Genomic DNA, 144179 nt, shown 5'->3' with positions numbered 1-144179 from the left:
AGAGGAGCTTGTTATCCCTCATTGCACTGAGCTGAAGAGCGGGGCTAAACATTAACTTTCTACATTAACATTCTTACATTCTAATGCTCAATAAATGACACTCTTCTGTGGCAGTGGAGTTCAGCTTCATTATTGGATTCACTGATCACTGACCAACGACTGGAGCTTCTAAAGGTGAAGGCAGATCCCTGTCTTTAGCTTTTTTTGGAAACTAGTGAAACACAGGGCTGTTGAAAACATTATTATTCTTTGCAGTACCTTAGGAATGCTCAGATGGTATCAGATATCGCTCCTTCTAAAAGGTGGATCCTAAGGAATTTTCAGCGCTCTGCAGGGAACCAGAGAAAAGCTCAGAGGTCACAGTAGAACATTCCACAGCAAGGCAGAGGCAGGAGAGTTTCTGAAGCGGATGGAGGTTCTGAGACAGCACAGAGAGTGCATTATAGGAAAATAACTGTCAATGAGTATAGGGGTCCTACATTGCAGAGGCCACTAAACTGAAAAGAAATCCTGTTTATAGGTAGTGTTGAATTCAATTCATTTTCCTGGGAGTAAATTATCAAAAGTGTTGACTAAACTTTTCTCCTTCGCTCACATGCAGATAGATTTGTATGTGTTAAACCTACTATCTTTATTACAACACAACATTTCCTCTTTCTAATCCCAAAAAGGAGTTACAATTGTATCTGTATATTTAAAGGAGAACTAAAAACTAACTAAAGAAGTATGAAAAGTTTTACATTATATTTTTGGTCCCAGTACCAGCCCAAGGCAACCACAGCCCTTTAGCAGTAAAGATCTGTTGGGCTCATATATCATGGGCAGTTACCCATAGCAACCAATCAGTGAATAGCTTTTTAAAGCCAGCTGCAAGCAGAACAATGAATGCAGCAATTTGATTGGTTGCCATGAGTTACTGTCCATGGGCAAATTTGCCCAGTGTTGATAAATGACGTCTCCAAAGATGCCCCAGTAGCTCCTCATCTTCTTTTCTGCTGATTCACTGCACATGCTCTGTGCTGCTGTCACTTACTGAGCTTAGGGACCCACTCACAATATACAGTACACATAGAATAGAAATGTCACAATATAAGGCTGATTAGTAATTAATACAGATAATTACTACATGGCAGCACAGAAACCAGTGCAATTAGCATCAGAATTTAATAATCAGCCCTGTAGCATCAGCTTATATTACAGGGGAAGCTCATTTTCTGCTGGATAATTAGTGACGAGCCCTAAGCTTAGCTTCTCAACAGCCAATCAGAGCCCACTGAGCATGTGAGTGTCACAGACACTTTCCAAGATGGTGACCCCCTGTGACAAGTTTGAAGTCCTGGATCATTGCTGCTATTGACAAGCTGAAACTTTAGGCTGGTGCAATAAATTCAGTATATAAAATATGGCATTTTCAGCTCGTAACAGAAGATTACAATAATTTCTTTAAAGTGTTCCTATATTTCTCTGTTATTATTATTATTATTATTATTATTATTATTATTATTATTAACATGTATTTATATAGCGCCAACATATTGCGTAGCACTGTAAAGTAAATGTGATTATACAACTACATCACATGAATTACATATATAGAATATATGGAGTAACAAACATCACAATCAATACAGGTACAAAAAGGTGAGGAAGGCCCTATGCATAGGCATACAGTCTAAAGGGAAGGGAGCAATACACAAGGTGTGGGAGTGGGCAAGATCGAATTAAGTGGGTGAGAAATGTGGTACTGTATGTGGTGTTGCGTTTGGTAGTTAAGCAGAGTGAGGGTAGACTTCTCGAAAGAAGTGCGTTTTCAGAGATTTTTTGAAAGCAGAAAGGTTGGGAGAAAGTCGGACAGACCGTGGGAGAGAGTTCCAGAGGAGGGGTGCAGCCCTTGCAAAGTCTTGAATACGAGCATGTGAGGAGGTAATGAGAGAAGAGTTGAGTAGCAGGTCAGTAGAGGAGCGTAGTAAGCGATTGGGTGAGTATAAAGAGATGAGTTCAGAGATGTAGGGTGGGGCAGAGTTATGAAGTGCTTTGAAAGTCAGTGTCATTAATTTGAATTTGATTCTGAAAGGTAACGGAAGCCAGTGCAGGGATTGACAGAATGGCGACTGGCGAGGCAGAGGAGGAGCGGTTGCTGAGGTGTATGAGCCTCGCAGCAGTGTTCATTATGGACTGGAGAGGTGACAGTCTCTGGAGGGGGAGGCCAATTAAAAGAGAGTTACAGTAGTCTAGATGCGATATGATGAGAGAGTGAATAAGAATTTTGGCAGCGTCTTGGGTGATAAATGATAAAACTATGATGGATACTTCCGGGATGTTACTGGTGTTGGAGGAAAGAGAACTATTTCAGTTTTAGGGAGGTTTAATTTAAGGTAGCGTTGCGTCATCCAGGTAGAGATAGCGGACAGGCAGGAGGAGACGCGAGTTAGGAGTTCTGGGTTGAGATCAGGAGATGAGAGATAGATCTGAGTATCGTCAGCATAGAGGTGGTAGTGGAAACCATACGAATTTATTAATTTGCCAAGGGAGGAAGTATAGAGGGAGAATAGTAATGGTCCCAGGACAGAGCCTTGAGGAACTCCAACAGAAAGAGGTAGGGGAGAAGATGATACTCCATTGTAGGAGACACTGAAGGAACGATTGGTGATGTAAGAAGAGAACCAGGACAGGGCTGTGTCACGAAGGCCAAGCGACTGGAGGGACTGGAGGAGGAGAGGGTGATCTACAGTGTCAAATGCGGCTGAGAGATCAAGCAGTATTAGTAGTGAGAAATGATTGTTGGCTTTAGCAGTTAAAAGGTCATTAGTTAGTCGAGTCAGGGCAGTTTCCATGGAGTGTTGTGGCTTAAAACCAGATTGTAGGGGGTCCAGCAGGTTATTGTCAGAGAGGAATGAGGTTAGTCAGTTGTAGATTGTTCTTTATTTTTTCATATATATGATCTTTTACTGTGTCCACATAAGGTGACTACACTCTCAAAGATCTACTCATTTGATGAGGATGCCAAACAACTCTCTCCCTGGTATGCTGATTGGATAGGGCCCAGTGATCGAATCACAATGCTGGGAATGCAGACGGTGGGTGCGAGGGCTGAACAAACCAATGCAGTTCTCAATCCAGGCCCAAGGGTGAAATTTATAGAGATATCACCTTCTATTGCAAGCTAGACTAAATCTGACAGGTAGATATTTTTTAACAAATAATGGCCACTTACTGGCCTGTTTATGGGCCTAAGCAATCACCTTCATGATCATGAACTGACTCGGGCTTGCTCAGGTGTCAATTAGGCCTAACAAAAATCACTGTCCATGCATAGAATCAGCAATAAAAAGACCAGTCAACCAATCAATGTTCCCTCTAAGGCAGTGATCCCCAACCAGTAGCTCGCGAGCAACATGTTGCTCTCCAACCCCTTGGATGTTGCTCTCAGTGTCCTCAAAGCAGGTGATTATTTTTGAATTCCAAGCTTGAAAGCAAGTTTTAATTGCATAAAAACTAAGTATACTGCCAAGTTGAGCCTTTTGTAGGCTGCCAGTCCACAAAGGGGCTACCAAATAGCCAATCATAGACTTTATTTAACACCCCAAGGGACTTTTTCATGCTTGCGTTGCTCCCCAACTCTTTTTACATTTGAATGTGGCTCACAAGTAAAAAAGGTTGGGGACCCCTGCTCTAAGGGTACAACTACACGGAAGATTTCTGTGCGTTTGTGCTGGATCCGACGTGCTGCACCAAAATGCAGGCGTCAAGTCGGATGCGATGGAAAACAAGGTAAGAAATACTAATGTCGAATGGTGTCGCAGAGTTTATCTGACGCAACACGACTGTCGGATGCAGACGCAGCATGCAATGTCGGATGAACGCTGCAACACCATCTGACGTTCCAGTTGCTTACCTTGTTTTCCATCGCATCTGACTTGATGCCTGAGTTTTGGCGCAGCGCGTCAGATCCAGCACAAACGCAGAGAAATCGCCTGTGTGGTTGTACCCTTAGGTGTGCGATCGTGCTCACACACACATGTATTGAGGCCAGAGCACACAACAGATTGCGGTGTGCACAAAGAATTTTGTGTTAAAACACAAAATTTTGAACCAGTTCTGACCTGAGCACACCGTTTTTAAAAACTGCACACGCAAGTTAAAATTGTGTGCACAAAATCATTTTTTTGCGCACATGGCCGAGAAGGAATTAGAGGGAACATTGCAGTCAAAGCTCCCCAGGGTGATCCAATAATTGACCTTAGAGCTGATCATTTGAATTGACCCACCAAATGACATGGCAAAACAATGGATCCAGTTCAGTTAAATAGGAGAAATGACCTCATCCATGATCAAAGCCTTATTTCCTATCTATCTCTCTATATATCTACTTACTATATATTTCTATCCATGTATCCAATATTTGCAATTATTGCCTAAAGTAGCAAATTGCAATTTTTTCATCTTAGACGTTCTTTATACTGTGGAATATATATTTAAGGCTTAGTGTTCTTAATGATATTGATTTGTCATCTAATAGAGCACTATCCTGAGCAGATTGTATGTATTTCCAATAGACCAGTCTCTGGAGCGATAGGAATTGTTTAATGACTTTGGACCAAAAGCAAGACATGACTGGACTGCCCAGTACACTTAAGTGCCAATTGGAGCTTACTTTCCCCATTTATACAATCATTAAGTAGTACAGTGTGTTTTGTAGAGACATTTTATCTGCACTAATGTATCAATAGAAAAAGAATATTTTTTGTCTTTTCTAAATAAAACTGGATAAGTTGGAGAGGACCCTGTTTCATTTTGGTCCATTTACAGTATATTGCTCAATTAGAGTTGTACTAGAAAGCATATCTCTGCTTATGTAGTTGACATTGGCTTCTTGTATTGGGTAAGAGGTTAGTCACAGTGATATTGTAAGTTCTTTTGGCAGGGCCCAAAGGGCTGCGGAATGTGTTGGTGTTTTATGTATAAATGTTAATAATAATATTAATAATAGTAATATGCACTCACATTAACTGACGTATATTCACTTCTTGGCACTGATGTGCACGTCATATTGGGAATGGCAATATTGAAATGCACCCTGCTAAACAAGTGCTCCAGCAGTGCTCCAACCTTATGTATTATAAATATAGTATATATATATATTAGACCTTAGATCAAGGGTCCCCAACCTTTTTTACCCATGAGCCACATTTAAATATAAAAAGAGTTGGGGAGCAACACAAGCATGAAAATAGTTCCAGGTGCCAAATAAGGGCTGTGATTGGCTAATTGGTAGCCCCTATGTAGACTGGCAGCCTACGGGAGGCTCTGTTTGGCAAGACGCATGGGTTTTATGCAACCAAAACTTGCCTCCAAGCCTGGAATTCAAAAATAAGCACCTGCTTTGAGGCCACTGGGAGCAACATCCAAGGGGTTGGTGAGCAACATGTTAGTCATGAGCCACTGGTTGGGGATCACTGCCCTAGATAGATGTGCACAGGGCTGGGCCAAGCCAACCGGGCACTCTAGGCAACCCGGCCAGCCCGCTCCCCCAAACTGTGCGCGCGCCTGCGCATACGCACTTACGGCCGAAAGTGAGGGGTGGAGGATTGGAAGGGAGACTGAAAGAGGGGAGGGGTGAGCGAGAGGAGAGGGAGACTGAAAGAGAAAAAATGGCATTTTTAGCCACATTCATTTTTATGGTTTAGTTCTCCTTTAAGAACACTCTTGAGTAATTGAAAACTGAGCAGTTCTCCATTTGATCTAATCCAGCTTCTTTTCAACATGGCTATGACTCATCTGACCTGAAAAAGAGGTTCCACAGTGGCCCCTTCAGCTCCGGCCAGATTTCTCACTGTGTACTTGATGTGGCCTTCAGTGCATCCCTAAGTCCTACACGGCCATGGAACAAGCCATCGTGGTATGTAACAGGGGTGATCCTGCTAAGCTCCACAAGGCAGCTGATGTCTGTAATCCTGATTTTTTACGTGACGTTTGGGCTTTCTTAATATTCTGCTGTTTCCTGCCATTTTTTAAGAGCACATTTCACTTTTGGTTTTTTTGTAGGTAAGTGGAGCTGCTGGCGTTTCTGCTGTGTGCTGGGCTCGATGAGGAACTGTTTGCACAGCGTCTGGAAATCTTATTAGTGTTATAAATGGAAACAGCAGACAGAGAGAGGGCTGTAACTAAATGTTTTATGACTTTAAATGTACCCCCTCCCTTAGCCGGTCAGAAAAAGCTTTTTTTATTTCTTCTTTACATGCATTGCATTTCCAACTGACCTTTTGAAGTAATGACTAAAAGAGCATTGTCCTGCCCTAATGTATCTAACAGCTACTGGCTCATCCAGAAGAGCATCCTTGGGCTTTATACCTGGGGAAGGGGGCAGTAAGAATATTACACCACTACTATTATTATTATTATTATTCTTTATTTATTCACATAGTCCCAACATACCCTTTTGGTTAATCCAGAGGAATAGGCTATCTTTCAGGCAAATTATAATGATGAGTTCTCATGAGAGAGGTCAGAGAGCAGGGAGAGTTTCTGCCAGGGAGCGGGTCTGGTTCAGTAGGCCTCACGAGGGCCCCACAGCAAATCCAATTTAGGGTCCCAAATTATTGGTAAATTGACCTATTCTATCAAGATATATTAAAACTGCTCATTAATAGGGACCTAATATGGACCCTCTACACTTCTGGGCCCCCCTGCAACTGCAGAGTCTGCTTCCTCTGTAGTTACTACTCTGTATCCAGCCCATGGTCCACCAGTTGGGCACCGATGTATTAGGGTGAGCAGTCAGTTAGTAGGAGTCACTCATGAAGGATAAAACTAGACTTTTGTAGGATCCATTATCTAAGGGTGGGCCTCCCCTTTCCTTTATATTTCAAGCCCAGTGGACCACAATCAGGCCTGGACTGGCAATCTGCGGGTTCTGGCAAATGCCAATTCCATTGACAGGCACTAATTTTTGGGTGCCAGTTAGGGTTGCCACCCAGCCGGTATTTTACTGGCCTAGCCAGTAAAACACCTGACAAGGCCGTGGCGGTATTACAAATTTACTGGCGATGTAGTTGCCAGTAAATTTGTAATACCATTACCAAAAGCCCTCGACCCTCCGCTGGAAATTTACCTTTTCTCTGTCTTCTGGCCATCACGTGACATGGCTCTGCCCCTTTTGTATCATGGTCCCGCCCCTTTTGCATAATGGTCCGCCCTTTTCTGAAAAGGTGGCAACCCTAGTGCCGGTGGGGGGGGGCTGTTTGGGCCTCTGTTTACTTGGAATTCCAGGGTCGATTTTGAATCCCAGTCCAGACCTGACCGCAATGCATTTGTATCAATTGCTCTGTGGATAGTTGATCTCCAATCCTGGATACAAAGGAATCAATTTGAAGTTTATTGGTTCCTAAACAACAAACGCTTTGCAATGTTCGCAGCTCCACTTTTGGAGGGGTTGAATAGTTTGTTCATGGATTCAGAACAGGGGACTTAATGGGGCATTTGATTAAGGCGTGCAATAGCGAAAACAGTGCTGGTCATCAAGCTACGCAATATTCCTTCCCAGAATTCATTCATCTGTGCCTAATGCAAACCTTCAAGACAAATGCTTCCATGGCATCTATAGGTGCTGAAACAGGGAAGCTTATGGGACTTCTTATATATATTGTGAAGGCATTGTGACCAAAACAATTCAAGGCAAAAGTCACACTCCATATACCCCTGTAAGAATCTGATGAAACAGTGCCCTCTAGTGTTCAACTAAAAGCTAGAATTAAACTAGAATGGCCAATCTGCTGACTGTGTCCACCCCTGTCTGGCATGTGGTTGTGCATGTTTTTCCTCAACCAGTAATGAGTGGGTATAATGACCCTGCAGTATTTTTTTTTTTGTGTCGGTTACTTCTCCCAAAGAGACGAAACACCCCCAGAGCTTTTAGCCTTAAGGGAAAGAGAGGGAACTGGGAGCTTTCATACCTGATGATTGCTACTGACGCACCATTGCGTCTCTTTCTACCAGTACAAACACTGTTTATTTAAATACATTCTTGTATTTCCCTGAAACCAATGAACACATCAAAGGTCTGACTAGGGCGCCAGAGATTCATAATTTCCCAAATAAAGAGGTAATTGGGTCATTAAGGGCGTTCTGTACGAGGGATGTCAGTGGAACAGCTGCAGTATAATAATAATTCCTTTTTAGGCTTCAGTGCAGCTTGGCAACCGCCTCCGTCTATGTTATAAGTGCTGCGAGATTTATGAATGTTTGTACTTTGACCACTGCACCCATTCGGGATGGTTGCGTTCCAGCAGCTCCTGTTTCGGACACTCATTATCACCTGATTCGGGTTTAGTTTAGGGCCGGACTGAGACAACAGCACAACCCAACAATAAAAAATGGTTATGACTGGATTTCTACCACTGGGACTGAAGGTTTTGTTCAAACACAATGAAGAACCAGTTTAATGTACAAGCTGGAAGTAAATGGATGTGAAAACAGGTCCCAAGGGATGGGAATGCTGAAATACAAGCACTTCTATATAGTAACATAATAACAGAGTAAAGTTGACTGAAGAGAAGTATAAGCTCATCAAGTTCAACCTATTTTTTTAAGGTTGGCCTGCTGTACTAGAGAAAGAGCAACTGATTCTAAGTCTTGCTCCTTTCTGCATCACTCAAGTAAAAAATAATATCTGCTCCTTGCCTATAATAAAGCCCCACCTTCCCAGTTGTGATAGACATTCTAAAGTGCAGAGGAAAGGCTCCATTTAATTCAGAAAGGTGAGGTCCAAGTTCTCACCATGGAACCGGGGTTTGCTGGGGAACTCCTGGAGAAGAACAAACATTTGTTGTGTTGTGCACCTGGACTCTGGATTGAAGCCATTGTTTAGAATACAAGTGGTGCGAATAAGCAGGAATTTAGAGGAAAGGGGTGGATGGAGAACAGGCCCAGTAAGGGGAGTAACAGGGACTCATGGTGAATTGGAGAGGTAGATTCTGTAATGGGTACTATAGTAACATGAGATAGTTACTAGCCATGCAGCCAAAATACCCAATCAGGAGTGGGATAGTAGCAGCAGAGCATGGACAGGAATAGATGTTAATGAGTTATTCTGAAAGCTAAGGCATTCCTAGACTTTTCTGAGTATTAACATATTGATTATCAGTTGATGAAGACCCTGCCTGCCTCACAATTAGATCATTTAGTAACCACTGGCTCCCTACCTTTTTTGTGCGTCATGAGTTAACATAGCCTACTACACCTCTTCCATATGTATAGCGAGGGCCCACCCTAAGTGTAAGTATGTGATTAACCAGTGAGTACCCATCAAAGGATATATTTGGCAACATTTCAAATAGCAAATCAAGTCTCCCAAATCAAAGCTAGTATGAAACAGAACTACTGGCTGGATCTTTTTTTTTATAGTTTTTGAATTATTTGCCTTCTTCTACTGACCCCTTCCAACTTTCAAATAGGGGTCAGTGACCCAATCTAAAAAACAAATGCTCTGTAAGGCTACAAATTTATTGTTACTTTTTATTACTAATCTTTCTATTCAGGCCCTCTCCGATTAATATTCCAGTCTCTTATTCAAATCAATGCATGGTTGCTAGGGCAATATGGACCCTAGCAACCACATTACTGGACCTGCAAACTGGAGAGCTGCTGAATAAAAAACTAAATAACTCAAAAACCACATTAAGCAAAATCCCCAAAATGATTGCAGTAAAGTAGTCCGGAACGGAGTACCCATAAGAAGGTCACTAATTACAAAAAAAAGTATTTTCTCTTACATAATAAACTATGAAGGGCTGATTATTAAATTCTGATGCTAATTGCACTGGTTTCTGTGCTGACATGTAGTAATTATCTGTATTAATTACTAATCAGCCTTATATTGTGACATTTCTATTCTATGTGTACTGTATATTGTGAGTGGGTCCCTAAGCTCAGTAAGTGACAGCAGCACAGACCATGTGCAGTGAATCAGCAGAAAAGAAGATGGAGAGCTACTGGGGCATCTTTTGGAGACACAGATCTTTACTGCTAAAGGGCTGTGGTTGCCTTGGGCTGGTACAGATGCACAAAATATAATGTACAACATTTCTAGCTACTTCTTTAGTGAGGCTTTAGATCTCCTTTAAAGGAACAGTTCAGTATAAAAATAAAAACAGGGTAAATAGATAGGCTGTGCAAAATAAAAAATGTTTCTAATATATATAGCCAAAAATGTAATGTATAAAGGCTGGAGTGTCTGGATGTGGAACAGAACAGAACAGAACACTACTTCCTGCTTTTCAGCTCTCTAACTCTGAGTTCGTCAGTGACTTTAAGGGGGCCACATGGGACAGAACTGTTCAGTGAGTTTGTAATTGATGCTCAGCATTCAGCTCAGATTCAAAAGCAACAGGTATGAGCCATGTGCCCCTCCCCTCAAGTCACTGATTGGTTACTGCCTGGTAACCAATCAGTGGAAACCAAGAGAGCTGAAAAGCAAGAAGTAGTGTTCTGGCTATTATGTTACACATCCAGTCACTCCAGCCTTTATACATTACATTTTTGCCTAACGAACTATATTAGAAACATTTTTTATTTTGCACAGCCTATTTATTTACCTAGTTTTTATTTTTACACTGAACTGTTCCTTTAAGGCCACTGGGAGCAACATCCAAGGGGTTGGTGAGCGACATGTTGCTCACAGGGCCGGATTTGTATTGCGGGCATCCCTAGGCCGCGCAGTCCTAGCGCCAGTCGCCGCACCTCCTTCAAGTGCAAACGCCAGAGCACTGGTGCTCCTCAGCAAGCAGCCTCGCCACAAATCCGGGCCTGGTTGCTCATGATCCACTGGTTGGGGATCACTGCTCTAAAGGCTTCTTATGCCTGTATGTACAGTAGGTTAGTAGGTGAGTATCTCAGTAAGGAGATTAGGGGACTCTTCAATCAATATATGCTAAAGGGTCACTATTCCAATACAGTGTATATGCCCAGGTCTGGACTGAGATTCAAAATAGGCCCTGGCATTTCAAGTGCAGAGAGGCCCAAACAGCCCCCAACAGCCTAATAACTAGAAATTGTCTATGACATCTTACAGCAGCCCCTCTGCCAGAACCCACAGATTGCCAGTCTGGGTCTGTATATGCGAATCAGTCACTATAATGGTATTTACTGGGTCATATGCCAATATGTTCTGAATGTTCACTGTACCAGTAAGTGCAGAAGGGTCATGACACCACTATGTGCTACTGGGCCAATGTATTCTAAAGGGTCAGTATATATATATAGTATATTCGGTGCCAATATGCAGTTTACAGAAGGTTAACTATACTATTAGGTACTGGGTGACTGTGTATGTATGTTAAAGGGACCATGTACCAGTATGTATTGCATATGTGTGCAAAGGGACCCCTGAGCTAATGTTAACTTAGCTTACTGTGTTGTACTTGTGTCTGGGATGACTGCTCCTAAATGGGGGTACTGTGCTGATATACAATGCTGATATGTATTTGGGGGTTTCACTGTGCCAATATGTTCTGCAGGTAATGGTGCAAATACAGAGTGAGGGGTTGCTGTGTAAGTGGGTCTGTGGGTTGTACCATGTCACATAGTGTCAGGAGGATGCTGGGAATGGTGTTTACCAACAGATTGATTGCTGTAGCTTAGACATGAAGCTGAGGGCACCAGCTTTGCTTCATTTCCCTGGGCCCCTCTCTTCTTTCTCTTGGCCCTGATCTCGCTATTTGCCTGGGCACCAAGCCAGGCAATATTTAAGCGTTAATAACTCAGCCCTACAGCCTACAGAAGTACAGTGATATTGTGCAGAGACTGCAGGATATTGTTGCCAAATGATTATTGACAGTGCATTTAGATTTGCTATTAAAATATCTATTAATCCAATGTTCTTCCCTGGCCCTTCCGATTTCCTCTCAATTTGATTTTCATGTTTAATGTTCTAGTGATGTATGGTGCAGATTTGCATAGAGGGGCAGATAAACACTGCAGAAAGGACACATAGTGCTGCATGTTTATATGTTAGCTGGCTATGTACTGGGGCCGAGACCTTAGGGCTCATTTACGAAGAAAGTACAAATGTTGATTAACCACAATGCAGTGTTTTGCAGAATTTCTGTGTAAATGCAGGTACCCACTAAGTGGCGTCTGATGCAAATTGCACTGGTTGGAACTAGGGTTGCCACCTTTTCTCAAAGTTTTACCGACCGGTGGGGGGAACAAAAGGGGCATTCTGTGATGCTAAAGGGTGGAGCCACGTCACGTGAAGTCCAGAAGGCTGAAAAAAATGGTAAGTTCTGAGCGAATTGGGGGCAGGCCAAGGGCTCTTTTTAAGGGTATTACAAATATACCGGCAACTACATTGCTGGTAAATTTATAATACCGTCCCCGGCCTTGACAGGTGTTATACCAGCTAGGCTGGTAAAATACTGGCCAGGTGGCAACCCTGGATGGAGTCTAAATTTGGGCCCACTTTTCATAAGCTATTAGAGTCAACTTGGTGCAACTACATCCATGGACACAACCACTATGGTTCCCTAGCTTCCAAATTTGGGAAATGTATTGGTATTGGTACAATTAGCTTTATAAATACAATCTATAAATACAATCAATGAACACTTAGATTCTCATACGTTTTGGCACCTTTATTGCATCTACTATGGTTGGATTCTTGTTTGGCGCTCCACCTGAGCACACTCACATCCCATTCACATCCCATGCTCCTCTACTCCCACTATTACCACTTATAGAAAGAAGGCAGCCGCACTGGGATCTGGGCAACTAAGGATGCAGTCCATGGGAGCCATGAAACCCTACAAACTTTCTGCACTAGGCTCACCAGCCTACATAGGCCTACATTTTTGGGCTGGTGGGAGTTATATCATTAAGCTCAAGACAAAAAGCTCTTTTTTAAGATTAAGGGTCAATTAATAGGGAACAGAGAAACACATATTTGTCTTCCTGTCGGCCCCCCAGTACTCCAACCTCCAGCCAAATGCATGCTCTGTGCAGATTCGTTTCTGCCATATCAAGCACTGGTGGTGCCCCTCAGCTTTGACTGACTTACAAAATCCAGCTATGAAGAGGAATCTTGCATTTCCTATTTTAACCACTTTAATTTAAATATTTGCCTATATAGCCCACTTCTCCACATCCTAGAGTGTAATGTGCCTTGGGGCTCATTTGCTGTAGTCAGGTGTGCAAGGGCTAGGATGCTAAGAGTACTTCAACTGCATTCTTGTGCTTTGTGTTGCTAGAAAATCTGGAGATGACAGTCTCAAAGGAGCCTTGTTGTGCAGTGACACATCAGGGTATCCCCACATTCTGTCCACCTGTCCCCCATCTAAAGCAAGAACTGACAAAGGGAACACATGAACCCAAAATGTCTAAAAACCTCTCCATGGCTAGACCATGACAGTACCCAGAAAACACCTCCTGCATAGAAACAACCTGTACCCCTCTGGGTAAATGACAGTCTAAGAGATTACACCTTACTTACTTACTATGCAGCCCACTGGCACTCATCACTAAACAGCTTGTGCACAGATGCACTAATACACAGCATCCTGGGGAGAAACTATGGGAAATAAGCATGGTGGGTTGCAAAAAAAAAATGGCTTTGTGTGGATGCCATCTGCTTTCTTATACTATAAAATAGACAAAAATTCTAAGTAATTTGCATAATGTTTAGTGTCTGGAAGTGTCCCAGGTGTGGTTCTGTGCTTAATGGGGGAAGACATTAAACTATAGTTTATGAGCATATTGGCAGCATGCAGTATATAAATATAATGTTTCAGTGCAATAAGTGACATACTGCATACTGACATACATAAATCCAATAAGTCTGGCAGGCTCTGATTCAACTATGTGAATGAGGATATATTTAAGGAATGATTGCAAACTGCTCCATGTCTATCTGAGTTTCTGTGTGTGTCTATAAAGTGACAGTGCCTTCTCCAGCTGTGAGCCACCCCTACGGCTCATTCCAGTCTCCTGCCCTCGCTGTTGGGTCCTCTCCAAACCTCCTGATGGACGTGCTTGTCGGAGCCAACGCTTTAGCTAAACAGAGCTGGCTCTGTGAGGAGGCTTAGTGTCTGCCAGCTGTGCCAGCCGGAATAAGAGAACCATAAAGAAAACAAACAGGTCCCTCAGCCTCAAGAACATTCCACTTCATGCAAAGCTTACAACCGGCTGCTCTCAGCAGATGGTGGTGATGACAAGTGGGGTGAAATAAAAAAGATGGAGACTATTGTGTCATGAACAAGATGGACATGCTGATGCAGTACTCATCTGATGGATTTTCAAACCTGTCTAATAGATATCTGGCTGATTTTCAGCCACTTATTATATGGGAGGTCCCCATATATAGGCCAATAAGCTGCCAAGTTGGAAAAGGCAGGCTCATCAAATTTTATTGGTCCATGCATTGCCAGTAGTGACGCAACCCTTATCTCAGGGTTGGGACTGGGGTAGGCAGAAGAGGCATCTGCTTAGGGCGCAACAAAAGTGGGAGCACCAATCCCTCCGTGCATGATACTGCATGCGCGGTCCCCCCCTGCGCGTGCAATCTCTTCATCGGGTATTCATGCTCATTCAAATTGAGTTTCAAACAACTGAGGGTTGCCTTCAAGCTGTGCTATCTTGGAGAATAAATGGTCATTGTCCCCAATTCTCACCCTAACCAACCTTCAAGCTGGGCTATCTTGGAGAGCAAATGGTAATTTTCCCCACTTCTCATCCTAACCAACCTTCAAGCTGGGCCATTTCGAAGAACAATTTGCCATTCTCCCCAATTCTAACCCTAACTAACCTTCAAGCTGGACTATTAGAAAGGAAATGGTCATTATCCCTACTTTTCACCCTAACCCGCCTTTAAGTTGGGCTATCTAGGAGAGCAAATGACCATTCTCCCCAATACTTGCCATAACCATGATTCAAGCGGGAATATCTAGGAGAGCAAATGGCCATTCTCCCCAATTCTCACCCTAACTGGTCTTCAAACTAAGCCTCCCTGCCACTGCTCTAAGCCCCTCCAGGCAGGTAAGCCAAAGTGCTAAAATTGACCTTAGCCTGAAGTGCTAAAATTGAAACCTGGGGCTAGCTCAAACATAATTGTGGAGGCCATATTAAAATATTGAAAATATGCAGATTCAGTGTCATTTTAAATTTAAACAAGATTTAGTTTAGGCCCCCATTATGGTGACCCCAGACCAGGAACCTGGTGTATTTTGCTGTCTCTGGGTAACAACACGATGAAGGATACAGCAAAGCAGATTCAGCATGAGCAAGATGGAGGGAATAAGAACAAAACCAGAGTATGTAACATGTTGACTTTTTTTAATTTCCTCACAAGTCAGTACGATCAACAATGGATTTCCCATTAGGCAATCTAGGCAAGAGCTCTGGCCCCCGTACACACCAGCTGCACCGTATGTTAGAGGAAAAAGGAATATGGAGGCAGTTATATTCGGAGCAAGAAGAGGTCACTTGGCCTAAGTCGGTGAACAAAATAAAATCTGTCATTTCTGGAAATGGAGTAAAAGTCATGGAACTGTAACATCATTTAAAGAAAAATATACTCGATTCTTATAGTCGTTGGCTTCCAAGAGTCCCATCCAACCTACAGAGGGGACGTGTTTATTCCTGATTTCACCGGACAAGCAACACAAGAAGGGGGAGAAAAACTGGATGACTCTTCATTCTGAGCAGAATTTAGGCACAGGCCTGGCCGAGACAGATTTTTACAGAGAGAGGCAAGAACAAGGGAAATGTTTAAGCAGGAACATTTCTGTCCGGTTCCATTTTCTTTCCCCGCTGCCACAAACTCTATCTCAGTTCTTCTGAGGTTTTTCGTTTCCTTGTGAAAACACTACAAATGGAAGCTTAATCTGCCCTTGGCACAGACCTGTGTTTTTCCTTGCACAGGCTCAGGCTAATTCAAAACATATGAAATGCAGAAAACTGAGACAGATCATCGGAATTAACCCCTCAGATGCCTGGCTTGAGTTCCCAGCAGGGACTCGAGAGCTGTTTTATTATTTTTTTGCAGCCAGTACAGGTATGGGACCTGTTATCCAGAATGCTTGGGACCTGGGGCTTTTCAGATAACGGATCTTTCCATAATTTGGATCTTCATACCATAAGTCTACTAGAAAATCATGTAAACATTAAATAAACAATGTATTATAGTGGGCATTTGAACACCAACTGACATTATTGAACTTCAACTCCCACACCCCCATGTTGGCTTTTGAAGGGATCCTGGGAGCCCCTAGGTGCCTAACAATACAATATAAACTCAAACTTAACTATTTCCAGAGGAGCAACACAACATAGCTTGTGCTTCATATACACATCACTGCAGCTCAGACGATACCTAAATGGGCAGACATTACTCACAATACAGATGATAAATAATGCAATCGTCATTTTAAAGTTCTTATTCACTTTCATACCTAATTGTAAAAAATACACAAACCAACCCCATTTCACCTATAACTGGAGTTCTACTGTTGTAGAAGCCAATCAGAATTTTGCTTTTTGTCTTGTTCCAGCACAGAGAATTGCTGATTCCTTTTATTATTTTATTATTTATTCATGGCACGCAGTGATGGCCAGAATTCCAGAATTCTAAGAACAATGGTGTCTTAAACAAGAATGAAACAAAGTTAAGGAGACAAGACAAGAGGGAAATACTTCTATTTTGCCTAAAAAAAATAGAAAATAAATATATGGTGTAGGTTCCAAATATCTTGTGGCCAACATCACAATGTTAGGAGTGGATGTTTTTTTTCCAGGCTCTGTAACAGTACTAATTCATGATCTGGACAGTGAAAGTAGGGTTAGATACTCATAAGAGTAGGCACTAGGGCACAGTCCCCAGCAGTGGTCCCAGCAGTGGTCCCAATGAACTGCAGAAGAAAACCTGTCCTGTACCGTTATAGATTTCCCACTGTTAAATATTATTTCTTGCTGTGGGATAACACATGCATGCCCCTCTGTCTACCTCAATCCTCCAGGGTGTGCAAGTGTCCTACCTAAGCACACTTTGATGGAACAGGAGCTCCATCTACTGGGCAAAGAAAGAAACAAGTATAACCCTAATTTGGTTACTGTCTCTTTAAATAGCAATTGACCCTTGGCAATCCAGGGGCCCTGGGTCCCGTTTGCATATGAAAAGTACTGGGAACTGGGATTTACAGCGCAGTGCCTCCACCTAGGGAACACTTAGGAGCACACCTCCACTAGGAAAAATAAAACACACAGTTTGCAAATGAAATAGATTTAAACTTTATATAAAACAGTAGTGAAACAACTTGGGCAATCTAATATACAATGCACTCCTGCACTGTGGCCCTACCTACAGTAAATCACTATTAGGTACCTGACTTTTTTCTCTAACACAGTCCTTTTTATTATCGAAGTGCCAATCCTCTGGAAGGGGTTAGTGACCACTAAGTTCAGGTCAAATGAAATTACCCTTCCGAAGAGCTCTTATACCCCAGGTAGCGCTACCTTTCCCAAAAGTACCTCTCCCTTTGGAACTTAGCAGCCACTCCCACATAGGAGGTAAATGCACAAGACCTGTCCTCAAACCGGGGCCCCACATTTGTATTCTTGTCAGTATCCCCCCTTGGGTGGCTCACTCACCAGGGTGCTCTTAGATGCAGTCACACTGAGATTACAGGCAGCTCTGCAGCAGGATCAATCTCACCAGTGGCACCTTTCTCCTCCTTAGTCTCTAGCAGCTTGGCAGGGAACAGGATGGCCTCTCTCTGTACTTCTAGAGATGCAGCTGCTTCTCTGCACTCTTGGACAGTCTCCCAAAAAATGGTTCTGGCTGGATGATGCAGCATAGAACCCCTGTTAAGCTCTGTTGGAGACCCTGTACATTTGGCTCCAAAGTCAGGCACACCCTCTCTCCCAAGAATGCACTGGGGCGCCCAGCCAATCGGATGGCTCTCTAGCCTGTAACCGGGCTGGATGATATCACAAACAGAAAAACAGGAAGGATTTGTCTGATCCCATACATTAGTACACATGCAAAGAACAAACATGGCAGCTTCAGTCTCCTGTCCTGTACCCTCTCTTCAATATGGCTTCTGTGCTGTAGAAAACTAGTCCCATCCCAGTGTTCAGAGGTGTAACCATAGAGGAAGCAGACCTGTGACTGCTGAGGGGGGGCAGGAGGTATAAGGGGCCCAGTGAGACAATGCATTTAATGGCCCTGCTTTAATACTGCAAATAACCCAAACAGTCTTCTAACTTATGTTGCATTTCATCTGCTTTCATCGTTTCACTGTGCTCACATGTGTACAGGTCCCGCAGAGAAGAATGGGGTCAGTTTACTCCTGCGTTCCTGTTTCATGGAACAAACCAAATTGTCACAGCACAGGAACGCACTTAAAAACACACAGGTGTAAGATCTCATAGGTGAGGTCTATGATTGACTGTAGCTAAGACTGCCAGATCATCATCAGCCATTCTGATAGTAATAATATAGTAATAGAAGTATATTATTATTGTTGTTATTGTTCAGGGTATATTTGCCGGCACAGAAAAATCCACATGTGACAAGGGGGTGCCCTACTGCTGTCCTCCAGCTGTTGTGGAACTGCCTAGCCCCACTCTTATGAATAAATACAAACAGGCAGAGTGGGAGATAAGAACTTGTTTATTTCCAGAGGAACGCCTGCAGGTTTTTTTTCTCTTTTTCACAGAAATGGAAATTGTAACCAACAAGCATTCCAAAAATGTGGGCATGGGACCAAGCAGGAATGAACCCAAAGAGAAATGCCACAGAGAAGAGCATAACCCATGAGATAACTGTGCTTAGGATGTTTAGAGTTAAATTGGCTCCACCTAACCTCCTGGCTTTCAGGTTATAGTTTTCTCTCTCTCCGGCCCATACCTTCGCGGTCATTTTTGGGTTGGGTAGAGAGGGCATTTTCATTTGGCCACAGGGATCAGATGGTAAGAAATGGTAGAAAAAAAAGAGAGCTGTTTAAGAATTCTTAGGTATCTTCAGTACAGACATTAGGAATGTGTGACGTGTGGACATCCAGTAATTCAGTGATGAGTTATCCCTCATATACACCTTGTAAGCTGCAACTAATCCTGCCAAAAACAGAAGGACTGGCTCACCAAGGCATTGCCCAGGAGGCCCCAATACTGGTGGGCAGTGCCATGGAACCAGTTCCAGCATCTAGAGTTGCTGTAGCACGTTCATTTAAAGAGATTTCTGCTCTTCCCATGAAGTATCCTGTGCTGATCTCCGTGAATCCCTTAATAAGAAGCAAAAATGTAGGAAAAGGCCATGGCAGTAGACTAGACTGCAACGTTTTTATTTAGGAGATAGAAAACACACTACATGCTTCAGGCTAGGGCCTTTATCTAGTCTACTGCCATGGCCTTTTCCTTCATGGAACCTGTTGCCCACCCTGGGTGTGCGGTGGATCCTTTCAGGAGTGGACTTGGGTGGGGAAGTTGCAGCCTCCATGGTGGGCCCTTGAGCTAATGTTTTTGGTGAGCCACAGGTAACCCATTCTGACACTGCATGTACATGCTGGGTTACTTCCTATTTCACCCATTTGATGATTGCCTGTATATTAGAGCAAAGTCGCCACACATGTGGATGACAAAATGAGGCAAACAGAATAATAATTTATTACAAAAGATGGACCTTCATGAGGAGACAATTACACAAATGTTCCACCAGTGCATCATGTCAAGAGAAAGAAAGCCATTATATCGGCTTGTAAAATTAATTTTACACCCTCATTTCACTTCTCTATGCTACACTCCAGCACAAACACATCACGGCTCCGTGGAGGAGTCTATACTTAACTCCAGCTAAAGGTTTGTATAAACAGCTAAGCTCAGCACCCCATCCTCTGCCTCGTAGCCAACGACAGAACTGGGGTGCTTCCATTCTTCATTCCACTGTCTCGCTTTGGAAGACATTCATAGATGAAGAATTTTATGGATCCGTTAATTTTTGATTTTCCCTCATTTGGTTTGTCTAATTTAAAAACGTTAAAGCTAAATATATAAAGTAATCCCCCATCATTTCTCTGAATCTTTTACTGGCTCATTTTGCAATTTTAGTCTTCCTCACTCCTGGACTCTTCCTTATCATCTATCAGAGCTCTCCAATTGGCTCTAAATTCCCTACTGAAAGCAAAAAGTACCATGGCAGGAGGTGGGATATAACATCACAGCCAATCAGGGCAGTAAATGTAATGCTAAGTTACATGGACAACTCTTTAGGCTATCTCATAACCTATACAGAGAAATGCCCAGCATGCACAGCACAATACTGCAGAAAATATGCAGATACATAGTAAAGATTAGCCACAATATTTCCAGTGACAACTGTCAGTTTCCTGGTATGACTGGGAATGTGTGCACCTTGTACCTTCCTCATCGAGCTTTAGGCACTCTATGGTCTACTGCTCGCACAAGAACGAGACAGAGTGATATAAAACGCCTGTCCCTCAAGCTTTGCATCTCATACAAAGCAGGTCCAGAACCATCAAAAAGCCCAGCTGGAACCTCAGCCTAAGCTGCCACTGTCACGTCCTTACCACCTCCCCATGATCTCCTAGTACTTTTAGTAAATCCCTTGCCAGAAGTCAAAGGGGACCTGGTCCCTGGAGCTTAGAATGCCCTGCTCTATTGGTAACTGCTAAAACTTTGCTGGTGGGATCCCATCGACACACCATTTGATGAACATGGAATAAGAACCTCTGTTAGACATTCAGACACACAGGCTCACAATAAACATTAAGCAAGAGATTGGATAAAGATTTAGAAAAGTGCAAGGCAGAATATTTGTTAAGGAAGGCACTGATACATGGTCCTTATCTGTAACATACTTATTATGGAAGCTAAAGAGTCACCAGAGGGGTTATATCATAATGCTCTGTCCCTTTCCCCCCTGCCCACTGAGATGTACATCAATCTGGCACATAGAATATCACTAAATTGTCAACCTTGTTTTATCAATGTATTTTATTTGATACCATGCAATCCGATATTCTTATTAGACTTGTTTGTGTCTTCTCCAGTGTGCGCTTGATGGAAGGGCTTGTGATGGAAAACAAGTCAGGGGTTGCATCTTAATGAAGGCTGCCTGACAAATATTGCACAGAGATGTATTTCTTGAGATCTGTAGGGTTTGTAAACCGGCTCCACGAGCAAGTCTGGCAGATGAATTTGAACATTATATACCTGAACATGATATGATGCTCGATCTATTCAATATCCTAGAGAATCCCTTTAAAAGTCCCTAGATGAAATGACATCTCTGTGCTGCTAAATGTATTGATCTTCAGTGTTTGCTTGTCCTGTCCCCCCATCCCATCCAGAGACATCATGTACATGCCTGGTTTGGCACACGTGTAAGTGCTTTGTCTGCGGTTGAGCAGGATAAGTTTTAAAGTGAACCTAAATTTTAAGCTGGCTGGGTTGGGATGTCATAACTTGTCTGATGTTATATTTGGGAAACTGTGAAGCAGCCCTTTACATTAAAATATTACAAAAGAAGTGGTTGAGGGCATCATAACAAATTCATCTGTTAATTGTTTCTAAGGTCAACTGTTGGTGAGAATTAGCTACCCCAATAAATAGCTGGATGGCTAACTCCCAAAAAGAATCTCTCAGAAGTTTATTGTGACTGTGTCTAAAGTTGGCCATACATGGAGCTGATCTCTCCCCGATATGCCCACATTGAGGTGGGCGATATCGGGCTGATCCCTAGAGCCCAACGATCGGATCATAATGCTGCCAATACGGGCGGTCAGATCTAGGGACCGCATCAATGAGCAGATGCAGCCGTGATCCGACGGGATTTTTTACACTGCCTGATAGACATCTGGCCAACTTTTGACCAGATATCGATCTTGGAAGCCCGTCGGAGGGCCTCACTCATGGGCCAATAAGCTGTCGACTCTCTGTAGCTTTTATCGGCCGATGTATGGGGGCCTTTAGGTGGATTATTATAGGATTGATCTAGAGACGTAGCTAATTGGCTAAAAAGAGCTCCTTGGAGTTCATTATGTGGTGGTACCATAATGGTTCCAAAAGTCTCACACAGGTAGAATGTTGATCAGTAACAATGCTGGATGATATATAAAAGGAACAAAAACAACACAAGAGAAAAAGATGGCCTGCACTGCTGAATAAAACACATTGCAGTTGAAAATTTCTGCCTGGAGCTGTATTGATTCTATATTTTTCCTTGAAAAAGATGGGCTTTAACAAAGACCCCCACACACCCCCTGTAGTAGCAGATTAAGATAATAATTAATCGGGGAGTTTCAAAGTTCTCTCATATCCGTGATACACTTCTTAACCGACTAAGAAAACACTATATCCCTGCTCTATTACAGGTAGAAAATCCGTTATCTGGAAATCCATTATCCAGCTATAAAGCTCTGAATTATGGGCATAGACTAAATTTTAATCAAATAATTAAAATTTTAAAAAAATAATTTCGTTTTTTGCTGTAATCATTAAACCGCACCTTGTATTTGATCCAAACTAAGATTAATTCTTATTGGTGACAATAGAAACCTATTGGTTTCATTATTGTTTAAATGCTTTTTTAGTAGACTTAAGGTATTAAGATACAAATTACATAAAGATCCGTTATTTGGAAAACCCCAGGCCCCGAGCATTCTGGATTACAGGTCCCATACCTGTATTACTCTTCTGTATGAATGAAGATTTCTGTACAGCTTTTGGGGCTCACAAGGAGAGAAAGACAAAGGATCTGTGAATAATGACTTAATGCATTTTTCTTCTGGACAGGCCAGGTGTTTATATCTAACTCATTATTTATGTGTCTCATTCCAGGAGGGAAAGACTCGGTGGAATGTGTGTTAGTAGGACATATACTGGTGACTACTTAAAATCAGAAGGATTAGGAAGCAAGAAGATCCCTTCCAATGGAATTTTGAAAAAGTCTCCAAAGAGTGAGTAACAGACAGCCACGGAGATATGTACTGGTTTTCATTACTAGATGATATAACGACTGGTTTTCATTACTATATGATATAACGACTGGTTTTCATTACTAGATGATATAATACTGATCAGATTCACAGATGTTGGTTAAGCACAAATACGTGTTATATCCATGAACAACTATGATGTAGTGCTGTGGTACATGCCATGTTCTTTTATACCCTTAAATATCTTTGAACATTTTTAGGCAGAAATAAGAAGTCAGAGCTGACAATTAACTAAATGGGAGGCAGCAGAGGTAGATTTGGGGCATTTTCTCACTACATCCAGATAAGACATTATGGATTAGTCAGGTAACTCCATATTGGAATAGGCAGGAGTGCCCATAAGTATACAGGAGTTAGTCCTACCGGGAATCCATTTTGTATTGATCCATAGCTTAGAGCACGCAGAACACCAGCCTCCCCAGGCCTGGGAAGGCCAACAATTATGAATCTATAGCAATGTTGCAGGAATAATGAATTCAGGGATTTGGGGGTTTCATAAGACAATATTGCACTAAAATCTTTTAATCCAATAAAGCACCCACCCCACGGGGAGCAAAGTGCATTTATTACTAGCAGGGCCCTGACAGAATACGCTTAGGGGCTTATGTAATTCATTTTTGCCTGAACGGGAGAACCACAAGCACAAAGTAATTATAGTTACAGCGGGACAGGTTCCTCTTGGATTAATTATGGGTTCTTCTTGCATTACATTTTTTAGGAGCCGGCACTCTACCAACAACCATGCGACCCGCGGGGCACCAGTTGGACAGCACTGTTCTAGAAGATAGAGAATGAAGTTTATTTCTTTCTCAGACACCTGATATGTGCACGGGAACCTAGAACAAAAGTTACTATTGTGAGTCTGCTTGTTTCCATTAGGGGGCGCTCATTTTGTGCCACTGCTCAAGGCTCTATGCCTGTCTGTACTTATATCGCTTGGCTCTGGGCAGCAGCTGGAATAAAACTCCCAAGGAGATGCAATAGATACACTAACATATTCTTCCCAGGCTGATGCATAACTCAATTGATCAAATAATGGCATCACCTTGGCAACCACCGAAAGAATAATTGCCTTTGCTACACGCGGCTCTTGATATGGAGTTAATAAATCTCAGGCCTTAGGGTATTTGTATTTATTTAGGATTTACACTGTGAGTCGGCATACAATCATGTGTATATATATATATATATATCATCATCATTTATTTATATAGAGCTGACATGATATGCAGTGCTTTATATAACTGGGAACCTTGATACCCTGCAAAGTAGCAAAGCTTGAGACTTTTGCTGAGATGTGAGCAGCGATGTGAATAGGACTCATGAGGATCGGAGGACTTTGGCACAATAAATTGTGCTACCCATTCAACAGTAGGAGATGTAGTGTCTTTGACAGACAGTGGTGGTAACAGGTGGGACTTCCTACAGAATGCATATGAGGGCATATGGTAAAATTGCTTGGTGTGAACTATAACCGATCAAAAGAACTTGATGCTCTCTCTTGTTCTTTATTGTAGAGACCTACAGAAGCTTCAGGCGCACATAGAAATTGGCAAACCTACTGTCCCTGACTCACTTAGGGACTTCCTTTTTTGGTGCCTTTCTGTCCCAGGCTCCTCAGCCGACATCAACTTTGCAGCAGGTGAAAGACATAGAGGAACTTCCCGTCACTGTATTAAACTATAACAGGAAGTGGCCACCACTTCCAATAGAGGGAATCTACCAGTAGGAGACTCAGGATCCAGTAAAGAATGGAATTTCTTAAGCCAGTAGGGGATTTAACCCTATGGGTCCCTAAAATATCTTTATGTTTTTACCTTGCCCAAAGATGGTTGGCTGCTGCAAGGAGCCAATTAACTACCCAGTAACTTTATCTTATTTGGTTAGTCTAAGTGATAGAAAAATTGCCTACAGCCAATAAATGTATCAGAGACAATAGCCCCAACATTGTTGTAAAGGACTAGGGGCACCCAGAAATGATTCAACAGCACCATCATGGTTCCTGTAGGCTACAGTCACATTTGTGGGTCTATAGAACAGTTTTCCTTCAACTGGGTCAAGCTAAGCAGTATCTAGCAGTAAGTCTGATGCAATTGAGTATTCATTTTGAACCCTTAAAGGTGGCCATACACGGGCCGATAAAAGCTGCCGACAGACCGAGTCGGCAGCTTATTGGCCCGTGTATGGAGCCCCCCGACGGGCTTCCCCGATCGAGACGTGGCCGAAAGTCAGCCAGATCTTGATCGGAAGGGACTAAAAATCCCGTTGGATCGCGGCCGCATCTGTTCGTTGATGCGGTCCCGCGATCCGACCGCCCATTAGGCATCGTTAGGATCCGATCGTTGGGCCCTAGGGCCCACGATCGGATCAGCCCGATATTGCCCACCTCAAGGTGGGCATATCGGAGGGAGATCTGCTCGTTTGGCTACATCGCCAAAGGAGCAGATCTCTCCATGTATGGCCACCTTAAGAGTAATACAGTCACTAAAACCCAATGACAATGGTTCCATTGAACTGGTTCAGATTGGCGTTAGCTGAAACTAGGTGTGAAAGTACGATCCAGTCACAATAGTGCCACGAAACTCATTGAGGCAGGTGTTAAACCATTACTAAATAGCACATATTTGACATGTGATTTCCACCACCCACTAGAACATAAACAGGGGGTTCGGAACATTACACCACTGTGCTGAAACTGTGACAGCCAATGCCAAATCTAACACTCAATTTAATGAGTTTCATGGCACCATTGAGACTGGATCACACCAACACCTACCTGAACCAGTTTAATGTAACCATTGTCATTGGATGTTGGTGACTGTATTACTTTTAAGAGTTTACAATAGCAGGTAACACCCTACCACTCAGGTGGCCTGAATAATACTCACTTTGCATGGGTGTTTCTGTTCATGAAAGCAGAGATGCAGTGAAACTATTGCTCTCAACTGTTTACAGCTAAAAGTTTCAGTTGGCTACCATACTTTTTTAGTATTTTAAACATTACTTTGATTGGTTGTATGTTAGTTCAAGTACACCCACTTCAAACTTGCTCACACAAAGGACAATCCCAGTAAAACTGCTCTAAAGGGAAATTTGCTGATGATCCTTGATGCCGATGTTGAGGTAGAAAAACATCAAAGAGGGTGATCATTTTTCCCCCCAAAAGTTGGCACTCAGGTAGATTGTTGGTACACTCACGGTCCTGTTTGTTAAACAAGAAATAGCTATGGACAAATTGTACCATCAGTGTCCATCACTGGACAAGTTGTACAATCATTGACCAGAAGACCAGATAGCCCAAGCTAGAGCATTCTGCTGTCCTAATTTTTGGAAAAAAAATTGTCACCCAGGAAGATTGTGGGTATGCCCATGGTACTGCTTGTTACAGGGATTCTGACATCATATGGTGTAGTTTTTATGTCTAAATCCCACTGTTTACACTGCAAATAATTCACTCTCCCATATAGTATATATTTTTTTAGTTGTAATATTGGTGTAGGTGCATCTCAGGTCATTTTGCCTGGTCATGTGCTTTCAGAAAGTGCTGCACTATGGAACTGCTTTCTGACAGGCTCTTGTTTTTCCTACTCTAGTGCTGTCCAACTTCTGTGGTACAGAGGGTCGGAAATGTTTCGGCCCCACGAGGGCTGATAACAGAAAGGCAGTGTTGACCACTCCCTGTTTTTAAACCACACCCAATTTAAACGACACCCATGTTACCACCAGAACTTTTAAGATCATGTTCACATTAATGGTGGTAGCACACCAAAAAAAACAAATGGTTGGTGCTCACTGCAAGAATATAACTCATCACTCATACAGTGAGAAATTATTTTATTATGTCATATTAAGACAACCCTTAAAGGAACAGTTCAGTGTGAAAATAAAAACTGTGTAAATAGATAGGCTATGCAAAATAAAAAATGTTTCTAATATAGTTAGTTAGACAAAAATGTAATGTATAAAGGCTGGAGTGACTGGATGTCTAACATAATAGCCAGAACACTACTTCCTGCTTTTCAGCTCTATAACTCTGAGTTAGTCAGTGACTTGAAGGGGGGCCACGTGGTATATATCTGTTCAGTGAGTTTGTAATTGACGCTCAGCATTCAGCTCAGATTCAAAAGCAACAGATATGACCCATGTGGCCCCCCTTCAAGTCTCTGATTGGTTACTGTCTGGTAACCAGGGTAACCAGTCAGTGTAAACCAAGACAGCTGAAAAGCAGGAAGTAGTGTTCTGCTATCCAGTCACTCCAGCCTTTATACATTACATTTTTGGCTAACTAACTATATTAGAAACATTTTTTATTTTGCACAGCCTATCTATTTACCCAATTTTTATTTTTACACTGAACAATTCCTTTAAATCCTCATCCTCCCCTGTGGATAGCACAGCAAATCCCAGCACTTGATTAAACACCTTGGGGCCCCCTAACAAGTATTTCCCAATGCTAACAAACCCCCACCACACTCACATCCCACAGACAAATCATGGCACACGCAGATAGAGTAGGGCAGAATATGGCACACCCAGGGAGCTTAGGGCAGGCAGAGTATGGCACACAGGGAGCATAGGGCAGACAGAGTTTGGCACACAGGGAACATAGGGCAGGCAGATTATGGCACACACACGGAGTATAGGGAAGGTAGAGTATGGCACACACAGATAGCATAGGGCAGGCAGAGTATGGCACACAAAGGGAGCATAGGGAAGGCAGATTATGGCACACACGGAGTATAGGTCAGGCAGAGTATAACACTAGGGGCGCTTCACCAATGAGGCGAGTTGAGACACTCGCCTCAGGCATCAGCGCCCCCCTGGTTGCCAGGGGTGGCAAAATTGAGTGGGGAGGGATGGGATGGGGGCAGCAAAAGGAAGGCCACCACAGGGGCAAAATGGCCAGGATCGCCCCTGTATAACACACACAGGGAGCATAGAGCAGGAGACAGGGAAACCTATTAGGACCACAGTTCATACTGTGCTACATACAGTGACACAATGCTAGTGCTGAGGTGTGATCAGATGAACAAAGTGGGCAGTTTCAGTCTGGGTATGAGGTGTGAACAGTACAGGTGTTAAAAGTGTGAATAATGAAGGTGGGATTACATGTTCAAACAATGCAGGGTTTTATTGACTGAATTTGAGATGTAAACAATACAGGGGTGAGTTAATCTCTGCAGTGATACCTTTTAAAGTTTACACATGGTAAACAGTCACAGCAGGTAGACTTTCTTGTGTTAGGGAGCTGCTATCTGGTTACATTCCCATTGTTCTGTTGTTAGAGCACAAGTTACATGACTGGGGCAGATGGTAAACTGACAATATGTCTTATCCCATGTCAGATTTCAAAATTAAATATAAAACAAATCAGTTTGGATTTTAAGTGCAGAATACTGCTGGAGCAGCACTATTAATGATCGGTTTAAAAAAAATAACATGTTTTCCCATGACAGTATTCCTTTAAATAAGAAGTGGCTATGGACAAATTGTATTATCATTGCCCATCACTTAATATGTCGTACCATCATTGCCTTCCAACAGGTTGTACCATTATTGACTGTCAATGGATGACCATTGACTGACCAGAAGACCAGGTAACAACCTTAGCTCAATGATTCGGGCGACCTTTCCGTGAGAAATGAGCTGCAGAGGAGTGTGAATATAAAACAGGATGGAGCAAAAAAGTTATTTTCCGTATGAAAAAGCCTTTCAGCAAGAGCTATAGCCACATCCTGACCAGGCAAGGCATGAGACGGAAGGCAGCAGAGCAGCAGTGTGGTCTCCTTAAATACACAAGTATGAAACACAGGGGCGGCTGTCCAGCCTCAGTATGACTCAAGCTTTGTTCATAACGTCCTACAGCGATACACAAGAGCAATACATTCCTTGAAAGTTCCGTGTGTGTCTGGAAGCCTTTCATATGGCTTCTATCTCCCTAAAGATCCCAGTCCCACCAAAAGGGACCAGAGGAACAGAAAGTCCATGCAGGATTTTATTTTCCTGGAACAAACAGTAGTGGGTAGTCATTTCCCAGCTTGTGTGAGAGCCAGTCAGTGCATGTAAGGCAAGGGGAAGTATTTACATTTTTGGTGTACCCTCCCCATGTGAGATACGACAGCAGAGCCAGAGCTACTCAGCAAGGTCTACACATACCAAACTGGAACCCCTACAGAGACCAGCTCTAGTTGTTATGCCTCTATCTGATTTCCCAGATCCATTTTTGAAGTCCAAGGGTCTGATTGAGCCACTGATGAAGATGTATTCCATTTCCTATCCAATGACTGATTTGGGAGTAAATAAAAAAGCAACATTATGATGTAATGGACTGAAGTGCATTCCCTAAAAGCCTGGCTTTACAATACAGCTGTGACATGCCCCCGGAGACAATATAAATAACACACGCACCATCAGAGCGCTGTCTGAAGATTTCAGTATTTTGCCAATTGTTCTACTGCACTTTCAATAAAATCACTCTAATTTAATTTAATTCCGAGGCCTCCTCCGGCCAGTAAATGCGATACAGCAAAGAAAAGGAGAGGGGGGCTCAGTAAATTAATGACGAGACGCAGAGGCAAGAAATCGGTTTATATAAATTTTAATGTTTTCAACTGGCTCAGCTACAAAGACGTTGGACACAAAGTTAATTACATCAATAATAAATAGATGAAAGCATGTGCCAGCACCAGCCTGTCATTTATGCCGCTAACTGTAATGATGTTTAGAAGTGAACCATTCATTGTGAGATGTTATATCAGCAGTAAATATCATCTGCCATTATTATACCCTTCCCTTTGCTATAGTGTGCTTAGTTCAGGGGAATGCCCGTCCTGCTATTGTCTCATGTTGTCTTTTAATTATATTTAGTGGGATGTTCCTGCTGCCGCCATGCCTGTAAGATCCATTAGAGCAGGGGTCCCCAACCTTTTTTTTATCCGTGAGCCAAATTCAACTGTAAAAAGAGTTGGGGAGCAACACAAGCATGAAAAAGTCCCTTGGGGTGCCAAATAAGGGCCGTGGTTGGCTATTTGGTAGCCCTATGGACTGGCAGACTACAGGAGGCTCTACTTGGCACTATACTTCGTTTTTATGCAATTAAAACTTGCTTCCAAGCCTGGAATTCAAAAATAAGCCCCTGCTTTGAGGACACTGAGAGCAACATCTAAGAGGTTGGAGAGAAACATGTTGCTCACGAGCTGTTTTTGGCTTTATCCCCATTGACCAGATGACAAGGGCAATGTCTGGGTTGGTGTTCATGACACTAAAGGACGGCTTTGGGAAATGAAAAAGAAGAGAGCCCCAAAACTAAGTACTCTTGTTGCATGTCTGATACCGCTAACAGAGTCAGTAACAATTTTATGGAAGCTAGGAGAATCTCAGAACTATGCACAGGGGAAGCGAAAATTGCACAAAACAGGTCCATGTCCATGAATACAGCAATTCCTGCTATAGGCAGCATGGTAAGCACATAAAAAAAGAAAGAGAACCATTTATATAGTACTTTTTTTCCCATGGGACTCAAAGCACTTTTACAGCAAGCAAGGCAGCCGTACTAAGTAGCCAGGACACCAGCAGATTAAGTGACTTATCCAGGGTCACAAAGAGTTGCCATATGGAATTGAACCAGGGTCTCTAGCATGACATCCCACTTCAAAGGCTGATCACTTAACTTTTAGGCCAGCTCCTCCTCCTTAGGTTGCCTTTCCTGCCCACCCCCTAACTTAATCTTTAAAAAATATGGCCCCCTTGATACGACAGGGGCAGGACCATGAGAAGAGCAACGGTGGAATCAAATGGGCAGGGCTCTGGTGTAAGGGAGCAGGGCATTGAGCTCATTGGGGCCAGTGGAGCAAAACATTTGGTGTGTTGGGCAGGGGCCAGAGGGGATGGACAGAAGAAGACTGAGCTGGAATTGGGATGAGGACAGTGAAATACCAACTAAATGCCTAACTGTGTATCCTTCTGCACTGGGGTCCTTCACTATGATAAATGGACTTCACTTGTCATCATCATGCAAGGTCCACCAATGGAAGTGACATTGTTGCGCATGTGCAAAAGCTTATCTGACATCACTGAATGCTTACTGCACATGCACTCATTGAATACAATGGAAAAACCTGGGGCAAATATGTGTGGTGACAGAAGACTGTGGGGAGGGGGTCCAAAACTGGGGAACCCCCAGGTAAACTGGGAGAGTTGATAGGCCTGGATAGGACCTGTAAGAGATATGACTTGGGTCAGCAGAGGACTCATTTCCTAGCACCTGTCATATTGAGGGATAATAGCACAGCAATACCTCGAATTATTTAGAAAATTGCCTAAAAAATTACTATAAAGTGTCTATGCCACAGCACATTTGCACCCAGGGGTGCTTCGCCAATGAGGCAAGCTGAGAATCTCGCCTCAGGCGGCAGCGCCCCACTAGGTACCAGGGGCGGCAAAAATGCCGCTCCTGGTACTTTAAAAGCCGAATTTCCGGTTTTCAAACTCTCTCTGCGCTAGCATCCTGGCCCTCTCTGCCGCCCTCGTGGAACCCCCACGGACCCCCTCCGGCACAAAAAGGTGAGCGCATTGGGGAGAGGGGCGGTAGCAACTGCAAGCTGCCTCAGGCGGCAGAGGGGCCAGGATCGCCCCTATTTGCACCAATTTTAGTTCTGCCACAGGCTCTTCTAAATTGGGTGTTTGCTAGTTTTACAGCCTGGGATGTATATTATGGTTTGCATATTGAATTCAACTCAGATAAACAGAAATGGGCCAAATTAGGACAAATACCTGTACCTTTCTGCCACTGGGATAATGCTCTTCAACGTCATCCTGGGGACTGGAAACTAAGTAAAATAAAGCAAAAATGTATTTGACCACACCCATTTTTGTGGCCATACCTCCTAATTACCATGTTCATTTTACAAAATTTGGCAGGTTATGAAAGTTTTTTTCAAGTTATTACAGTTTTGCTAATGAAGGTGAATTGACCTCTAAGCTGTGAGTCTAGTTTTTCCCAAGGGACCTGTTATCTTATATTGTTACAATTACTTATTTGCTTATCTTGAAATTGTTACATAAATATCTTATCTGCTGCTGTGGCTGTTCTCGGCTCTCTGCCAAAAGCCAATTAAGTTAGAAACGTTGTTTCTTTTTCTGGCTGTTCAGTGCAGAGCAAACCGTGACTTTCCTGTACAAACGAGGGACAGCGGGTTGAGCTGTCAAAAGAGGGACTGTCCCTCTAAAAACGGGACAGTTGGGAGGTATGATCATGCAACAGAAATCCCCAACTAGTGGGTCTGCAGCAGTCAAGAAGCGGAACCCAGTCCAAATGCAGAGCCTTGGATATTTCTGGAACTATAGTAGGATTGCTGTTAAGAACCTGCTAAAGGGCATCTGACTGGTTATGGGAAAATCTATGCTGTTTCATTACCAAAAAATTTGTGAACTTACCAAAGAATTCACGTAACGGTGCAAAATTACGAAATGCATTGAAGCCAATGGGCGCCAAAATAATTTTGGCGTGCGACAATTTTGACGCAATTTTATTCACGTGACTATTTTGTCCAAATTCATTAAAGTCACTGGGCATCTGAATAATTTTCACGCTCGACAATTTAATCCACGCGACTATTCTGAAGCGCGTCAATTTTTGTTGTGTTGCGCCATATTTTTTGCCAGCGAATTTACACCTAAATTTTGCAAATTTATAGAATCTGATCAAATTCATAAGGTCTAAGGAACTTTAAGGGGCTGGCTTTGCACTGTTACAGCAAGTTCGTATTATTCCACAGTAACATGTACAAGGTATGTCCATATAGCCAAAGTGCCCGAAAAGACCCAAAGTCACGAAAGGAGGCGAAGTTGAAGTCCTGAAGCCACAAGTTCAATTCTACTAAACACCAATTTGTGTTTTTTTTTTTTAATCCCCTGGCCACCAACATATTATTTTAATATTCTATAGGCCTCTGCCACCAATGTTTTTTTTATTTATTTTTTTAACATTTTTGGGGCCCCAATTTTTTTTTAACTTGTAAAGGGAGCCCTGGCACCAATGTTTTTTTTTTTAAAAAAAAATTTTTGGGGCCCCAATTTTTTTACTTGTAAGGGGGGCCCTGGCACCAATGCTTTTTAAAAATACTTTTATGGGCGGCCCTGGCGCCAATGTTTTTTTTTTAACTTATAAGGGGGCCCTGACCATCAATAGCTTTTTATAACTTGTGTGTGTGGGGGGTTAACTTGTCTGTGTTATCTGTGGGGTCTGGGGCGGGGCTTGGGCGCCAGTGTGGGTGGGGCCCGGGGGCCCCGAAAATGTTGTTGTACGGGGCCCCGTGATTTCTAATGGTGGCCCTGCCTGTGTTTGTTGTATTTGATGTCAGCAGTTGCACAACTGTCTCTCCTGGGGGTTCAAGCAGTGCAAACGAGGAAAATGATGTGTCAGGCTGAGCAGCCGTGGGATTGGAGGGGACATAAAACAATAACGTTGGAAATAAGGATTAATAACAAACTGTTTTATAAAAACCCTAGTTATGAAACAATTTCCATTCTAACAAAAAATAAATAAAGCCCAGGCTGTTTACATGGTGACTGACAGGAAAATCTGGCTGAATATTTATAAGCGCTCACAGAGAAGAGGGGATTTCGACAGCATGACAGAAGTACAGTGTTTCTCGTGACACTCGGAAATAAAAGGCTGACAAGTCCTATAAGAGCTGTCATTAACTGACCAATGAATCTCACAGAACACAAGGATGGAATGGCGATGCTCGTTCTCTGTTCTTCGTATTATTCTCGCCTTTAAAGCTGAAACCATTGTTGTTCTTTGGCAGGGAAAGAGTTAAAGGGGTTGTTCATCTCTAGATTAACCGTTAGTATGATATAGAGAGTGATTTCCTGAGACAATTTGCGATTGGTTCGCATTTTTTATTATTTGTGGTTTTTGAGTTATTCAGCTTTTTAATCAGCGGCTTGTAATTTCAAGCGATCTGGTTGCTAGAGTTCAAATTACCCTAGCAACCATGCACTGATTTCAATGAGAGATTGTAATATGAATATTATTTTAATTCATTTTACCTTTTAAAGCAAGCACTAAAAGCACTTTGTTTGACTTAAATATAATTTTATTTTGGAGATAGCACCTTGTAGAAATCACTATAGCACTTTAAAACACACACAAAAAATCTGTGCATAGACTTTCTATGGTTCAAGACACACACAAATTCATGTTGTAACACTTTGGTGACTGCACTGAATATTAACAATATTGCACTAGGTTCTGTTATTTGTTTTTTTTTCCCATAGCCTGTATCTTGATTTGATGATCCAGTGGAGGAACTGTGAAAAAGGAAAAATTTCTGAGGGTTTACTTTTCCTTTAAATCTTGCAAATATTTGTTATTTTTTGCAATTTGAACTCTGTTATATGAATAGGAGAGGCCTGAATAGAAAGATAACTAATAAAAATAGCAATAAGTATACATTTGTAGCCTTACAGAACATTGGTGTTTAGACGGGGTCAGTGACCCTCATTAGAAAGTTGTAAAGAGTCAGAAGAAGAAGGCAAATAATAAAAAAAAACTATAAAAAAGAAATATTGAAGACCAATTGAAAAGCTGCTTAGAATTAGCCATTTTATAACATACTAAAAGTTATGTAAAGTTGAACCACCCATTTAAAAGAAATACTAAATGTATTAGTCTGGCACTGATTTCCCTTTAATGGTGGAGCCCAAAGTTTGGGGGCTTGATTGAGATTTATTGAATGAACTCCAGTGGCTGCAACATCTGGGGAAGAGGAAGGCAAAAGTTTGGGGGGCAAACCCCAGCTTTTAGATAGCACCCTGATTTGTTCTTACGTGGTCCATTAAACTTGCAGTGATGAGAAGTGATGGACGAATAAATTCGCCAGGTGCAAATTCACAGTAAATTTCCTCATTTTGCCGTCAGCGAATAAATTCTCGAAACTCCAGCGAAAATTTTCCGGCGTCCAAAAAAATTGGACATGCGTCGGAAAAGTCGCTCGCGTCAAAACCGTCACGCTTCAACACTATTCAGACGCCCGTTGACTTTAGCTCCAGCCTCAAAAGTTACACGAATTGACGCGGGCATCAAGTTTCGAGTTTCACGAATTTTTCACCATTCAGGAATTTCTCGTCGATGCGAAACGGGAGAAATTCTCCCATCGCTAGTGATGAGAAAGTCAAACCCAGTGATGCACAGCCGCAAGTGATCACACACATATATCTTCCTATTATCAGCCTTTTCTAATGTAATAATATCCCAAGGCATCAAGAGAGACAGGAACATGAGAAGCCCTTTTCAGAGAGGATTCCAATTCAGAGGAGCTTAAGAGCAGATCCTGGTTTGGGCAGTGAAGCAGACACTCGTTCCTTCCTGCCATTGCTGGGCTGCTTAAGCCATTCTTCCCCTGACAGCGAGAGGTTAAATGGCTAATCTCCTCTCAATGGAAATGCTCTTCTGGATTTGCATCGGAAATTCCTTGGATCGGCCCATTTGATTACAAAGAACATTCAGCGACTGTCCATCTTACACAAAGGACTTCTTGGCCCATCATGTCAATAATTAAAGGACAAATTGCATCATGAACATCTAATGCAGGGGTGTCCAAACTTTTTGCAACGAGGGCCAGATGTGGTGTGGTGAAAATGTGTGGGGGGCCAACCTGACATTCTTTGAACCATTAACATCATTTAACTCATTTAAACAAGGAATCATGTAATTGTAGCAGTAATATTTGGGCACATTAGTGAAATGATCTGCCACTTGGTCTATACTGCTGCCTGTGTGCTGAAGGTCAGCATCATTATACAGAGCAGCCTGGTCATTATCAGTCTATAGAGATACTCAGCATCATTATACACAGCAGCCTGGTCATTATCAGTGTATAGAGATACTCAGCATCATTATACAGAGCAGCCTGGTCATTATCAGTGTATAGAGATACTCAGCATCATTATACACAGCAGCCTGGTCATTATCAGTGTATAGAGATACTCGGCATAATTATACACAGCAGTCTGGTCATTATCAGTGTATAGAGATACTCAGCATCATTATACACAGCAGCCTGGTCATTATCAGTCTATAGAGATACTCAGCATCATTATACACAGCAGCCTGGTCATTATCAGTGTATAGAGATACTCAGCATTATTATACACAGCAGCCTGGTCATTATCAGTGTATAGAGATACTCAGCATCATTATACACAGCAGCCTGGTCATTATCAGTGTATAGAGATACTCAGCATCATTATACAGTGCAGCCTGGTCATTATCAGTGTATAGAGATACTCAGCATCATTATACACAGCAGACTGGTCATTATCAGTGTATTGAAATACTCAGCATCATTACACACAGCAGCCTGGTCATTATCAGTGTATAGAGATACTCTGCATCATTATACACAGCAGACTGGTCATTATCAGTGTATTGAAATACTCAGCATCATTACACACAGCAGCCTGGTCATTATCAGTGTATAGAGATACTCAGCATCATTATATAGCACCCAATCTCTGCTTTGTAAGCAGAAATATATTCTTTCCTTGTTTTTGAGCACAGAATACTGAACACAGAATATCTGGTTTCGGGGGAATATCCTGCTGTGGTTTATTAGTAATTAGTCTGATTCAGACTAAGGAACCACAATTAGATTTCACTTACTGAAATAGTAACATTGGGTTTATGTACAAATATCTAGAATGCCTGTGGTTCTATGATGTTAGAAACATATGGACAGTGTATCTCATATCACATAGAAACATCTGCAAGTTCTGTAGTACAAAGAAAGTGGCTGCTTAAAGGAGTAATGTCATCACATAATTGTTGTTTTTTTAAATCATATTTAAAGGGGAGGTTCACCTTTAAGCTAACATTTAGTCTGATATAGAATGGCCAATTCTAAGCAACTTTTCAATTGGTCTTCATTTTTTTTTTCTAGTTTTTTTAATTATTTGCCTCTTTCTTCTGATTCTTGACAGCTTTAAATGGGGGTCACTGACCCCATCTATAAAACAAATGCTCTGTCAGACTACAAATGTATTGGTATTGCTACTTTTATTACTCCTCTTTCCATTCAAACTCCCCCCTATTCATATTCCAGTCTCTTATTCATATCAGTGCATGGTTGTTAGGGTAATTTGGACCTTAGCAACCAGATGGCTGAAATTGGAAACTGGAGATTTGCTGAATAAAAAGCTAAATTACTCAGAAAACACAGATAATAAAAAATGAAAACCAATTGCAAATGGTCTCAGAATATCACTCTCTACATCATACTAAAAGTTATTTTAAAGGTGAACAACCTCTTTAAAGGGTTAAAAACACTCATCTCGTTAGTTTCTTTCTTTATACTACCAGTGGTTAAGGAAGAGCAACTAATAATTGAGATGGTCTAGGCCTGAACCTCAGCCAAGCATTATACCTAGACAATGTAGGAGAGGAGGCTTACCCCAAACCTAACTGGCCTGAACACAAAAAAGAAAAGAAAATCCAGGTCAGCAAATTCAATTCAATAGGTAGCCCGCGCCTATCATGCGACATACTCAGTCTACTCAAGAGGTGTGTCTGTATTAATTTGGAAAAATACTCCTTTTGAACTTCTATCTCTGCGAACTGATTATTATGTTAGATATATAATTATGCACTGCAACATACTCTGTCAAGAAATGTTATTGGTAATGTATCACCACCCTTCTCCACATCTCTGATGGAGCATTCTGTATATTCTCTGCCCTAGCCACTTTCCCGTCCATCCCCCTTTGCCTGCTGGGTGACTTTAACTCTACTCTAGATGCCCAAAGGGACAGACTGGGGTTTACCACTGAGCACTCTACAGCTCTGAGTGACTGGGTAGAAAATGTTGGTCTAATTGAGCTTTGGAGATGGAAGCATCCCAATACGTTACAATATTCTTGTCATTCTGCTACTCACAAAACACTTTCCCGAATAGATTTGGCATTAAGTACCCCTGACTTTACACAGTATGTCCAGTCGATGGAATATTTACAAAGAGCTTTCTCGGATCACTCCCCTTCGGGAGGGAATGGGAAAGACCCATAAGTGTTGACGGTTAAGCCCTCTCTGGCTCTCAAATCCACAAGTCAACAAGACTACAAAAAACTATTGGGAAATAAATTCTGGGCTGGCCTCAGTGGGTACCCTTTGGGATGCATCTAAGGCAGTAGCTTGTGGAACATTGATAAATGCTATCTCAGTAGCACGCCATAACACTTAGCGGAAGCATCGGCCCAAGCCAAAGCTGCACATGCAGCAGAGCCAGTAGCAGACAAATACGCTACATTTAAGCAAAGCCAACAAGCCTTGGAACTGGCACAAACCAGCCTGACAAGTAAAAAGCTGCTTTACTCTTCCCAGAGGGTTTTCGAGCAGGCTGACAAGGCAGGCAAGCTATTGGCCTTTTGTCTAGACCACATAGGTCCCCTACAGCAATACCTAGGATCATAGGGCCCTCAGGTGATGTTATAGCAGACCCAATTGCCATTGTAAATATTATGGGTGACTACTACTCTAGCCTCTACACCTCACGATTGACCTCCTAGAGCAGTTTCTATTGCAAATAGAATTCCCCACTTTGTCACCACAAGAGGCAGCCTTTCTTGACAGCCCCATTACTAAACAAGAAGTATGGAACATCATAGCAGGGCTACCCCCTGGGAAGACCCCAGGACCTGATGGGTTGCCACTAGCGTGGTACAAAGCCCAAGGAAATAGCACACTTAATAACCTATGCACAACACTAGCAGATGCCATTGAGAAAGATTCCTTACCCCCGTCATTCTATTCTGCATTAATAATACTCATATTAAAGGAGGGAAAGGAACCAGAAAAATGGGATTCTTAAAGGTTCTAGAGTAGTGGTATCCATTGATTCAGGGAAGGCGTTCAACTCAATTGAGTGGCAATACTTATGGGCAACAATGCACAAATTTGGTTTTGGACCAAACTTTATTAAGTGGGTCCAATTGCTATAAGTCCCCCTTTGCGCAAATCAGAGTGAACAATGTTAACTCAAAATCTTTTGAACTATTTCGGGGTAACACGACAGGGATGCCACTCTTATTTTCAATTGCTATAGAGCCCCTAGCTCTCAAGATTCGCCAATCAGTAATGGTACAGGGTTTTCAGCTGGGCGCTCTAGAGGATAAATTAGCCCTCTATGCAGATGACCTATTACTGTTTCTTGGTGACCCTAACCAATCGCTTGAGAGTACTCTACACAGACTGGATGATTCCCGAAACTTCTCAGGACTAGCTATAAATAGGGAGAAACCTGTAATTATGCCCCTAGACACCCTCAAAGCCCAGACCGACACCATTATGGGATTGAAGTGTGTAACCAGTTTTAAATACCCGGGCATTCATGTTTCCACTGAGTCCTTTATGGCCAACAACTTAGAACATATCTTGATATGATTTAAGCAAGCACTCACAACCTGGACCAAACTACTAGTGACTATCTGGGGCAGAGTAATGGTATATATACAAAATGGTATATTTGCCCAAATTTTTGTATGCATTGCTGAATGCGTCTGTACAGATTCCACTATCATTCTTTGAAAGAGTCACTTCCCTACTTATTTACTTTCCTGGGTGGCTTTAACTGCTCCAGACGACAAAGGTGGTCTTGGTCTCCCCCACCTCCTCTTTTACTATATATAGCAGGCCAGCTGTACCATATCCACCCATGGTTTCACTCTGATGTTGCAGGACTTCCACTATTGGCCCCAGTTGCGTGTAAAAACCCTAAATGACCTTTTGGTTGACTCCAAATTCCCCACTTTAGACCAATTAAAACATTCAACAGCCCAGCAAATGATTCAATGGTTCCGATATCTGCAATTCAGAGAGGCTTTCCGTACACAATTCTCCACTTTCCAGATAAAGTATGCTACCCCCAAGTTTGAGGAAATTCTGTGGGACCCTAAGGGAGATAAGTTGATTTCTAAGTTATATAAGTCACTAATCATGTGCCTCCCCGCACCATTTGATAAAGCTCAACGAAAATGGCTAACAGTTGTTCCATCACTGGAACCAGATGCCTGGGAGGAGGCCACAGATGGCATTTATGGTTTCCTGATCTCATTAAGAGACCGTCTCATACAATTTAAGTTCGCCCACCAACTGTATATCACACTAGACAGAATAAAAAAATATGGTGGAGCTGCTGATGCCAGGTATCAGAAATGTCATTGCCCAGAAGCTATATTTTGGCATATGGTGTGGGAGTGCCCACAGGTTTTTCGGTTTTGGACAGAAGTGGTGGGTCATCTGCAAGGTCACTTGTCATTCCCATGTTTATTGCGTCAAATATAACGTTTCGAGGGCAGGCCCCTTTGAAGGCGTTCGTGTATGAGAGGTTGGGAGAAAGAGGATATTGTTTGTTTCAAACATCTCATCTAGCTCAGTGTGTTCTTCGGTTCTTGTTGATATTTTGGTTTCTTGGGTTTCACAAATTGACGTTTTCAGAAACTGTGCCATCAGCGAAATACCTTGTACGGTGGGATGGAATTTAATTTGAAAAACAGAAACTTACTCCTTGTTCCAGATGCGTACGCTGAACCAGAGCACAAATGGAAGCTGGCAATGTACAGGAATAGGTCTTGTAAAAAGATTACTTACATCTGCCTTTTCGATTACACGTCAGACAACTTGGACGCAGGGAGCAAACACCGTGTGAAGGAATTTGGTCCAGTTTGCTGCTACCCTCCTGCCTTCCAATTGGCCAGATCCCTATATCAACCAATATTCTGAGAAGCGAGGAACAGACAAAATAGAACCTTGGCTGCCAGTCTCATTCATGGACCAACATCTTCAGGAAAGGCCTGGATTTTGAATCACTGCAGCTGGCTGCTCTCATGTTGTGTTTCCACATACTCATGTCTTTTGGATAAAGTGGAAAGTAAAGGTCTTGAGACTGATTGTATCACTGGTCAGAAAATGAAGTGTTGTGTGTGTGGGGTTAGGAACTAAGCGTGGGCAAGGAAGAGATCTTCCTGTACTAGTGTTGTTCATCATAAATTGTTTTGAAATGCAAAACTGTGCCATGGCCAAGGCCAAAACAAAGCTCAATTTATTTCAATTTTAAGTAGGACTGTCCAATCTTGTCAAACTACATCTTCCAGAACAAACCCACATCCCAGTTGTTGGCAGAGTTGTACCTCAACAAGAGTTAAAGGGTCAAAAGATGCCCATTGTCCTACTATACCTGTTATTGCACATTCTTTCTACTTGCTCGGCAGTGTCTGTATGGGGCACAAGACAGTCACCCCCAATCGCACCCTCCCACAGAAAGCATTGTTAAAACATGATACAAATTAGTAGTAAAAGGGTAAAAAAGAGGTACTACATTAAGAAGGTGCTTATGGATTGTGGAAGAACTAGGTGCAGCCTCTCCTTATCCCCAAGAGGTGCTTTCAACCTGTGCTTCCCCTTGCACCTCACCTCTTTGTTGGTTGTCATCTGGTTCATCCATTCATTGGTCCTAGTGAGCAACAGCCTTGTCTGGGCTTCAGCCTTGTACTGTTGTAACCCACCTACCTTCTTCTGCTCTCAGTATACTTGTTGCACCTTTTCTAAATCACACAATATAGGGGTATATATATCAAAGAGTGAAGTTAATAGTGAAGTTCCGCCACTATAGTGAAATGCCGCCACTCCCCATTCATTTCTATGGGATTTTTAAAGGCGTATTCATCAAAGGGTGAACTTTCACTTTCACCCATTGATAAATATGCCTTTCAAAATCCCATAGAAATGAATTGAGAGCTGCCGAATTTCACTCTAGTGGCGGAACTTCACTCTTTGAGAAATTTACCCCTTAGTCTCTGCGTGGGTTCTCAATCCTCAGACCCTTCCCAGGTACCCCTAGCCAACATGGTTAAGGAATATTACCATCTAGAGATAATTACAGTTGGTTGTAAAGCCTGAAAGCTGCCTACAGTGTTTGCGTACCACTTGAGATTTGGAGCTCATACAACGGCTGAACTTTAAGGTATCCAACTGATCACTCCATGAACAGAACTTTAACAATATGAGAAGCGTTAGCCACTGTAGACCTGAGAATCTGACTTGAAGAGAAAACATATACACAGTTCCTTTACTTACTCATGACTATTGATGACTCTTGATGTTATTCCCGATACGGGACTCTCTGTATTAGGTCCTATCCATGATTGTCCAATATAAAGTAGTATAACATTCTACTGTGTATATATTCCTGTGGTGCTCAATCTAGAAACATTGCTGCAAACCTTGGTTCCAATCATCCATAGAATGTAGAAAATCAGATGGCACACACTCCAGCAAACATGCAAAATTTTTGCAGTTTATAGAGATCTCCAGTTTATGGAGATCTCAATAAACTGCAAATATTTAGCACGATTGCTGGAGTGTGTGCCATCTGATTTTCTACATCCTATCCATGATTGGACTGCCAAGCACAAAAATTGGATTTTGGGCACTTTGCCCTTCTGAGATTACCTCCCCCATTTCTGGCAAGAGGAAGATCTCCTGTCAATGCCTTAGAAGGCCAGTGTCTACATAAATAAATAAGACAGTAAACTAAAGAATCAGTGAAGAGGTTCCCTGGGCATATGAGATAGTCTAGCCTACCCGCCACACAGCAAATAAATATAAATAACCATGTCATTGTGCAATGTCACTATCTATCTAAATTATAATAGAAATGATTAAGTCTACCGACAACAGAAAAAAAGTGATCTCTTAAAGCCTTGGAGAAACCTATTAGAAACATAATATATCTTCAATGCAATGACCTAAGTCCCATCAGAACAGCCATATCAGTCTATGTCACATTGTATAGTATCTGTTAGCCTTCTTCCCAGCCATGGCACAACTTAAGTCCATTATTCAAATTTTGACGTGTCCTGGGAGTGAGACTAAGGTCCAAGGAACATTGTCTTTGTGTTAACAATCGTCTCTATGTATTGTCAGGGGCCACAAGTCCAGCTCTTGAAGAGATTAGGTTGTTTATGTGCCTACAGTATGTATAATATGGACAGATAAATGTGTTATCTGTAGCTTTTGCTGATGTATTTCTCATAGAATTGTCAGCCTGTGTTAGCTTCAACCACCTTGTTGGAGAGGCTATTCAATAACACTGCCCATATGTTTTATATATGTTAAGATGGGAATTAGGAAGTGCTGCGTCTTACAGCAACAACATATTCTCATTTATAATAATGTTCAGTCTCCTTCCCAGTGATGATTACTCATTCGGCAGAGTAAGCACACGATCAAGGGCCCCCGCCTCATGGATAATATTTCATATTTACTGAGGATGAAATACGGCATGTGTCTGTCAGGGTTGCAGCAGTCTCATAAAGCATTTTATTTTTACTTGATTGTGAGAATGATGTCATCACTGTATCATGGATGGGTGCTGGAACATATTGTATCAGGGCGGGTACTGGGGTCCATTGGGTGGGAATATTAGAAGGCACCTAGTGATGCTACAGAAGGAGTCATCAATATGGTTAAAGCATATGGGTATGAATTTATATACTGTAACTGCCTACATTGCTCTTATAATAAATTATATGTCGGTCATTGCACCAAAGGAGTGGGAAGGGAGCAGTGGGACTATGTGGATCAAGTGTTGGGGGGGACATGTGGACCAATTGGAGGCGAGGAGATGAGCGAGCAGATGGGGGACAATTAGCATGGTTCTGGGTCTATTAGGATCGGCTTAAGTGCAAGTACTATTTGGGCTAGCTCCCCTTTAGGGGTCTGCTTTATGGCACAGTCCTATACAGAGAAGATTATAACTTTACGCCCAGTGAGCTTACAATCTAATTTTTCTACCCTCAACACAATCAGGGAAAAGTGACAATTTCCTCAGAAGCTACAGTAATTTACTTACTGATATATTTTCACAAACCAGAGACCGAGATCAAACTCAGGCCCCAGTATTACATGTCAAACGAAGGTATCCTGGAAGCTATTATATATAAAAAGTCAAAAATCTATTAAATACATACGTATAGTAAAAAAATGGTATATACTGACCCTCCACAAAATCCACTTTACGCGTTTCATACCCGCCGGTACTTAGTCATAAGTGTCTTAGTCATAAGTGTCTTATGACTAAGTACGAAACGCGTAAAGTTGATTTTGTGGAGGGTCAGTATATACCATTTTTTTACTATGTGTATTTAATACTTTTTTTCACTTTTTATATATAATAGCTTCCAGGATACCTTCTTTTGGGTTATTATTCCATAGAACCTTGGGAGCTGGGGCAAAATCCTGGAGCTATTGAAGCCCTATATGGACTGGCAGTTTGGACTCTCCCCAATGCATTAATATTTTCTATTTCCCAGTATTACAAGGCAACACTGCTAACCACTGTGCAATTGGCCATTTTGTTTCATGAACATAATTTCCTGTGAAAAGTAGTGAATATGCAAAGAGCAATGAGTCTAGAGTCAGACACATAGGACCATGCACGCTGGCCGTGCTCTCTGTGACTAAACAATTGGTGAACTTGGCGGAGACTTTAAAGCTCATGGTCCTTTATACTATCTGTCTGACTGAATCAAAACAGTCATAAACCACAGAAAATGTCTCCAATTAGAATAAATTGATCCTCAAATGGCATTAGCTGTCTGATTTGAGAAGATTATTCATCCACACTCTGTCATCTTTCATCGTTGTCCCATCTGTGCGAGACATCTCCCATAACAAGAGGTCATCCCTGGAGAAATCACATATCAAGCCCATCACTCTTTATCGGTAAATAAACTCAAGCTTTTAAAGAGGCAGCTCTTTGGAAACAATGATGAATGACTCCGAGGACTTCTTTCTAGTTTCTACACTCTCTCATTCATCGCTCAACAACTCGCTGTATTTTTGTTATCCATATTTCACGCCTCACACTTACAGTGTGTCCGTATAATCAGTGGGTGGGTAAGGACCCTTCAGAAGACCTAGTCATACATATCTGCTTCAAATAAAGGCTGTATCTCCAACTTTTGTACTGCAATGAATGTGCAATGAGTGTTATTGCTGGTACCGGTAGTCATGATCTTGAGATACATTGCAGGAGAGTGGCTGGGGGTTGGTATGTGGAGCATATTTAGGACACATCAGAGGACCACTACTATGTATGGGGCCCCAATCTACTTGATGACATGGTCCTCCACCATGGGGGCCCATGTGGCTGCTGGGATGATAATTGGAGCAGCCTGAGGCAAAGGCCCTGCTAACGGTAGTACAGGGACCTATAGTTGCATAGCTTTGCAATAAGCGTGGAGTAAAAAGTGATGAGTGGAGCAATAAGAAGCCAAGGAGAGAGGAATAAGAGAGTGTGAGGGGTGACGTGACAAGGGATGTTGTGTGGAAGTGCGGTGAAACATAGCCACAAAGACTGGCAGCAGCTCAGATATGGGGTTACACAGGCCTTACGGCACAAAGCTGCGAGTCATACTGTGCTGTGAGTATGTGTGCACTTGAGTGTGTGCATAAGTGTCTGTAACTCACATAATAAATGTTAAAAATGGCCCAATCTGCCAATGCACAGTATGTACCAGTGTATGGCGCATTGACAGATGTGAAGAAGAGCTGCTTAATGCCTTGGAGAAAAGTTTGTGATATCTTTTAACTTTTAAAGATCTGGGCTAAGGCAGGGTCAGTGGCCACCACACTGGTTTAAAGGCGAACTAACCCCACTAAAGAGAAATGCCCCCTCTGTTGTTCCACCTCCCTGTTTCCACCCGAATAGTCCATTACTGCATAAAGTGCCCCTAAATTGAAGTGCTGACATATCCATGCAGAGTAGAGTAGCAGGGCTCATGGGCGCCTTCTTCTGCATCTTTTTTCTTTGGATCCTCTTCCTTCCCTTCAGTAATTAATGGAGCTTTCCGGCTTTCCGGCACATGCTCTGTTGATGCAAATACCAGACTGGCTGCAACTGCACATGCGCCAAATATCTCAGCGTTGGTGGTCCCTTTTCGAAGAAATCCAAAGATGCAGAAGATGGCGCCCATGAGCTCAGCTGCTTTACTCTGCATGGATAAGTTTGTGTGACATTCAGGGGCACTTTTTGCGGTAATGGACTATGCAGGGAGGAAGCAGAGAGGGGGGGGAAAATGGAGTATAGTGAATCGAGTGTTTCTCTTTAGGGGGCTTTAGTACCTTTAAAGGGGCAACAAAAGCAAAATGGGGTGCCATAACAGTTAGAGAGAATGAAAGCCTAGTTTGGTCCCTTATAAAAGCCACTCCCTTCCCAACACTGCTGGGGACCCCCTAAACTGCACTGCTTTGCTGTACCTGCTTCTAAAAAGCAGAGAAGCCCAACTAGGATTCAAAAACATACTGATGCTATTTATTTTATTAACATTGGCATCAGGTTTTTTCAATCATTCAGTCAATCATTTCTACTGCCCTACTTGGCCATCTCGAGCCACTTCAGGTCCTCGTCTCTGCCATCTCTGATCCAACTCAAGCCTGGTCCCAATGGGCTTCCCCTTCATATGCTCCCAGCAAAAGGATTTGAATCTACCTCTGTTTTAATTGATAGACAGATCAATGGATGAACAGACATACACATTCCAACGATGAAAAACCGTGTTGGTGCCCTTTGGAGGATAATAATAGCTGTCTCAGAGCCTCCAGTTGAGCAGCCCATTACTTCTCTGCCAGGGAGGGGTTTCCAGTAGGGTGAGAGGAGTGCAGTTGTGAGCAGAGGCAGTTACTAATCTAAAATGGAAAATTCCCCATGGGCAAAAGTTTCTTACAAAATGATTGCTAATAAATAAAGGGCTTTATTCGTGCCAGGGCTGATACAATTGCTTGCTGAGCCCACAGCTTTCAGGAATAATCACTCAACATTAACATCATTATTTATGTATAGATAGAGCCAGTGCTTTACATTCATTTATAACAATCTGTAATAACAATAATTTAACAAACAAGGGTCACGGAGTACAACATAAGATCCCAGGGCCCTACTTACAGTCTAAAGAGGGGCAAAAGTCTAGGGAGAATGATAGCTAAGCTCATACAATTAAAGGGAAACATTCTCCATCATCCCTTATACTGCCACTGGGCAAAACAGAATTAAATGCAAAATAACAATAACTTAAAGGAGAACTAAAGCCTAAATTCCAGGCTGTCACTGACCTGATCAGCATATCTGTGCTGCACAATGTGTTGCCCAGCACCTGCAGAGTTAAATATAATTTTATTTTCTCCTGCTTCTCTGCTTCCTTTCACTGTCAAAAAAATTGTCAAACTAGAGATGAATATGTTGCCTGGACATACATGACATGTATATGTTGCCAGCAATTATTTTTTGTATGTAACAGTTGGCACACACATGCCCTCTTTGCCAGATGGTTAATTCAGATAAGACTGCATAACATGCGGCTCCCTTTGTACTAAGCACCAGTGTGGGCTCAGTGAGCTGCTTGGCATAGCAATCCCAGGGATAAATCAGTGGCTCCCAAAATAAAGTCCTCTGGTGGTGCTCAGTGGAGCAATAGGAGGAGTTATAGGGAGGAGTTATATGGAGCAATAGGAGGAGTTATAGGGAGGGTTATATGGAGCAAGAGGAGGAGTTATAGGAAGGGGTTATATGGAGCAATAGGAGGAGTTATAGGGAGGGTTATATGGAGCAAGAGGAGGAGTTATAGGAAGGGGTTATATGGAGCAATAGGATGAGTTATAGGGAGGGTTATATGGAGCAAGAGGAGGAGTTATAGGGAGGGTTATATGGAGCAATAGGAGGAGTTATAGGGAGGAGTTATATGGAGCAATAGGAGGAGTTATAGGGAGGAGTTATATGGAGCAATAAGAGGAGTTATAAGGAGGAGTTATATGGAGCAATAGGAGGAGTTATAGGGAGGGTTATATGGATCAAGAGGAGGCATTATAGGGAGGGGTTATATGGAGCAATAGGAGGAGTTATAGGGAGGGTCATATGGAGCAAGAGGAGGAGTTATAGGAAGGGGTTATATGGAGTAATAGGAGGAGTTATAGGGAGGGTTATATGGAGCAAGAGGAGGAGTTATAGGAAGGGGTTATATGGAGCAATAGGATGAGTTATAGGGAGGGTTATATGGAGCAAGAGGAGGAGTTATAGGGAGGGTTATATGGAGCAATAGGAGGAGTTATAGGGAGGAGTTATATGGAGCAATAGGAGGAGTTATAGGGAGGAGTTACTGTATATGGAGCAATAAGAAAAGTTATAAGGAGGAGTTATATGGAGCAATAGGAGGAGTTATAGGGAGAGTTATATGGAGCAATAGGAGGAGTTATAGGGAGGGTTATATGGAGCAATAGGAGGAGTTATAGGAAGGGGTTATGTGGAGCAATAGGAGGAGTTATAGGGAGGGTTATATGGAGCAAGAGGAGGAGTTATAGGGAGGGTTATATGAATCGTAGGATCGGCAATACACGCAGAGATATTATCGGCAGCCGACAGAAATCTTTTAACCTGTCTGATCGACCAAACGACCGATTTCCGCCCGACGAAAAATGTCGGGACTCTCCACACGGTTCGAAAATCCTCAATTCGTACGATCAGATCTTTGCGTCTATGGCCAGCTTTACGAGTGCTGTCTCCTCAAGGAGTCTTCTTGTGACCTCTAGGACCTCCCTCTTGAAGTCTGTTCCCCCCCCCTTCCCCACCTACACCACTTCCTTGTTACTGTGGGTATTAATAACTGACATTCCCATGACACACAAGGGGCAGTATAATAACATGAAGGCAGACGTTTTTTGGAGCTGAGAAAGTTGGTGAGACGCCGGTGTGATGTTTAATAGACACGCTGTGTAACAAGGTAACAATGTGTAACAATTTCAGTGCCATACAAATAATAGAACATATTGGATTTCTGTTATAATATTATATTTCAGACAATTGGGATTGGGGATGTTAAGTGCTGTCGGTACGTCCAATTCGCAGTGTTTCAGGCTGTGCCCCCGCCAATTCCCCCGGCCTAATACATAATATAAGTTGTTCTTTTCCGGAATAATGCTCAATCAAAGCCACAATTATCCAAATGTACTTGTCACTGAGATATTGATCAGCCTGTATGGATCACAGAGATAAATGACATTATCATAATAAGAAAAAACAATCTGTATTTCTAATCTGCTTCCCTGGGATCATACTAAAATGCTCGGAGGGGGAAAAAATGGATTTTTGTTTCTGGCATCCTAAATGGAAATTAAATATCAACTGCTTTGGAAAAAACACAGTAATTGAGTGTCTGCGGGTCTTCCAGGTGGAGCGCTTGCACCCAAAGCATCATGGGGAATATTGTATTTCCGCTGGTAAACAGGGCGGCAAGTGAAAACTTAGCCAATGCTTTGTTTTCCTAATAGAAGTATAATGCTATTTGTTTATTTGTGGTTTTTGAGTTATTTAGCTTTTTATTCAGCAGTTCTCCAGTTTGTCATTTCAGCAATCTGGTTGCTAGGGTCCCAATTACCCTAGCAACCATGCGCTGATTTGAATAAGAGACTGGAATATGAATAGGAGAGTGGCATACTACTGGATGTGAGTTCCTCCAAAAAATAAGCCAGCAAGTAAAGAAATACAAAATATTTATTAGGACATATTGGGCAAAAACATAACGCGTTACATAGGGATCTAAATAATGCCCCAACAGGCACGAAACGCATTAGTTTTTTGCCCAATATGTCCTAATAAATATTTTGTATTTTTTTACTTGCTGGCTTATTTTTTTGGAGGAACTCACATCTATTGGTATGTCACTGTATGTTTGCACCCGGGGACTGGGGTGAACTGTGAGTAGGTCCTCCTGTTAATATTAATGTATCTTCAAATTTTTCAATGAATTTTTTTTTGGTAGTGCTATTATTTTTGCTTTGTTCACCATTCATTTTTAGTCATTTATGAACAGGAGAGGCCTTAATAGAAAGAGGAGCAATAAAAAGAAGCAATAACAATAAATGTGTAGCCTTACAGAGCATTTGTTTTTATATGGGGTCAGTGACCCCCATTTGAAAGTTGGAGAGCGTCAGAAGAAGAAAATGGCAAATAATTCAAAAACTATAAAAAAAAAGGAAAAATGAAGGACTATTGAAAATTGCTTAGAATTAGCCATTCTATAACATTCTATAAGTTGACTTAAAGATGAACCACCTCTTTAAAGCTTTGTATGAAATATAAGCTGGAAATATTATCAGGAGATGTCCCAAAAGCCGAGGTTAGGGAATGGGGCCCCTGGCATTGCAGAAAACTTTGGGCCACAATATAAGGAAAATATACTTATATCCAGTGGCGTAACTATAGAGGAAGCAGACAGAAGCTTAACTAGAGGGGGTCTACTTCCAGTGGCGGAACTACCGGGGGCGCAGGACGCGCAGCCGGGCCCCCGCCCCCCTCCGTACACCCGGAAACTGGTCGCGAATATGCGCTGCACAGCGGCACGCGTACTGCCGGGGGGCCCTGAGGGCCCGTTGCACCCCCTGCTCCCCCGGTAGTTCCGCCACTGAAAGCAGACCCTGCAATTACAGGGGGCCTGGAGAACATGGGCCTTCCCAGCCGCTCTCTTACCAGTGAGGAAGCGCGGGTTGTGGAGGCAGAGTTGGGGGTGGGCATTGGTGGAGTCGGGGTGGGGCTAAAGCAGGATGTGGGCAGGACAGTAAGTGGGCAGGAGCAGTGGAGTAACTAGATGCTACTGGGCCCCACAGCAAATTAATTTTAGGGCCCCCAACATTTCCAGAGGTTGTCCTGTTTTACCAATATTTATTGACATTTCTCATTAATTAGGGCCTCATAGGCCCCCTATACCTCCTGGGCCCCCCTGCAGCCGTAGGGTCTGCTTCCTCTGTAGTTACACCCCTGGGCAGGAGGATGAGCATCTGAAGGCCACTCTGAAGGTTGTTTTGCAGGGGGGTGTCCAACAGTCGGACAGTAAACTAAAACTCTCAACATCCACCCTTACACCCAAAGCAAAGGGAGCCCCATCTGATCATGATTAGGAGAGGCAGAGATATCCAGAGCAGCACCTGAAAATAAATCATAAGCAAGCTATGGTATAATATATCCGCTCATATCAGTTATATGAATGAACTTTCTACTGCACATGTATACTGTATATAAACATCTAATTATACAAATATTCCACTAAATATATTTCCACTTAATGGTCAGTAGGTGAGGAATATGCAGAGGAGAAGACAATATGAAATAGAACATCAGCTCATACTCATAAGGAAGATATATTTTGCCATTAAATGAACAGCAAAGTCAAGTAAAACATCAGTATAAAATGCTAATTAAAGTTGTATTCCAGACGGGCACAGGGCCAATCCCAGCGCAGGGATGAGAGTGACATGCCGTATTGATTAGTGGCAATCACTTGTATAGAGGAGGTTTATGAGATCTGGCGTCAGTCCTGAGCAGCGAGGGGAAGGCACTAAATGAGCACAGATTGCACTGGGAATGGGATTTATATGAGAACACAGATAATCAGAAAGGAATATGCACAAGCCAATTACACATGTGCCTTCAGACTCTGATTAAAAAAGAAACTTCAGCCAATAAAATCCCTGATTTAACCTGACTCCTATAGAGAAGTCAGTTTGTATTCCCTTCTTCGTCTAATGAAAAAGATAGGCGTGCCCTGAGATATGCAAATGATCTAAAGCACCAGCCATATTCTATCTGTTAGCTACAAGGCAGATGGCTAAGGATGCTGGGAACTGTTCTCAGGGCAGCATCGGACTGACAGGTCCAGGGGCCACCAGGGCTGCCACCTCAGGGGCTTGCAAACACCCCCCTGGGCCCCTCACAACAGCTCCAAACCTCCTCAGGTCTCCTACCCAACATCAGAGCAGCCTCTTTCTTTCTCCTGACAACTTCATTGACTACTTGGTGGTCAGACTGGTGGGAAAATGACCAGCAGGTGGCGCTGTTGTAACATAATCCATTCATATTAACAGTACGTGTATCCTTTATTATCTTGCAATTCAAAAATAAATAATGAATTGCAAAAGTGCCTAGAATAGCTCCCTCATCAATTTTACATTCACTTATTTTAAAGGTTTACTTATCCTTTAAGTGGTTTTGACCACTAAGTTAACTTTTATTATGTCACAGAATAGTTAAGACTCAGCAGCTTTTCAATTGGTCTTCATTTTTTTATTCTGTATAGTTTTTGAATTATTTGCTTTCTTCTTCTGACTTCATCTAAAAAAACAAATGCTCTGTAAGGCTACAAGTTGCTTCATTTGATTCCTCATCAGGCCTCTCCTATTCATATTCCAGTCTCTTATTTAAATCAGTGCATGGTTGCTAGGGTAAGTTTGCTGGAATTGCAAACTGGAGAGCTGCTGAATAAAAAGCTAAATAACTCAAAACCCACAAATAATAAAAAAATAAAACCAATTGCAAATTGTCTCAGAATATCACTCTCTACATCATACTAAAAGTTAATCTAAAGGTGAACAACCTCTTTAAGATTTTGGTTTCTAATGAATGTGAGACTGGGATTTGCTTAGGGCCCACGGTGATGGGGCCCCTCCTGGGCTGTTAATTATACTACATCTGATATAGGAATTGCTGACTCCAAGTTACATTTCTGTACTATATGATGTCTAATAGATTATACATACAGCTGTCACCTGCTCAGCATTCCCATAGCCCAGCTGGTATATATTATACTCAGTGCCAGTGTTATTAGAGGAGAACAAAGATAGATGAGATACAGAGTCATTTCCAGAAAATATGGCAACCTTAATTACATAAAATGCTCTGAGTATCATCTCCTCTATTATTTACTGGCCATGGGATTACAGGGAATGCTCAGAGCAATGCTGTCCAACTCCTGTGGTACCGAGGGCCAGAATTTATTTGTCCTAATATGGTGGAGGGCCGATAATAGAAGCCACTCCCTGTTTTTAAACCACACGCACGCTAAACCACACCCATTATACCATAAGGCCATGTCCACATTAATGGTGGTAACACACCAAAATTCCAAATGGCTGGTGCTCACTGCAGGGATATCACTAGGGTTGCCACCTTTTCTAAAATTCTTTACCGGCTGGTGGGGGGGCGGGGACACAAAGGGGCGGGCCGTGATGTCAAAATGGGCAGGTCGTGGCGTCAAAAGGGGCGGGGCCGGCCGCACCACGGACACTTCAAGATGCAAAAGAAAAGTTAAGTTCCAGGGGATTGGGGGCAGGCCAAGGAGTCTTTTTAAGCGTATTACAAATTTACCGGCAGCTACATTGCCGGTTAATTTGTAATACCAGCTCCGGCCTTGGCAGGTATTTTACCGGCTAGGCCGGTAAAATACCGGCCGGGTGGCAACCCTAGATATCACTCATCTCTTATTTATGAAAAAAGTTTAAGACATACCCTTAAATCCATATGCCTCCTCCTCCCCTGTGAATAACACAGCATCCACATGACATGATTAAACACCTTAGGGGCCCCTAACAACAATTCCAAATGCTAACAATTCCCCAGAACAAACATTTTTTGCTATTGCTATAGATATACTGTATATATATATATATCCCGGGGCCCCTTCTTGCAGCAAAAGGATTGTGAGCAGTTCTAATCAGTATCCCGTTACAGCACTTAGTGGTCAGGAGATCAAACATGAAACCACAGCAGGAAAAAGAAACAGATTCTTGACCTTTTGCATAATAAACCTCAGACTTCTCCCTAAAAAACGTGGGTATTTTTTCCGTGAATTAATTTCAGTTTTCCAAGACGCTCAGTACGGCTTAGAATAAGTATCCTTCCACTCACTGCCAGATGGGGAGGAAGCCTCTGTCCTACACACGGGGCAGATTTATGATGTTGCAGGAAAATGCATTATACATTCTGTGGGGGTCATGTATAACGTTCGCGCAGCGCATATTTTTCGCAAATGGTTGTATTGTGCATGTTTTTTCCCTTTGAACGAAAAAACTCTGGCACTCAAGGCAAGTGAAATGCAGGGTTCCCCCTTGCTTTTATTTCTTGTGCAGACGTGCGACGTTTCGGGGTTACCCCCTTTATCAAGCATGTTTTTTCCCGAAACGCTAATATATTGCACTGCTCTGCCCGTCTTTCCGTTTTTGTGAATTCGCAGTGTGAATAAATTTTCGCAAATGGAGTGCAAATGAGACAGGAGTTTGCGCGAGCGCACCCAATGTGCGAGGTTATTGTGCGCGAAAATAGCGTTGACTAAACTTATAGGGTACAGCACCGGACATTGTTGCCTTGTAGAGAAGGGTCTGTAGTTCGATTTGATAACACGTTGCAAGGAGTTGCAAGTAATGTTCTCCATCTGAAAGTCCGATAGTTACCAACTGATTATACAGGAAGGGCACAGAAAGGGCCGTTGAAACTCTGACCTTCAAAGGGCACTGCTGAGCTGATAGTCTGGTATTGGTGGTATAAAACTGCTAGGATCTCAGAAACCACTAAAAATAACAAATGCAGAAAAATTGCAAAAGCACTCAGAGGAGCACTCAAGTAAGCTCAATTCATTTTTGGATTGGATTCCGTTTAAGGCTGGTATAAGCAGTTAAGGAAAGAGACATTTGAGAACCCCAGGGCAGGAATATTGTGTTTCTCCCTCTCTCTTCATCACATACGCCTAGGCACATCAATTTATTTGGTTTCCTGATTTCTAGGAAAACACTGAACACATCTCCAACTTGATATCCACCTCTCACCTGCTGAAACAAGTAAGATATCTTTGTCATTCACTATTACTACAACAAGTATTCTTCAATATTAGGACACAGAGGTGCTTGTGCCAACCCCCCCCCCCCCATTCCATCTATTGTGGTTTGCGCTGGGTTTCTTTTTTCGGGGTTTTTGGGCAAAAACTGAACAAAATTGAACGATTCAGTAAGAAAGCCCAAAAAACTAGATGGAATGTTGGTTTTCACTTGATTTTATTGAGTTTTTCCACGATCCAACTAATTCCATTTATTTTATTAATAAATAAGGTCAAATAGTGTATGGGAGTTTGGTCGTGGTTTTTTTTTAATAAAATATGAGAGAAAATCTGATTTTAGTGAATAACCTCCTTAAAGTATAAGTAAACCTTAAAAATAAGTGAGTTTAAAAAAAATTAGAAACCTTTCTGAAATCTTTCCTAACCAGAAGAACATCAGAGCAGCCTCTTTCTTTCTCCTGACAACTTCCTTGACTACTTGGTGGTCAGACTGGTCAATGTGTTGAACTTGATGGCCTGTTGCTTTGTATTTTAACTTAAACCTCACAAGCAATGAAGGTTATAAGCTAACTGATTAAAACTTCCTTCCCTCCTTGTCCACATTTTGCCCATTTCAACAGGTTAAGTCAATTGTAATAATATGTCCGAGTTAAATGCAGAATTTTATGCTTTTCCATTGGTCAGAGATCCGTAACATTAGTGAGAAGTGCTGGATGAGTGTTTCAATTATTATATCATATTATATCATATATTCAGTAGGCTAGTGGCGCCACCTGGTGTAATCAGTGGGCATTACAGTTTCAGAATCCTCTTTCTGCTCATCATCACCAGCCTTATGTTTGTGTGTAATTCATTTATATCTATACATAAAACTGGAATGATTTTTATGCAGTAGAATTACGCTAGCTCTAGCCAGTCCTAGGAATATATTTCTGTTCCGTGTTGTTTTAAAATAAATCAGAGTAGATTTATAGCAGAGAATATTTTTATTTACATAAATGGATCTAATGTAACATGATGGGGCGTAGAAGAAATCATCATTATATTAAACCCTTAGTGGCTGCAATTCTTTGGGGCAGATTTTATCTGAACGTGTTCAGCTGCTTTGAGCAGATTCATGATAGAGTTGAGTGCAGCTAAGCAGCAGCACTGAGAACTAACACCCATCTGAATAGTTAATCCCTATGCATATCTCATGATAGGATTAGTAATGTTATAGCATCTCCTAACTGGGCAGCAAGGTGATGCCCTCTAGCTTGCATTTAATACAGAATTCACTTTTTCCCTATCTATGGACTTGTCCAAAGATCAGTATATTTTGGAAGGAAGTTACCAGTTTTGTAAACATTAATCTGAAAATAAGAATTAAATTATCTCCAGGTTTTGCTTTGTTGCTTCTAGATGATAGTAGGCTCTCTTCAAATTTTAATATAGAATTTAAGTCACAAGAAAATAAAATATTGACAATTTTATTTTTGGCTGCCTCCCGAAAGGCTTTATTTAACTGTTGGCTACAAAATGAGTCTCCCTCATTGACAGACACAATGACTTATATGAACCAGCTTAGTTGGTAGGAAGCTTTGTTAGTAAAAACTAAAGAAAATAATTCCAAAGAATCATTTAGACTTATATGGTCTCCTTACTTTGAGTTCTGTAACTCCAATACTAGAAGTCAAATATCTCAGTTTCTTCAATTGTAAAATGTTCATAGGGGGGCTTATCTGACATTCCCAAGACAATGGGCTTTTTCTTTCTTCATTTTCTTTTAAGAATGTCTATGCTAGAGTCCTGCGCGGGTCCATTTTTTGGGACCCGAACCCGACCCGTACCCGCAACCTGCAATCCGCAACCCGCACCCGCAACCCGCATTCTTACCCGCTTGGACCCGCAACCCGACCCGACCCGCAAGTACCTTCTCTGCAACCCGGACCCGCGACCCGCTGACCATCAAGAATCAGGAAGTGCTGTCATTATAAACCGAAAGTGACATCATCGGAAGTAGATATGATCAGAAAAAAAGGGAGTAAAACCGGAAGTGCTGTCATTGTGTACCGGAAATGACATCACCGGAAGTGGGCGTGACCAGAAAAAAGGAGCAAATATTTATATTGAGAAGACCCGCAGCCCGACCCGCAACCCGCAAACCCGCAGAACCGCCGACCCGCGGGTATACCCGCACCTTGAACTTCAACGAAAAACCCGCATGGTACTGCAGGTTTTTGCGGGTAACCCGCGGGTACCCACGGGTACCCGACCCGCTGCAGGACTCTAGTCTATGCGTCCACTGTCTTAGTTAGTGATAGTTAGTTCTTGTTAGTTTCTATTTTATTTTAAATATTACTTCATTGTAAATTATACATTCTGTTTAATATGTCATTGTATTAATCTTCTTATTCTGCATACTATTTGTTATCATATTGATTTTTATGGTTTATTGTGAAAACCAAATAAAATATTTCAAATCAAAAATATTTCAAACCAAAAAAAAAAAATAATAATACAGAATTCACAAGGTATTGAACCCCAAGGGACACACAGCACCATGGAGCCCTATGTATAAGGCTATAAATAAGTATGACTTAAAACCAAATGTGAAATTGCTCAAGGTGCATTTCTAAGCATTTTTGAAGTTTACATTACTTTTTTTCTGTTTCCTCGGGTACAGATACATTAGAGAATCTGAACCTGGTGCAAATTTACAGTGAACACACAAAACCGCCCGTATCAACCCACGATCAGATCAGCCTGATATCCCCCACTTCAATGTGGTCAAATCGGGGAGAGATCAGCTTGTTTGGCAACATAGCCAAACGAGCAGATCTCTACTTCTTTGGCCACCTTAAAAGAATGGAAACAGAAAATCGTATAGAGGTGGAGGTTAAAAAAGAAAAGGATTATTCAAAAAATATATGAAACATATATTAGGCTTGATTTATACACTGGATGTTATTGGCACTTAAGCACTTTAAGAAAAATCTGGTATTTTTTTAATTATTCTAAAATCTATTTTGGGAAGTTTGGCGAGTGTGGGGTTTACTGCTTTTATTTTTCTCTGTTAATAATTATACTGGTGGATAATTATACCTCTGCACAATTCCAAGTGATTGAGTGAGTGGATCCTTAGCCTACAAGGAAAATCCATTTTTTTTAACTATAGATTTTTACCCCCCCCCCATGGACAATTTTCTTCATGTGGCTGCGGCTCCCTTGTGTGGCCCTCCACATGAAAGTCTGCCTGCTGTGTCTGCTTACCATGTGAAAGTTTTAATAGGTATCACTGCGGAGATTAACTGGCCCCTGCATTGTTTAAACCTCAAATTCAGACTGTAATCCCCCCGTATTGTTCACACATGTGACACCTCGATTGTTCACATCCGAAAACCCTGTACTGTTCACACCTGAGACACAGACTGAAACTGACCATTGTTCACACTTCATACAAAATGCTAATGAGGCACCAGCACTGTGTCACTGTATGTAGTACATCATAGAGTGGTCCTGATAGGTTTCCCTGTCTCCTGCCCTGTTCTGTCTTCCCTATGCTCCCTGTGTGTGCCATACTGTGCCTGCCCTATGCTCCCTGTGTGTTTCATACTCTGCCTGGATTTAATATTTAATAAATTAATATGAATTTAAGGGTATGTCTTAATATGACTTATCTTTTTTCACATATGAGTGAAGTCATATTAAGACATACCCTTAAATCCATATGCCTCCTTCTCCCCTTTGGATAACACAGCATCCCCCAGCATATGATTAAACACCTTAGGGGCCCCTAACAATAATTTTCAATGCTAACAACCCCCCAGAACAAATAACAGGCTTATCCCTGCAGTGAGCACCAACCATTTGGTTTTTTGGTGTGCTATTAAACATGGTTCTGCGGGAACATGGAGTGGTTTTAAGTGGGTGTGGTCTAAAACAGGGAGTGGCTAACACTGGCTTCATTAAAGGCCCACCACCATGTAGACCAGAAAAATTCCGGCCCTCGGCAGCACAGAAGTTGGACAGCACTGGTTTAGATGATTTGTGGTGAAAATTCAATATGCGAACGAGCAGAACATTTCAGTGACATCAGATGTGCACATGCACAGCACAGAATCTTTGGCTTCAGGAGAGGTTGTGACATCACATCCCCTGATATCACTTCCGGGTCTGGGGAAATTTTTGTGCTGGACATTCTTATTCTTACAATCATGAACAATTATGATAACATTTTTCTAGTAAATGAATGAGATCCATTATCTGGAAACCTGTTATCCAAAAAGCTCCCATAGACTCCATTTTAATCAAATGACTCCCACTTTTTAAATTAATAAAACAATAGCTTGTACTTGATCCCAACTAAGATATAATTAATCCTTATTGGAGGCAAAACCAGCCTATTGGGTTTATTTAATGTTTAAACGATTTTGTAGCAGACTGAAGATATGGAGATCTAAATTATGGAAAGATCCCTTATCTGGAAACCCGCAGGTCCTGAGCATTCTGGATAACAGGTCCTGTACCTGTATTGATCTTATTAAGACAAGGTTTAACAGGATTAAAAGAAGAGCACATGAATTTAAAAATTAATGGTAAAACTATTAAACAATATAAGTCTATCCTCTGGCTGATTCTTGTTATTGCATTAACTATCAGTGGATCTTTTTCACCTATTTTGAGATTGGCCATGTTTGCAAATGGACATAAGAGAATTTAAAAACAAGCACTATTGGTTAACCCTGGTTTCATTTGGTGTTTGTCTTTCCCTACATCAACCACCTGCTAACTCGACTCCCCATAAACATAAACGATTAGGTGTATCTGCCATTGTACCATCCCAATCCCAAACCATGTAGTATATTACTCAAGACATTTGACTTAAAATAAAAAGGCAAAAGAGACCATACAAGTTTTGAACATTTATTTTAAGTTGTCACAGGATATAACAATTTCATTTATATTCATATTATTATAGATATCATTAAAGAGAATCAAGAACATCGCAGTGTAAAATAGAGCTTCCACAAAGGTATAAAGGATCCCTTTTAACTGCACAAAGTGCTGGTAATTATCTGATTGGCTTGTCCATATCTGAAGCCACAAATTATTTCATACTTTGGGCAAAGTTCATAAGAATTTGACAGTTGAGTCTCCTCAGGGGTTACAGGCCAAAAATCTCAGTCTTTTCCTCCAGACTTCAAGGAACTGGCATTTTTTTATCAGGCACCCGCTTTCGCCAGGCGATTTCTTTAGCACCATCAGTCTGTCTGTCTGTATACCGATCTTGGGATCCATCAGTTGCATCCACAGTCTTCAACAATCATATCTTCATGGTGCTTTAGAACCACTTCATTATCCTCATACATCAGCATGGACAAGGGACTCATCTTCACTGGGACACAAGAATTGCATTCAACTCTGTCAGAATCGTACAGCTTGACCAAACTCTGCAAAAATAAGAATGCAAAAAAGAAACATTAGTAAAAAAACATTATATATTTTATATCAACATTGACTAATAAATATTTGGGAAAAACAAATGCAAAGGATATCAATAAGAAACTGTTAAGACCTGGTAGTCAAGGAAGTTATCAGAAAGATGTTCTTCTGCTTAGGAAGGATTTTAGAAAGGTTTCTAACTTTTTTCTAACCAGAAAAACATCAGAGCAGCCTCTTTCTTTCTCCTGACAACTTCCTTGACTACTTGGTGGTCAGACTGGTGGGAAAATGACCAGCAGGTGGCGCTGTTGTAACAAAATTCATTCATATTAACAGTACATGTAAAATAAATGAATGTACATTGCAAACATTCTTAAAATAGCAGTCTCAACAATTTTACATTAGCTTATTTTTAAGGTTTACTTATGCTTCAAATCAATAAATAGGTTGCAAAATAAATAATAAATAAATAAAGACACATGCTTAGTAGTGCTTAGCTTGGGGATATAGATATTTTAGACTCTATACTGGGAATAAACCCATATATTGTAATATATAAAGAAATTAAAAGTTTTCTCTTACCTTAATGTAAGCATGATTTGTTGGCTTGAAGCTTTCATTTAGGGGTATTGGGCAGGACCCCTCACATCGGAATGCATTGAATCTCTTTGGATAGATGATATGATGACCCCATCCAATCTTGTCAAAGTCAACAATCATGTCGACCCTCCTGCACAGGGGCTTTCCATTATCCTTTGGCCTGGACAGAAATTTGTTCCTCATGATGCTATGCTGTACATTTCTGTTCCTCTTGTGCCTTCTGGTGCCAGGGAAACTGGTACTTTCCTCAATCTTGACGTACTTAGACGATTCCACTGTTTTAATGAGGCTCTGATGAGAATCGCTCATGGCAGAAGGTTTGTCTTTAGCGAACACCACCAACATGACTCTCTCCGCAACAACATTCGTACAGCTAATCTTCCTGGCTGTCCTGGACATGTTCTTGGTTCGGAGATAACCTTCACTCTCAAAGTGGTCCCTGAGCTGGAGATAGTTCTGCATCATTTTTGTGATATTAAAAACCTTCCAGGAGGAACCTTGTGCAACAGATGGATCATACTGGAAAGACCCCAGGAAGAAGTTCTCGTGACGGTCTTTGGTGTGGTAGATCTCAATGGTCACATTGTGAGATTTCTCAAAAAAAGGCATGTGAATTCTTAACTCAGCCAAATTCAACTCATTGCTGCTAGAGATAGATGACATGTCAAAAGATAATGCCCAGTGATTATCCACTTCAACACAACCTGGAAAAGACACAAGGAGAGACAAAAATGAGCATCATCATTATTTAATTCAGAAAATACAGGAAGAGAATAAATATATTCAGTGAAATCAGTAGTATAATGCAGGTTACTTTATCTGGAATTATCCAAACTACATAGAAAACTATTAAGAAACCTTCAAAAATGTATATTTATAACTATGCGTTAGTATTGCCAACATATGTAAAACAATGCAAAAATAACAGATGCTTAATAATATTAGAAATATATTGTAATTACTTTTTGAGATGAGACTCAGGACAGCATCGGATTCCTGAAGAGCAGGGTGTTCCAAAACTGAAAGGTCTGTAGCATTCCCCATGATGAGAGTCTGGTAGAGTTCCATCATGTAAAGAGGATACTTCATACCCTGAGAATGTCTGTTCCCATAAATGCTAGTAGATGGTCTCAGTGCCACTTTAGATCGTGTCAGAACAGGAGTAGGAATTCCCTGGACAAGGGAAAAGATGATGCTGGACAAGACTAAGTTCACTAGGGCCATCTTGTTCTCTTGGAGCTGGATCTTGTCCTCTTGGAGCTGGAGAGATGTTTCTTGTTCATGGGGCTCTTGAAAACTGAAATGAAGCCCTGTGATTTCCCAGGCCTTATATACAGGTAAACCCTGAGCTGTCACAGACCTTCACACCTGTCAGCCTTTCATCTACCTCACACCTCAGATATGAAGGACCAAGGCCAAACTCATGTTACCTGTCCTCTACTGTTATGCTAATAACCCTGGGGATTACTCACATATACAGAAGCACAGATACTAGTATATGGAATAGTTTACTCAGAATAGTTCAGTCTGGGTATCTATATAAAAACATTCTGTGAGGTTTTACATTCAGTGTAAAAATAGATAAAAAATTAAAGAGCTTCATGAAAACGGTATCTTCACGTATAAAGACAAAAGCACAAATAAATACACTCTTTTAAACTTATATACAGGTATAGGATCCCTGATCTGGAAACCAGATATCCAGAAAGCTCTGAATTACGGAACGGCTGTCTCCCATAGACTCAATTTTATCCAAATAATCTAAATTTTTTAAAATGATTTCCTTTTTCTCTGTAATAATAAAACAGTAGCTTGTACTTGATCCCAACTAAGATATAATTAATCCTTATTGGAAGCAAAACCAGTGTATTTAATGTTTAAATGAATTTCTAGTAGACTTAAGGCATGAAGACCCAAATTACGGAAAGATCCATTATCTGGAAAACCCCAGGTCCCGAGAATTCTGGATAACAGGTCCCATACCTGTATAATATATGTAATTATAAATCTAACTATATTTTGTTTCTACTCTTCTAATCATAATCTGTGATTTTGTTGTAAGAGTCACTAATAATGCTTGTAGATACATGTATGAGACCTATTATCTAGAATGCTCGGAACCTGGGGTTTTCTGGATAACGGATCTTTCTGTAATTTGGGTCTTCATACTTTAAGTCTACTAGAAAATCATTTAAAGGTTAAATACACTCAATAGGCTGGTTTTGCTTCCAATAAGGATTAATTATATCTTAGTTTGGATCGAGTACAAGCTACTGTTTTATTGTTACAGATAAAAGGGAAATCATTTTTATAAAATTTGGGTTATTTGGATAAAATGGAGTAGACGAAAGATGGCCTTCCCATACTTCAGAGCTTTCTGGATAATGTACGGTATATATTTAAATATGCTTGAATTAAAGAGAGAAACCCTGAATTTAATATATAAAAATAATATATGAGTATGTCTGGAGAAAGAGAGTTGGAGTTTAAAATGGAGTGAGAAGAAGTATACTTTGATCCTATATTTCAAAAGGCCCATTTGTGGCACTTATAGGGGAGGAGCATTGAACTGGTGTGAGACCTGCACCCATAGGTGTCACCTGGTAACACTTTTACTTTCCCTGTCTCAGATGGGATTATGATTTGCCACTGTGTCTGTTTCAACCAAAACTAGACAGAATAATGCTAGTGTTCTAAGTATAGTAGTTCAATACTTTAAACCTCTTTAACCTATGTCATCTTTAATCTGTAATATAGAAATGCCAAAATTAAAGACAACTTGCTTTAAAAATAATTCTACTTCTTAATACTGCACAGTTGCTTTTCCATTCAGTGATTAGAGCCATTGCCAAAATAAAGCGGAAGAAAACATATTAACATAAACGTTTATCTGTGCATTATTTTCCTATATTTTAGAATAATTCTATTGAATATATTGTATTTTGAACAAGGCATGAAATATTAATATCAGTATTGGTAGCGCCACTATTGAAGATGCCCAATATTGCAATATCGGTGGAAATTTTTATTGTCAATATAATTTTTGCATTTTTTGTTAACAAATCGGGCAAATAACAGAATATGTATAACATATAGTAGATATTAAATGGATATTGAACAAGGCTTTAAATATTAATATAAAAATAGGCAGCACCACAAATGAAAATACCCAATATCGCAATATTGGTGGACATTTTTATTATTATTATTATACTTTTTGCTGTTTTTTGTTAACAAATAGGGCAAATAACAAAATATTCATTAAAATGTAATGGATATTAATTCATAATTTCTAAATAAATCTGTAGATCAAATATATAGGGAAGAAAGAAAGATATAGGAAGACACCAAACATTAATAAAGTGTAATATATATATATATATATATATATATATATATATATATATATATATATATATATATATATATATATATATATATATATATATATATATATATATATCATTGAGGCTGAAAAACATATCCATTAAATGAACCCTATTGTTTGAATTATTGCTGCCTGAAGTCTAGTTGAAGCTATTCGATAATGATATATGTTTAATTGGTGGCAGAGATACACTGTTCTACCTATAGAATTTTTCATATTAGTGGTAATGCATTTATTCATTTTTTTTACTAATTCTATTTAAGGAAAGAAAATGTTTTACGAAAAAAAAAGATGCAAAAAAAGAATGCATCATTGATTTATGTCCGTACTGTACGTATCCCATGCCTTTAGGGAAAGTCCTATTTAGTTGGCAATACACATTTAATAAAGTACTGCATGCTAATATACACATTATACATAGATAAATAGATGATAGATACATTTATATTTGCTGCAAAATTATGTTTTGAATGAGGCTAACATAAATAAGGAGTATGTATGTATGTAACTTAGTATATACTAAATGCAGTTAGTTAGGATATCCAAAAACACATGCTCAAGCCCATACATGCAGGACAGGTACATCAGCATATAGAGATGCACATGGGTTTATTAGGTGTCAGGTCCCTTTATTGTCAGTTACTCATTTCTAAATAACATGTGTGTTTGATGTATAATAGTAGGTCCTTTGATACATGCCAAGGTGACATTGGTCTATAGTACAAGTGCCAGGCTGCCTCATATGGTGTTACCTGCAACTGACATCAGATCCTTTGAAGATAAGCAAGTTCCAAATAGATAGAAACTGACTTTGTCTTCACTGATAATCCATATATTATGTTATCACAGATCATATTCAATCAATGATACTTTTCCATTAGGGAGAGGGACAGATAGTTAGATAATAAATAGACAGACAGACAGACAGACAGACATATAGACAGATAGACAGATAGACATATAGACAGACAGACAGACAGACATATAGACAGATAGACAGATAGACATATAGACAGACAGACAGACAGACAGACAGATGATAGATAGATATAGATAGATAGATAGATAGATAGATAGATAGATAGATAGACATATAGACAGATAGATAGACAGATGATAGATAGACAGAGAGCGAGAGAGTCAGACAGACAGACAGATGGACAGATGATAGATAGACAGACAGACAGACAGACAGATAGATAGATAGATAGATAATAGACAGACAGACAGATAATAGATAGATAGATAGATAGATAGATAGATAGATAGATAGATAGATAGATAGATAGATAGATATAGATAGATAGAGAGCGAGAGAGTCAGACAGATGGACAGATGATTGATTGATAGATAGATAGACAGAGAGATAGACAGACAGACAGTCAGATAGATAGATAGATAGATAGATAGATAGATAGATAGATAGACAGATAGACAGATAGATAGATAGACAGATGATAGATAGACAGAGAGCGAGAGAGTCAGACAGACAGACAGATAGATAGATAGATAGATAGATAGATAGATAGATAGATAGATAGATAGATAGATAATAGATAGACAGACAGATAATAGATAGATAGATAGATAGATAGATAGATAATAGATAGATAGATAGATAGATAGATAGATAGATAGCGAGAGAGTCAGACAGACAGATGGACAGAAGATAGATAGATAGATGATAGATAGCAATAGAGATAAACTGACTAAATGAAAGCTATACTTACTACTGTCATAAAGTAAGTCCTTTGCAACCGGGGGTCTCCTTATGTTTATGTTTTTCATTGCTTCGTCATATATTAACGTCTGTTCTTTATTTCCTGGTTACTTACTGATATCAGGTCAGAATGAAGTGGTGAATGACCCTGCTGTTGCCTTTCCCCATTAGTCTTTTACCTCGTACATTGTATGTCCATTGAGTAAGTACTACTTATGAGAGCAGTACTGGTGGAAGAGGCTGGACTGACACAACAGACAGACCCATTCCCTCCCCTGTCCTAAGTCTCCAGAAGTCCAACAAAGACAGGATGGGTCTCAAGTGCTGGTTAAACTGATTAGATTCTATTTCTTTCCATTGCTTCTACTGGGGAGTCAAATGAAACATGCACTATATGTATTGTGACTATACTGCAGGTAGTGTATTGAAATTATTCTGATTAATTAGGACGAATTCTATAACTGTGTACCACACACACACAAGAACTTTAAACCTAGCATATCACTAACTTTAAATTTATACATATTTACATATTTAAACCTAGCATATGTCTCTGTAGCGGATAATGGATAATCAAGATTTTTTTAGAATAATGTTATTAAGTAATATTTGTAATTTGTATTAATGTAATTCTCAACCTTTTAGGGTACCAAAAGCTTAACTCTGTGATTGTCAAAACTCAATTTTTCCAGATTCATTGAGGTCTGGTATGGAGAGGCTAATGAATTGATGTGGTGCCACTATTCAAAAAGGAATCCCAAAATCAGCCTCAAAACTATTGGCCGATTAGTCTGATGTCACTGGGAGGAATGCTTTTTGTAGGGGTAAATAAGGGATAAGATACTGGACTTCTTTACAAATCATAATACTAAGAGTGTGTGCCAGCATGGTTTTATGCGTAATAGATATTGCCAGACTAATTTAATTGTCTTTTATGAGAAGGTGAGCAGGAACCTCGACTCTGGGATGGCAGTGGATGTGATTTACTTAGACTTTGCTAAAGCATTTGATACAGTGCCACACAAAAGGTTACTGGTTAAATTAAGGAATGTTGGTCTGGAACATAGTATTTGTACCTGGATAGAGAACTGGCTAAAAGATAAATTATAAAGAGTGGTGGTAAATGGAACATTTTCTAAACGGACCAGTGTTGTTAGTGGAGTATTTGTTTATTAATGACCTGGAGGTGGGCTTTGAAAGTAGTTTCTATTTTTGATGATGATACAAAATTGTGCAAAAGTTCCTTGCAGGATGCTGCCACTTTGCAGAGTGATTTGACTAGATTAGAAAACTGGGCAGCAAACTGGAAAATGAGGTTCAATGTTGCTAAATGCAAAGTTATGCACTTTGGTAGAATTAATATAAATGCAAGTTATACACTAAATGGCAGTGTGTTGGGAGTTTCATTAACTGAAAGGGATCTGGGTATTTTTGTAGATAACAAGTTGTCTAATTCTGGGCAGTGTCATTCTGTGGCTACTAAAGCAAATAAAGTTCTGTCTTGTATAAAAAAGGGCATTAACTCAAGGGATGAAAACATAATTCTGCCTCTTTATAGGTCCCTGGTGAGGCCTCATCTGGAGTATGCAGTGCAGTTTTGGACTCCAGTCCTTAAGAGGGATATAAATGAGCTGGAGAGAGTGCAGAGACTAAGTGCAACTAAACTGGTTAGAGGGACGGAAGACTTCAATTATGAGGGGAGACTGTCAAGGTTGAAGTTGTTTTTCTCTGGAAAAAGAATGTGATTGATTTTTATAAGTACATTAGAGGACATTATAGACAGATAGTGGGGAATTGTTTTCCCCATAAAAAGGATCAACGTACCAGAGGCCTCCCCTTCAGACTAGAAGAAAAGAACTTTCATTTGAAGCAACGTAGGGGGTTCTTCACAGTCAGGACAGTGAGGTTGTGGAATGCACTGCCGGGTGATGTTGTGATGCTGATTCTGTTATTAAGGGGCCGATTCATCAAGCTCAAGTGAAGGATTCGAATTAAAAAACTTCGAATTTCGAGTGGTTTTTTGTGCTCCTCGACTATCGTATTGGCGTAAATTCGGCTGAGTAGAATGATTCGAATAGATCGAGCGCAAAAACGCACCGACTATTAGCCATTCGATAGTCGAAGTACTGGATCGAGCGCAAAAACGCTGCGAATATTCGCCCATTCGATAATCGAAGTACTGTCTCTTTTAAAAATACTTCGACTGCCTACTTCGGCACCTAAAACCTACCGAATTGCTTTAAAAGCCTATGGGAAAGTCCCATAGACTTGTTTTCCAAGTTTTTGATCGAATTAAGAGGCATTCGATCGAACGAAAATCCTTCGAGCGAATATTCGATCGGGCGCCTATTCGCCAATTCGACTATTCGCCAGCGCGTAAATTCGCCCGAATTGCCTATTCGATTCTATTCGATTCTATTCCCCAGTCGAATTTCGAGGGATTTAACCCCTCGAAATTCGACCATTGATACATCTGCCCCCAAGGGTCGAATATCGAGGGTTAATTAACGCTCGATATTCTACTGGGGAATGAAAATCCTTCGACTTCAAATATCGAACGATTAAATCCTTCGAATCGAACGATTCGACGGATTTTAATCCAACGATCGAAGGATTATCCTTCAACCAAAAAAAGTTAGGCAAGCCTATGGGGACCTTCCCCATAGGCTAACATTGGGTTCGGTAGCTTTTAGGTGGCGAACTAGGGGGTGGAAGTTTTTTCTGAAAGAGACAGTACTTCGACTATCGAATGGCCGAATAGTCGAACGATTTTTAATTCGAATCCTTCCATTCAAAGTCGTAGTCAAAGGTCGAAGTAGCCCATTCGATGGTCGAAATAGCCAAAAAAACACTTCGAATTTCGAAGTTTTTTTTCTTCTATTCCTTCACTCGAAGTTAATGAATTGGCCCCTAAATCTGCAATTGGTATAAATAATGTTTTATATACTGTAGTTTATATGAGTGTATGGAGGGGTCAGTGTGAGTGTATATATGTGTGCAGTGTTCATTTGGAGGGGTTGAACTTGATGGACTTTGGTTTCTTTTCAACCCAATTTAACTATGTAACTATCATGTAATTGGGCTACCAGACATAAACTCATTTAGCTAGTAATAATCAGTAAATATACATGTGCTCTATTCAAAATACATGAATCTTAATATAAACATAATGTGCATATAACAATGAGTAAACTGAATGCAGACAGACACATGTTAAGGCAAAACACCCCACACACATAGTTACTGTGGGTTCATTAGCATATATGTAAAGTGTAATCATTAGGTGTGATGTTGCTGATTGTCTGTTACACATATCTAAATAACATGTATGTTTGATATGTAATACTATACCCTTTGATGAGATTATTGGTGACATTAGTATAAAGTCAAAGAGAGTGCCAGACAGAGTCACCCACCAGTGGTGTCAGAGTCTTTGGAACTAGAAGGTGTCACCATGAACACACGTAAATCTCACGGGCAAATATAGTGAGACAGAGATGTCAGGAGAACATGTCCCAACTGAAATACAAAATCTGCTGTTGTGTTTTATTACATTGAGCCTTAAAAACTGCAGATCGAGCTCAGTTTACAGCTGTCTTACTGCCATTGGCCCAAATATCCATATTGACAGTCTGGGCCAGATGGAGACAAGGGGGGGCTGGGGAACAGGCAGGGCCGGATTTCTGTTTTTGCCGCCCCTAGACCGCCTGGGTCCTAGCGCCCACTTGTGCGCATGCCCCCTCCCTTCGGCCGCATGCACCGACCACCAAGTCCTAGTGCCTGTCAGTGAACTTGCGCACGTGGCTCACAATACATCTCTAGATGCGGCTGGGTGGCATGCCGCCCCTCAAATTTTGCAGTGAGACAGAGATGTGGGTAGAACATGTCCCAACTGCAATTCAAAATCTGCTTTTGTGTTTTATTACATTGAGCCTTAACAGCTCCAAATAAAAACTGCAGATCTAGCTCATCTTACAGCCGTCTTACTGCCATTTGCCCAAATATCTATATTGACAGTCTGGGCCAGATGGAGACAATAGATCCTAGATGGGGCCTGCTGGGTTATCCATTCTAGAGCTGCCACAGTCAAAACTCATGATTTGAAGTGCAGGTGTCATGGTGCCGATTGTATTTATGAATGGAGAAAACAAAATGGTTTTATGTAGTTAAGGGACCAGGAACATTGACCCAGACTTGGAACTCAGTTTCCCTGTATAGAGGATCCTAAACTTTCTGTCCCTCAGATTCACTACATGCAGTAGATGGGCAGATATAAAGCCAGTTAGAGCAAGTTATCCAGTTATCAATCCAGTTCTAGATATTCTTGGAAGTACAGTAGAATGATTTTTAACCTCAGCTACCAAGTGATCATCACTCTCTGGATTATCAAATTGGCCCCTGTACCATGCACTCACCTAGTGTTTTTTTGGCATCTCCTTTGACCTTCTCTCTATATAAGTGTTATATATTTGTGCTGCTACTACTGTAAAGCCCTGCATAACAAGTTGGCAAATTATAAATAGTGATATACAAATAAAACCATGCAATAGACACCACATCTAGAGATTTGGCCAACCAGATTCATCTTGACACTGATGGAACTCTGTCCCAACAATCAACTGTCTTTTCCCATGACAACCAGATTTATCGTATTAGTTTATATGGGTTTATATAACTGATATATGCAAGCATGCACGTTTTTGAGAAAAAAGAATTAAATGAGCAACCGCAATGGGGTGTTAGTTTACATATTTAAACCTAGCATATGTCTCTGTAGAGGATAATGGATAATCAAGATTTTTTAGAATAATGTTATTAAGTAATATTTGTAATTTGTATTAATGTAATTCTCAACCTTTTAGGGTACTAAAAGCTTACCTCTGTGATTGCCAAAACTCTTAACTTAATTTTTCCAGATTCATTGAGGTCTGGTATGGTGCAGAGAGGCTAGTGAATTGATGTGGTGCCACTATTAAAAAAGGAATCCCAAAATCAGCCTCAAAACTATTGGCCGGTTAGTCTGATATCACTAGAAGGAATGCTTTTTGTAGGGGTAAATAAGGGATAAGATACTGGACTTCTTTACAAATCATAATACTAAGAGTTTGTGCCAGCATGGTTTTATGCGTAATAGATATTGCCAGACTAATTTAATTGTCTTTTATGAGAAGGTGAGCAGGAACCTCGACTCTGGGTTGGCAGTGGATGTGATTTACTTAGACTTTGATAAAGCATTTGATACAGTGCCACACAGAAGATTACTGGTTAAATTAAGGAATGTTGGCCTGGAACATAGTATTTGTACTGGATAGAGAACTGGCTAAAAGATAGACTACAAAGAGTGGTGGTAAATGGAACATTTTCTAATTGGACCAGTGTTGTTAGTGGAGTACCGCAGGGCTCTGTACTAGGTCCCTTGCTTTTCAACTTGTTTATTAATGACCTGGAGGTGGGCTTTGGAAGTAGTTTCTATTTTTGATGATGATACAAAATTGTGCAAAAGTTCCTTGCAGGATGCTGCCACTTTGCAGAGTGATTTGACTACATTAGAAAACTGGCAGCAAACTGGAAAATGAGGTTCAATGTTGCTAAATGCAAAGTTATGCACTTTGGTAGAATTGATATAAATGAAAGTTATAAACTAAATGGCAGTGTGTTGGGAGTTTCATTAACTGAAAAGGATCTGGGTATTTTTGTAGATAACAAGTTGTCTAATTCTGGCCAGTGTCATTATGTGACTACTAAAGCAAATAAAGTTCTGTCTTGCATAAAAAAAGGCATTAACTCAAGGGATGAAAACATAATTCTGCCTCTTTATAGGTCCCTGGTGAGGCCTCATCTGGAGTATGCAGTGCAGTTTTGGACTCCAGTCCTTAAGAGGGATATAAATGAGCTGGAGAGAGTGCAGAGACTAAGTGCAACTAAACTGGTTAGAGGGATGGAAGACTTAAATTATGAGGGGAGACTTTCATGGTTGTGGTTGTTTTCTCTGGAAAAAGAATGTGATTGATTTTTATAAGTACATTAGAGGACATTATAGACAGATAGTGGGGAATTTTTTCCCCATAAAAAGGATCACTGTACCAGAGGGGTTGAACTTGATGGACTTTGGTCTCTTTTCAACCCGATTTAACTATGTAACTATCATGTAATTGGGCTACCAGACATAAACTCATTTAGCTAGTAATAATCAGTAAATATACATGTGCTCTATTCAAAATACATGAATCTTAATATTAACATAATGTGCATATAACAATGAGTAAACTGAATGCAGACAGACACATGTTAAGGCAAAACACCCCACACACATAGTTACTGTGAGTTCAACTGTATTTAAGTAACCTTTGGCACAAGGTTTTGACTGCTTTGCACCTAATTCAAGATGGTTGATGCAGGCCGACGGGATACCGGGAAAAAACCTGGTGGGTCGACCCTCATGGGCCCCCGCTGGGCCAGACCCCCTCTCCTGATATTTGGATTTTGCAGAAATTTTTTCTAGCACTTTAAAGGGATAATGGATCTTTCCATAATTTGAATCTTCATACCTTAAGTTTATTATAAAATCATGTAAACATTAAATAAACCCAATCGGCTGGTTTTGCTTCCAATAAGGATTAATAATATCTTAGTTGGGATCAAGTACAAGCTACTGTTTTATTACTAATGGACAAAGTTCTGTCTTTTTCAGGCCTATAGATATAACACAAAGATGCCACTGTTTAATATGTGTCTATACATTGTGTATCTATACATGACATAGATCTATGTACTTTACAGGTTACTAAATATACAGTAGGAAGAAGACTGATACCAGTATAGATATCGTATAACAAAATTAAACAGGAATGTTGCCTATAGAGTTGATTGCATTAAACTTACTTATTATAGTAAAAATAAAATAGCATTTATTCTATGCTAGCAATGTCATTAATTAAAAATGTATTATTTGGTAAAACCAAACAAACCTTCCACCATTTTAGAATTTGTGCTCTTTTCAACTGGCAACTATATATGAAAATTATTTACATTAAAAATGTGTACATTTTTATTTAATATTATGAGTTATTAATTCATGAATAAATGCAAAATTGGTTATGGTTTCCTAATGACATTGCAACTAAAATATTTCACAACTTTTATATTTATTGTATATGAACCACTGTCAATATCCAATTAATATCCTTGGAATGCTTTGTACATTCACTGTAATAGTGAGAGGTGCCAGATGCCCAGGCTGAACCTGTTAGCTGCTGTCACTTCTCTTATAAACTGTTCTCTGAAGTTCTACAAAGCTAGCTCATGCTTAACACTTCATATTTTTAAAATGAGAGGATTTTCTCCTTGGTGCCATTGTCTTATTAGCATAGGATTAGGGAACCTGTCACCTGACATTGTTGTATTGTTTGATGTTACTAAAACCTTCCAGATGAAAGATGTATAAGTGTGAAGAGACCTTACAGTTCTGTCACCTCCTCTATATAAGGCCAAGTCATGCTCAGAAGCTCACTTCATTCCTAAGGGAGTTTCTGAGCAAGGAGCATCTTCTTCTGAGCTGGAAGACATCAAGATTCACTGGAAGCTTCCCTCTCCAGATATGGCTGTGCTAGGCTTTATCTTATCTCTCACAATCCTTTCACTAGGGCATGGGATGCCCACTCTTCTTCACTCAAAGGAGGCCACATTTCCTTTACAAGGATCTACACACAGACTGGAACCTTCACCTGTACTTCATGGAAAAAGACTCCCCCATGATATGAAATATCCAGTCTACATGATGCACATGTACCAGAATCTCATGTCAGGGAAATTTAAAGATTTGTCCATTCAGGGAGAACCTGCTCTTCTGGAATCTGACACAGTTTTGAGCCTCATTGCAAAAGGTAAGTTCTAATTTTTATAATAATGTTTATATAAATAAATGAAGGTACCAGTTAAGACTATGTGTCCACAATTTAGAATTCAACATGTAATGCATATTCAATATTTTTCCTAGTTAACAGAAATATAAAACATACTTCTGTAAATAATAAAATTAGCAGCAGTTTCTCAAAATGGCATTGTTGTATATATAATGCAGAGTTAAAAGTCATGTCTAAACATCTAACATTTGCTTTCTATTTTTCCCCAGGATGCACCCAAGTGGATAACCGGTGGACATTATCTTTCGACATGTCTTCGGTCTCCATTAGCAGTGAGTTAAGGCTGGCGGAGCTGAGAATTCACTTGCCTTCCTTTCAGAGGTTCCAGAATGTGACACTAGATATCTACCACACCAAGAGAAATGTGGAGAGACTATTCCTAGGGTCGGTCACCATAGATTCCATTGTTACTCCAGGTTCCTCCTGGAAAGTCTTTAACCTGACACAGATGCTGCACCGCTACCTCTATCATAAAGAAAGAATCTCCAGTGATGAATACACCGATCTACTGGCAACTTCACATGAAGAACAGAAATGCAATGGTCTCCTAGCTGAAAGAATCATGTTGGTGGTATTTTCTACAGATAGACCCTCTTCCAAACTCACTGGCTCCCCAAGCCTCATTGAAACAGTTGAGTCCTCAAAGTATGTCACAACAGAGGCAGACACCAGAGAAACAGGCAAGAGACGACACAGGAGGAATCATTATGACCAGAACAGCATCATAAGAAGCGGCTTTCATTCTCGGCCTGTGGGAGATGATAAAACCCTGTGTAAGAGAGTAGACATGATTGTGGACTTTGAGAAAATTGGTTGGGGAGACCTGATTATTTACCCCAAGAGATTCAATGCTTATCGATGTGAAGGATCCTGCCCGATTCCACTGGATGAGAACTTCAAGCCAACAAACCACGCCTACATTAAAGTAAGTCATGCCAAACGTCTTTTTCTTTTTTTTTGCTTTGATAACAAATAACTATGTCTATATATATTTTACTAAAAGGTTCACTGTCAAAAAATGCTTACACTGAGCCTGTCCTCAGATTACTTGGATAGTGTCTTACCTTTACCTTTTTTGACTAATGTTTTCTCTTTTTCTTGTCTTTTTACAGAGTTTGGTTAACTTCTTCAATCCTAAAAGAGTAGCATGTCCATCATGTGTACCAGTGAAGATGAGGCCTCTGTCAATGCTCATGTATGAAGGGGATGAAATTGTTCTGAAACACCATGAAGACATGATTGTAGAGGAATGTGGATGTTATTAAGGACAAGCATACAGTTGGGTGCCCTATAATTAAGCACTGATACAAACAGCTGAGAAGAGTCTTCTACATTAAGCACAACAGAGACAAAGCCTCAAACTGTAGGAGATGCTGAAAAACTTCTGATAAAGACTTGAAGGAGATGCAAGACATTCAGGGCTGGTATTGAAGATGAAGGAAATATTCAAGGCACTTCATAAAAATAAAGACTGTGTTACTTTAACATAAAAAATAATTGTTTTACATTGTACAATATCTTATATATTTTCAATGCTGAAACTTAAAATTAAGAAACAAGTATATTTGTGTTGCAAATGCCGAGAAATATATTGGGATGTAAATAAATGTATTTATATATTACAATGCTTTAACAATAAAGAAGGACACTAAAATATCTTGTTTCTAATTAGTTTTTTATACATATGTACATATGGTTATTTATTTCATGCAGGTACCGTAGCAAGTTGTAGATACACTTTCAAATATATCATCTTGTAGGTACAATGTCTCAGTATGACACAAATCTCATGTACCTAAACCTACAATATGGATTTGCTCTTTTTTAAATTGCAAAGGAAATTAAATCATCATATATGAAGACTATATCTGGGATAGGTTGGGACCCAAAATATGTCCCTATGCTGCTTTCAGTTTTAATAGAGATCAAGATGAATGTAGTTCATGTTAAACATTAAAGTATATTCTTTCTTAAACATAGCTCATGTTCTTCTGGCCCAAAATGTGCCCTCTCCTCCTTTTACCAGTAGTATTGATGGTATGGCCCTTAACCCTGTTCATTTGGTACACTGCCTGTACTAAAGTTATTTTCAAAATACTAAAAGTGGAGGCTGATAACAAAGGGATTCAAAAAAAATTAATAGGATTTGTATGTTGTACTGTATTATTAATTGCAATTTGTTCCTGCCCTTCCCAATATTTATGTAATTATCATCCATCATGTCATTGGGCTACCAGCCATAAACTCATTTAGCTAGTAATAATCAGTAAATATACATGTGCTCTATTCAAAATACATGAATCTTAATATAAACATATTGTGCAAAAAACAATGAGTAGAGTGAATGCAGACAGAACACTGAAACATGTTAAGGCATAACACCCCAAACTACAGGTACTGTGGGTTCATTAGCATATATGTGTAGCGCTATAATAAATTGTGTGGCACCGTCTCTATTAATTGTACCACGGATGAGACCTTTCTCTCAGGTGCAAGTAGGGTGGAGGAAGGGTGTAGTGCAACTGTAAAAATGTGCTTATGCACAAGAACTGGACGCCAGTGGTTATTTTATGCTTAAACAAGAACTGCGTTTATTTACAATACAATATCCACAATGGGGTTCATAGAACATATAGTATAAAGGATTAGTTTATACTCACAGTACCAAAGAACACAGCTTGGTCCCTGCAGGCAAGGGAACAGTTACAGCAGTAGTTCAGCAGCAATTGAGAAGGAACCCCAGCTTTCAGCCTGTGCCTTAAGTAGAACCTAGGGGAAATTCTACCACCCCTAAATCTATGCACTTAGTCCCAATTTCTGGGTTATCAGTACCGGGGATCCTAATTCCTCAGTACCGGGGATCCTAATCGGAGCATTGAGCTGCTCAACTATATAACCTGTCTATCACTCCTAGAGTGACCTATGAAAGAGTATAGCTATCCATGTTTGATATGTAATACTATACCCTTTGATGAGATTATTGGTGACGTTAGTATAAAGTCAAAGAGAGTGCCAGGCAGTGTCACCCACAAGTGGTGTCAGAGTCTTTGGAACTAGAAGGTGTCACCATGAACACACGTAAATCTCACGGGCAAATATAGTGAGACAGAGATGTCATGAGAACATGTCCCAACTGAAATTCAAAATCTGCAGTTTTATTACATTGAGCCTTAACAGCTCCAAATAAAAACTGCAGATCTAGCTCGTCTTACAGCCGTTTTACTGCCATTTGCCCAAATATCCATATTGACAGTCTGGGCCAGATGGAGACAATAGATCCTAGATGAAGCCAGCCCGCCTTTTAATCCATTCTAGAGCTGTCACAGTCAAAACTCATGACTTGAATTACAGGAGCCTATGTCATTTTATTTATGAATGGAGAAAACAATAATGAAGGAACACTGACCCAGACTTGGAATCAGATATGAATAAAAGTTCAGCTTCCGTGCACAGAGGTTCCCAAACTGGCTGAACCCTAATTTCACCCTATGTCATTGTATTTATAAATGGAGAAAGAAAACAATATGGTTTTATGTAGTTAAGGGACCAGGAACACTGACCCAGACTTGGGATCAGATATGAATATATGTTCATTTCCCCTGTATAGAGGTTCCCAAATTGGTTCAACCCCAGTTTCATCTCATGCACTATATAGGATTAAAATTAGATATTAGAAATGTGGGTGTATAAAAAGGGAAGACTTTATTAACTGGTTCTTTAGTTGTGTAGGCAGAAGAAAAATAGCAGTTTGCAATCTCTGTTTTTTCCTTGCTCTTTTATCACTACTTAGTTGCCCTTCTCTGTACCCTCTCTAATACAATAATGTCCTGTTTGAGTGATGGAGACCAAAACTGTACGGCATATTTTAGATGGGGCCTTACCAGTGCTCTATAAAGTGGAAGTAATGCTGTTCTGAGTCCTCCTGTCAAACTAAATACAGCATTTCTTTCCTTCTATTGTGTACACATGGCCTTCTGTATCAGACTTTCTGTTTTCAGCAAAAACATCCAGGGCATGGGCTTGAGCATGCTCTGTTTGCTCCCCTCCCTCCTCCCCTCCCTGCTGTAATCTGAGCCCAGAGCTATGAGTGAGCAGGGAGAGACTCAGGCAGAAATTGATGTGACAACAATCTAATATGGCAGCTGCTATCCTAAACAAACAGATAGAGCGTCTAGAGCAGTTTACTCTGGTATGGTAAATCATTCTGCAGAATAAATATAGTGTTATAGCTTGCACTATTGTGGCTAATCTATTGACAATAAACGGCTTCGGGAGCTTTACTTCTCCTTTAAGCCTACTAGAAAATCACGTAAACATTAAATAAAGCCAATAGGCTGGTTTTGCTTCTAATAAGGATTAATTATATCGTAGTTTGGATCAAGTATAAGCTACTGTTTTATTATTAAAGAAGAAAAAGGAAATCATTTTTAAAAATTTAGATAAATATATTATAATAGAGGCTATGGTAGACAGCCTTTCCGTAATTCGGCACTTTCTGGATAATGGGTTTCTGGATAATGGATCAAATACCTGTAGTATGTTCCACAAACATGGACAACACAAATCAGGGGCACACATGCATCCTAGGTTACATCAGCCAGCGAATGGACAAAGTTCTGTCTTTTACAGGCCTACAGATATAACACAAAGATGCCACTGTTTAATATGTGTCTATACATTGTGTATCTATACATGACATAGATCTATGTACTTTACAGGTTACTAAATATACAGTAGGAAGAAGACTGATACCAGTATAGATATCGTACAACAAATTTAAACAAGAATGTTGCCTATGGAGTTCATTGCATTAAACTTACTCATTATAGATTCAAAATAGTATTTATTCTATGCTAGCAATGTAATTAATTAAAAATGTATTCATTGGTAAAACCAAACAAACCTTCCACCATTTTAGAATTTGTGCTCTTTTCAACTGGCAACTATATATGAAAATTATTTACATTAAAAATGTGTATTTTTTTAATTTAATATTATGAGTATTAATACACGAATACATCCAAAATCAGTTATGGTTTCTATTTTTTAAAGATAATGCAAATAAAATATTTTATAAACTTTTATATGTATAATATATAAACCACTGTCAATATCCAAGCAGTGTCCTTGGAATGCTTTGTACATTCACTGTAATGGTGAGAGGTGCCAGTTGCCCAGGCTGAACCTGTTAGCTGCTGTCACTTCTCTTATAAACTGTTCTCTGAAGTTCTATAAAGTTAGCTCATAACACTTCATATTCTTCATATATGATAGGATTGTCTCCTTGGTGCCATTGTTTCATTAGCATAGGATTAGGGAACCTGTCACCTGACATTGTTGTATTGTTTGATGTTGTAAAGACCTTCCAGATGAAAGATCTGGAGTGTGAAGAGACCTTACAGCTCTGTCACCTCCTCTATATAAGACCAAGTCATGCTCAGAAGCTCACTTCATTCCTAAGGGAGTTTCTGAGCAAGGAGCATCTTCTGAGCTGGAAGACATCAAGATTCACTGGAGGCTTCCCTCTCCAGATATGGCTGTACTAGGCTTTATCTTATCTCTCACAATCCTTTCACTAGGGCATGGGATGCCCACTCTTCTTCACTCAAAGGAGGTGAGATTTCCTTTACAAGGATCTACCCAGAGACTGAAAGCTTCACTTGTCCATCATGGAAAAAGACTCCCCCATGATATGAAATATCCAGTCTACATGATGCACATGTACCAGAATCTCATGTCAGGGAAATTTAAAGATTTGTCCATTCAGGGAGAACCTGCTCTTCTGGAATCTGACACAGTTTTGAGCCTCATTGCAAAAGGTAAGTTGTCGTTTTTATAATAATGTTTATATAAATGAAGGTACCAGTTGAGACTATGTATCCACAATTTAGAATTAAACATGTAACGCATATTTCCTAGTTAACACATATAAAACATACTTCTGTAAATAATAAAATTAGCAGCAGTTACTTAAAATGACTTTGTTGTTAACTGTGCTTTATGGTAAAGGACAATATATTACATATATACATAATGCGGAGTTAAAAGTCATGTCTAAACATCTAACATTTGCTTTCTATTTTTCCCCAGGATGCACCCAAGTGGATAACCGGTGGACATTATCGTTTGACATGTCTTCAGTCTCCATTAGCAGTGAGTTAAGGCTGGCGGAGCTGAGAATTCACTTGCCTTCCTTTCAGAGGTTCCAGAATGTGACACTAGATATCTACCACACCAAGAGAAATGTGGAGAGACTATTCCTAGGGTCGGTCACCATAGATTCCCTTGTTACTCCGGGCTCCTCCTGGAAAGTCTTTAACCTGACACAGATGCTGCACCGCTACCTCTATCATAAAGAAAGAATCTCCAGTGATGAATACACAGATCTACTGGCAACTTCACATGAAGAACAGAAATGCAATGGTCTCCTAGCTGAAAGAATCATGTTGGTGGTATTTTCTACAGATAGACCCTCTTCCAAACTCACTGGCTCCCCAAGTCTCATTGAAACAGTTGAGTCCTCAAAGTATATCATAACAGAGGCAGACACCAGAGAAACAGGCAGGAGGCGACACAGGAGGAATCATTATGACCAGAACAGCATTATAAGAAGCGGCTTTCATTCTCGGCCTGTGGGAGATGATAAAACCCTGTGTAAGAGAGTAGACATGATTGTGGACTTTGAGAAAGTTGGTTGGGGAGACCTGATTATTTACCCCAAGAGATTCAATGCTTATCGATGTGAAGGATCCTGCCCGATTCCACTGGATGAGAACTTCAAGCCAACAAACCACGCCTACATTAAGGTAAGTCATGCCAAAAGTCTTTTTCTATTTTTTTTGCTTTATTGTTATTATGAATATATATGTTTTGATAACATATAACTATGTCTATATATATTTTACTAAAGGGTTCACTGCCAAAAAATGCTTACACTGAGCCTGTCCTCAGATTACTTGGATTGTGTCTTACCTTTATCTTTTTTGACTAATGTTTTCTCTTTTTCTTGTTTTATTACAGAGTTTGGTTAACTTCTTCAATCCTAAAAGAGTAGCATGTCCATCATGTGTACCAGTGAAGATGAGGCCTCTGTCAATGCTCATGTACGAAGGGGATGGAATTGTTCTGAAACACCATGAAGACATGATTGTAGAGGAATGTGGATGTTATTAAGGACAAGCATACAGTTGGGTGCCCTATAATTAAGCACTGATACAAACAGCTGAGAAGAGTCTTCTACATTAAGCGCAACAGAGACAAAGCCTCAAACTGTAGGAGATGCTGAAAAACTTGAAGGAAATGCAATACATTCAAGTCTTATATTAAAGATAAAGGGAAAAGTCAAAGCACTTCACAAAAATAAAGACTGTGTTACTTTAAAATAAAGAATAATTGTTTTACATTGTACAATATCTTATATATTTTCATTGCTGAATCTTAAAATGAAGAAATAAGTATTTTTGTGCTGCAAATGCCGGGGGAATATACGGTATTGGGATTATGCAAACTTGAAATGTAAATAAATGTATTTATATATTACAATTCTTTAACAATAAAAAAGACACTGAAATTTCTCGTTTCTAATTTGTTTTTTGTTTTTACTACATAAGTATATCTTTGTTGATTTCATGCTGGTATTGTAGCAAGTTGTATATACACTTTCAAATACTCACTGCACACACTGCATAATTCCTTATCATTTTGTAGGTACAATGTCCCAGATTGACCTCAGGTACTGGTTGCAAAGAGCAGAGCTTCATAGAGTTAAGGGTATAGTGTCTGCCATGGGGTTGTAGGGCTGTTCTGGGGAGTCTGTTTGTGCAGTTGAGGAGAATGTCTTATGCTTACAATATGGACTATTTAGCCTTCAATAAGCATGAATTATATCTTATTTGGGATTAAGTGCATTGTAATGTCTTATTATTACAGTGAAAAATGAATACTTTTTAAAAATCTGAATTATTTTAATACAATGAGTCTATGGGAGATGGCCTTTGTGTAATTTGAAGCATTCTGGATTATGGGTTTCCGGATTAACAGATACTATACCGGTATTTAGCTGGTTATTATACAGAGAATCTTTCTTTGTGTATACGCATTGTGCATCTATGTACATAACATTGCACTTAACAGAGTTGGTAAATATAGGAAGACTGATACCAGTATAAATATTTGAACAGGTATGGGACCTGTAGTCCAGAATGCTCGGGACCTGGGTCTTCCTGATAACAGATCTTTCCATAATTTGGATCTTCATACCTTAAGGGGCATATTTGTCGAAGGTCGAAGTTAAAAAAAGCTGAAATTCGAATTCAAAAAGAGGTCAATGTTTTTTTGGGGTTGAAGTGAGCCGAATTCGGCCTACTTCGTATCGTACGATCGATTATACTTTGATTCAAAGTTTTTTAACTTCGACCTTCGATCTCCCAAACTCCCCCAATTGCCTCCATACAGGTTGTAGGAGGTCCCCCATAGGCTAAAACAGCACTTCGGCAGCTTTTAGGTGGCGAATGGTCGAAGTTGAAGTTTTAAAGAGACAGTACTTCGACCTTCGAATTTCAACGTTTTTTCAAATTCGAATCGAAGTATGACTATTCCCTAGTCAAAGTACACAAAAATAGCTTGAAATTCTAAGTTTTTGCACAGTTTCTCGCTTAAAAACATTTATTGATGCATATTAACCACAAAAACTAACATGTCAATGTACAATTCACACACACCACAAAGCAGTGTCTCCCCCCCAGTCTGCCTACCTGTTGTTAGCCACACCCTCCTGACGCGTTTCGCGCTATTGGGCGCTTCATCAGAGGAAGCGCCCAATAGCGCGAAACGCGTCAGGAGGGTGTGGCTAACAACAGGTAGGCAGACTGGGGGGAGACACTGCTTTGTGGTGTGTGTGAATTGTACATTGACATGTTAGTTTTTGTGGTTAATATGCACCAATAAATGTTTTTAAGCGAGAAACTGTGCATGTCTTTGATATTTACCTTGGTTTAATTGGACCTGTGCACAGTACTCGCTGTATAGACAGCAGCTACCCCATAATTGATTTCTGTTTTACTACAAATTCTAAGTTTTTCACTTCAAAACTTCACCTCGACCTTTGATAAATCTGCCCCTAAATCTACTAGAAAATCATGTAAAAACTAAATAAACCCAATAGGCTGGTTTTGCTTCCACTAAGGATTAATTATATCTTAGTTGGGATCAAGTACAAGCTACTGTTTTATTATTACAGAGAAAAAGGAAAATTTGGATTATTTGGATAAAAATGGAGTCTATGGGAGACGGCCTTTCCACAATTCAGAGATTTCTGGATAATGGGATTCCAGATAATGAATCCCATACCTTTACTACACTTTTAAACAAGAATGTTGCGTATAATTAATTGCATTAAACATAACATATTATGGATTCAAAATAGTGTTGATTCTACGCTAACAACTGTAGTCATTCAAAGTGTATTGCTTGGTAATACCAAATAGACCTTCTACCATTTTGGAATTTGTGCATTTTTCAATCTGACAATTATATATGACAAGAAATTACAATACTAATCTGTAATATTTTGTAGTTAAGATTATGCTAGAAATCTAACATCAGTTGGAGTCTAATGCAACTTAAAATATTTTGCAAGTTTTACAAGTATCGTATAGCAACCTCTGTCAATATCCAGTCAATTTCTTTGGAATGCTCATAACATTGTGCTTAACGGGGTGGCTAAATATAGGAAGAAGTCTGATACCAGTGTGTATATATATATATATATATATATATATATATATATATATATATATATATATATATATATATATATAATACACAAAAACCATGAATATCTTGTAAATTATATCCTTATAAACGGTGAGTTCTGATGTCATCAGTTATAAACGGTGAGTAGCGATGTCACACGACTCAGTAAAACTTGTGTATTATAATAAATAAAGTACCCCCAGTTGCAAACTATGAGGATATTAGAAGTTACCTAGGAGTTCCATGACCTGTATAAAAGCACTCGCCCTTCGGCCTCGTGTTTTTATATGGTTGTGGAACTCCTCGGTAACTTATCATATCCTTATAATTTACAAGAGGGGCTACTTTATTCACTATATATTGTACTACACATTTTAACAAGAGTTTTGCATATGAGTTAATTGAATTAAACATACTCATTATGGAGTCGAAATAAACGTTTTCATTAAAATTGTATTGCTTGATATAACTCAACAATCCTTCCACCATTTAAGAATTTGTGCTCTTTTTAATGGACAACTATTTATGATAACAATTTACATTTTTTTTACTTAATATTATGATATAAATCTGAAATCAGATTTGGTTTTCTAAACATAATGCAACTATAATATTTTACAAATTTTACATGTAGCAAACTATGTCTATATCCAATTAATATCCTTGGAATGCTTTGTACATTCACTGTAATAGTGAGAGGTGCCAGTTGCCCAAGCTGAACCTGTTAGCTGCTGTCACTTCTCTTATAAACTGTTCTCTGAAGTTCTATAAAGCTAGCTCATAACACTTCATATTCTTCATATATGATAGGATTGTCTCCTTGGTGCCATTGGCTCATTAGCATAGGATTAGGGAACCTGTCACCTGACATTGTTGTATTGTTTGATGTTGCTTAGATATTTCAGATGAAAGCTGTATAAGTGTGAAGAGACCTTACATTTCTGTCACCTCCTCTATATAAGGCCAAGTCATGCTCAGAAGCTCACTTCATTCCTAAGGGAGTTTCTGAGCAAGGAGCATCTTCTTCTGAGCTGGAAGACATCAAGATTCATTGGAAGCTTCCCTCTCCAGATATGGCTGTGCTAGGCTTTATCTTATCTCTCACAATCCTTTCACTAGGGCATGGGATGCCCACTCTTCTTCACACATTGGAGTCCAGATTTCCTTTACAAGGATCTATCCAGAGACTGGAACCTTCACCTGTTCTTCATGGAAAAAGACTCCCCCATGATATGAAATATCCAGTCTACATGATGCACATGTACCAGAATCTCATGTCAGGGAAATTTAAAGATTTGTCCATTCGCGGTGAACCTATCCTTCAGGAATCTGACACAGTTTTGAGCCTCATTGCAAAAGGTAACTTATAATTTTTACAATAATGTTTACATAAATTAATAAATATGGCAATTGATACTATGTATCTGCAGCTCATATTTTCCTAGATATCTAATAGACATCTAAAAAACAAATGCTATATCAAAACATCTAACATTATTCTCTTATTTTTATTTTTTCTCAGGATGCACCCAAGTGGATAACCGGTGGACATTATCTTTCGACATGTCTTCAGTCTCCATTAGCAGTGAGTTAAGGCTGGCGGAGCTGAGAATTCACTTGCCTTCTTTTCAGAGGTCCAAGAATGTGACACTAGATATCTACCACACCAAGGACAATCTGAAGAGGATCTTCCTAGGGTCAGTGGCCATAGATTCCATTGTTACTCCAGTCTCCTCCTGGAAAGTCTTTAACCTGACACAGATGCTGCACCACTACCTCTATCAAAAAGGGAGATTCTCCAATGAGCAATACACAGAAATCAAGGCAACTTCACATGAAGAACAGAAGGTTAGTTGCAATGGTCTCCTAGCTGAAAGAATCATGTTGGTGGTATTTTCTACAGATAGACCCTCTTCCAAACTCACTGGTTCCCCCAGTCTTATTGAAACAGTCGAGTCCTCAAAGTATATCATAACAGAGGCAGACACCAGAGACACAGGCAGGAGGCGACACAGGAGAAACCGTTATACTCTTGACAGCATCATAAGAAGCGGCTTTTATTCTCGGCCTGTGGGAGATGATAAAACCCTGTGTAAGAGAGTAGACATGATTGTGGACTTTGAGAAAGTTGGTTGGGGAGACCTGATTATTTACCCTAAGAGATTCAATGCTTATCGATGTGAAGGATCCTGCCCGATTCCACTGGATGAGAACTTCAAGCCAACAAACCACGCCTACATTAAGGTAAGTCATGCAAAATGTGTTTTTCTATTTTTTTGCTTTATTGTTATTATGAATCTAGATGATTTGATAACGAATAACTATGTCTATATATATTTTACTAAAAGGTTCACTGCCAAAAAATGCTTTCACTGAGCCTGTCCTTAGATTACTTGGATTGTGTCTTACCTTTACCTTTTATTTTGACTAATGTTTTCTCTTTTTCTTGTTTTATTACAGAGTTTGGTTAACTTCTTTGATCCTAAAAGAGTAGCATGTCCATCATGTGTACCAGTGAAGATGAGGCCTCTGTCAATGCTCATGTACGAAGGGGATGGAATTGTTCTGAAACACCATGAAGACATGATTGTAGAGGAATGTGGATGTTATTAAGGACAAGCATACAGTTGGGTGCCCTATAATTAAGCACTGATACAGACAGCTGAGAAGAATCTTCTACATTAAGCGCAACAGAGACAAAGCCTCAAACTGTAGGAGATGCTGAAAAACATCTGATAAAGATTTGAAGGAAATGCAAGACATTCAAGTCTTATATTGAAGATAAAGGGAAAAGTCAAGGCACTTCACAAAAATAAAGACTGTGTTACTTTAAAATAAGAAATAATTGTTACATTGTACAATATCTTATATATTTTCATTGCTGAATCTTAAAATGAAGAAATAAGTATTTTTGTGCTGCAAATGCCGGGGAATATACAGTATTGGGATTATGCAAACTTGAAATGTAAATAAATGTATTTATATATTACAATTCTTTAACAATAAAAAAGACACTGAAATTTCTCGTTTCTAATTTGTTTTTTGTTTTTAATACATAAGTATTTCTTTTGATTGTTTATTTCATGCTGGTATTGTAGCAAGTTGTATATACAATTTCAAATACTCACTGCACACACTGCATAATTCCTTATCATTTTGTAGGTACAATGTCCCAGATTGACCTCAGGTACTGGTTGCAAAGAGCAGAGATTCATAGAGTTAAGGGTATAGGGGCAAATTCACTAAGCGCCGAAGCGCCTAACGCTATCGTCAATTCGCTAGCGTTGGGCATTTCTGTTACTTCTCAAATTCACTAACGGACGCTGGCGTAAATTCGCTAGTGATACTTCGCACCCTTACGCCTGGCGAATTTGCGCAACGGACGTAACTACGCAAATTCACTAACGCGCGCATTGTACTGAACGCTACCATTTACGCTAGACTTCCTTCGCCACCTCAGACCAGGCGAAGCACAATAGAGTAGATAGGGATTGCTTCAAAAAAAGTTCAAATTTTTTCTAAGTCCCAAAAAACGCTGGCGTTTTTTCTATATTATGGGTGATAGGCTGAAAAAGATCGAAATTGTTTTTTGGGGCTCCCCTCCTTCCCCCCTACATTTCCTAACTCATGGCAACTTAACTATACAGTGGGCACATGTGTAGGGCAAAATAAAAATTTTATTTGATGTTTTGAAGGTTTCCCAGGCATTTGTAGTGATTCTACGTATTCCTCCATTGAAATTTGAATTTGGCGCCGTATGCAAATTAACCATCGCTAGCGTAACTTCGCTTCGCCTAGCGAATCAGCGCTAGCGCAACTTCGCAACGTTACGCTACCCCTGAGCGCAACTTTGGATTTTAGTGAATTTGCGGAGCGCTGGCGAAACTACGCCTGGCGAAGTGTGGCGAAGTTACGCCTGGCGCAACTACGAATCTTAGTGAATTTGCCCCATAGTGTCTGCCATTGGGTTGTAGGGCTGTTCTGGGGAATACAATATGGATTTGCTCTTTTTTAAATTGCAAATAAACCTTAGCCAATATACATTATTCCTAGCGGAAACCCTGGTTATGTCAAATCCACAGGGCCGAATTTACAAAGTGGGATCCCCTAGACCCACTGCCGTTCGTTTCCCCTGTCCCTTCCCCTTTATTCTTGCAAATTTTCATCATTTAGTTCAGAGCAATAGGGATTGGTGCACAGGAAATTAAAAAAATGATTGTATCTCCTGTGCATCCCCAGTGTTTTTGAATCAATGTGGGTGTGGTTGGGCAGCATTCCAACCTCCTAAAATCCCCAGGCCTAGGGGCCTTTCCACAAATCCGGGCCTGCAAATCCTCAGCCCTGGCAAATGTTTGTTTAGATTCAGGGATCTCCCTCTACTTTCCACTCACAGTTGGGGCTGTGAGCTGATAGATATGGCTGGTGGGATACTTGCTTCTGAACAAAGTATAAGAAAAACCTCGGTGCAACTCTGTTCTTGTGTTTTAGACAAAACTTAAAATCAATGTACTATAGTAGATTTAGGGGGCAAAGTTATTATTTAATAAAATAATATTCAACCCATTTCTTCATCCCTTAACAAATTAATCACTCACATCTGTAAACACCCCCAGGATATTGCTGACTTCTTTAAAAACCAACGTAGTATTAATCCACTCTTCAGATAGCAACAATCTCAACCTTTTTAACTCCCTTCTTTCCCTATTCAGCTCTTTTGATTTTGTATGCCCTCATCATTGCTTAAACTGTATGCTCCTGTCCTTCCTTCCTGTCAAACACATTCTTAAAAAGGCTACTCCACAACATTCTCCATCCCTCTAACCAGTTTAGTTGCATGTCAAAACTGCCCCCCATACTCCAGATGAGGCCTCACCAGGGACCTATAAAGAGGCAGAATTATATTTTCATCCCTAGAGTTAATGCCCTTTTTTAGGCAAGACAGAACTTTATTTGCTTTAGTAGCCACAGAATGACACTGCCCAGAATTATACAACTTGTTATCTACAAAATGAAGGATTATTTAGCCTCCAATAAGCATGGATTATATCTTATTTAGGATCAAGTGCATTGTAATGTCTTATTATTACAGTGAAAAATGAATACTTTTTTAAAATCTGAATTATTTTAATATAATGAGTCTATGGGAGATGGCCTTTGTGTAATTTGAAGCATTCTGGATAATGGGTTTCCGGATTAACGGATACTATACCTGTATTTAGCTGGTTATTATACAGAGAATCTTTCTTTGTGTATACGCATTGTGCATCTATGTACATAACATTGCACTTAACAGAGTTGGTAAATATAGGAAGACTGATACCTGTATAAATATTGTACAGGTATGGGACCTGTAGTCCAGAATGCTCGGGACCTGGGTCTTCCTGATAACAGATCTTTCCATAATTTGGATCTTCATACCTTAAGGGGCATATTTGTCGAAGGTCGAAGTTAAAAAAAACTTCGAACTTCGAATTCAAAAAGACCAAAAATCGAATGGAGGTAGAAGTTTTTTTGGGGTCGAAGTGGGCCGAATTCGGCCTACTTCGAATCGTATGATCGTACTTCGATTCGAAGTTTTTTTAACTTCGAGCTACGATCTCCCAGACTCCCCCAATTGCCTCCATACAGGTTGTAGGAGGTTCCCATAGGCTAAAACAGCACTTCAGGTGTCGAATGGTCGAAGTCAAAGTTTTAAAGAGACAGTACTTCAAAAAAATTCGACATTCAAATTTCGACGTTTTTTCAAATTTGAATCAAAGTATGACTATTCCCTAGTCGAAGTACAAAAAAAAAATAGCTTGAAATTCGAAGTTTTTCACTTCGAAACTTCACCTCGACCTTTGATAAATCTGCCCCTAAGTCTACTAGAAAATCATGTAAAAACTAAATAAACCCAATAGGCTGGATTAATTATATGTTAGTTGGGATCAAGTATAAACTACTGTTTTATTGTTACAGAGAAAAAGAAAATCATTTTTAAAAATTTGGATTATTTGGATAAAAATGGAGTCTATGGGAGACGGCCTTTCCACAATTCAGAGCTTTCTGGATAATGGGATTCCAGATAATGAATCCCATACCTTTACTACATTTTTAAACAAGAATGTTGCGTATAATTAATTGCATTAAACATAACATATTATGGATTCAAAATAGTGTTGATTCTACGCTAACAACTGTAGTCATTCAAAGTGTATTGCTTGGTAAAACCAAATAGACCTTCTACCATTTTGGAATTTGTGCATTTTTCAATCTGACAATTATATATGACAAGACGTTACAATACTAATCTGTAATATTTAGTAGTTAAGATTATGCTGAAATATTTTGCAAGTTTTACAAGTATCGTATAGCAACCTCTGTCAATATCCAGGCAATTTCTTTGGAATGCTCATAACATTGTGCTTAACGGGGTGGCTAAATATAGGAAGAAGTCTGATACCAGTGTATATATATATAATACACAAAAGCCATGAATATCTTGTAAATGATATCCTTATAAACGGTGAGTTCTGATGTCATCAGTTATAAATGGTGAGTAGTGATGTCATTTCTGTCACACGACTCAGTAAAACTTGTGTATTATAATAAATAAAGTACCCCCAGTAGCAAAATATGAGGATATTAGAAGTTACCTCGTAGTTCCATGACCTGTATAATAACAGGCTTTCGGCCTCGTGTTTTTATATGGTCATGAAACTCCTCGGTGACTTATAATATCCTTATAATTTACAAGAGGGGGTACTTTATTCACTATATATTGTACTACACATTTTAACAAGAGTTTTGCATATGAGTTAATTGAATTAAACATACTCATTATGGAGTCGAAATAAACGTTTTCATTTAAATTGTATTGCTTGATATCACTCAACAATCCTTCCACCATTTAAGAATTTGTGCTCTTTTTAATGGACAACTATTTATGACAACAATTTACATTAAAAATGTGTATTTTTTTACTTAATATTATGATATAAATCTGAAATCAGATTTGGTTTTCTAAACATAATGCAACTATAATATTTTACAAATTGTACATGTAGCAAACTATGTCTATATCCAATTAATATCCTTGGAATGCTTTGTACATTCACTGTAATAGTGAGAGGTGCCAGTTGCCCAGGCTGAACCTGTTAGCTGCTGTCACTTCTCTTATAAACTGTTCTCTGAAGTTCTATAAAGCTAGCTCATAACACTTCATATTCTTCATATTTGATAGGATTGTCTCCTTGGTGCCATTGGCTCATTAGCATAGGATTAGGGAACCTGTCACCTGACATTGTTGTGTATTTTTTGTGCTGTTAAAACCTTCCAGATGAAAGAGGAATAAGTGTGAAGAGACCTTACAGTTCTGTCACCTCCTCTATATAAGGCCAAGTCATGCTCAGAAGCTCACTTCATTTCTGAGCAAGGAGCATCTTCTTCTGAGCTGGAAGACGTCAAGATTCACTGGAAGCTTCCCTCTCCAGATATGGCTGTGCTAGGCTTTATCTTATCTTTCACCATCCTTTCACTAGGGCATGGGATGCCCACTCTTCTTCACACATTGGAGTCCAGATTTCCATTACAAGGATCAATCCAGAGACTGGAACCTTCACCTGTTCTTCATGGAAAAAGACTCCCCCATGATATGAAATATCCAGTCTACATGATGCACATGTACCAGAATCTCATGTCAGGGAAATTTAAAGATTTGTCCATTCGTGGTGAACCTGTCCTTCAGGAATCTGACACAGTTTTGAGCCTCATTGCAAAAGGTAACTTATAATTTTTACAATAATGTTTATATAAATTAATAAATATGGCAATTGATACTATGTATCTGCAGCTCATATTTTCCTAGATATCTAATACACATCTAAAAAACAAATGCAATATCAAAACATCTAACATTATTCTCTTATTTTTATTTTTTCTCAGGATGCACCCAAGTGGATAACCGGTGGACATTATCTTTCGACATGTCTTCAGTCTCCATTAGCAGTGAGTTAAGGCTGGCGGAGCTGAGAATCCATTTGCCTTCTTTTCAGAGGTCCAAGAATGTGACACTAGATATCTACCACACCAAGGACAATCTGAAGAGGATCTTCCTAGGGTCAGTGGCCATAGATTCCCATATTACTCCAGTCTCCTCCTGGAAAGTCTTTAACTTGACACCGATGCTGCACCACTACCTCTATCAAAAAGGGAGATTATCCAATGAGCAATACACAGAGATCAAGGCAACTTCACATGAAGAACAGAAGGTTAGTTGCAATGGTCTCCTATCTGAAAGAATCATGTTGGTGGTATTTTCTACAGATAGACTCTCTTCCAAACTCACTGGTTCCCCCAGTCTTATTGAAACAGTCGAGTCCTCAAAGTATATCATAACAGAGGCAAACACCAGAGACACAGGCAGGAGGCGACACAGGAGAAACCGTTATACTCTTGACAGTATTATAAGAAGCGGCTTTTATTCTCGGCCTGTGGGAGATGGTAAAACCCTGTGTAAGAGAGTAGACATGATTGTGGACTTTGAGAAAATTGGTTGGGGTGACTTAATTATTTACCCTAAGAGATTCAATGCTTATCGATGTGAAGGATCCTGCCCGATTCCACTGGATGAGAACTTCAAGCCAACAAACCACGCCTACATTAAGGTAAGTCATGCCAAACGTATTTTTATACTTTTTATTTGTTGTTTTAATATTGTTGTTAGAAATATTTGTTTAAAAATGTTTCTGTATACTGTATATTTCACTAAAAGGTTTACCTAAAATGCTTACACTTTATAAAAAAAAATCCTGCCCTTCTTAGACTACATGCAAAACTCTTGGATTGTCTCTTACCGTTGAGTCATTTTTGACAATAACTAATTTTTTTAAATGTTTTTCTTGGCTTTACAGAGTTTGGTTAACCTCTTTGATCCTGAAAGAGTAGAATGTCCATCATGTGTACCAGTGAAGATGAGGCCTCTGTCAATGCTCATGTACGAAGGGGATGAAATTGTTCTAAAACACCATGAAGACATGATTGTAGAGGAATGTGGATGTTATTAAGGAATAGACATTAAAGACATTTAATACTGGAGCTGTAGATGAAGATAAAAGACAAGGAACTTTGTGAAAATGAAGACAGTAATAAAAAAGCAATTGTATAATATGTAATATAAAGTCACTGCAGAGACTTAAAGATTTTTAAAAAACGTCTTGCAAATGCTGAGGAATATATTGGGATTATGCTGACTTGAAATGTAAATAAATGTATTTATATTTAAATGTGCTAACAATAAAAAAAACTCAGCTTCTATGATGGGTAAAACTAATTTCCTGCTTGATGATTTACAGTGACCCCCCCCCCTTAGCTCAGGCCTGGAACTAGGGGTAGGCAGAAGAGGCAGGTCCTAAGGTGCAACAGAAGGGGGCACTAGACTATCTATAGACAAATAAAAAAGGTCCTCTGCACTCAACCCATTATCAATATATTTAAGACATTGAGACATTTTGTGCATACAAGTGCAAGTGGTCTGTAGAAATAGGAGACATACAATATATTTCTTTGCACCTATAGATGGGAAATATTTATAGACAAATACAAGAGGTCCTCTGCACTGAACCCATTATCAATATATTGAGACATTAAGGGGCAAATTCACGAAGGGTCGAATATCGACCGGGAATTAAAATCCTTCGAATATCGAAGTCGATGGATTTTAGCGCAAAAACTGCGATCGAACGATCGAAGGAATAATCGTTTGATCGAACGATTAAATCCTTCGAATCGAATGATTCGAAGGATTTTAATCCAACGATCGAAGGATTATCCTTCGACCAAAAAAACATCAAGCAACAATGTTACTGGTCAGGCCGGTAAAATACCGGCCAGGTGACAACCCTATTTACAACTGTCCAAACATCAGTGGGTAAATGGATCCTTTTTGGAAAGGGCAAATGATCAAGAGATTTGAATATGTCTGCAGCATTAAACTTCAAACATGGATTTAGGGAAATATATACATTTGCAATACTATGAAGTAAAACACCATGTTGTAGAGAGGTGTCACTGCCCAGCACTGAGATATTTGCACAACAATGGGCATTGTATTGTATTATAATTACTACATAGTGTCAGCCAATGGTGTCCCTACCACTTACTGGTAGATTTTTCTACATGTGTGCGTGTGCCACAGCCCTTATTTAAGGAGACTGATTCTAGCTCATAAGTAGGGAACAAAAAATATATATTGTGCTACAAATGTACACAGGAACATTCAGGGTCGGAATGGTGGGTGCAAGGACTACCAGGGCTGCCGCCCGGGGCCCCCACCGCGCCCCCTCCATAGGGGCCACGTCGAGGGAGATCAGCTGCCTGGGGGAGCACTTGCAGGGTTTGGGTCTGGTCCGGCGGGTTTTTTCAGGGTGTCCCATCGACCGAGTCCGACACTGGGAACATTGCAAATGTAAGTAATTGCATTAAACAGGTTCATTATGGATTTATAATAATACAGGGATCTGTTATTCAGAATGCTCGTGGCCCTGGGGGTTTCCAGATAAGGGATCTTTCTGTAGTTTGGATGTCCATACTTTAAGCATACTAAAAAATAAATTAAAAATTAAATAATCCCAATAGGATTGTTTGGCCTCCAATAAGGATTAATTAGATGTTAAGATGGCCATAGACGCCATCGTACGAATCGAGGATATGTACAAGATACTGCTTTATTGTTACAGAGAAAAAGGAAATTGTTTAAAAAAAAATGTGAGTTATTAGTTTAAAATGGAGTTTATCTCTGGATATCGGGTTTCAGGATAACGGATTCCAGACCTGTATTCAGTGTAAGCTTAATCATTGCAGCTCCTAACACCAATACATTTTGCCCAGGGCCGGAACTAGGGGTAGGCAGAGTAGGCGCTCACCTAGGGTGCAATCAAGGTAGGGGGCACACTTTTAAGGGGAATTTTATTTTAACCCCTGGTTTGCATGGCCTTTAATATGATGGATTTTTTGGCTGCTGCTGACACAGGTACAGATTGGGGGCAATATGAGGGATTGGCTGCTTCTTGGCTCAGGTATATGAGGCAATATGGTGTCAGGTACACAGATGTTTGGGGCAATATGATGGATATTTGGCTCCTGCTGGCACAGGTACAGATTAGGGGCAATATGATGGATGTCTTGGTTTATGCTGGCACATATACAGATTTGGGGGCCATCTGAGGGGTTAACTGTTGGCACAGGTACAAATGGTGGCAATAGGATAGGTGCTGGCACAGGGAGCAATATGGTAAGGTGGAAAATGGTAATACAGGACTGGGGGGGAGGTGGCTGATTAAAGCCGTTGCCTAGGGTGCCAAAATACCTTGGCCCGGCCCTGATATTGCCCCTTTTACAGCTGCACATGTACGGAGAAGCATCCTTGCTTAGAATTGCTTAAAACTTAATAGCTATATATGACAATTTGCATTGTATTATTACATTGCAAACTTTTATTATGTTAGATATGAACCATCAACTATGATAATTATTATAAAAGATAATCAAGTTAAGATATTTTAGTTCTTTTACATATCAACAATCTCTGTCTATAAGTAAGCAATATCCTTGGAATGTTTTGTACATTCACTGTAATGGTGAGAGGCTGAACCTGTTAGCTGCTGCCACTTCTCTAATAAACTGTTCTCTGAAGTTCTATAAAGATAGCTCCTGCTTAACACTTCATATTTTCTAAAATGAGGGGATTTTCTCCTTGGTGCCATTGTTTTATTAGCATAGGATTAGGGAACCTGTCACCTGAGATTGTTGTATTGTTTGATGTTGCTAAAATCTTCCATCTGAAAGAGCTATAAGTGTGAAGAGACCTTACAGTTCTGTCACCTCCTCTATATAAAGTCAAGTCATGCTCAGATGCTCACTTCATTCCTAAGGGAGTTTCTGAGCAAGGAGGATCTTCTTCTGAGTTGGAAGACATCAAGATTCACTGGAAGCTTCCCTCCAGATATTTGCTGTATATAATACAGGGCCGGACTGGGAGTAAAAAGCAGCCCGGGCAAAAAAAATCAAAGCAGCCCACATGTAAACACACAATGCTCTTGTACTCAGCCACACTTATATATTGGGTTAAAACTTGCATATTGGTGTGCACCTCGTAGGTCTATTCACCCTCTTGTGTATGCAGATAAAAATGATCCTCAAAATAACTGTGATATACTGCTATAGATGCTATAATTCATCAGCGCAGTTGCCTATATAGATAAATCAACGGCTTGAGGTGAGCGATTTTGGGTTGATCCCCCGCACCCCTTATAATTACACCACTGACAGGAGATAGGCAGAACTGAAATTACAAACTGGAGACTTGCTGAATAAAAAGCTAAATAACTCAAAAACTACAAGTAACAAAAAAATAAAAACCAATTGCAAATTGTATCAGAATATCACTCTCTACATCAAAGTAAAAGTTATCTCAAAAAGCATCTATACACTATCCCACAGGCCCAAAAGCTATACACACAGAGCGCATATGATTTTTAGTAGACTTGAGGTATGAAAATCCAAATTATGGAAAGATGGGTTATCTGGAAAACCCCAGGTTCCGAGCATTCTGGATAACAGGTCCCATACCTGTACTGGAAGCTGTGTGCTGTAGTCTGTCGTAGCTTTGGTGGGCCCTGGTGAGATTGACTACAGTTTAACTACACAAGCAGCCCATTTCAGTAGTAAATGGAGTGGCCCTTTGGGCATTTGCCCAGTTTAGACAGATTGCCAGTCTGGCCGTGAGTGTGAGGTTTTATGGATTCACTTAAATTAGGAGACAATCACTAATATGCAGGCACTACTTATATATGCAGTATTGTACAGCAATGCAGAATAACAGATGATGCACATATTTGTGCTGAAAATTAGATTTATAGGACAAATGTAATATAACATTTTAATTAACATAGTGAAAGTGTGCTGGTCATATGCAGTACCTGCAGGCACCAACCAGAAGGCAAGGTTTAGAGTGAGGGGGGACCAACTCAGAGATACTTTTTCTCATGGTCTTTATCCTGCACAATCAACCTTCTTGATGAGGTAAAGGGTTACTAAACTAATCCTGCTGTTTGGTAGCAACTACATTAAAAATATGTTTCAGAGGTTCTTTTTTCTAGATTCTGTCATAAAATGAAACCCCTGTGAAGCATGTGGAAAGGATTGGTGCTGCCCTTTGTACTGCTGCCTTTGCACAACCCCACAACAGCAAGAGCAGGTTACACGTTTATATATATATATATATATATATATATATATATATATATATATATATATATATATATATATAAGAAAGAACAAACACTGTAAAATGGATTTTTTTTACATTATCAACGGATTTATTCATAGACAAATCAATCAATTGAAAAAGTTCAAAATAAGCAGCAAACAGCAGTGAAGATTTCTGCTGGTACTTTCAGAAACTAATTGGATATCATCTGCCTACCTTCCCAGCTGCTTCATACTGCCCAGGAAGGAGCCTGCCGTGCCATTCATTACTCTCTATCTCTCCACCTCCTCCCGCAGCTTCTCGTTTCACAGAAACAGGGCGGAAACTCCCCAACCAGTCAGCTGGCCAATGAGAGGGGCGTGATCTTCCCCTTTCCCTGACTGATGGCCAATCAAAGGAGGTGGGAGGAACACAAGGCTGCTCTCTATGTGTTTGAGTGCGTGACTGCGTGTGAAGGGAGAAGCAAAGGAGAGGCAATAATTGCCATGCCGTGCTGTAGTCTGTTGCATTAAACAACAGAAGCGGCCCATTTCAGCAGTTAGTGGAGCAGTCCTTCGGGCATTCGCCCGAACAGGGACATTGCCAGTCCGGGCCTGATATAATATATGAGCTGGATTAGGCTTTATCTTATCTCTCACCATCCTTTCACTAGGGCATGGGGTGCCCACTCTTCTTCACTCAAAGGAGGCCACATTTCCTTTACAAGGATCTACCCAGAGACTAAAAGCTTCACCTGTACTTCATGGAAAAAAACGTTCCAACAATATGAAATATCCAGTCTACATGATGCATATGTACCAGAATCTCATGTCCGGGAACTATAGAGATCCATCCATTCTAATGGAGCCTGTCCTTCAGGAATCTGACATTGTTTTGAGCCTCATTGCAAAAGGTAAGTTCTCGTCTTATTATTTTTATATAATTTAATGAATGTGGTATCTTCAGTGGCAGTTGAGACTGTGTGCTCATAAATATACAGATATTACAGACTATATTCAATAGTTTTCCTATTTAAGAGTAATCTACCAACTACCTTTCATGTGAAAGGAAAATATATTACATATAACACAAAGCCAAAATTTCTGCCAAAATACCTAAAATTGTCTTATTTTTTTCTCAGGATGCACCCAAGTGGATAACCGGTGGACATTATCTTTCGACATGTCTTCAGTCTCCATTAGCAGTGAGTTAAGGCTGGCTGAGCTGAGAATTCACTTGCCTTCCTTTCAGAGGTTCCAGAATGTGGCACTAGATATCTACCACACCAAGGACAATCTGAAGAGGATCTTTCTAGGGTCAGTGACCATAGATTCCCGTGTTTCTACAGGTTCCTCCTTTAAAGTCTTTAACCTGACACAGATGCTACAACTCTACCTTAATCAGAAACGGAGAGTCTCCCGTGATGAATACACAGGGCCAAAGGCAACTTCACATGAGGAACAGAAGGTTAGTTGCAATGGTCTCCTAGCTGAAAGAATCATGTTGGTGGTATTTTCTACAGATACGCCCTCTTCTAAACTCACTGGCTCCCCAAGTCTTATTGAAACAGTTGAGTCCTTAAAGTAAGTCATAACAGAGGCAGACACCAGAGAAACGGGCAAAAGGCGGCACAGGAGGAATCATTATGACCAGAACAGCGTTATAAGAAGCGGCTTTCATTCTCAGCCTGTGGGAGATGATAAAACCCTGTGTAAGAGAGTAGACATGATTGTGGACTTTGAGAAAGTTGGTTGGGGAGACCTGATTATTTACCCCAAGAGATTCAATGCTTATCGATGTGAAGGATCCTGCCCGATTCCACTGGATGAGAACTTCAAGCCAACAAACCACGCCTACATTAAGGTTAGTCATGCCAAAAGTCTTTTTCAATTTTTTTGGTCTATTATTTTTATTATGAATATATATGTTTTAAAAAATGCTTACACTTTAAAAAAAACTGTCCTTAGATTACTTGGATTTTGTCACACTTTTTAATTTTTTTGACTGTTTTCTCTTTTTTACAGAGTTTGGTTAACCTCTTTGATCCTGAAAAAGTAGAATGTCCATCATGTGTACCAGTGAAGATGAGGCCTCTGTCAATGCTCATGTACGAAGGGGATGGAATTGTTCTGAAACACCATGAAGACATGATTGTAGAGGAATGTGGATGTTATTAAGGACAAGCATACAGTTGGGTGCCCTATAATTAAGCACTGATACAGACAGCTGAGAAGAGTCTTCTACAATAAGAGCAACAGAGACAAAGCCTCAGACTGTAGGAGATGCTGAAAAACATCTGATAAAGACTAACCAAAGGAAATGCAAAACATTCATGGCTGGTATTGAAGATTAAGGGAAACACCAAGGCACTTTGTGAAAATAAAGACTGTGTTACTTTAGCATAAAGAATAATTGTTTTACATTGTACAATATTTTATATATATATATTCATTGTGGAAACTTAAAATGAAGAAATAAGTATTTTTTTTGTGGTGCAAATTCTAAGGGATAAAAGTTAAATATATGTATTTGTATACTGCAATGTGCTGCTAATAAAAAGGTAATTTCATATTCTTCGTTTGTAAGTTCTCATTTTACTCATAAACTCATGGATTCATTTATTTTTTGCTAATTCACCTACTGTAACACGTTTTACATCATCTCAAATAATCACAGTTCAAATAATCTCAGAATACAGGTATGGGATCTATTATCCCGAAGGTGTTCTGGATAAGGGGGTCTTCCTTTAATTTGGATATCCATACCTCAAGTCTGCTAAAGATAATTTAAGCATTAAATGAACTCAATAAGATTCTTTTGTCCCCTATATGGATTGTTGCAGTTTAGTTACCATCAAGTGCAAGGTCCTATTTTATTATCACAGTGAAAAGGGGGAATCCTTTTTCAAAAATTAAGATTATTTAAAGGAAATATATACCTTTCTCAAATCTTACCTAACCAGAACATCAGAACAGCCTCTTTCTTTCTCCTGACAACTTCCTTGACTACTTGGTGGTCAGAATGATCAGAAAATGACCAGCAGGTTGTAGCAAAATGAATTCATATTAACAGTACATGTATCCTTTAATATCTTGGAATGAAAACAAAACAATGAATGTACATTGCAATTTAAATTTCATTATAAATGGTGCTTAGTGATGTTATCAGTTATAATCGGAGCTTAGTAATGTCATTTTTGTCACATGACTCACTGAAACTTGTGTATTATAATAAATAAATACCCCCTGTTGCTAAGTTCTGTTTATAACCAATGACATCACTAAGCACCGTTTATATCCTTATAATACACAAGAACCATGAATATCCTGTAAATTATATCCTTATAAACGGTGCTTAGTGATGTCATTTCTAGAGAACCGTTGAACAACACTACAACTCCCCTCTTGGAAATCTTAGCATAGTAATTGACTACATGCACCAAAATCATAAGATGTAATACAGTTTTCATTTATACACCGCTCGTGTTAAAATACCCTATCTCATAAAAACAAGGCACAGTATCTGGAGGGGCCCCTCAGGTTAATACATATATCATATGCCCATATATGGCCAGTTCATAAAACCTGGAAAAATTGCCAAATCATTGTTTTAATAGCTGAAGTTATTAGTTGGTGGTGGGTATCATATCGCTTAAAATCATTACTGTATATGCCTTTAAGGGAGAATTCCCAGGAGTACTACCAAAACTGGCATATGATTAAGCATAAGTCTCCTGTATAAAAGCCCCAAACCAACTTATAAGGCACAAAAATATAACAATTTAGTGTTTCTTAGCTGAATTCCATCATAAGAGTTAATCCGCCTCCCCAACAGCTGTTTCGTCAAGAAAGTGTCTTTTCTTCAACTCTTGAGAAAGTCATTTTCGTTGGAGAGTTGTTTTAGAGTTGTGATTGGGACTAGTATTTCCTAACTGAACTGCTGTTCCTAAATTATATGGGAGTTGTAGTTCATGTTGGGGAGGCATTTATCAAAAGTCGAATTTCAAATTCATATGAGTTTTTTTTAAACTCTAATAAATCAGATTATACATGAAATTCTATTGGGAAGTTATTTAAGGATAAAATCGAATATCTAATAGCTCGAATTCAATTTGATTAGAATAAACTCAAATTGAGTTTTTTCTCTTAAAAAAACTTGAATGTCAGGAAGGCTAATAAAGGACCAGTTAAAAGGAAAAAAACGGTTCTTTAAGGTTTCCAGACGTTCGTCCCTGTAGCCGTTTCTGTCCCGTTCTCTAACCGGTAAAAACTCTCACAATCTGTGAAAAAGCGCTTCACAAGGAAGCTCAGGGGAAAACAAGAAAGAAATGGTGGAAATATAGTGTAGTATATTTTTTGGTAATCACCACCTCTTTGTGCGGAGCACTATATTACTTGTGAAACCCACTCCAACATCCACCAAAAATAACCTTATTCTTTAAGGATCACCATCAGGGAAGGGCGGGTACTCACAGACGTTTAAAGTGATTATAGGCCTCTCTTTAGATATATACAACGCTCCTATTCCAAATGCTGTCTGAATTTTCTAAAGGAAAAGTGCTTCATATGGTGTAAAAACGTTTCTTTAATAAATATGCATAGATTAATATCACACTCACATAAAAACAAGTGGAACGGGCATATAGCAGTCTTTCCCAGGTCCGCAGTGCTTCTATCCGATCCGCTGCGCTTGGAGTTCAGTTTGTTTACAACCCGGCAGAAAACTCTTTTTGCAGCGTGTCCTTGTCTCGGGCGCACTCGAGTGGAGTCCAGAGTGCGCCGGAGACAAATTAAACTTTTAAATCGCTAAGTCTTAAGAAATAACTTACTGAAACTCCGCTTGTGCTCCTCTTCAGAAAAGGCGATCCATCGTGCGGCACTCGATTTCTCCTCCCTGCTTTCCTTATAGGAGATAGCCAGGGAGGAGAAATTGAGCGCCGCATGATGGATCGTCGCCGTGTAGTCTTTTCTGAAGAGGAGCGCAAGCGGACTTTCGGTGGACTTCTCCCATTGACTTATACATGAACTCTGCAGGTTTTAGGTGGCCAATAGTCGAATTCGAGTTATTCCCTGGGTAAAGGTCTGATAAATCTCGAAATTCTAATTGAGTTTTGATTATTTCCCAATTAGAATTGAGTTTTGACCAAAAAAGGCGATCCTTAATAAATCTGCCCTTAAGGTGGCTATAGACGCACAGATAATATCATACAAAACAAATTCTTGTACAATATTCAGTGCATGTATGGTGGGAAACAAGCCAAACGATATCAGCAGAAGACTTGGATATTGGTCGGCTCGTCAATCAGGCTAGACGGAAAATTTTGATTGGGTGCCTTTGAAGTCACCCAAACGTCGGCCATTGTTAGTGCTGAATCATCAGATACAGGTAGAATTCTAATGTTTCTACCTGTATATGTGACGATTCAGCTCTACACGTGTGTATTGAAACAAACGATCTTTCTTGGAATGATCTTTTCCAGGAAATATCATAATTGTTACGTCTATGGCCACCTTTAGTGTTGGTATAGAAATATGAATACCAATTACAAATTGTATTGTCTTCATCAAAGTCAATTTTAAGGTGAATTAACCCTTATGTGGGTGAACACTTTTAGGGGGAAAAATGCATAAACATCAGAAAAAACATCTGCTTTTTGAAAAAAAAAAAAACAGAGAAAAAATTTACACGACAGGTATGGGACCTGTAATCGAGAATGCTCGGGACCTAGGGGTTTCCGGATAAGGGATCTTTACGTAATTTGGATCTTCATACCTCAAGTCTACTAGAAAATGATGTAAACATTAAATAAACCCAATAGGCTGGTTTTGCTTCCAATAAGGATTCATTATATCTTAGTTTGGATCAAGTACAAGCTACTGTTTTATTATTACAGAGAAAAAGGAAATAATTTTTAAAGATTTGGATTATTTTGATAAAATGGAGTCTGTGGGATATGGCTTTTCCGTAGTTTGATGCTTTCTGGATAACGGGTTTCTGGATTAGACTAGATTTTCATAAATGGAAAATGAAGAAAAAAATGTAGGCACATCCCCATACTTTTCCCGTTATCAGACACAGCAGACTGGACTTAAACACGCATGTCTTAATCAAGTTCGCACAAACTATAGTCACCCAACTAACATCTACAGTGTAAATTGTTCAGTGTAGTATTGCAGTCCATTTCACAAAACTATTTTCCTGTACTAAGGCTTCCTAGTTGAAACCCTCCCTTAATTCCTACCTATGTGTTTTGCATTCATCAGCCCTAATAAAAGCTTATAAGCCTTCCAGTAACTCCTAGTTACATTCCATATAGTAACCCTTACTACAATCCTTTCTTTGTTTCTTCATTAACCCCTTCCTTATAACCCCTTCCTAGAATGCATATTCTTTTTCTAGCATATAGACCAGGGATCCCCAACCTTTAGAGCCAGTGAGCAACATTCAGAAGTAAAAGGAGGTGGGGAGCAACACAAGCATGAAAAATGTTCCTGGCGACCCAAATAAGGGCTGTGATTGGCCATTTAGTAGCCCCTATGTGGATTGTCAACCTATTTTGAGGCTCTGTTTGGCAGTACATCTGGTTTTTATGCAATAAAAAGTTGCCTCCAAGCCTGGAATTCAAAAATAGGCACCTGCTTTGAAGCCATTGGGAGCAACATCCAAGGGGTTGGAGAGCAACATGTTACTCACGAGCTACTGGTTGGGGATCACTGATATAGACCCTTCCTGCGAATCCTTCCATAAATCCACTAGGACCCTTTCATAGTTACATAGTTAATTTGGGTTGAAAAAAGATCAAAATCCACCAAGTTCAACTGATCCAAATGAAACCCAGTGCACATACCTACCTACACCCACTGAAACTATATATACTATTACTGTATCTATATTAATTGTAGATTTTAGTATCACAATAGCCTTTGATATTATGTCTGTCTGGAATCATCCAAGCCACTCTTATAGTCATTAACAGAATCAGCATCACAACATCACCCGGCAGTGCATTCCACAACCTCACTGTCCTGACTGTGAAGAACCCCCTACGTTGCTTCAAATGAAAGTTCTTTTCCTCTAGTCTGAAGGGGAGGCCTCTGGTACGGTGATCCTCTTTATGGGTAAAAAGGTCCCCTGCTATTTGTCTATAATGTCCTCTAATGTACTTGTAAAGTGTAATTATGTCCCCTCGCAAGAGTCTTTTTTCCAGAGAAAACAACCCCAATCAGCTATGTATTAATCATGCCCACTCTTCCAGTGGTGACCCCATGTTCTGCCCAGGCCACGCCTCCACTCTGCCAGGTAACACCCCCGCTCCAACTGATTCTGGGGATTTCAGATAAAACATATATACTTCTAATGTATTTATTCCTATTTAACTCAGTTATAAAGCTACTCCCTCCTTGATACTGTCCCTTTCTAAAATTGGTCAATTTGTTCCTCTACGTATCCCTTTTTATAACACATCTAACACCTTAACCTACAACCTATGTGTCCAATCCCAAACACAGCAAACATCAGGGCCAGATTTACATAGCGGGTGCCCCTAGGCCTGCTGTCGTACGTCACCCACATCCCCTCCCTTTTATTCGCACAAATTTTCATCATCAGGACCGAAGCAATGGGTCCCCTTTTGCCCCTTTTACAGCTGCACATGTACGGAGAAGCATCCTTGCTTAGAATTGCTTAAAACCTAATAGCTATATATGACAATTTGCATTGTATTATTACATTGCAAACTTTTATTATGTTAGATATGAACCATCAACTATGATAATTATTATAAAAGATAATCAAGTTAAGATATTTTAGTTCTTTTACATATCAACAATCTCTGTCTATAAGTAAGCAATATCCTTGGAATGTTTTGTACATTCACTGTAATGGTGAGAGGCTGAACCTGTTAGCTGCTGCCACTTCTCTAATAAACTGTTCTCTGAAGTTCTATAAAGATAGCTCCTGCTTAACACTTCATATTTTCTAAAATGAGGGGATTTTCTCCTTGGTGCCATTGTTTTATTAGCATAGGATTAGGGAACCTGTCACCTGAATTGTTGTATTGTTTGATGTTGCTAAAATCTTCCATCTGAAAGAGGTATAAGTGTGAAGAGACCTTACAGTTCTGTCACCTCCTCTATATAAAGTCAAGTCATGCTCAGAAGCTCACTTCATTCCTAAGGGAGTTTCTGAGCAAGGAGGATCTTCTTCTGAGCTGGAAGACATCAAGATTCACTGGAAGCTTCCCTCTCCAGATATTTGCTGTATATAATATATGAGCTGGATTAGGCTTTATCTTATCTCTCACCATCCTTTCACTAGGGCATGGGGTGCCCACTCTTCTTCACTCAAAGGAGGCCACATTTCCTTTACAAGGATCTACCCAGAGACTAAAAGCTTCACCTGTACTTCATGGAAAAAAACGTTCCAACAATATGAAATATCCAGTCTACATGATGCATATGTACCAGAATCTCATGTCCGGGAACTATAGAGATCCATCCATTCTAATGGAGCCTGTCCTTCAGGAATCTGACATTGTTTTGAGCCTCATTGCAAAAGGTAAGTTCTTGTCTTATTATTTTTATATAATTTAATGAATGTGGTATCTTCAGTGGCAGTTGAGACTGTGTGCTCATAAATATACAGATATTACAGACTATATTCAATAGTTTTCCTATTTAAGAGTAATCTACCAACTACCTTTCATGTGAAAGGAAAATATATTACATATAACACAAAGCCAAAATTTCTGCCAAAATACCTAAAATTGTCTTATTTTTTTCTCAGGATGCACCCAAGTGGATAACCGGTGGACATTATCTTTCGACATGTCTTCAGTCTCCATTAGCAGTGAGTTAAGGCTGGCTGAGCTGAGAATTCGCTTGCCTTCCTTTCAGAGGTTCCAGAATGTGGCACTAGATATCTACCACACCAAGGACAATCTGAAGAGGATCTTTCTAGGGTCAGTGACCATAGATTCCCGTGTTTCTACAGGTTCCTCCTTTAAAGTCTTTAACCTGACACAGATGCTACAACTCTACCTTAATCAGAAACGGAGAGTCTCCCGTGATGAATACACAGGGCCAAAGGCAACTTCACATGAGGAACAGAAGGTTAGTTGCAATGGTCTCCTAGCTGAAAGAATCATGTTGGTGGTATTTTCTACAGATACGCCCTCTTCTAAACTCACTGGCTCCCCAAGTCTTATTGAAACAGTTGAGTCCTTAAAGTAAGTCATAACAGAGGCAGACACCAGAGAAACGGGCAAAAGGCGGCACAGGAGGAATCATTATGACCAGAACAGCGTTATAAGAAGCGGCTTTCATTCTCAGCCTGTGGGAGATGATAAAACCCTGTGTAAGAGAGTAGACATGATTGTGGACTTTGAGAAAGTTGGTTGGGGAGACCTGATTATTTACCCCAAGAGATTCAATGCTTATCGATGTGAAGGATCCTGCCCGATTCCACTGGATGAGAAATTCAAGCCAACAAACCACGCCTACATTAAGGTTAGTCATGCCAAAAGTCTTTTTCTATTTTTTTGTTCTATTATTTTTATTATGAATATATATGTTTTAAAAAATGCTTACACTTTAAAAAAAACTGTCCTTAGATTACTTGGATTTTGTCACACTTTTTAATTTTTTTGACTGTTTTCTCTTTTTTACAGAGTTTGGTTAACCTCTTTGATCCTGAAAAAGTAGAATGTCCATCATGTGTACCAGTGAAGATGAGGCCTCTGTCAATGCTCATGTACGAAGGGGATGGAATTGTTCTGAAACACCATGAAGACATGATTGTAGAGGAATGTGGATGTTATTAAGGACAAGCATACAGTTGGGTGCCCTATAATTAAGCACTGATACAGACAGCTGAGAAGAGTCTTCTACAATAAGAGCAACAGAGACAAAGCCTCAGACTGTAGGAGATGCTGAAAAACATCTGATAAAGACTAACCAAAGGAAATGCAAAACATTCATGGCTGGTATTGAAGATTAAGGGAAACACCAAGGCACTTTGTGAAAATAAAGACTGTGTTACTTTAGCATAAAGAATAATTGTTTTACATTGTACAATATTTTATATATATATATTCATTGTGGAAACTTAAAATGAAGAAATAAGTATTTTTTTTGTGGTGCAAATTCTAAGGGATAAAAGTTAAATATATGTATTTGTATACTGCAATGTGCTGCTAATAAAAAGGTAATTTCATATTCTTCGTTTGTAAGTTCTCATTTTACTTTTAAAACTCATGGATTCATTTATTTTTTGCTAATTCACCTACTGTAACACGTTTTACATCATCTCAAATAGTTCAAATAATCTCAGAATACAGGTATGGGATCTATTATCCCGAAGGTGTTCTGGATAAGGGGGTCTTCCTTTAATTTGGATATCCATACCTCAAGTCTGCTAAAGATAATTTAAGCATTAAATGAACTCAATAAGATTCTTTTGTCCCCTATATGGATTGTTGCAGTTTAGTTACCATCAAGTGCAAGGTCCTATTTTATTATCACAGTGAAAAGGGGGAATCCTTTTTCAAAAATTAAGATTATTTAAAGGAAATATATACCTTTCTCAAATCTTACCTAACCAGAACATCAGAACAGCCTCTTTCTTTCTCCTGACAACTTCCTTGACTACTTGGTGGTCAGAATGATCAGAAAATGACCAGCAGGTTGTAGCAAAATGAATTCATATTAACAGTACATGTATCCTTTAATATCTTGGAATGAAAACAAAACAATGAATGTACATTGCAATTTAAATTTCATTATAAATGGTGCTTAGTGATGTTATCAGTTATAATCGGAGCTTAGTAATGTCATTTTTGTCACATGACTCACTGAAACTTGTGTATTATAATAAATAAATACCCCCTGTTGCTAAGTTCTGTTTATAACCAATGACATCACTAAGCACCGTTTATATCCTTATAATACACAAGAACCATGAATATCCTGTAAATTATATCCTTATAAACGGTGCTTAGTGATGTCATTTCTAGAGAACCGTTGAACAACACTACAACTCCCCTCTTGGAAATCTTAGCATAGTAATTGACTACATGCACCAAAATCATAAGATGTAATACAGTTTTCATTTATACACCGCTCGTGTTAAAATACCCTATCTCATAAAAACAAGGCACAGTATCTGGAGGGGCCCCTCAGGTTAATACATATATCATATGCCCATATATGGCCAGTTCATAAAACCTGGAAAAATTGCCAAATCATTGTTTTAATAGCTGAAGTTATTAGTTGGTGGTGGGTATCATATCGCTTAAAATCATTACTGTATATGCCTTTAAGGGAGAATTCCCAGGAGTACTACCAAAACTGGCATATGATTAAGCATAAGTCTCCTGTATAAAAGCCCCAAACCAACTTATAAGGCACAAAAATATAACAATTTAGTGTTTCTTAGCTGAATTCCATCATAAGAGTTAATCCGCCTCCCCAACAGCTGTTTCGTCAAGAAAGTGTCTTTTCTTCAACTCTTGAGAAAGTCATTTTCGTTGGAGAGTTGTTTTAGAGTTGTGATTGGGACTAGTATTTCCTAACTGAACTGCTGTTCCTAAATTATATGGGAGTTGTAGTTCATGTTGGGGAGGCATTTATCAAAAGTCGAATTTCAAATTCATATGAGTTTTTTTTAAACTCTAATAAATCAGATTATACATGAAATTCTATTGGGAAGTTATTTAAGGATAAAATCGAATATCTAATAGCTCGAATTCAATTTGATTAGAATAAACTCAAATTGAGTTTTTTCTCTTAAAAAAACTTGAATGTCAGGAAGGCTAATAAAGGACCAGTTAAAAGGAAAAAAACGGTTCTTTAAGGTTTCCAGACGTTCGTCCCTGTAGCCGTTTCTGTCCCGTTCTCTAACCGGTAAAAACTCTCACAATCTGTGAAAAAGCGCTTCACAAGGAAGCTCAGGGGAAAACAAGAAAGAAATGGTGGAAATATAGTGTAGTATATTTTTTGGTAATCACCACCTCTTTGTGCGGAGCACTATATTACTTGTGAAACCCACTCCAACATCCACCAAAAATAACCTTATTCTTTAAGGATCACCATCAGGGAAGGGCGGGTACTCACAGACGTTTAAAGTGATTATAGGCCTCTCTTTAGATATATACAACGCTCCTATTCCAAATGCTGTCTGAATTTTCTAAAGGAAAAGTGCTTCATATGGTGTAAAAACGTTTCTTTAATAAATATGCATAGATTAATATCACACTCACATAAAAACAAGTGGAACGGGCATATAGCAGTCTTTCCCAGGTCCGCAGTGCTTCTATCCGATCCGCTGCGCTTGGAGTTCAGTTTGTTTACAACCCGGCAGAAAACTCTTTTTGCAGCGTGTCCTTGTCTCGGGCGCACTCGAGTGGAGTCCAGAGTGCGCCGGAGACAAATTAAACTTTTAAATCGCTAAGTCTTAAGAAATAACTTACTGAAACTCCGCTTGTGCTCCTCTTCAGAAAAGGCGATCCATCGTGCGGCACTCGATTTCTCCTCCCTGCTTTCCTTATAGGAGATAGCCAGGGAGGAGAAATTGAGCGCCGCATGATGGATCGTCGCCGTGTAGTCTTTTCTGAAGAGGAGCGCAAGCGGACTTTCGGTGGACTTCTCCCATTGACTTATACATGAACTCTGCAGGTTTTAGGTGGCCAATAGTCGAATTCGAGTTATTCCCTGGGTAAAGGTCTGATAAATCTCGAAATTCTAATTGAGTTTTGATTATTTCCCAATTAGAATTGAGTTTGACCAAAAAAGGCGATCCTTAATAAATCTGCCCTTAAGGTGGCTATAGACGCACAGATAATATCATACAAAACAAATTCTTGTACAATATTCAGTGCATGTATGGTGGGAAACAAGCCAAACGATATCAGCAGAAGACTTGGATATTGGTCGGCTCGTCAATCAGGCTAGACGGAAAATTTTGATTGGGTGCCTTTGAAGTCACCCAAACGTCGGCCATTGTTAGTGCTGAATCATCAGATACAGGTAGAATTCTAATGTTTCTACCTGTATATGTGACGATTCAGCTCTACACGTGTGTATTGAAACAAACGATCTTTCTTGGAATGATCTTTTCCAGGAAATATCATAATTGTTACGTCTATGGCCACCTTTAGTGTTGGTATAGAAATATGAATACCAATTACAAATTGTATTGTCTTCATCAAAGTCAATTTTAAGGTGAATTAACCCTTATGTGGGTGAACACTTTTAGGGGGAAAAATGCATAAACATCAGAAAAAACATCTGCTTTTTGAAAAAAAAAAAAAACAGAGAAAAAATTTACACGACAGGTATGGGACCTGTAATCGAGAATGCTCGGGACCTAGGGGTTTCCGGATAAGGGATCTTTACGTAATTTGGATCTTCATACCTCAAGTCTACTAGAAAATGATGTAAACATTAAATAAACCCAATAGGCTGGTTTTGCTTCCAATAAGGATTCATTATATCTTAGTTTGGATCAAGTACAAGCTACTGTTTTATTATTACAGAGAAAAAGGAAATAATTTTTAAAGATTTGGATTATTTTGATAAAATGGAGTCTGTGGGATATGGCTTTTCCGTAGTTTGATGCTTTCTGGATAACGGGTTTCTGGATTAGACTAGATTTTCATAAATGGAAAATGAAGAAAAAAATGTAGGCACATCCCCATACTTTTCCCGTTATCAGACACAGCAGACTGGACTTAAACACGCATGTCTTAATCAAGTTCGCACAAACTATAGTCACCCAACTAACATCTACAGTGTAAATTGTTCAGTGTAGTATTGCAGTCCATTTCACAAAACTATTTTCCTGTACTAAGGCTTCCTAGTTGAAACCCTCCCTTAATTCCTACCTATGTGTTTTGCATTCATCAGCCCTAATAAAAGCTTATAAGCCTTCCAGTAACTCCTAGTTACATTCCATATAGTAACCCTTACTACAATCCTTTCTTTGTTTCTTCATTAACCCCTTCCTTATAACCCCTTCCTAGAATGCATATTCTTTTTCTAGCATATAGACCAGGGATCCCCAACCTTTAGAGCCAGTGAGCAACATTCAGAAGTAAAAGGAGGTGGGGAGCAACACAAGCATGAAAAATGTTCCTGGCGACCCAAATAAGGGCTGTGATTGGCCATTTAGTAGCCCCTATGTGGATTGTCAACCTATTTTGAGGCTCTGTTTGGCAGTACATCTGGTTTTTATGCAATAAAAAGTTGCCTCCAAGCCTGGAATTCAAAAATAGGCACCTGCTTTGAAGCCATTGGGAGCAACATCCAAGGGGTTGGAGAGCAACATGTTACTCACGAGCTACTGGTTGGGGATCACTGATATAGACCCTTCCTGCGAATCCTTCCATAAATCCACTAGGACCCTTTCATAGTTACATAGTTAATTTGGGTTGAAAAAAGATCAAAATCCACCAAGTTCAACTGATCCAAATGAAACCCAGTGCACATACCTACCTACACCCACTGAAACTATATATACTATTACTGTATCTATATTAATTGTAGATTTTAGTATCACAATAGCCTTTGATATTATGTCTGTCTGGAATCATCCAAGCCACTCTTATAGTCATTAACAGAATCAGCATCACAACATCACCCGGCAGTGCATTCCACAACCTCACTGTCCTGACTGTGAAGAACCCCCTACGTTGCTTCAAATGAAAGTTCTTTTCTTCTAGTCTAAAGGGGTGGCCTCTGGTACGGTGATCCTCTTTATGGGTAAAAAGGTCCCCTGCTATTTGTCTATAATGTCCTCTAATGTACTTGTAAAGTGTAATTATGTCCCCTCGCAAGAGTCTTTTTTCCAGAGAAAACAACCCCAATCAGCTATGTATTAATCATGCCCACTCTTCCAGTGGTGACCCCATGTTCTGCCCAGGCCACGCCTCCACTCTGCCAGGTAACACCCCCGCTCCAACTGATTCTGGGGATTTCAGATAAAACATATATACTTCTAATGTATTTATTCCTATTTAACTCAGTTATAAAGCTACTCCCTCCTTGATACTGTCCCTTTCTAAAATTGGTCAATTTGTTCCTCTACGTATCCCTTTTTATAACACATCTAACACCTTAACCTACAACCTATGTGTCCAATCCCAAACACAGCAAACATCAGGGCCAGATTTACATAGCGGGTGCCCCTAGGCCTGCTGTCGTACGTCACCCACATCCCCTCCCTTTTATTCGCACAAATTTTCATCATCAGGACCGAAGCAATGGGTCCCCTTTTGCCCCTTTTACAGCTGCACATGTACGGAGAAGCATCCTTGCTTAGAATTGCTTAAAACCTAATAGCTATATATGACAATTTGCATTGTATTATTACATTGCAAACTTTTATTATGTTAGATATGAACCATCAACTATGATAATTATTATAAAAGATAATCAAGTTAAGATATTTTAGTTCTTTTACATATCAACAATCTCTGTCTATAAGTAAGCAATATCCTTGGAATGTTTTGTACATTCACTGTAATGGTGAGAGGCTGAACCTGTTAGCTGCTGCCACTTCTCTAATAAACTGTTCTCTGAAGTTCTATAAAGATAGCTCCTGCTTAACACTTCATATTTTCTAAAATGAGGGGATTTTCTCCTTGGTGCCATTGTTTTATTAGCATAGGATTAGGGAACCTGTCACCTGAATTGTTGTATTGTTTGATGTTGCTAAAATCTTCCATCTGAAAGAGGTATAAGTGTGAAGAGACCTTACAGTTCTGTCACCTCCTCTATATAAAGTCAAGTCATGCTCAGAAGCTCACTTCATTCCTAAGGGAGTTTCTGAGCAAGGAGGATCTTCTTCTGAGCTGGAAGACATCAAGATTCACTGGAAGCTTCCCTCTCCAGATATTTGCTGTATATAATATATGAGCTGGATTAGGCTTTATCTTATCTCTCACCATCCTTTCACTAGGGCATGGGGTGCCCACTCTTCTTCACTCAAAGGAGGCCACATTTCCTTTACAAGGATCTACCCAGAGACTAAAAGCTTCACCTGTACTTCATGGAAAAAAACGTTCCAACAATATGAAATATCCAGTCTACATGATGCATATGTACCAGAATCTCATGTCCGGGAACTATAGAGATCCATCCATTCTAATGGAGCCTGTCCTTCAGGAATCTGACATTGTTTTGAGCCTCATTGCAAAAGGTAAGTTCTTGTCTTATTATTTTTATATAATTTAATGAATGTGGTATCTTCAGTGGCAGTTGAGACTGTGTGCTCATAAATATACAGATATTACAGACTATATTCAATAGTTTTCCTATTTAAGAGTAATCTACCAACTACCTTTCATGTGAAAGGAAAATATATTACATATAACACAAAGCCAAAATTTCTGCCAAAATACCTAAAATTGTCTTATTTTTTTCTCAGGATGCACCCAAGTGGATAACCGGTGGACATTATCTTTCGACATGTCTTCAGTCTCCATTAGCAGTGAGTTAAGGCTGGCTGAGCTGAGAATTCGCTTGCCTTCCTTTCAGAGGTTCCAGAATGTGGCACTAGATATCTACCACACCAAGGACAATCTGAAGAGGATCTTTCTAGGGTCAGTGACCATAGATTCCCGTGTTTCTACAGGTTCCTCCTTTAAAGTCTTTAACCTGACACAGATGCTACAACTCTACCTTAATCAGAAACGGAGAGTCTCCCGTGATGAATACACAGGGCCAAAGGCAACTTCACATGAGGAACAGAAGGTTAGTTGCAATGGTCTCCTAGCTGAAAGAATCATGTTGGTGGTATTTTCTACAGATACGCCCTCTTCTAAACTCACTGGCTCCCCAAGTCTTATTGAAACAGTTGAGTCCTTAAAGTAAGTCATAACAGAGGCAGACACCAGAGAAACGGGCAAAAGGCGGCACAGGAGGAATCATTATGACCAGAACAGCGTTATAAGAAGCGGCTTTCATTCTCAGCCTGTGGGAGATGATAAAACCCTGTGTAAGAGAGTAGACATGATTGTGGACTTTGAGAAAGTTGGTTGGGGAGACCTGATTATTTACCCCAAGAGATTCAATGCTTATCGATGTGAAGGATCCTGCCCGATTCCACTGGATGAGAAATTCAAGCCAACAAACCACGCCTACATTAAGGTTAGTCATGCCAAAAGTCTTTTTCTATTTTTTTGTTCTATTATTTTTATTATGAATATATATGTTTTAAAAAATGCTTACACTTTAAAAAAAACTGTCCTTAGATTACTTGGATTTTGTCACACTTTTTAATTTTTTTGACTGTTTTCTCTTTTTTACAGAGTTTGGTTAACCTCTTTGATCCTGAAAAAGTAGAATGTCCATCATGTGTACCAGTGAAGATGAGGCCTCTGTCAATGCTCATGTACGAAGGGGATGGAATTGTTCTGAAACACCATGAAGACATGATTGTAGAGGAATGTGGATGTTATTAAGGACAAGCATACAGTTGGGTGCCCTATAATTAAGCACTGATACAGACAGCTGAGAAGAGTCTTCTACAATAAGAGCAACAGAGACAAAGCCTCAGACTGTAGGAGATGCTGAAAAACATCTGATAAAGACTAACCAAAGGAAATGCAAAACATTCATGGCTGGTATTGAAGATTAAGGGAAACACCAAGGCACTTTGTGAAAATAAAGACTGTGTTACTTTAGCATAAAGAATAATTGTTTTACATTGTACAATATTTTATATATATATATTCATTGTGGAAACTTAAAATGAAGAAATAAGTATTTTTTTTGTGGTGCAAATTCTAAGGGATAAAAGTTAAATATATGTATTTGTATACTGCAATGTGCTGCTAATAAAAAGGTAATTTCATATTCTTCGTTTGTAAGTTCTCATTTTACTTTTAAAACTCATGGATTCATTTATTTTTTGCTAATTCACCTACTGTAACACGTTTTACATCATCTCAAATAGTTCAAATAATCTCAGAATACAGGTATGGGATCTATTATCCCGAAGGTGTTCTGGATAAGGGGGTCTTCCTTTAATTTGGATATCCATACCTCAAGTCTGCTAAAGATAATTTAAGCATTAAATGAACTCAATAAGATTCTTTTGTCCCCTATATGGATTGTTGCAGTTTAGTTACCATCAAGTGCAAGGTCCTATTTTATTATCACAGTGAAAAGGGGGAATCCTTTTTCAAAAATTAAGATTATTTAAAGGAAATATATACCTTTCTCAAATCTTACCTAACCAGAACATCAGAACAGCCTCTTTCTTTCTCCTGACAACTTCCTTGACTACTTGGTGGTCAGAATGATCAGAAAATGACCAGCAGGTTGTAGCAAAATGAATTCATATTAACAGTACATGTATCCTTTAATATCTTGGAATGAAAACAAAACAATGAATGTACATTGCAATTTAAATTTCATTATAAATGGTGCTTAGTGATGTTATCAGTTATAATCGGAGCTTAGTAATGTCATTTTTGTCACATGACTCACTGAAACTTGTGTATTATAATAAATAAATACCCCCTGTTGCTAAGTTCTGTTTATAACCAATGACATCACTAAGCACCGTTTATATCCTTATAATACACAAGAACCATGAATATCCTGTAAATTATATCCTTATAAACGGTGCTTAGTGATGTCATTTCTAGAGAACCGTTGAACAACACTACAACTCCCCTCTTGGAAATCTTAGCATAGTAATTGACTACATGCACCAAAATCATAAGATGTAATACAGTTTTCATTTATACACCGCTCGTGTTAAAATACCCTATCTCATAAAAACAAGGCACAGTATCTGGAGGGGCCCCTCAGGTTAATACATATATCATATGCCCATATATGGCCAGTTCATAAAACCTGGAAAAATTGCCAAATCATTGTTTTAATAGCTGAAGTTATTAGTTGGTGGTGGGTATCATATCGCTTAAAATCATTACTGTATATGCCTTTAAGGGAGAATTCCCAGGAGTACTACCAAAACTGGCATATGATTAAGCATAAGTCTCCTGTATAAAAGCCCCAAACCAACTTATAAGGCACAAAAATATAACAATTTAGTGTTTCTTAGCTGAATTCCATCATAAGAGTTAATCCGCCTCCCCAACAGCTGTTTCGTCAAGAAAGTGTCTTTTCTTCAACTCTTGAGAAAGTCATTTTCGTTGGAGAGTTGTTTTAGAGTTGTGATTGGGACTAGTATTTCCTAACTGAACTGCTGTTCCTAAATTATATGGGAGTTGTAGTTCATGTTGGGGAGGCATTTATCAAAAGTCGAATTTCAAATTCATATGAGTTTTTTTAAACTCTAATAAATCAGATTATACATGAAATTCTATTGGGAAGTTATTTAAGGATAAAATCGAATATCTAATAGCTCGAATTCAATTTGATTAGAATAAACTCAAATTGAGTTTTTTCTCTTAAAAAAACTTGAATGTCAGGAAGGCTAATAAAGGACCAGTTAAAAGGGAAAAAACGGTTCTTTAAGGTTTCCAGACGTTCGTCCCTGTAGCCGTTTCTGTCCCGTTCTCTAACCGGTAAAAACTCTCACAATCTGTGAAAAAGCGCTTCACAAGGAAGCTCAGGGGAAAACAAGAAAGAAATGGTGGAAATATAGTGTAGTATATTTTTTGGTAATCACCACCTCTTTGTGCGGAGCACTATATTACTTGTGAAACCCACTCCAACATCCACCAAAAATAACCTTATTCTTTAAGGATCACCATCAGGGAAGGGCGGGTACTCACAGACGTTTAAAGTGATTATAGGCCTCTCTTTAGATATATACAACGCTCCTATTCCAAATGCTGTCTGAATTTTCTAAAGGAAAAGTGCTTCATATGGTGTAAAAACGTTTCTTTAATAAATATGCATAGATTAATATCACACTCACATAAAAACAAGTGGAACGGGCATATAGCAGTCTTTCCCAGGTCCGCAGTGCTTCTATCCGATCCGCTGCGCTTGGAGTTCAGTTTGTTTACAACCCGGCAGAAAACTCTTTTTGCAGCGTGTCCTTGTCTCGGGCGCACTCGAGTGGAGTCCAGAGTGCGCCGGAGACAAATTAAACTTTTAAATCGCTAAGTCTTAAGAAATAACTTACTGAAACTCCGCTTGTGCTCCTCTTCAGAAAAGGCGATCCATCGTGCGGCACTCGATTTCTCCTCCCTGCTTTCCTTATAGGAGATAGCCAGGGAGGAGAAATTGAGCGCCGCATGATGGATCGTCGCCGTGTAGTCTTTTCTGAAGAGGAGCGCAAGCGGACTTTCGGTGGACTTCTCCCATTGACTTATACATGAACTCTGCAGGTTTTAGGTGGCCAATAGTCGAATTCGAGTTATTCCCTGGGTAAAGGTCTGATAAATCTCGAAATTCTAATTGAGTTTTGATTATTTCCCAATTAGAATTGAGTTTTGACCAAAAAAGGCGATCCTTAATAAATCTGCCCTTAAGGTGGCTATAGACGCACAGATAATATCATACAAAACAAATTCTTGTACAATATTCAGTGCATGTATGGTGGGAAACAAGCCAAACGATATCAGCAGAAGACTTGGATATTGGTCGGCTCGTCAATCAGGCTAGACGGAAAATTTTGATTGGGTGCCTTTGAAGTCACCCAAACGTCGGCCATTGTTAGTGCTGAATCATCAGATACAGGTAGAATTCTAATGTTTCTACCTGTATATGTGACGATTCAGCTCTACACGTGTGTATTGAAACAAACGATCTTTCTTGGAATGATCTTTTCCAGGAAATATCATAATTGTTACGTCTATGGCCACCTTTAGTGTTGGTATAGAAATATGAATACCAATTACAAATTGTATTGTCTTCATCAAAGTCAATTTTAAGGTGAATTAACCCTTATGTGGGTGAACACTTTTAGGGGGAAAAATGCATAAACATCAGAAAAAACATCTGCTTTTTGAAAAAAAAAAAAACAGAGAAAAAAATTTACACGACAGGTATGGGACCTGTAATCGAGAATGCTCGGGACCTAGGGGTTTCCGGATAAGGGATCTTTACGTAATTTGGATCTTCATACCTCATGTCTACTAGAAAATGATGTAAACATTAAATAAACCCAATAGGCTGGTTTTGTTTCCAATAAGGATTCATTATATCTTAGTTTGGATCAAGTACAAGCTACTGTTTTATTATTACAGAGAAAAAGGAAATAATTTTTAAAGATTTGGATTATTTTGATAAAATGGAGTCTGTGGGATATGGCTTTTCCGTAGTTTGATGCTTTCTGGATAACGGGTTTCTGGATTAGACTAGATTTTCATAAATGGAAAATGAAGAAAAAAAATTTAGGCACATCCCCAGTAACTCCTAGTTACATTCCATATAGTAACCCTTACTACAATCCTTTCTTTGTTTCTTCATTAACCCCTTCCTTATAACCCCTTCCTAGAATGCATATTCTTTTTCTAGCATATAGACCAGGGATCCCCAACCTTTAGAGCCAGTGAGCAACATTCAGAAGTAAAAGGAGGTGGGGAGCAACACAAGCATGAAAAATGTTCCTGGCGACCCAAATAAGGGCTGTGATTGGCCATTTAGTAGCCCCTATGTGGATTGTCAACCTATTTTGAGGCTCTGTTTGGCAGTACATCTGGTTTTTATGCAATAAAAAGTTGCCTCCAAGCCTGGAATTCAAAAATAGGCACCTGCTTTGAAGCCACTGGGAGCAACATCCAAGGGGTTGGAGAGCAACATGTTGCTCACGAGCTACTGGTTGGGGATCACTGATATAGACCCTTCCTGCGAATCCTTCCATAAATCCACTAGGACCCTTTCATAGTTACATAGTTAATTTGGGTTGAAAAAAGATCAAAATCCACCAAGTTCAACTGATCCAAATGAAACCCAGTGCACATACCTACCTACACCCACTGAAACTATATATACTATTACTGTATCTATATTAATTGTAGATTTTAGTATCACAATAGCCTTTGATATTATGTCTGTCTGGAATCATCCAAGCCACTCTTATAGTCATTAACAGAATCAGCATCACAACATCACCCGGCAGTGCATTCCACAACCTCACTGTCCTGACTGTGAAGAACCCCCTACGTTGCTTCAAATGAAAGTTCTTTTCCTCTAGTCTGAAGGGGTGGCCTCTGGTACGGTGATCCTCTTTATGGGTAAAAAGGTCCCCTGCTATTTGTCTATAATGTCCTCTAATGTACTTGTAAAGTGTAATTATGTCCCCTCGCAAGAGTCTTTTTTCCAGAGAAAACAACCCCAATCAGCTATGTATTAATCATGCCCACTCTTCCAGTGGTAACCCCATGTTCTGCCCAGGCCACGCCTCCACTCTGCCAGGTAACACCCCCGCTCCAACTGATTCTGAGGATTTCAGATAAAACATATATACTTCTAATGTATTTATTCCTATTTAACTCAGTTATAAAGCTACTCCCTCCTTGATACTGTCCCTTTCTAAAATTGGTCAATTTGTTCCTCTACGTATCCCTTTTTATAACACATCTAACACCTTAACCTACAACCTATGTGTCCAATCCCAAACACAGCAAACATCAGGGCCAGATTTACATAGCGGGTGCCCCTAGGCCTGCTGTCGTACGTCACCCACATCCCCTCCCTTTTATTCGCACAAATTTTCATCATCAGGACCGAAGCAATGGGTCCCCTTTTGCCCCTTTTACAGCTGCACATGTACGGAGAAGCATCCTTGCTTAGAATTGCTTAAAACCTAATAGCTATATATGACAATTTGCATTGTATTATTACATTGCAAACTTTTATTATGTTAGATATGAACCATCAACTATGATAATTATTATAAAAGATAATCAAGTTAAGATATTTTAGTTCTTTTACATATCAACAATCTCTGTCTATAAGTAAGCAATATCCTTGGAATGTTTTGTACATTCACTGTAATGGTGAGAGGCTGAACCTGTTAGCTGCTGCCACTTCTCTAATAAACTGTTCTCTGAAGTTCTATAAAGATAGCTCCTGCTTAACACTTCATATTTTCTAAAATGAGGGGATTTTCTCCTTGGTGCCATTGTTTTATTAGCATAGGATTAGGGAACCTGTCACCTGAGATTGTTGTATTGTTTGATGTTGCTAAAATCTTCCATCTGAAAGAGCTATAAGTGTGAAGAGACATTACAGTTCTGTCACCTCCTCTATATAAAGTCAAGTCATGCTCAGAAGCTCACTTCATTCCTAAGGGAGTTTCTGAGCAAGGAGGATCTTCTTCTGAGCTGGAAGACATCAAGATTCACTGGAAGCTTCCCTCTCCAGATATTTGCTGTATATAATATATGAGCTGGATTAGGCTTTATCTTATCTCTCACCATCCTTTCACTAGGGCATGGGGTGCCCACTCTTCTTCACTCAAAGGAGGCCACATTTCCTTTACAAGGATCTACCCAGAGACTAAAAGCTTCACCTGTACTTCATGGAAAAAAACGTTCCAACAATATGAAATATCCAGTCTACATGATGCATATGTACCAGAATCTCATGTCCGGGAACTATAGAGATCCATCCATTCTAATGGAGCCTGTCCTTCAGGAATCTGACATTGTTTTGAGCCTCATTGCAAAAGGTAAGTTCTCGTCTTATTATTTTTATATAATTTAATGAATGTGGTATCTTCAGTGGCAGTTGAGACTGTGTGCTCATAAATATACAGATATTACAGACTATATTCAATAGTTTTCCTATTTAAGAGTAATCTACCAACTACCTTTCATGTGAAAGGAAAATATATTACATATAACACAAAGCCAAAATTTCTGCCAAAATACCTAAATTGTCTTATTTTTTTCTCAGGATGCACCCAAGTGGATAACCGGTGGACATTATCTTTCGACATGTCTTCAGTCTCCTTTAGCAGTGAGTTAAGGCTGGCTGAGCTGAGAATTCACTTGCCTTCCTTTCAGAGGTTCCAGAATGTGGCACTAGATATCTACCACACCAAGGACAATCTGAAGAGGATCTTTCTAGGGTCAGTGACCATAGATTCCCGTGTTTCTACAGGTTCCTCCTTTAAAGTCTTTAACCTGACACAGATGCTACAACTCTACCTTAATCAGAAACGGAGAGTCTCCCGTGATGAATACACAGGGCCAAAGGCAACTTCACATGAGGAACAGAAGGTTAGTTGCAATGGTCTCCTAGCTGAAAGAATCATGTTGGTGGTATTTTCTACAGATACGCCCTCTTCTAAACTCACTGGCTCCCCAAGTCTTATTGAAACAGTTGAGTCCTTAAAGTAAGTCATAACAGAGGCAGACACCAGAGAAACGGGCAAAAGGCGGCACAGGAGGAATCATTATGACCAGAACAGCGTTATAAGAAGCGGCTTTCATTCTCAGCCTGTGGGAGATGATAAAACCCTGTGTAAGAGAGTAGACATGATTGTGGACTTTGAGAAAGTTGGTTGGGGAGACCTGATTATTTACCCCAAGAGATTCAATGCTTATCGATGTGAAGGATCCTGCCCGATTCCACTGGATGAGAACTTCAAGCCAACAAACCACGCCTACATTAAGGTTAGTCATGCCAAAAGTCTTTTTCTATTTTTTTGTTCTATTATTTTTATTATGAATATATATGTTTTAAAAAATGCTTACATTTACATTTACAACTGTCCTTAGATTACTTGGATTTTGTCACACTTTTTAATTTTTTTGACTGTTTTCTCTTTTTTACAGAGTTTGGTTAACCTCTTTGATCCTGAAAAAGTAGAATGTCCATCATGTGTACCAGTGAAGATGAGGCCTCTGTCAATGCTCATGTACGAAGGGGATGGAATTGTTCTGAAACACCATGAAGACATGATTGTAGAGGAATGTGGATGTTATTAAGGACAAGCATACAGTTGGGTGCCCTATAATTAAGCACTGATACAGACAGCTGAGAAGAATCTTCTACAATAAGAGCAACAGAGACAAAGCCTCAAACTGTAGGAGATGCTGAAAAACATCTGATAAAGACTAACCAAAGGAAATGCAAAACATTCATGGCTGGTATTGAAGATTAAGGGAAACACCAAGGCACTTTGTGAAAATAAAGACTGTGTTACTTTAGCATAAAGAATAATTGTTTTACATTGTACAATATTTTATATATATATATTCATTGTGGAAACTTAAAATGAAGAAATAAGTATTTTTTTTGTGGTGCAAATTCTAAGGGATAAAAGTTAAATATATGTATTTGTATACTGCAATGTGCTGCTAATAAAAAGGTAATTTCATATTCTTCGTTTGTAAGTTCTCATTTTACTTTTAAAACTCATGGATTCATTTATTTTTTGCTAATTCACCTACTGTAACACGTTTTACATCATCTCAAATAATCACAGTTCAAATAATCTCAGAATACAGGTATGGGATCTATTATCCCGAAGGTGTTCTGGATAAGGGGGTCTTCCTTTAATTTGGATATCCATACCTCAAGTCTGCTAAAGATAATTTAAGCATTAAATGAACTCAATAAGATTCTTTTGTCCCCTATATGGATTGTTGCAGTTTAGTTACCATCAAGTGCAAGGTCCTATTTTATTATCACAGTGAAAAGGGGGAATCCTTTTTCAAAAATTAAGATTATTTAAAGGAAATATATACCTTTCTCAAATCTTACCTAACCAGAACATCAGAACAGCCTCTTTCTTTCTCCTGACAACTTCCTTGACTACTTGGTGGTCAGATTGATCAGAAAATGACCAGCAGGTTGTAGCAAAATGAATTCATATTAACAGTACATGTATCCTTTAATATCTTGGAATGAAAACAAAACAATGAATGTACATTGCAATTTAAATTTCATTATAAATGGTGCTTAGTGATGTTATCAGTTATAATCGGAGCTTAGTAATGTCATTTTTGTCACATGACTCACTGAAACTTGTGTATTATAATAAATAAATACCCCCTGTTGCTAAGTTCTGTTTATAACCAATGACATCACTAAGCACCGTTTATATCCTTATAATACACAAGAACCATGAATATCCTGTAAATTATATCCTTATAAACGGTGCTTAGTGATGTCATTTCTAGAGAACCGTTGAACAACACTACAACTCCCCTCTTGGAAATCTTAGCATAGTAATTGACTACATGCACCAAAATCATAAGATGTAATACAGTTTTCATTTATACACCGCTCGTGTTAAAATACCCTATCTCATAAAAACAAGGCACAGTATCTGGAGGGGCCCCTCAGGTTAATACATATATCATATGCCCATATATGGCCAGTTCATAAAACCTGGAAAAATTGCCAAATCATTGTTTTAATAGCTGAAGTTATTAGTTGGTGGTGGGTATCATATCGCTTAAAATCATTACTGTATATGCCTTTAAGGGAGAATTCCCAGGAGTACTACCAAAACTGGCATATGATTAAGCATAAGTCTCCTGTATAAAAGCCCCAAACCAACTTATAAGGCACAAAAATATAACAATTTAGTGTTTCTTAGCTGAATTCCATCATAAGAGTTAATCCGCCTCCCCAACAGCTGTTTCGTCAAGAAAGTGTCTTTTCTTCAACTCTTGAGAAAGTCATTTTCGTTGGAGAGTTGTTTTAGAGTTGTGATTGGGACTAGTATTTCCTAACTGAACTGCTGTTCCTAAATTATATGGGAGTTGTAGTTCATGTTGGGGAGGCATTTATCAAAAGTCGAATTTCAAATTCATATGAGTTTTTTTTAAACTCTAATAAATCAGATTATACATGAAATTCTATTGGGAAGTTATTTAAGGATAAAATCGAATATCTAATAGCTCGAATTCAATTTGATTAGAATAAACTCAAATTGAGTTTTTTCTCTTAAAAAACTTGAATGTCAGGAAGGCTAATAAAGGACCAGTTAAAAGGAAAAAAACGGTTCTTTAAGGTTTCCAGACGTTCGTCCCTGTAGCCGTTTCTGTCCCGTTCTCTAACCGGTAAAAACTCTCACAATCTGTGAAAAAGCGCTTCACAAGGAAGCTCAGGGGAAAACAAGAAAGAAATGGTGGAAATATAGTGTAGTATATTTTTTGGTAATCACCACCTCTTTGTGCAGAGCACTATATTACTTGTGAAACCCACTCCAACATCCACCAAAAATAACCTTATTCTTTAAGGATCACCATCAGGGAAGGGCGGGTACTCACAGACGTTTAAAGTGATTATAGGCCTCTCTTTAGATATATACAACGCTCCTATTCCAAATGCTGTCTGAATTTTCTAAAGGAAAAGTGCTTCATATGGTGTAAAAACGTTTCTTTAATAAATATGCATAGATTAATATCACACTCACATAAAAACAAGTGGAACGGGCATATAGCAGTCTTTCCCAGGTCCGCAGTGCTTCTATCCGATCCGCTGCGCTTGGAGTTCAGTTTGTTTACAACCCGGCAGAAAACTCTTTTTGCAGCGTGTCCTTGTCTCGGGCGCACTCGAGTGGAGTCCAGAGTGCGCCGGAGACAAATTAAACTTTTAAATCGCTAAGTCTTAAGAAATAACTTACTGAAACTCCGCTTGTGCTCCTCTTCAGAAAAGGCGATCCATCGTGCGGCACTCGATTTCTCCTCCCTGCTTTCCTTATAGGAGATAGCCAGGGAGGAGAAATCGAGCGCCGCATGATGGATCGTCGCCGTGTAGTCTTTTCTGAAGAGGAGCGCAAGCGGACTTTCGGTGGACTTCTCCCATTGACTTATACATGAACTCTGCAGGTTTTAGGTGGCCAATAGTCGAATTCGAGTTATTCCCTGGGTAAAGGTTTGATAAATCTCGAAATTCTAATTGAGTTTTGATTATTCCCAATTAGAATTGAGTTTTGACCAAAAAAGGCGATCCTTAATAAATCTGCCCTTAAGGTGGCTATAGACGCACAGATAATATCATACAAAACAAATTCTCGTACAATATTCAGTGCGTGTATGGTGGGAAACAAGCCAAACGATATCAGCAGAAGACTTGTATATTGGTCGGCTCGTCAATCAGGCTAGACGGAAAATTTTGATTGGGTGCCTTTGAAGTCACCCAAACGTCGGCCATTGTTAGTGCTGAATCATCAGATACAGGTAGAATTCTAATGTTTCTACCTGTATATGTGAGGATTCAGCTCTACACGTGTGTATTGAAACAAACGATCTTTCTTGGAATGATCTTTTCCAGGAAATATCATAATTGTTACGTCTATGGCCACCTTTAGTGTTGGTATAGAAATATGAATACCAATTACAAATTGTATTGTCTTCATCAAAGTCAATTTTAAGGTGAATTAACCCTTATGTGGGTGAACACTTTTAGGGGGAAAAATGCATAAACATCAGGAAAAACATCTGCTTTTTGAAAAAAAAAAAAACAGAGAAAAAATTTACACGACGGGTATGGGACCTGTAATCGAGAATGCTCGGGACCTAGGGGTTTCCGGATAAGGGATCTTTACGTAATTTGGATCTTCATACCTCAAGTCTACTAGAAAATGATGTAAACATTAAATAAACCCAATAGGCTGGTTTTGCTTCCAATAAGGATTAATTATATCTTAGTTTGGATCAAGTACAAGCTACTGTTTTATTATTACAGAGAAAAAGGAAATAATTTTTAAAGATTTGGATTATTTTGATAAAATGGAGTCTGTGGGAGATGGCTTTTCCGTAGTTTGATGCTTTCTGGATAACGGGTTTCTGGATTAGACTAGATTTTCATAAATGGAAAATGAAGAAAAAAATGTAGGCACATCCCCATACTTTTCCCGTTATCAGACACAGCAGACTGGACTTAAACACGCATGTCTTAATCAAGTTCGCACAAACTATAGTCACCCAACTAACATCTACAGTGTAAATTGTTCAGTGTAGTATTGCAGTCCATTTCACAAAACTATTTTCCTGTACTAAGGCTTCCTAGTTGAAACCCTCCCTTAATTCCTACCTATGTGTTTTGCATTCATCAGCCCTAATAAAAGCTTATAAGCCTTCCAGTAACTCCTAGTTACATTCCATATAGTAACCCTTACTACAATCCTTTCTTTGTTTCTTCATTAACCCCTTCCTTATAACCCCTTCCTAGAATGCATATTCTTTTTCTAGCATATAGACCCTTCCTGCGAATCCTTCCATAAATCCACTAGGACCCTTTCATAGTTACATAGTTAATTTGGGTTGAAAAAAGATCAAAATCCACCAAGTTCAACTGATCCAAATGAAACCCAGTGCACATACCTACCTACACCCACTGAAACTATATATACTATTACTGTATCTATATTAATTGTAGATTTTAGTATCACAATAGCCTTTGATATTATGTCTGTCTGGAATCATCCAAGCCATTCTTATAGTCATTAACTGAATCAGTATCACAACATCACCCGGCAGTGCATTCCACAACCTCACTGTCCTGACTGTGAAGAACCCCCTACGTTGCTTCAAATGAAAGTTCTTTTCCTCTAGTCTGAAGGGAAGGCCTCTGGTACGGTGATCCTCTTTATGGGTAAAAAGGTCCCCTGCTATTTGTCTATAATGTCCTCTAATGTACTTGTAAAGTGTAATTATGTCCCCTCGCAAGAGTCTTTTTTCCAGAGAAAACAACCCCAATCAGCTATGTCTTAATCATGCCCACTCTTCCAGCGGTAACCCCATGTTCTGCCCAGGCCACGCCTCCACTCTGCCAGGTAACACCCCCGCTCCAACTGATTCTGAGGATTTCAGATAAAACATATATACTTCTTATGTATTTATTCCTATTTAACTCAGTTATAAAGCTACTCCCTCCTTGATACTGTCCCTTTCTAAAATTGGTCAATTTGTTCCTCTACGTATCCCTTTTTATAACACATCTAACACCTTAACCTACAACCTATGTGTCCAATCCCAAACACAGCAAACATCAGGCTAGATTTACATAGCGGGTGCCCCTAGGCCTGCTGTCGTACATCACCCACATCCCCTCCCTTTTATTCGCACAAATTTTCATCATCAGGACCGAAGCAATGGGGATTGGTGCACAAGAGATTTTAAAAACTATTGTATCTCCTGTATTTTTGAACCAATGTGGGTGTGGTTGGGCAGCATGCCGCCCCCTAAAATCCTGCCGCCCTAGGCCTGGGCCTTGGTGGCCTCGCCACAAATCCGGGCCTGGCAAACATGTGAGAATTACAGGCACATGAATACGTTTGTTTTTTCCTTTAATTTCACATCATACTAAGATGCTACATTTCTTTTATATCCATGATGAATCCATTGTCCATTGGTATTACTAAATATGTAAGGCCCTAGGTAAGCCTTTGCAGTTCCTTGTACAGCCAATCATTTCATGGAACTTTAAAAAAAAAAAAAACAGTACTAAGATGCATTTAAATACATATCATAATTGCATGTTTCTGATACATAAAATGGCAGCAGAACTAGATATAGATATGCTAGTGTCATTATTGGTGAAGTTTCTGGTGTTTGACAAGATGTGAGCTGTGGGAGAAGCTTCTGTCACACACAGTACAAGAGTATGGCCGCTCTCCCGTATGCATTCTGAGGTGGATAATAAGGTTGGAACTACGACTGAAGAGTTTCCCACATTCAGAGCAAGCAAAGGGTTTCTCCCCTGTGTGGATCAGCTGGTGTTTCAATAATGTTGAGCTCTGGGTGAATTTCCTGCCGCACTCCTTGCATTCATATTGTTTCACTCCCCTGTGGGTTCTCTGATGGCTCGCGAGGTTGGACTTGTCAGTGAAGCCTTTCCCACAATCCTCGCAGGAGTATGGTTTTTCTCCCGTGTGAGTCCTTTGGTGGATTACCAGGTGTGACCCACGGGTAAAGGCTTTCCCGCACTCTAGACATACATAAGGCCTCTCACCAGTGTGTATGATTTGGTGTTTGACTAACGTGGAGCTACAAGAAAAACTCTTTCCGCACACGTTACAACCAAAAGGCCTGTCACCTGTATGAGCTTTCATGTGCAGGACTAAGCGGGAGTTGCAGAAAAAGCTCTTCCCGCATTCACTGCATGCAAACGGTTTCTCTCCCGTGTGTGTTCTCTTGTGTAAGACTAGAGCTGAACGGTAAGGGAAGCTCTTCCCGCACTCAATGCACAAATAAGGCTTCTCTCCTGTGTGAGTCCTCAGGTGACTGACAAGGTTGGACCTGTCTGTAAAGTTTTTGCCACAGTAGGAGCAGATGTATGGTTTCTCCCCCGTGTGTGTTCGGTAGTGGACCACCAGATTAGCACTTCGAGTAAAGCTTTTATCGCACTGAGTACATTTGTAGATTTTCTCTCTTTTACTGATGATTCGGTTGCTAAGGGCATCAAGCTTTGCCACAAGACGCTGGCTACATTCAGTGCATTCGCTTTGCAGCTGGGCATTGTAGAATTTGGAGTAGGGGCTAATATTCGTTACAATGATGCCACACTCGGAACACATCTCTTTCACTATGTGGGTTCTCTGGTGCATGATCAGATGGGTGTTCTGAGAAAAGGCTTTGTCACATATAAGGCAAACATATGGCTTCTCTCCTGAGTGAGTTCTTTGGTGCTTTACAAGAGTCGACTTTTCGGCGAATCGCGCCCCGCATTCATTGCAGGTGTACGGCTTCTCTCCCGTATGAGTTTTCTGGTGGGACTTGAGGTGGGAACTCTGAATAAAGGACTTCCCACATTCCAAACAGGAATAGCGCCGGTCTCCTTTGTGACCATGCTTGGTTTTAGTCACTGGCAATAAGAACACATCTGGTGCATTTGCATTTCCAAGGCCGTAGTTCCCAGACTGCGAATAGAGATTATCTTGGTATGTCCAATATGACTTCGGTAAACCAACCAGGTAGTTGCCTGCATTATTTCCTGCAAAAAACCCCAAAGAGTTAGCAAAATCTGATAACCAGATGGTAGCCTTATAGGGCAAGGAAAGTTAACATAAAGACATAGCTAGAAATGTTGTAGATTATGTTTTGTGCTTATGTACCAGCCCAAGGCAACCACAGCCCTTTAGCAGTAAAGATCTGTGACTCCAAAGATGTCCCAGTAGCTCCCCATCTTCTTTTCTGCCGATTCACTGCACATGCTCTGTGCTGCTGTCACTTACTGAGCTTAGGGACCCACTCACAATATACAGTACACATAGAATAGAAATGTCACAATATAAGGCTGATTAGTAATTAATACATATAATTACTACATGGCTGCACAGAAACCAGTACAATTAGCATCAGAATTTAATAATCAGCACTGTAGCATCAGCTTATATTACATGCCAACCTCATTTTCTGCTTGATTTGCAACAACCCCTAAGCTTAGCTTCCCAACAGCTGCTTTAGGCGGGTGCAATAAGTTCAGTTTATAAAATATGTCATTTTTAGGTTTATTAATTTTTAGGGTTTTGTTCTCCATTAAGAACAAGTTTCTTGCCTATCCAAAAAGTTGGTAGTGGAACTGTACTGCACATACTGACTGGGATGGAAAAGTCTTTGCAACTGCAGGAAAAAATGTACATCCTCCCTATCTATCTTTTAGACTGGAAGCCATGACAGTACCGGACCCAAATGGGGTCTCAATGGGTGTGGGGCAAAGGGACTGGCAGTGCACATACTGTATCACAGGCTTAATCAGGTAGTAGGCTAGCGGCAGGTTTGCAAGTGGGAAAAGTTCAACTATATGTTCACAATGAACGGATAAACCCACCAGAACCAGCTGGGGTTGGGTCAGTTCAACCCTGTCCACAGTGTCTGAATATACATCATTAAAAAGTTTTATATCTGGTGTTTTTTTCTGCATTCTCCTGCCATAGACTCCTTCCGATCTGATTCCCAACGCCACTACACAACTAAGCTTATATCTCTACATTCATACCTGCCTGCGTCCCCATACATTTTTTCCGCCAAAGCATTTCCTGGTGGCAGGAAACCGAAGGATCTCGGCCTTGCTCTATCCGTTGCACAATCTCCGGTTTGACGTTCAGAAGATCTATGAAGGTCAATCAGAAAGAAGTTTATTTTTTCCCAAATCTTCATTTTCATAACCCTCAATCGAACCAAATTCTGACACATGAGTAAATATACTCCACTGGCCATTTTTGTAAAGAAGATATATTATTCAGTTCAGTGTAGTGGAAGTACACACTACAGAGATTTGGCCTTATACCTAGCTCTAGGACCAAACTGTTGGGTAAACAAACTAAAGTGAGTCAATCACAGGAAACTTTCCCAACCACTTCATTAATAAGAACTATACATGTGCTTTATAGAAGTGCTAAGGCTGCTGGTTGTGGATTTTATAGGACGAGTATAATGAGCGCCTCCATCTTTGTTTAGTATTAAAATTGTGTGAACCATATTGGTCACAGAACCTATTACTTAGCGAATGTCACTAGTTCACTCACTGAGTTGGGTGCTGGAAAGCACTCAATCTATTCATCAGACAGGATACGCTACAGGTTAGGTAACCACAAAATTTCACATGATTTCAATACCTACTAAGAAATGAGAAGAAAAAGATTTGCTAGCAAGCAGCCTCACATTATATTAGGGATGCACCGAATCCACTATTTTGGATTCGGCCAAACCCCCGAATCCTTCCTGAAATATTTGGCCGGATAAAAAACCCAATCCGAATTTGCATATACAAATTAGGGGTGGGAAGGGGAAAACATTTTTTACTTCCTTGTTTTTTGACAAAAGTCATGTGATTTCCCTCCCCAGCACAAATTTGCATATGCAAATTAGGATTTCGATTCGGTTCGGCCGGGCAGAAGGATTCGGCCAAATCCGAATCCTGCTGAAAAAGGCGAAATCCTGGCCAGACGCCGAACCGAATCCTGGATTCGGTGCATCCCTACATTATATTGAGAACTATCAATGAGAAGGACCTTGTGACATTTCTGAATGCTGTGAATAGGTATATCAAGCTACAACTTCCATCTGCAACTTGAAAGGGACATTTTAAGGTCTGGAATTATGTAAGCAGACTCTTGTGAATATGACAGAGTACATAAAGAGCATGCTATACATTTAAACTAGAAATGCCATTTAATAGAAATGTTACCTAGTGATAGCAGCATGTAGTAACTGTCCATAGTCACTGTCTTGTAAAGTTCCTTCTCACCCTTCCTCAAACACTGCCATTCTTCCTCCGAAAAATATATTGCAACTTCACTAAAATGTACAGACGCCTAAAACACAGAGAAAAGCACCTACTGTTGTATCGGCTTGACTGGCATGGAGACAAGATAAAATAAACACGTGCTGTGTCCATTGGAACAAATTGAGAAAAGGCATGAAACTGCTGATGACTGCAGAGGCGGGCGACCCTTTCCTTTAACCTGTTTATAGTATAATTTATATACAGTTCCTAAACAGAAACACTTAGCTGAAGGAGTAGAGGCATGTGAGTAGTGTTTCAGCCCAAGCTCCTCAATTATAGATCCATTATAACGGATCAAACCAACAAATAAACCAATAAATAAATGACAACAGGAAGGGTCTCCACAAGGGAGAAGATATATAATAACTTTCTTCTATTGATGGGTGGACAGAGAAAGCTTTAAATTTTTTGGCAACCCACTAGTGATGTGACGATCCACATCAGACCTCAAGCCACTCTCTACTGGAAGTCAACCTGGACCACCATGCACTTTGATTTATAAATCTACGTCTGACTCGCCCACCTCTGATGTCCGAAGGAGTGGTCATGAGCAGGCGTGCGTTTATAAATCAGAGCATCATACTAGTTGGATAGTCACCAATGGGTGCTTGCATGGGGGATTGCCAGTAGGCTCTGGGCAAGGGGAAGTCAGGGCCCCCTCCCACCGACCCTGACCATATGGAGGAGCAAAACCATCTTAACTTGCAAGGGGTGTGCCAACTCAAATGCCCCTACACCCATGTGTGCCATAGATGCTTTAAAGGGGTTGTTCACCTTCAGACAACTAGTTGTTTTCAGACAGATCACCAGAAATAATGACTTCTTCCAATTATTTTATATTTTCTGTGTCACCATTTTTCTAGTATTGAAGTGTTGTTTTTCACCTTCTAAAGCAGCTCTGGGAGGGGGGGGTCGTCGACCCTGTAAACCATTCTAAATTGATACATTTCTTATCTTTGTCCCGGCTGAGCAGAATCCCTGAGTTTCATTAAAGGGGGCTGTTAGATAGATAGATACAATAGTTGCTAATACTCCAGAGATGCTGCTGAGAGATGGATCAACTAAATGTTGCAAAATTGTAACCGTCCAGAATCTGCACCTGAATTACTGAGCTGCCAGACTCAAACACCAGAGACAGGGACATTCAACTTAAGGGCTAGTCCACACGGGGAGATAGCGACGCGTTTGCGGTCGCGGCGACAAAGCGCCGCAACAGTCGCCGCGACTGGCGCAGGCGACAGTTTTGTATGGGCGCCTATGTAAAAACGCCTGTGCTAACCACACGAGGCGATGCGCTTTTCAACAGTCGCCTGAAAAAGCCTGGCGAGGCATTTTCAGGCGACTGTTGAAAAGCGCATCGCCTCGTGTGGTTAGCACAGGCGTTTTTACATAGGCGCCCATACAAAACTGTCGCCTGCGCCGGTCGCGGCGACTGTCGCGGCGCTTTGTCGCCGCGACCGCAAACGCGTCGCTATCTCCCCTTGTGGACTAGCCCTTAAACTTAGATTTTGGAAAAACAGTCAAAAAATAAATAATGGAAAGTAATTGAAAAAAAGTCTTTATTTCTGGGGAACAATCTGAAAACAACTGAACTGAAAAAAGTGTTTGGAAGGTGAACAACTAGCTAAGCGCATGTGTGGTCAAATGGACCCAGGTCCAGCTGTTCTAAGATATAGCAATAGTGTAACAGATGAAGTCTGAAGAAATGAAAACAACATGGTTCCATGGGGAAACTATAAAGTCAAATGTACTTCCCCTCACTAAATAAACACACTGTTACTGGTTGTTCCTCCAACGTTTAGACAAAGATTACGATTAGCAAAGCTCCAGGGCCGAATACACTCACCGTGACTAAATCTGGCCATAGATGCAAAAATCCAATCGTACGAATCATTGTAAGATAGGACTTCCCCATCTCCCGACCTGCCACTAACCATTCAGATCAAAGTCTTACCAGTCAGATCAAATAAAGTAGTTAAAAAACAGATCAGCCAATGTTCTGCCCCTGACAGCAATCGTACGATGTCCGACAAAGCTAGTGACAGTCTTCCACTGAAAATCGCAGAGATATTATCGGCAGCCGACAGAAATTTTCTAACCTGTCCGATCGACTAAACGACCGATCTCCGCCGGACGAAAAATGTCGGGACTCTCCACACGCGGTCTGAAAATTATACGAATCCTCGATTCGTACGATCAGATCTTTGCATCTATGGCCAGCTTTAGTTCAGCGTAATCCCTGCCATTTATTTTAATCCACTCAGGCTCCTTCTTGTCTAGTTGCTGCCATGGAATGAAGGAAAACTAAATTTACTCAAGCGAGAAACAATCCTGGTAATTATAAACCTGCAAGTTTGATAATCAGAAATCTACTGACACTTGTAAAAGGCAATGGTGCAATTCTGGCCCATGGGGGAGACAATTTCCAGTGGGCGACAAAGCACCCAGTGTGCCCTCACCCTAAAACGTGCTTCTTGTTTATCACGTTGTGTTACCTTAGAGGTCTGCATGCTTTCAGGAACCATACACAATGTGTTCACCCTGAAATACAGAAGTAAACAACAGTAGTAAGGGAAAGAATCAGAACCAGCACTGAATGTACAATAGTAATGGATGCTTTTTTTGTATCCTCTAAATCACTTCCAGGCTCCAATTACTCCATAACATCCTACTTTTATTATTATTTAATATTTATACTAGGGGTGCACCGAATCCACTATTTTGCATTCGGCCAAACCCCCGGAACCTTCCTGAAACATTCGGCCGAATACCAAACCGAATCCAAATTTGCATATGCAAATTAGGGGTGGGAAGGGGAAAACATTTTTTACTTCCTTGTTTTGTGACAAAAAGTCACGCAATTTCCCTCCCTGCCCTTAAATTGCATATGCAAAATAGGATTCGGATTCGGTTCAGCCAGAATCCTGACTGAATCCCGAACCGAATCCTGGATTCAGTACATCCCTAATTTATACAGGTTTGGCATTCCTTATCCTGAAAACTCCAGATTCCGTGAACACCATTTCCAATACAGTCCATTTTAGGCAAATAATTCTACATTGTTTAATGATTTCCTTTTTCTATGCAATAATAAAACAGTAACTAGTACTTGATGGTAACTAAGCTGCATGAATCAAATTAGTGGCAAAACAATCCTATTGGGTTTATGTAATGTTTAAATGTATATGGAAAATTTAAGGCAAAACCATAATCCAGGAAACCCCAGGTCCCAATTATTCTGGATTAGAGATCCCATACTTGTAAACAAAACTTGAAAAGCGGGAAGGCACCACTCCGGAAAACCAAAATCAATCAGTCAGTGGAATCCAGGAGCCCAAATTTTGAATAGTACAAAACGTCTTTATTTTACATAACGTATAAAAGCCTGACGCGTTTCGTGTCCCCCAAGGACACTTAATTAAGCCTATGATTAAGTGTCCTTGGGGGGCACGAAACGCATCAGGCTTTTATCTTTTATACATCATGTAAAATAAAGACTTTTTGTACTATTCAAAATTTGGGCTCCTGGATTCCACTGACTGATTGAATTTGGTTTTCCAGAGTGGTGCCTGCCCGTTTTTCAAGTTTTGTGTGTTGCTCCCCTTGGCTGAAGGTTTTGAGCGAGAGCACCCAGACCCACAGTGGAAAGTGGTAAACTTGTTCCCTTATTCAAAGAATTCATGCTTCCTATGGTCTAAATTTTTGTATCCCATACTTGTATATTACTTTAAAAAAAAAACTGCAATGTGCTTTTCATTTTCAACCATTTATTTTTGTATGACTAGCAGGCATCCTTGTACATGAAGTAGAACTAAAGGCTTGGAGAAACTTCAAAGTAAATAAGCACCCATTAGCAATTTTCTTTAAAAGCTTGTTTTACTCCTTCAGTGATTGTCAGCAGTCCTATCCAATCAAGCTGGGAAAAGAAGAAAAGGCACAGGTTACATAGCACATAACAGATAAGCTCTGTCCAATACAATGGTGTTGCATCTGTTATCTGCTATGTAACCTGAGCCTTTTCTACTTTTTTCCATCTTGAATGGCTGCCCCCGTGGCTACACAGCAGCTTGTTTATATAAACTATTGGTGTCTTTCTGACGCAAATACACAGCTTTTACCAGTGCAGAGAACGGTTACTGTTTTTTTAGAGATGGTAAAAAAAAGTTGAAGTTGAAGGTACTAGGGATGCATCGAATCCAGGATTCGGTTCTGGGTTTCAGCCAGGATTGGGCCTTTTTCAGCAGGATTCCAGAATCCTTCTGCCCAGCCGAACCGATTCCGAAGCCTAATTTGCATATGCAGTGGATATGATCTACTTAGACTTTGCTAAAGCATTTGATACAGTGCCACACAGAAGGTTACTGGTTAAATTGAAGAATGTTGGCCTGGAACATAGTATTTGTACTGGATAGAGAACTGGCTAAAAGATAGACTACAAAGAGTGGTGGTAAATGGAACATTTTCTAATTGGACCAGTGTTGTTAGTGGAGTACCGCAGGGCTCTGTACTAGGTCCCTTGCTTTTCAACTTGTTTATTAATGACCTGGAGGTGGGCATTGAAAGTACTGTTTCTATTATTTGCCGATGATACTAAATTATGAAGAACTATAAGTTTTAGGGGACTGGGCACCTAAACAAAGTTTATCACTAATACATGGGCAAAAATAACATTTATGCTAGCTGCACTAAATAGATAGGAATTTTGTACGGATGGCTCCTAAATTGAGAATGATTTGAGTTTAATGCTGCATAACAGACAGTGCAACTCCCATTAGTACCAGTCATCAGGCTTCTTTTACTAAGCACAGAGAAAGAAGAAACTGCAAAAAAAAACTTACATTTTGCACCCAGCACCTTGGTTTAGGGTGCCCAGACTGGAGCTGCGTTTTCCAATGTACACATCACTTCCTGCGTTCAGAAAGGGGTTTGGTGATCATGTCTGGCGAATAACTCTTATTAACAGGATTAATCCCAGTAAATCTGGTTACTGTGTTTAAGAGAAAAAAAAACATTCTACAGGTAATGGCACATAGGGATAACTGAAATACAGATGGAAAAGGGCATTGCACAGTGGAGTAAAAATAAATCTGAAATTATTTTCAATATGCAAATAGTAATAAAATGAATAAAAAAGGGGTGGGACCCTTAGTATCAAAAGGAGGTAAACTGGTTAACGAGAGCGGGGATTCTGAACTGATATTTAGCCTGTTTACAGGAACCAGTTAAAGAGGTTGTTCACCTTTGAGTTCATTTTTAGTATGATATAGAGAGTGCTATTCTGAGACAATTTTCAATTGGTTTTAATTTTTTATTATTTGTGGTTTTTAAGTTATCTTTTTCTTCAGAAGCTCTCCAGTTTGCAGTTTCGGTAATCTAGTTGCTAGGGTTCAAATGAACCTAGCAACCATACACTGATTTAAATAAGAGACTGGGATATGAATAGCAGAGGGCTTTCATAGAAAGATAAGTAGCAAAAAAAATTTAATTTGTAACCTTACAGAACATTCGTTTTTAGATAGGGTCAGTGACCCCCATTTGAAAGATGGAAAGAGTCAGAAGAAGAAGGCAAATAATTTAAAAACAATAAAATATAAATAATGACAACCAAATGAAAAGTTACTTAGAATTAGCCATTCTATAACATGCTAAAAATGAACTTAAAGGTGACCCAACCCTTTAATGATGGTTTAATGCAGTGATTTGTATCTTCATGGATGGGTGACAAAAATGTTTAAATCCCTCTCCTATTCAATTTAATTGTAAGCAGGTGGGGCTGGAAGATAAATCGTCATGCATTTAAAGTGATCCAACACATTCTTATAAACAGAAGAAACAGGAACATGTCTGTATCACTAGCAAATAAATGCAGTGCACTTCTTTTTATTTTTTTTGCACTAATTGCGACCATTTACCCAAACATAAACAGCACCTCAGCCTTCAAATGGATCCCACTGCCCAGACGCTCATCTGCTATTTTCAGTGCTTTCTAAGATATTTTTATATTGCTCCTATCTAGTACAGATATGGGATCCATTATCCCGAAACATGTTTTGCAAAAAGTTCCGAATTATGGAAAGGTCGTCTCCCATAGACTCCATTGTAATCAAATAATCTGCATCAATAAAAATAAAATTCCTGTAACAATAAAACAGTAGCTTGTACTTAAAGGGGTGGTTCACCTTTAATTAACTTTTAGTATGTTATAGAATGACCAATTCAAACAACTATTTAATTGGTCTTCATTATTTATTTTTTATAGTTTTGTAATTATTTGCCTTTTTCTTTGGACTCTTTCCAGCTTTCAAATGGGGGTCACTAACCCCATGTAAAAACAAATGCTCTGTAAGGCTACAAATGTATTGTTATTGCTACTTTTTTATTACTCATCTTTCTATTTGGTCTTCTCCTATTCATATTCCAGTCACTTGTTCAAATCAGTGCATGGTTGCTAGGGTAATTTGAACCCTAGCAAACAGACTGGAGAGCTGTGAAATAAAAAGCTAAATAACTAAAAAACCACAAATAATAAAAAATGAAAACCAATTGCAAATTGTCACTCTACATAATACTAAAAGTTAACTCAAAAGTGAACAGTCCCTTTAATCCCAATTTAGATATAATTAATCCTTATCTGAAGCAAAACCAGCCTATTGGGTTTATTTAATGTTTATATGATTTTCTAGTAGAGTTAAGGAGTGAAGATCCAAATTACAGAAAGATATGTTATCCAGAAAAACCCAGGTCCAATCATTCTGATGTCTGATGTCATTCCAGTGTTTAAAAAGGGATTACGATCCCGGCCTGGCGATTACAGGCCTGCAATCTGACATCTGTGGTGGGATATTGTTTGCTGAGGGATCACATTTGAAGATTATGTTCTGGGGGATGTGCATTATGAGTAATAATCAGTGGGGCTTTATGAAGAGCAGACTTAATTGCTTTTTATGATGAGGGTAAAGCGGGAAGTTGGGCAGTGGGGGAGCAGGAGATGAAGGACAGGCTGAGCGTATGGATGAATTCAGCTGTGAAGAAAGCCTGATACAGCAGTACGTGTTTATATTGATGAACAAGGGATATAATCACTATGTATAAATATAAACGGGACCATACAATAAACTCTTTATTCTCTAGTTGATACTTTCTGTGAAAGCAGTGACGTTGTGCTTGTGCTGGCTCATACATTGGATAGCTTTACAGGCATGGTTCGCCTTTAAGTTGACTTTGAGTATGTTATAGAAGCAACTTTTCAATTGGTCATTTCTTTCCTGTTTTTTTATAGTGTTTTTTAATTACAGGTATGGGAACCAGAATGCTCGGGACCTGGGGTTTTCCGGATAACAGATCTTTTCGTAATTTGGATCTTCATACCTTAAGTCTACTAGAAAATCATGTGAGCATTAAAGGGGAACTCCGGCTTTGAAACCAAAATTTGGTAAAGAGGCCCAGATAACATAAAAAACCCTAATATACCCATAATTACCTGTTTAAGTATGAATAAATGCCATTTTCTATGCTGAAATCCAGCTGTTTAACAGTTCTTCTCTTTCTGCATCATTTGAAATCCTGGCAGGGAAGGAGTAAACACTGATGTTACAAATTGTAACACCTTCTCCACAGCTTACAGACAGCATGCAGGGACTACATAACCCACAAAGCATTGCACTGTGATGTCCTGTTCCTTATTGAAATCACATGTGCAGGGAATTGTGGGGTTTGAGGATGCAGGCTGAGGACAGATGGCTGTTGATACAAAGTAACAGTAGTCAGTCAGCTCAGCAAAGTAGTCAGACAGATCAGCAGGAAAGCAGGGGGCTAGGCTTAGGGAACTGTCAGAAACCATCAAAAATCATGAAAAGTCTGCATATTTTTTAATTGATGTATATTGCAAAGTTGCTTGAAATTATGTTTACTTTTCAAAAAGCTTAAGTTATGTTATGGAGTTCTTTCATTTAAATAAATAAGGATTAATTATATCTTAGTTGGGATCAAGTACAAGCTACTGTTTTATTATTACAGAGAAAAGCTAAATCATTTTTAAAAATTTGGACTATTTGGATAAAAATGGAGTCTACAGGAGATGTACTTTCCGTAAAATGTAGCTTTTTGAATAACGGGTTTCCGGATAACGTATCCTATACCTGTATTTGCCTTCTTCTGACTCTTTCCAGCTTTCAAATGGGGGTCACTGACCCCATCTAAAATCAAATGCTCTATAAGGCTACACATATATTGTTATTGCCACTTTTTATTACTCATCTTTCTATTCAGGACTCTCCTATTCATATTCCAGTCTCTTATTCAAAGCAATGCATGGTTGCTAGGGTAGTTTGGACCCTACCAACCAGATTGCAGACACTTTAAACTGGAGAGCTGCTGAATAAAAAGCTAAATAACTCCAAAACCACAAAAAAAGAAAACCAATTGCAAATTGTCTGGGATTATTAATCTCTATATCATACTAAAATGTTAATTTTAAAATGAAAAACCCTCTTTAATCACTGTGGGATTAAAACATTGCTCTACAATTAATTTGGACCCTAGCAACCACATGACAGAAATTGCAAATATTTCTGCACATATCCCAGTATAGGAAGGAATATAAGATTTATAAAATAAACAGCACTTTAACTGCTGAATAAAAACCTAAATAATTAAATAAAATACTGGCCCAACTGCCCTTCTGGAGGCAGGACCTTCATTCCCCATTGGAAGCAAATTGCTGAGACTTCAGATGGGGATTTTTCAGCTCCCCTGAATGTGCTAGAATTTGCGATTTTGACAAAGATTTGAACCTGATAGACTTTTTTCGACTGTGTAATGTTCCTATCATTTATAATAGCATATCAGGATGCCTTTAGATCTAACCTGAAATCCCTAAATGACAATTTATCTCATGTTTTCCCCAAAGGGACGTTATTGTTATGTTACAAGTTCAGCAATAGAGCGCGTATCCTTTGTAATTAGCGGTGTCCCTATAGGAAGTCCCTATACACAGAGACAACGCCCAGGTAAGTGTCTACCAGACAGAGCCAAGGGATGTGGCTGATTTAAGGACAAAGATAAACTCATATTGCTAGAGCTTTCAGTAAATACACCAGGGATTTGCAACCTGCAGCCCTCCTGCATCCCGGCAGTTGAGCTCAGTGGCAGCTGGGGGGCTTCCAGTTGGTCATCCCTGATTTAAAAGGGTGGTTCACCTTTAAATTAACTTTTAGTATGTTATGGAACGGCCAACTGTAACAACTTTTTAATTGGTCTTCATTTTTTCATAGTTTCGTAGTTTGAATTATTTGCCTTCTTCTTCCTACTATTTCTAGTTCTCAAATGGGGTTCACTGGCCCCATCTAAAAAACAAACGCTCTGTAAGGCTACAAATGTATTGTTATCGTTACTTTTTATCACTTATCTTTCTATTCAGGCCTCTCCTATTCATATTCCACTCTCTTATTCAAATCAGTGCATGATTGCTAGGGTCGTTTGGACTATAGCAACTAGATTGCTGAAGTTGCAAACTGGAGAGCTGCTGAATAAAAAGCTAAATATAGTAGAAGCTCAATTTTACATCCCCTGATTTTAAGTTTCCCCTCCTTTTTCATTGTTGTTTTGTGGTCCCACCTGTATATTATTTTAAAATACATTTCCCTGATTTGAAATATTCCTGGATTTTACACCATTTTTATCTGGTCCCCTGAAAAATGTAAAATCTGGCTTCTACTATAACTCCAACACCATAATTAATAACAAATGAAAACCAATTGCAAATTGTCTCAGAATATCACTCCCTATATCATACTAAAAGTGAACTCAAAGGTGAACAACCCCTTTAAGGGCAGAGACATTAGATTCGGATTCCTGCTGTTCTTAGTAACGATGTCAATGGCAGTGTATTTTGTTTTTCAGGGTAATTTGTCCCCCCTAGAGTCTGTCTGTCTCCTAAACTCACATCAGAAAATGCTGAGGGCAGACACACGCTCAGATTCAGAGAGATTTAGGGGCAGATGTTTCAAGGGTCGAATTTCGAGGGGTTAAACCCCTCGAAATTCGACTGGGGAATAGAATCGAATAGGCAATTCGGGTGAATTTAAGCGCTGGCGAATAGTCGAATGGGCGAATAGGCGCACGATCGAATATTCGATCGAAGGATTTTCATTCGATCGAATGATCAATCGGATGCCTTTTTATTTGATCAAAAACTTAGAAAACAAGCCTATGGGACTTTCCCGTAGGCTTTTAAAGCAATTCGGTAGATTTTATGTGGCGAAGTAGGCAGTCGAAGTATTTTTAAAAGAGACAGTACTTCAACTATCGAATGGGCGAACAGCGTTTTTGCGTTCGATCTATTCGAATCATTCTACTCAGGCGAATTTACGCCAATTCGATAGTCGAGGAGCACAAAAACTACTCGAAATTCAAGCTTTTTTCCCTCTATTCATTCACCCAAGCTTGGTGAATGGGCCCCCTTAGTCTTCCGGCAATAAATCTCCTCTTCTTCGGGCGACTAATCTCCCCAAACAGCCTCCCATCGGCTAGAATCTAAATCGCCTGCGGGTTTGCACTTGGAGCGCTTCGTTTTCCGAAGTCACCCGTAGTTTTCTCATGAGGCAACGGAAAACGAAGCGCTCCAAGTGCAAACCCGCAGGCGATTAGATTCTAGCCGATGGGAGGCAGTCGCCTGAAGAAGAGTCGCCTGAACACTAAATGTCCCTGAATCTGAGTGTGTCTCTGCCCTCAGTCATTCAGGTGGGGCCTCAGCATTTTCTGATGTGAGTTTAGGAGACAGACAGACTCTAGGGGGGCAAATTACCCTGAAAAACAAAATACACTGCCATAGACATTGTTACTAAGAACAGCAGGAGCATGACTGTACTTCTATCTGCAGTACTACATTTCCCAGCGTCCCCTGAGAAGCTGTAGTCGTGTAAGAGCTGTCACTCAATGACAGAGATTAAAGCCAGCCATTCTGTTACTCCCAGTGAAACAGGCTGATTATTATACACTTACCTTTCCCCGCAGCCAGCACTTACTGCAGCATTGCCGCCTCCTGTGAGAGCTGAGAGAAAACGCAGCGACAGATGGTGCCCTGCAGTAAGTTTCCCTCAGGATGTACCAACACTGCCCACTCACCATTGAGTCCGTGCTGCAGAACACAGAGCGGTGCGTGAGTCCGAGCCCATTATTATTATTATTATTATTAATAGAGACAAAGCAAGAGCCCGGGACAGAAGGATCTCAGTGCTACACCCGCTGCCCGCAACCTTTTCCCAAGCTGAGGAAGCCCGTGCCTTTGTGATGGCAGCAACAGCAGGGAAGGAATGGCGCTGCTGATTGGCTGACGGCTAATCCGGCCCGGCGCATGCTGGGAAATGTAGTGCTGGCGCCATCCTCCTCAGTATTGGGAAGGTTCCCGGCCGGGGAGGAACAAGGATCTCTCTCTCTCGCTGCTGAGATTTCTACTCACTCACCACAAATTCTCTGTCCCCTCACAGTCCTGATTATTGTTATCTGTCTCAGTACATCGAGGCCTCTATTAGCCATCATGTAAAATCAATCACCAACTGCAACCAAAGCATTTACATTCTTATAAAAAGAAATCTCACACCTGCCCCCTCACTGCACAGGGAAAGTCACCAATATATGCAATAATGTAAATGATTAGGAAGAATTTGGGGGGTGACTAGGGTTGCCACCTTTTCTGGAAAAAAATACTTCCTATATATTTATGTTTTTTCTAGGGATGCATCAAATCCACTATTTTGGATACGGCCGAACCCCCAAATCCTTCAAAAAAGATTCGGCCGAATCCAAATTTGCATATGCAAATTAGGGTGGAAAGGGGAAAACATTTTTTTCCTTCCTTGTTTTGTGACAAAAAGTCACGTGATTTCCCTCCCCCGACCCTAATTTACATATGCAAATTCGGATTCGGGCAGAAGGATTCGACCGAATACTGCTGAAAAAAGCCGAATCCTGGCAGAATCCAGAATCCTGGATTCGGTGCATCCCTAGTTTTTTTCCCTTTTAATAACATTGGGATCAACCATCATTTTTACCGGCCAGGCCTGTAGAATATCGGCCATGTGGCAACCCTAGGGGTGACTAGGGTTGCCAGCTTTTATGGAAAACAATCCGGCCTTTCAATTTCTTTATGTTTATTCCTTATTAAAGGGGTTGTTCACCTTTGCGATAACTTTTAGCATACCTCCCAACTGTCCCGTTTTTAGAGGGACAGTCCCTCTTTTGACAGCTCAACACGCAGTTTCTACTGGAAAGTCCCATTTTTCTCTGCACTGAACAGCCAGAAAAAAAAAACAAAGTTTTTGACGTAATTGGCTTTTGGCAGAGAGCCCAGAACAGCCACAACAGAAGATTAGATTCATTTGTAACAATTCAAATGTATCTAGATAAGCAAATAAGTAATTGTAACAATATAAGATAACAGGTCTCCTGGGAGAAGTTAGACTCACAGCTTAAAGGGCAATTCACCTTCATTAGCAAAACTGTAATAACTGGAAAAAAACACAGAAATATATTCAAACCTAACCTTCGAAATTTTGTAAAATGAACATTGTAATTAAGGGGTGTGGCGACAAAAATGGAAGTGGTCAAAAAAAATCGCCACACTACACGCGGCAACTTTTTTGTCCCTTTTTTTTCCAAAATGTTGGGAGGTATGCTTTTAGTATGATGCAGAGAGGGATATTCTGAGACAATTTGCAATTGGTTTTCATTTTTTTTATTATTGAAGGTTTTTGAGTTATTAAGCTTTTTATTCAGCAGCTCTTTAATATGCATCTTAAGCAATCTGGTAACTAGGGTCTAAATTACCCTAGCAACCAGGCATTGATTTGAATAAGAGACTGGAATATGAATAGGAGAGGCCTGAATAGAAGGATCAGTAATAAAAAGTAACAATAACAATACATTTGTAGCCTTAAAAGAGCATTTGTTGTTTAGAAGGGAGTGATTTGAAAGCTGCAAAGCGTCAGAAGGAAAAAGCAAATAACCATAAAACTATAAAAATTAAATAATGAAAACCAATTGAAAAGTTGCTTAGAATTGGTCGTTCTATAACATAATAAAAGTTACCTTAAAAAAGGAAAAGGAAAGTTAAACAAAAGAATTAGGCTAGAAATTTTGTACATTATGTTTTTTGCTTCTGTACCAGCCCAAGGCAACCACAGCCCTTTAGCAGTAAAGATCTGTGTCTCCAAAGATGCCCCAGTAGCTCCCCATCTTCTTTTCTGCTGATTCACTGCACATGCTCTGCGCTGCTGTCACTTACTGAGCTTAGGGACCCACTCACAATCACAAACCAGTGC

General features: G+C 39.7%; 5 protein-coding genes and 4 pseudogenes across 15 annotated transcripts; 7 read left to right on the top strand and 2 right to left on the bottom strand.

The window, feature by feature from the left end:
• Positions 1-59986: 59986 nt before the first annotated feature.
• On the bottom strand, positions 59987-61955 carry nodal6.L (nodal homolog 6 L homeolog). Its single transcript, NM_001085564.1, has 3 exons — positions 61694-61955; positions 60714-61435; positions 59987-60139 (listed from the first exon to the last, which is right to left on the bottom strand). Exons 1-3 carry the CDS (start codon positions 61953-61955, stop codon positions 59987-59989), a joined length of 1137 nt encoding a protein of 378 aa, NP_001079033.1.
• Positions 61956-73380: 11425 nt separating this feature from the next.
• On the top strand, positions 73381-75597 carry nodal5.2.L (nodal homolog 5, gene 2 L homeolog). Its single transcript, NM_001085585.1, has 3 exons — positions 73381-73722; positions 73971-74686; positions 74874-75597. Exons 1-3 carry the CDS (start codon positions 73437-73439, stop codon positions 75024-75026), a joined length of 1155 nt encoding a protein of 384 aa, NP_001079054.1. The 5' UTR covers positions 73381-73436; the 3' UTR covers positions 75027-75597.
• A 3634-nt stretch (positions 75598-79231) lies between these two features.
• nodal5.L (nodal homolog 5 L homeolog) lies at positions 79232-86529 on the top strand. Of its 2 annotated transcripts, none has more exons than XM_018251302.2 (3): positions 79232-79580; positions 79852-80567; positions 80782-81045. In XM_018251302.2, exons 1-3 carry the CDS (start codon positions 79295-79297, stop codon positions 80932-80934), a joined length of 1155 nt encoding a protein of 384 aa, XP_018106791.1. In that variant the 5' UTR covers positions 79232-79294; the 3' UTR covers positions 80935-81045.
• Positions 86530-90956: 4427 nt separating this feature from the next.
• Positions 90957-92824, top strand: LOC108711635 (nodal homolog 2-A-like). The gene is made up of 3 exons (XM_018253560.2): positions 90957-91274; positions 91438-92159; positions 92406-92824. The coding sequence occupies exons 1-3, from the start codon at positions 90989-90991 to the stop codon at positions 92556-92558; spliced, it is 1161 nt and encodes a 386-aa protein (XP_018109049.1). The 5' UTR covers positions 90957-90988; the 3' UTR covers positions 92559-92824.
• A 2579-nt stretch (positions 92825-95403) lies between these two features.
• On the top strand, positions 95404-99198 carry LOC108710338 (annotated as a pseudogene).
• Positions 99199-104004: 4806 nt separating this feature from the next.
• Positions 104005-106841, top strand: LOC108710337 (annotated as a pseudogene).
• A 4801-nt stretch (positions 106842-111642) lies between these two features.
• LOC108710336 lies at positions 111643-114479 on the top strand (annotated as a pseudogene).
• A 4566-nt stretch (positions 114480-119045) lies between these two features.
• LOC108710335 lies at positions 119046-121883 on the top strand (annotated as a pseudogene).
• Positions 121884-126902: 5019 nt separating this feature from the next.
• Positions 126903-142259, bottom strand: LOC108711633 (zinc finger protein 501). Of its 10 annotated transcripts, none has more exons than XM_041587099.1 (7): positions 141862-142259; positions 138341-138423; positions 135699-135847; positions 133320-133401; positions 130762-130888; positions 129571-129684; positions 126903-128565 (listed from the first exon to the last, which is right to left on the bottom strand). In XM_041587099.1, coding segments are annotated over exons 3-7 (1728 nt in total). In that variant the 5' UTR covers positions 135701-135847; positions 138341-138423; positions 141862-142259; the 3' UTR covers positions 126903-127162. The 10 variants fall into 10 exon arrangements, with proteins under 10 accessions (XP_041443033.1, XP_018109040.1, XP_018109042.1 ...); XM_018253551.2 differs by lacking the exon at positions 138341-138423 and adding an exon at positions 134708-134776; XM_018253553.2 differs by lacking the exon at positions 138341-138423 and adding an exon at positions 134708-134776 and having other exon boundaries at positions 133356-133401; positions 141862-142257.
• Positions 142260-144179: the final 1920 nt, after the last annotated feature.

This window comes from Xenopus laevis, chromosome 3L, assembly GCF_017654675.1.
Source record: "Xenopus laevis strain J_2021 chromosome 3L, Xenopus_laevis_v10.1, whole genome shotgun sequence".
Taxonomy (NCBI): Eukaryota; Metazoa; Chordata; class Amphibia; order Anura; family Pipidae; genus Xenopus; species Xenopus laevis.
The sequence above is the reverse complement of the archived record's forward strand: the minus strand, read 5'-3'. Positions and strand labels throughout refer to the sequence as shown.

What these genes read in the sequence shown, in the direction of transcription:
- nodal6.L (NM_001085564.1), bottom strand. Translation starts at nt 61,955, where the DNA reads ATGGCCCTAGTGAACTTAGTCTTGTCCAGCATCATCTTTTCCCTTGTC. An exon ending in CCTGAGTCTCATCTCAAAAA is followed by an intron (nt 61,436 to 61,693) that starts GTAATTACAATA and finishes TGTCTTTTCCAG; the next exon opens with GTTGTGTTGAAGTGGATAAT. An exon ending in CAAATCATGCTTACATTAAG is followed by an intron (nt 60,140 to 60,713) that starts GTAAGAGAAAAC and finishes TTATTTTTGCAG; the next exon opens with AGTTTGGTCAAGCTGTACGA.
- LOC108711633 (XM_041587099.1), bottom strand. An exon ending in AACAAGAAGCACGTTTTAGG is followed by an intron (nt 130,889 to 133,319) that starts GTGAGGGCACAC and finishes TCTGTGTTTTAG; the next exon opens with GCGTCTGTACATTTTAGTGA. An exon ending in CTACATGCTGCTATCACTAG is followed by an intron (nt 129,685 to 130,761) that starts GTAACATTTCTA and finishes TGACCTTCATAG; the next exon opens with ATCTTCTGAACGTCAAACCG.
- nodal5.2.L (NM_001085585.1), top strand. Translation starts at nt 73,437, where the DNA reads ATGGCTGTGCTAGGCTTTATCTTATCTCTCACAATCCTTTCACTAGGG. An exon ending in TTTGAGCCTCATTGCAAAAG is followed by an intron (nt 73,723 to 73,970) that starts GTAAGTTCTAAT and finishes ATTTTTCCCCAG; the next exon opens with GATGCACCCAAGTGGATAAC. An exon ending in CAAACCACGCCTACATTAAA is followed by an intron (nt 74,687 to 74,873) that starts GTAAGTCATGCC and finishes GTCTTTTTACAG; the next exon opens with AGTTTGGTTAACTTCTTCAA.
- nodal5.L (XM_018251302.2), top strand. Translation starts at nt 79,295, where the DNA reads ATGGCTGTACTAGGCTTTATCTTATCTCTCACAATCCTTTCACTAGGG. An exon ending in TTTGAGCCTCATTGCAAAAG is followed by an intron (nt 79,581 to 79,851) that starts GTAAGTTGTCGT and finishes ATTTTTCCCCAG; the next exon opens with GATGCACCCAAGTGGATAAC. An exon ending in CAAACCACGCCTACATTAAG is followed by an intron (nt 80,568 to 80,781) that starts GTAAGTCATGCC and finishes GTTTTATTACAG; the next exon opens with AGTTTGGTTAACTTCTTCAA.
- LOC108711635 (XM_018253560.2), top strand. Translation starts at nt 90,989, where the DNA reads ATGGCTGTGCTAGGCTTTATCTTATCTTTCACCATCCTTTCACTAGGG. An exon ending in TTTGAGCCTCATTGCAAAAG is followed by an intron (nt 91,275 to 91,437) that starts GTAACTTATAAT and finishes ATTTTTTCTCAG; the next exon opens with GATGCACCCAAGTGGATAAC. An exon ending in CAAACCACGCCTACATTAAG is followed by an intron (nt 92,160 to 92,405) that starts GTAAGTCATGCC and finishes TTGGCTTTACAG; the next exon opens with AGTTTGGTTAACCTCTTTGA.